This window comes from Hoplias malabaricus, chromosome 8 (genome assembly GCF_029633855.1).
Source record: "Hoplias malabaricus isolate fHopMal1 chromosome 8, fHopMal1.hap1, whole genome shotgun sequence".
Classification (NCBI taxonomy): Eukaryota; Metazoa; Chordata; class Actinopteri; order Characiformes; family Erythrinidae; genus Hoplias; species Hoplias malabaricus.
This window is the reverse complement of record NC_089807.1, coordinates 33166777-33310955: the sequence shown is the minus strand read 5'-3', so window position 1 is coordinate 33310955 and position 144179 is coordinate 33166777. Positions and strand designations below refer to the sequence as shown.

The window sequence follows — 144179 nt, the reverse complement described above, 5'->3', positions numbered from 1 at the left end:
ACTGGTGCCAGTCTATCACAGGGCATCTCTACAGTTTGCACATCTAAGCTGCCATAAATATCTGTGTAGTCTATGATTAAAATTGGAAAACTTTCTTAGTCTTTCTCCACTCGGTTTGGTTTGCACCTAATGAGAGAACGAGAGACAGACAGGAAGAGAGAGTGTGAGAGAGAGACAGCAGTACAAGAGCACATTTGCCACTTGTGTCTATTCTTAGAGAAAGCAAATAGGAAAAGAATGGGGAATAGAGCCATAGAGCAAGGCTACAGAATTCTAGTTGAGTTACAAAGAAATGGAAATCACAGGGAAGGGAGAAAAAAGAGCAGAGAATGAGAGGAAGACCTATTACAAACACTATTTTATATACCCTTGTCTGAAGAACATGAATGTCGGAAAAAAATGAATTCCTTAAATATCATACTACTTTAGAGAATTTTTAGATACTTGTACCAAGTCGTGTGTTAAGTTGATGATTTATTGAGAAAGAAAGTCAGCCTGAGCAAAATGAAAAGCTAAAAAGTTACATTCCAGACGGTGATACAAATAGCCAGACCTTATGATCTTTACTGGCTTCTGCACTAGTGCAGGGTTGTGACCAGGGTTCATTTCCTCTGAGCAGGTGATGAGCAGGTCGCTGCTTTTCATTCTACATAGCCTTTTGTCATATTATTTGAGCTGCAGAGGCTTGTGGGATATGTCATGCATCAACATTATCACAGGTGCTTTGGAGAGCACTCACACAAAGTGCAGTAATCCTACTTACAGAGGAAAAGCCTTTTGAATCAGCTTGGCCCTTTGAGACTCCAGCCAGTAATTCACTGCTTTCATTGGCATTTTCTGTGGCTGGCTCTCTAGCTTTCTGTGCACAGATGTCTGGAGCACATGCCATATAAATTTTTTTAATGCTACAGACATCTGCAATTTCCTTTGGGATCAATAAAATGCTATGCATGGGAAATTACGTATGTTTTGGAGCATTGGCAAAAGATATTCTAAGCTTACGGGAGTGAAAGGTGAAGAGAAAAGTAGAGATAAATAAGTCTCCGACACTCCAGGCCTCAGACCCTGCAGCCCTGTGGTTCTCATACCTTCCAGTCTTATACAATATTCACAACAATCTGACCACACTGGCTCACAATGAAATGTGTAGTCCATGGAGAACCAGGGCCCTCATTGTTCATTTACTGACCAATATACTACACAGTTCAAAGTGAATTTAAGAAGATACTGCACAGAGAGCTGTATTAAGGCATTGTGGGCTACTTAGGACCTCAACAACACCACCATCAAAGCATTATTTAAGAGATATTTAAGACCTTAAATACCTTTAACAGTAGCTAAGTGTAAAGTAATACAACTAGCCAAGTTATCCTTCAGTTATAGCAGTATATATAATCTACTGGATCTAATAAAATTTTAAATCTGATATGCATTAGATAGGAAAACAGCCATTAATACTCACCATAATACTAATCAACACAGAATGCTGTTGGCTCTTTATTCCTCCTGGAATGAAATACTCACACTTCACTTCACCTTTTAAAATGAAACTGAAGAAAATCTTAAACTGTTACATTCATTAAATTTATTAATTTTATTCCTCCTCCATTTATAATTCATTAGCTAATCTAGCAAATAATCATTACAAATTAATTTATTTAGACATAGATGAAATACTTTAAGATGTAATTTCGTAAATGCCTAGTTTAAATCTAAAAAATAATTTACTGCTTATGCTGTCCTAAAAAAAATGTGTTACCTGAATAGCTCTTATAAGATTTGAGTCCATGTGACTATACTGTATAAAATGTAGGATATTTTTTTTGTATTAATATTTCCATATAGAACCATACACGGCACACAAAATGCATTTAAAAAATATGAAGCAGACAACCTGAGGGATGTCTGTTACACATAATTCAGTCAGAGTGACACAAGACATTTCTTAAGAACCCCCTTTTTTGATCGTAGAACATATATTTTTAATGGAAGCTGGAAAGATGATAAGATTTATATGGAAACTGGACCAGCAACAATGTCTTTAGGGACAAATTTCAATCAGGCCAAGCTGGCCCAATAATGAACATATTGGGACATGTCTGTCTGTACTGACTCAGATTTAAAGAATGAATGAATAAATAGATAAGCATATAGCTTTGCTATGTGAAATGGTTTTTCTCTTCTAATTGTGTATATTGTACTTTTCAGCATTAAACCAGTGTTGCACTTTTGTTATGAGTCATATACAGTAGCACCAAAAAGAACCCTTATTATGATACATCTCCTCTAGTGTAAGAATAAAACAAAACTGAAATTTCCACAGAGCTTAAGTATTATAGTTGTGATTAAGGTCATTTAATTCTCTATGCTAAAAGACATTTTCAGTCATTTCAGTATCTTCAATGTCATGCTTAACATCTTAACATTTTTTTATTTTTATTCACAAATTGTTTGTGTCCTTTTCCTTAGACATGTAAAATTGTCCAGGCCCAGTATGATAAAATTGTTTAATACATAAGTTTGTTTTTGCAGTTCTACATTGTTAAAACCTCAGCTACTAAACATTTTCTAAGTGATGAGTATAATTTGGCTGTTTTTGTTATTGGTGTGAGAGAAAGATTCACATGATTTCTTAAATAAGACCATAAACCAAATTATATTTTACATGTATTGGGTTAACATGAACATAATAATAATAATAATAATAATAATAATAATAATAATAATAATAAACACTGAGCAAATGTTTACCACAAAAGGAGAGAATTGTATTTATTTTTCATAATTTAGTTGTTAAAATATTTAACATATATACCAAACCAATTAAAAAAAAGAACTAAGGAGTAAAGCCTCAGGATATGCCAGACAACAAAAAACTAAACAATTTATTTTCCCTATTTTAATTTAGAAAAAAAAACAAATCTTCGCCTGATCTCTCTGTCTATAAGTAGCAAAAAACTGAAATTACACTTAGTCTCCCGGCCTTACACAATTACACAATGATATAGCAACCTCACTCCATATAAGGATCGAGTACAAAATAACACTCTCTAAGGGATGATTTAAATAACCACCAATGTTTATTACTCTAGCACATATTAACACAAGGATGAAGGATGGCTCGGTAAAAAAAAAAAATTAAAAAAAAAACACAACACAAGCTGGGATGCTGCTACCGCATTATGCCTATGGGAGGAAGATTCTTTATTTATTTATTTATTTTCTATTATTACACTTATTCGGTGCTTTTCTAGAAACCCAAGGATGCTTTACAGTCAACACTGGACAGAACACCATTCCATTGTACATTCAGTCCACACACGCGCACACACACTGGCTTTTATATGTTGAGTCAGTGGGAGGCCGTCAATCACAGGACATCCCCAGCCAAAAGACTGAGATGGACTCAGGATACATTCAACAAGAAAACACCTGCTGAAACATCCAACAAGAAGGAAAAAAGAACAAGAAAACAATAAAATGAAGATACATATATTCATGTGTCATATATCCCTACTTCAAAATGGAGTTACCTTGCTTTAAGGTGATCACAAACTCTCTGTACCCTTAAAATGGAGAGTAATCTTCATCCAAACTACATTCTTCATTTACCATCATTTCTAAGGGTAATTCTAAAAACTTTAAACACAGGCCTAAGGGAATTTAGTATAACATCAATGAGAAAGATGAGCCTTAGGCACTTAGAAGAAAAGCTGGGTAAAGGAGAGGACAGAAACATTCTGAAATGTGTAGAAGGCCAGAAAGCTCGGGGTGCATTCAGATTGGAGACTGGGGCCAGACTCCAGGGAGATGAGCCACAAGAACACAACATGCTGTAACACAGCCATAGGCAAGGAGCTGAGAATGAGAAGAGAATGAGGGGGAGAGGAAAGCAAAGAGAAGGGAAAGAACAGAGGGGAAAAAAGAGCAGTGGTAAAACAGGAAACTCTATGTAATGCAGGGCAAACCAATGAGGAATGGTTGGATGGATGGATTTACCTTCTACAAGCTTATTGAAAAGTAGTTAGGCCCCATTTGCTGCAGTAATAGTCTCTACTCTTCTATGTAGATAGTAAAATGTTGGATCATTGCTGTGAGGATTTGTTTGCATTCAGCCACAAGAACATTAGTGAGAACAGTTAATGGTATCAGCTGATTAGTTAACTCCAACCAGGGGCGCACTGGGACAAAAACCCAGCCCTGGCATTTTAGACCAGACTGCCCAACCACATTCAATAATGCACACCTTTTCTTCCCTTTCGGTCTCTTGAATGTGTATACCAACTGTGCAACTCTTTTAAACCATGTTGAGTGGTGGCTTTACGAATACGCCTAGAATTATTGGATTCTCTTGTAAAGAGGCATACAACTGAACAAGTATAACATAGGCAACAGACAAAAATTAATTTAAATATAAATTCATATAATTTTAAAAAGTGTGATTTTCATTCATTTTTGTACATTGTCCCAAACCCCCTACATAAAAACTCCCTAACACATTTTTCCAGGGCCAAAAAGTAGTTTAGCCTTGGCCTAGCCTACTACTCACCCTACAAACACTAATAATATAATAGTGAAATTAGAATGCTGCCCACTGACTTTCTGGTATTGTTGGTGAATGGTGGTTTTAAAAAAGTGTTCTCACATTTAAGACTATTTAGCTCAGAATGTAAGACAAAAAAGTACTAACCTAGGCTTATTTTCTCATTTAGTCAGTGTACACATTGTCTTATAAATAATAATGTACATTGTGTAAAATTGTGCTAAATGTGTGCTAATTTAAGCCTGCCTTCCTCTCTCTACATGATCAGTTCTTGAACTGCAGTATTAAGCTTAATTTAGAATGTTATTTAGATTTTATCGTTACACAATCAGTTAGCCATGCATGTAGCCATGTAACTACCTATCTAATTAGCATTTACAGTACTTTCTATTACTAATGAAGTAGTTTCTAAAGTAGTTGCAGTGCCATTTACAGTCATGGCTAGCACTATTTTACACTATATGCATTATTTTTAGCACATCAGATATGTTGCTGACTCAGTAAAACTAGGTAAATACAAGGCCAAATGCAATAGATAAAATCTGTACAATGTTGCCAATTAAATGATTATAAAATAAATTACTGGCTGTGGTGTACTGGTGTATTTCCGTTCGGAGGACGTTTTTAGATTTCCCGCTAACCATAACCTCCCACTTGCCGGTATCCGCCTACTTACTGGTCTCTGGCTTCTATGTCCCTCCCTCTTGGCGGTCAAGCCATCCAATCAGAAAAGACCTTTGATATTTGTCATTTCTGATTGGCTGAAACAGGCACTTCCCCACTGCTAAAACTTTTAAGCACACTTGCTCCCGCACTGACGGTTCTCCTGTTTCTCCTCCCTTAGTGACATGCATGAAACCCTGCCTCTATCTCCGCCAATGGCACACGGCCTCAAGCCTCCCATTTTCTCCTCTTCAGCTGAACAGCCTCAGAGTTCCAGTAACATGTTCCAAAACAACAGCGCCTCCTTCACTCATTCAGCTAACGAGAGGAACCCCGCTGCCAATGTACGGAGCCCCTGTACAACAATGCGATGGCATCACAACCTTCTCTATCCTAACTCAATGCCCCCTACTGGAGCGTTCCTCATCTTCCTATTACTCTTCCTGGTTGTGTCCAAGCTGGAAGGCATTAGCCTCAATGTCTTATTGTCCTTGCTGTCTCGCAGGTTGGTGCTTTAGATGGCTGCTTTGGAAATTCATATTTTCACCTAAGCTGCATTAGAAAATGGTGTGTAATCTCCAATATTTCTGCACATTGCCAGGGTACTAGTTCACCTAAAGTGCTCACAAAGATGGCTGCATTTGAAAATATTGGAAAAGAAAGCAGGCAGCACGTTTAAGCATTCTTTCTGAATCAGCACTTTCTTCCTTCAGAACACTGCCTTGATTGACAGCATTGCACCCATTTAAACGTAGCCCCTCTCTGCTCTTCTCATTTTCCTGTCACCTATCTTGCCTTCCCCCTCTCTTTCTGTCTCTGTGTATCATCCCACCCCTCCTTTTCTCCTCCTCTATCTGTCTCTACTCAACATTCCAACCCCCCTTCCTTTATCATCCCACCCTCTCCCCCTGTGACAGTTGCTGCTCCATGCCTCAAACTTTCCAGCTCACACCCCTTGCAGGCCTGCCTCTTGCACAGCACTTTGGGCACTCAACACGGTCTCCTTGCTGCACAACTTCCTTCTTTCTCTCATCCTCTCCTCTCATCAGCCATGCTACTACCAACTTCTAACTTTCCAGTTTGTGCCACTGAGGACCTTCGTTAATATCTCGCCTCTAGTGACCACACCACACTGTGCCTCCTATGGTACAATTCCCTCCAGCTGCTGTGGGCCTTCAACCTGACCTCTCTCTTTTTCAGCCACACTGCTCCTAGCCCCTAATTTACAGCTCATGCTCTTTCCTAAGGCGAGGCCTTGGACCAGGCCCCTGCCGAGGCACACAACACCACCTCAAATTCAATTCACTTTCTCACATGCTGCCTCCCCTCTGGCACCTGCTTTTTACCATCTAGGCATCTCTGCCATTAACAATCTACCTTGCCACCATGCTTAAGCTACTCAGCACCTTTTGAATTGTCGAATTACCAAGCACGCCAACCTCCATCACGCTAGAATTTGTTATAATAATCAATAAAGGACATTCAATTTACTCAACCTAATGATATTCCTCTCCCGTCTCATACAGCGCTTAGTTATGCACCAGTTTATTAAAGGCAGTTCATTTTTGGACTCACTAACCCCTTTCATTCACCTCCTCACGAACCACCCTAAACACCTGCCCCAAAAACCTGAGTTTGAACTGAGTTCACCCATTTCAGCCTTTAAGGGCATGGACTGTCCTAGCAAACATGAAAATATATGCAAATCAGTGGTTCTTCACTTCCTGCCTATATTCAGAGGCGGAGTCAACAAAGAAATACTTACAACTTGTTACTAATTTTGTAGACTAAGAAGGCTTTTGGAAACACTCCCAATATCACCCGAATAGATTCAGGTGTGCTTCATTATTATTTGAAAGAATCTTATGGTGTCACAGCAATGTCCAAAGTAGAGGGCACAAAAACACCAGGTTGAAAATATAAGTTTTAACATTTTGTGTGAGTAAACATCCCTCTCACAAGTGCAAATGTGAGACTCATAAGCAAAGAGAAAGGACTTTGTATTACGCCTGCTCTCACTGTACAGAGACACTGTGACACTGCCTTTGAACCATTCTGAAAATAATTTTGGTCATTGAGTAGTTTCCTATTTTCAGTTTTCCCCATTTCAAAACAATACTCAAATGACCAAGGTACACGTCCTCTACATTTGTTTTTCTGTAGAAGGCTTCTCCATATAGGCAGGCCATATACAATGTATTAAGTGGTGAGTCACAGAAACAGGAGACATCAACCAATAGCATTCTCTAAGAAAAACGGTACTGACCACATCCCCAAACTTTCAAAATTCCTCACTTTTCAAAACGTGAATGCGGAAAATCCTCTTGAGTGCAGAATGAGCCCAAGGGAAAAGAGCTCAGAGCGCAAGGGGAAACTTCAAAAAGCAAGAGGGTAAAAACTATATGACATTGGGGGGCAATTCCTCTATCTTCATTCATAAGAGGGCTACTTACACATGGGAAATCATACAATTTGCAGGTTTATATTTTCCACCTGATGTTTTTGTGCCCTTTACTTTTGATATTGATGTGAGGCCTGAGGGAAAACCTGCAGCCAAACCGGCCTTAAAGGTGATGCTCACAATTGTAATTAAAAAAAACTTTTTTAAGATTCAAAAAATGTTCCCTCAACGTTTTCTAGTTCTCAGGTCTCTTTGAATGCTTGAAATCAGTCTAATGTGTTTACAAAGTCTCTCTCTCTCTCTCTCTCTCTCTCTCTCTCTCTCTCTCTCTCTCTCTCTCTCTCTCTCTCTCTCTCTCTACTCTTCCAAGTGAAAAGGCATTTGGAGCCTTTTAGACAACAGAGAGAACTCCAAACATTGAAAAGCACAAAACAAGGTTAGTATAATTCTCTATTCCTGCTCCATGGTTGTGTAATATTTATTTTTGCTTTTTGAATTAATTAAGGTAGAAAAATCACCAAATTCGGAAGATTGCTAACTGCAAAATTACTACAAGGCTAATCAACTTAAGTTACAAATAATTTTTGTGATAACTGAAACAGTGAGCAAAACTTACAGACAAGTTAATCTTCAGTCACTTCCAAGCAAGGTTTTTTTTCCCTCAGACATACCATTCCACCATGAAAGATGCAGAGCTTTTGAATGTAAACAAATCAGAGAGAACTGCAGGTCCCCACACTGTATTCATTTCCTTTAAGGCTCATTTGTGCTCAATATAAAATAAATATATGAAAAATGATGGAGCCTTCTGTACTCTTTATTTTCTTCATATATGTTCACAGATTCTGAAAGCTTGCAGATGCAGATGAAATAGAGCATCACCACTGGAAGCCATAAGTGGCAGTCAAACAAATATTTCAAGCCTCACTTACAGCTGCATTGTTGAGCTCCTAAGCTTGATGTTGTGGAGAGCACCAGTTGAAGCAAGTTATTGAATGCCTCAGCAGACACCTGAAAGCACTGGTAATTATGCTTGTTGCCAATTTCTCTGGGTGAGGCAGACTCATATCTGCTGTGATCCAGGGCTTTGCTATTAAAGCACTGCTGTGGCTCACCCGGTGGCTCCGTGATGGACCTTTCAGTGCCGTGACACGTGACTTCAATGAGAAGCAGGGAGGCCATGGTCACTTCTAATCAACATATATTTATATATTGTTTGGCCAGAAAAAGAACTAGCAGATTGGATAATAAAAAAAAGTAGGCTGCACTTTTTATTTTCATATTGTTACTATAAGTGTGTCCAGAGCTGAAAAAGGAATCTTAAGGCCTATTCACACTGGATGCAAGTTTGTCTCAACACTCTGAAGTCACAGGAAGAATAAATACATATTTTTAAAAATTACAAAAAACATTCATCGTTTACAAATTTATTGCTGAAATGTAGTTCTTAATTATTAATGTATTTGATGCATCAGTGAGGCCTACACTAGCTGCTTAGAATACATATGGAATTGATAGATAAATTGCTAGACTGACAAGAAGAAGTGTGTAAAAGAGAGATCTGTTTTCATGCAGAAGCAGAGAAGGCCTTGACAAAGACAAAATTGGCCATCTGTGGCCTTATATAAAGTGTTTTCCTCAAGTGGGACTAGGAATGTGGAAAAAAGTCTGTAATCTGCTACTCCCAGTCCTGTGGGAGCCAGACAGCAAGAGCATGTGAACCATGAAACAATGGGAATTTTACTATGTCTTTATTCTGCCTCCCTTCTCTTTTGTTCTCTCCATCTTTTCTCCACATTACTGCTCTCTCTCAAGTCACTGGGCAATTTGTTGGATAATTGGCATGACCAAACACATTCATTTGTATTGCCAAGGCTTCTGTGGTGAAATGAAAAGTCAATGGAAAGGCTAAAGTGTTTATCCATATGTTGTATGTAGGAACAGATCACACCTGAAGAACCCTGCATCTTCTAACAGATATTGCCTATAGACATTAATCTCCCTTCTTTTCCAATCCACAAATAATGAAAAGCAAAATCAGTGATAGTTAATGAACTTGCCACACATGTCACACTCGATTCAGTCTCTCCATCCATTTACATTAGAGCTTGGTTTGGAGGTGTTAGAGTGGTAATAGAATTCTCAAAGACCAAGAACATCTTTTTGGATTCATGAAGAATGCCTTGAGGAACACTGGAAACTTTATAAACCACTTTTTTGTTTAAATAAATTAGTTTATCATACATTTAACTGATATGTTTTGATGGATATTCTGCTCATTTGTTTTGTTTCGATACAAAAAAGAATACGTGTATCCTTATATGTCTATGTTTCTTTCACTTTTTTCTGGTTTTATTTTATTTTCAATATATGTTATTTGAATTTTATTCTGTATAAATGGCAGGGTTGCTTTATATACACTGCTCAAAAAAATAAAGGGAACACTTAAGTCAATCACACTTCTGTGAAATCAACCTGTCCAGTTAGGAAGCAACACTTATTTTGAATCTATTTCACCTGCTGTTTTGCAAATGGAACAGACATGTAGAAATGGGAGGTAATTAGCAAGACAACCCCTATAAAGGAGTGTTTCTGCAGGTGGTGACCACAGACCATTTCTCTGTTCTCATCTTTTCTGGCTGATGTTTTGGTCACTTTTGCATTTTGTCAGTGCTCTCACTCCTAGAGGTAGCATGAGGCGGTGTCTACAACCCACAGAAGTTGCTCAGGTAGTGCAGCTAGTCCAGGATGGCACATCAATGCAAGCTGTGGCAAGAAGGTTTGCTGTGTCTGTCAGCACAGTGTCCAGAGCATGGAGGAGATAATAGGAGACAGGCTAGTACACCAGGAGACATGGAGGGGGCCGTAAAAGGGCAACAACCCAGCAGCAGGAGTGCTACTTCCTCCTTTGTGCAAAGAGGAAAAGGAGGAGCAGTGCCAGAGCCCTGCAAAATGACCTCCAAAAGGCCACTAATATCCATGTTTATGCACAAACTGTCAAAAACAGACTCCATGAGGGTGGTATGAGGGCCTGACATCCACAAGTGGGGCTTGTGCTTACTGCCCAACACTGTGCAGGGTGATTGGCATTTGCCAGAGAACACCAAGACTGGCAGATTTGCCATTGGCACCTTGTGCTCTTTGCAGATGAGAGTGGGTTCACACTGAGCACATGTAACAGATGTGGCAGAGTCTGGATATGTCATGGAGAATGCCTGCAACATCCTCAAGCATGACAGGTTTGGCAGTGGGTCAGTAATGGCGTGGGGAGGCATTTCTTTGGAGGGACGCATAGCCCTCCATGTGCTAGCCAGAGGTACCCTAACTGCCATTAGGTACCGGGATGAGATCCTCAGACCCATTGTGAGACCCTATGCTGGTGCATTGGGCCCTGGGTTCCTTCTGATGCATGACATTGTTAGGCCTCATGTGGCTGAAGTGTGTCAGCAGTTCCTGCATGATGAATGCATTGATGCTATGGACTAGCCTGCCCCTTCCCCAGACCTGAATTCAATCAAGCACATCTGGGACACCATGTCTTGTTCCATCCACCAACGCCACATTGCACCACAGACTGTCCAGGAGTTGACTGATGCTTTAATCCAGGTCTGTGAGGAGATCCCCAGGAGAACATCCCCCACCTCATCAGGAGCATGCTCAGGCGTTGTAGGGAGGTCATACAGACACGTGGATGCCACACACACTACTGAGCCTCATTTTAACTCATCTTGAGGAATTTCCACTGAAGTTGGATGATTTTCCACTTTTATTTTGAGTATGATTCCAAATACAGTCCTCCATGGGATAATAATTTTGATTTACATTGATCATTTTTATGTTTTTTGTTCTCAACACATTCCACTATGTAATGAATAAAGATTTTCAACTGGAATATTTAATTAATTGAGATCTAGGATGTGTTATTTTAGTTTTCCCTTTATTTAGTATATTTAATTCAGAAATATTAACAGTCCCCACATCAGGTCAAAAAGGGATTTCTTCAAGAAATTAAATGTGCAGCTTTGACTTGTTTAATACTCTTTTGGACAATGCACAACTTCATAAGTGTTATTTTGTAGTTGATGCTCTCAATAAAGTGCTAAAATGTAAAATATTGTAAAAATAACTCTTCTTGGTATACCCACAATTTTGCTAAGTACTATATATGGCATCTGGAGCCTTATACTGTGACATCTGTTTAGCTCTGGACTGATATGTGTGTGTGCGTGTGTGCGTCGCTCTCAGAGAGAGAGAGAGAGAGAGAGAAAACCCAGTCAAATTAAATTTTACAAATAACTTAGCTTCTGACCTGATTCAATGATAAAAGACATTTAAAAAATGTATACGAATTGATTGCATCCTAAAACATGTTCTGTTTAACTTGATTTTCAGGCTTTGGGAATTTGTCAACATAACCATTAAAAAGATAGCCTTCAGGATCATCAAAGGAAATGTAGACAAACTGCGCAACTACGCAGGTGAGAATTTGCTTTGATAACATGACCGTCATGTGAACTTTTATTTGACGCCTTGTTGGATCTTGTCAAGAAGGTGTGTTATTTTTCCTCTCCAATTAGTGTGGGAAGATGAAGCGTGGGTCTGGCTGCCTGACATGCAGCTCTGGATAATTATGTTGGCTTGCAACACTCCTCCTACAGCTTTCAAGTCAGAACTACCACACTTGGCACAACGCTACAGGCCATGGTCTCTAATATATGCAACATTCTCCATTTCTTCTCTTTCCAACTTCCATCCACATATCTCTCAACACTTCCAAGACCTCAAGCCAAAATATATATTTCTATATATGGTACACTAATATACATTCTTGGTGTTCATGTTTATATTAAGTATTATCCTTTTTTCTAGTCTTGCTCTTAATTTAACTGCTTTTTACTGTTTCATTTGACTCTGTATATCACTATGAATTGCCCTTGTGTATGAAAGTTGCTCTATAAATAAACTGGTCTTGCCTTGCCTTGCCTTATACATATGTTTTACACTCCAACAGCAGCCCAATACCTTAAAGGCCTCATGCCCAATGCCAAGCCTCAGCTTAACTACACAGTATTGAGTTGTGGAGCAGTGAAACTGAATTCTCATGATTGACGAAGCTACAGCAAGGGACAAAAAACTGTGTTAAGGGAACACTATCTGGTATTTTTGCTCCTGGGCTCCCCTATAGGTGCAGCGTGTAATTAATAAAGCACTGTCTTGAAATCAAGGGGGAGGTACTCTCCACAAAAAGTTATATAGTGTAGTTTCTGCAGTGCTGAGCTCCGATTAGTTATGACAGGGGCTCTGTTCTCCTTATTAGAGGTAACTCAGTGTTAGAAATACTATGTAACATTCTTATAATTTCCTTCATTTGAGATATAAACCCTTGATGTGCAGGTGTCTACAAACATTTGGATGGTTTTGGAAGGATGAATTTATGTAAATAGCTCTTATATTGTTTTATTATTGTTGTAAATTATTGTAATTTACAACAAATTATTTGTAATTATAAATTGTTGAAATTATATTCATATTTTCAAAAAGTAGCATTTTTATCAGCTCACTTTTTGTTGGTAGAGTTAACAGTATTTAAATATTTTTTTACATACCACATTAAAGTTTATTTTCTTAAAAACATCAGTTATCTTTAAAATATGCCCTGTAAGAAAATATTATCTTCATACCTTAATATTTATCACATGTAGAGAGAATAGGTTCAAGCAGAATGGCAGAAATGTAATTAGAGCAACTGTCCTTGAGAGGTACAGTAAATATTGAACATCTACAATAGTACAATAACAATGATGTAACTGCTGTGTATTATATGTATGTATCGCACTGAGTGAAGAGGTCCGGGAACAACATGGGAGCAAAGGAGCTTCAGGAGACAACTCTAGAAAGGAGAAAACACTCCAGAGAGATGACTGTTGGAATGAACCCAATTAAAGTGTGACTCTGCTTCTTGTGTGAATGGGCCTCTTGACAGGCTCTTAAAATAAACAGACCATTAGTGAGAATAATCCTTCCTTAAAGGTTGTAGGCATACTGGGGGGCAGGGCATATTCTATAGTAGCCTACAACTAGTGTTGCAACTGTTGAACTAAAGCGGCATGCAGACAACACAGCAACCAGAAGCAAAACATTATAAATAGCTCTATATTTGTTGAAAGAATCCCAAACGTACGATTATGAAACCTTCACTGATAACACAACTGCCTTTAAAGACATTCCTTTAAAAAGACATATTAAATAAAAAATATTCATCATTCATTATCTGTAACTGCTTATCCAGTTCAGGGTCGTGGTGTGTTCAGAGCCTACCTGGAATCACTGGGCGCAAGGTGGGAATACGCCCTGGAGGGGGCGCCAGTCTTTCACAGGGCAAATAAAAATATCTATAAAAATGTATTACATTTACACATTAATTTGTCCAGCAACCTACAAACTTGTAGCTGATGAAAATTATGTGAAAAAAATGTATGTTTTAAACTAAGTTTTAAAGGAGTAAAATGAAGGAAAGATGTGAAGAGGCTGAGGCAGTGTGTTCCATAGTTGGGAGCCATGAAATTATAGGGTGTGCTCCCAGCTGTGATCTTGTTCGAATGTTCGAACAAGAGAATTGTTGTGCTGAAGTTCAGCCAAATATGGGGGTTCTAAACAATGTAAGGATTTGTATGATAAAAGGATTAGTTTAAACAGAATGTGTTGTGAGATTGGTAGCCACTGCAAAATGTGAGTGGATTTTTTGGCATGAAATAAAACCCTGGCAGCTGAATGTCATATTGCAACATGTCACAGATATTCTCAGGGAACTGTGTTAAAAAGGACGTCTATGATTGTGGGGAAATGCTGTTCTGTCTGGTTTGTTTATGTTTAGAAGCTCCACATTTTTTAAGGTAGATCGATATGTTTGAGAAAAAAAATACTTTTGTTTGTATTTTAAGTGTATTTTATGTAGTTTAAGAAAAAATATTTATTTTGGGCTCCTTTGAAAATGTCCATTATTCTGCATTTTGTTTGTAATTTATCTTCACATAATTCAGATGCTGCCATACAAGGTAAAAATTGTACCAAAAAAGCATGCTCCAAAATAGTGCAGTGTTCTTAGGTAAAGTATTTTTAGAAACATGGGCCAGAAGCGATCAACGTAGCAAGAGATTTCAGTATCATGTTTCTTTAGTCACAAATAAAACTCTGATAACACTTCAGAAAAAAGACATCAGCAGACTGGGTCAGTGGGCCCATTAAGGTGTGGGGTTACCAGTAAGTCAACCTTAACTGGAAAGCATCAGAATGTCTAGACAAATGTCTACATAATACATCTTGATGCAGCAGGATGTTTTTTTTAATAAAGTAAAGCACTTTTATTAATAACTAAATCACAGATCAATGATTTACTTATAGTGACAGGCCATGAAGAGGTGTAAGCACAGGTGAAGTAAAAGTGTAGAGGAAAAGACAACAAAAGATCAGATAAAAAGTAGAATAAAATGATAAGTATTCGGCACTTAAAAAGGCTAGTTTGTGAATCAAATGGCACTCAGCATTATAAACTTTCTATAAAGCCTGTATTTTTAAGCCTTTAGGAGTGCAATTATAACTAATTTGGTAATAATGCTTTGTAAGTTTTTTTGTTAAAAAAATCAGATAATACATACTGTATTAACAATGTAAAACATTTTAAATGTTTATAATGTCATCAGTAAGTAAATATATTCCTCCTTTTAAAAAAAAATAACAATGTAAACCATCATTCACTTTACATGAAGCAGTGATGGAATTTTAAACATTTTAATATTGATTTATAATTGTTAGTATGTATTATTAAAGTGTTTTATAATCATACACAGGATACTATCCATTATAATGAATAGTAACACTTGTGTATATGTAAAACAATATTTAATTATAGTTCTTTGTCACGACTAGGTAGACTAACGGAGGCAGACACAAACGCAAAAACAACACAGATTTAATAGACATAAGAAAACCAAACAAAACTGAGACAAACAAGGGACTGTGCAAACAAGACTGATCTAAGGTTAACAGACACAGGACTAAAGACTAATCTAGGACTAATCAAACAGAATATATACAAAGACGTGGGAACAAAACATCAAGCACAGACTGACAAGACGTAAACAGAATACTGAAACTACTAAAGACATTGAACACATTGAATAAACAGACAGACTCAAGAGCAGATTAGTACAAACAAACCAATCCAGACAGGAACAAATAGAACAGAGTGGTACAGACAGACTAGAGACCAGATATATACAGAGTGGTGCTAACAGATCAGAGAGATACAAACAGACCAGAGAGATACAGAGCGGTACAAACAGACCAGACAAGACAGACTCAGAAAGGTAATGTCCACTGAAGACAGCGCAGAATCAAGGTGCTTAAATACAAGAACACAGACGAGAAGAAACGAGAAGGCAGGGCAACAAAGAACACACCTGTGGAGACACTGACAAGTGGGCGGAGCTAAGGTGAAGGCAAGGGACAAAACAAAAACAGAGCCATGTGCTCCTCAAGCATATGGCTTACCAGGAAACAAATCAAAGCTGGAAGACTAGATTCAGGGTAAGAGTTTGAAGAGTGTTATGAGGCATTTTTAGAGTTTAAAAGTATGCTTTTAATGCATTGCTGCCAAGTTATAAACAGTTATACTGTTATAAACACTGGCATAGAAGGTGTTTCCACTCCATCACTACTTTCCAAGAATTTCCTTCTCCACTATCAATATCCTGTGATCATATAATTTTCACCCCATTACTGTTGCTATTACATTGACTTCTACTTTTTCTCAGTCCTTTAGCAATGTCTGATCTTCTAGTTTAAAGAAAGTATTAACATGGTTGTTATAATGTATGATAATATATAAATATTAATTTAAAATATAAAACAGACATGCTACAATAATCAGCTAGTCCAGCTGAAATTCTGGCTTTATTTAACATGGATGCAAAGTTTATTCTTCCATCTTTTAATATATTAAGGTAGATTACATTAAATATAAGTCCTAGCATCTGAAACAGCATTTATGTGTGTTCAAAGGTAGGTTAGCCTAGCATAGCTTAGTTTCCCGATACAATTTCACACACAGGATGTGCAAAACAATACTTAACACAGTGAAACTGACCACTCTGTGCTTTACTTAATGCTTCAAGTTCATATAACTGCTGTTTAGTTTTTCTTCTGTTGTTGTTTTCAGAAAGTTGAGGCAGAGTGTTTTGAGCCAGGCTTCTCTCCCATCAGGCTAAGCTTGTTAAAAAGAAAGTGTACTTTCCTAAAATAAAGTTTCTCAAATGCAACCAAGAATACAGAGCCGAAGGTGCGGCAAACAAAGAAACTGTTTGGCTGCACTGAAGGGTTTTGCCTGTGGGCAAAAGCTCATCCTAGCATACTTAATATTGCATTTATTATATGTTCCAAAAGCCCATGTGATCAAGTGCCCCTTATGGTCTACTTATCTTCAGATTTTCAATGAGCCAAGTGATTCACTACAGACTTTTTAGGGAGTGAATGATATTTTGGTTGCACCCAACTGTCATAATGTTTGATGTGCCTCAACTGACCTAATTAACTAGTCAATCAAAGCACTGGGGAGTATGCGGTGTGGTAGACTGTGATGTGAGGAGAGTTATGATGCTTCTCCAGTGTGCTTTGAGTCAAGTTATGCATATCAAAATGTATTCAGAATGGCTAGCGATGAACACACACAGCAAGTGTGAACAGATCACCAGTCTCAGTCTATACCCAGCTGGATGCTAACTGTTTCCAGCTACCTGACTCAAGAAATAAAGAGAGAAATATATGGGTTTCAAAGATACGTTTAAGACAGTTGGTTCTTTTATGACCAAGCATGAAAAGTTATGATTTTCTGTTCCAAGAACCTTTTTTTTTTTTAGCATTTTCTGCTTACATGCCAGACATGTCCATTTGATGGCTTTAGCTTGGTTCCAAAGTTGAATTTCTTGAACCTCTATGGCCTGATTTTTTTCACAACCTGTATACATCCTGTGAAAAATCTCACCTGTATATTATAGCATTTTGTTTTTATTTATATTTGTACACCATCTTAACATCTGGAAATGTGGCTTGTAGATTATTATATTATTAATAATATTAATATTAATATATTTTTATATTATATTTGTACCCTTCTGTTTAACATGGATTTTGCTACTTTCACTGTTTTGACAGTAAATGTATTGAATTTATACATAATTGTATAATTAATATGGGCGGCACAGTGGTGCAGCAGGTAGTGTCGCAGTCACACAGCTCCAGGGACCTGGAGGTTGTGTGTTCGATTCCCGCTCCGGGTGACTGTCTGTGAGGAGTTGGTGTGTTCTCCCCATGTCTGCGTGGGTTTCCTCCGGGTGCTCCGGTTTCCTCCCACAGTCCAAAAACACATGTTGGTAGGTGGATTGGCGACTCCAAAGTGTCCGTAGGTATGTGTGTGTGTGTGTCTGTGTTGCCCTGTGAAGGACTGGCGCCCCCTCCAGGGTATGATTTATTGTCATAATGCTTTCTGAATGTTAAACATCAGAATTGAAGGATTAAATCCTTTAAAGGTGGCATTCATGATTATAAAAACCCACAAAAAAACACATATAAATTTCAAAAGACTTTAGAAAGAATTCTAAATATTTGCTATAGCTCTCCAGTCTGTTTGTGTACAATTTAACCCTCCTATTATCTTTGGGGTCAATTAGACCCCATTCAATATTTAACCTATTTAAATATATGATTGACATCTTTTTTTTTGCTTTGTGTTTGATGACTTTTTAGTGGGGACAACTGGGTAAACATAAAATTAACATGATGCAATGTTTGTAATGTCCTGTACACATGTTGTACACATTGGTGTTGTTTGGGTTCAATTTGACCCCAGACCCATTTAGTTGTATAAAATATATAAGAAATGTCAAAATGTTACACACATTTGATTTAGTTGTTTGGGATGATACTGAAGTCACTTTGACATGCAATTTTATAATCTTCAAAAAACTTCAGGGCCCTAATTTAACATAACCATAACTGATTGTGCACATGACATGGGGAAGAGGAAAACACATTATTCTCAAGAGAACTTTGATATTTCCCATGCTGTGGGGGGTGGGAAAATATGGTTCCTGTGAAGATATTGATAGTTCACACAACATAGGGTTGGAGCAAACATAGTTATTATGGTCTGTCTTCCCACTTGAACAACAGGGTAGACATAGTGCTGCTAATGTAATCAAATGTAAGGCCCCATGTCTCTAAACACGTTGCATGTGTTTTCCCATGTCATACATTTTGATGACAGAGAAACAAGGCAGGGCCGGACGAGAGTGTGACAAAAACGCAGCAATACGGGACTGAAGGGGGTTCAGTGATTACCCTTTCTTTACAATCCAGGCCACCATGTGACTGTGGATGAATGTCTGGTTGCATTTCATGGGCACTGTCCTATAAGACAATACATGCAGACCAAACCGGCTGAAAACGGTATCAAAATATGGGCAACATTTGATGCACAGTCTAGCTAGGCCTGGAATATACAAGTGCACTCTGGTAAATCCCCCAGAATTTACCTGAACAAAATCATGTAAAAAATGTTTGTGATAAAGAACAGAAAGGTAACTTAAATGTCTGCCTTTTCTGACATAAATGAATGCATGAATGAATTAAGCCATTAAAACACCAAGAAGATCTGCATTTTTCAATTTTAGGTCAATCAACGAGATTTTATGGAGATGTCTATTTCTCCATAGTGGCGTAACAGGTATTCTGGATGTATAAGGGAGGTGGTGGTGGGGGTTGGGGGTTGGTTTTATTTTTTAAAGCTCTTTAAGTAGATTACGAACAAAGTAGGTGTCAGAAACTCGGGTAATAATTTTAATTATAATCTTTTTTTGGATGTTTAAATTTCTGGGGTCAAATTGACCCCAAGCATAAAAAATGTTAGTAAATTTGAAGGTAACAGGAGGGTTAATGAGATTATGAAGCCCCAGTGTCAGTAAATGAGTAAAAAAAAAAAATAATAATAATCTCAGTGTGGCATGCTAGACTTTCTCTTTCTGTCTGATGATAGCAGAAGCGGTATCTGGAGGATGCAAGACAATGAATAGACCCCCAAAGGTTGAAAAGCATGAACGAATATGAGGATATTACTCTATTCCTACTCCATCGGTGGGTAGTTTTTACTTGTTTTGTTATTTCGGATCACTTAAAATGGAAATGTCTCCAAATTCAGGAGGCAGCTAACTGCATTAATGAAAGTGCCACAAAACTAAACAACTTGAGTTTCTGTCATAAATCAAACAGTGAATAAAAACTTACAAATTAAATTTCAGCCACTTACAAACAACACTCCTTTTTTTTCCCTCAAACATATCTTTCCACCTTAAAATACATGGAGCTTCTAAACATAAACAGAGACATCTGTGTTTCCCCATAATCATAGACTTTCCCTTTAAGCAGACTCAGGAGATGCTTGTAACCAATAAGAGCAATAGTTCAGAGTTTAATACAGTAATCCTTCATTTTACCACACCAGCTCATTTATCAGTTAATGGGACAAAGTACAGATAGCATATACAAGAGGGAAAGCTGATGGGGTGTGTCAGTTTATCACATTCATCAAAGCCAGGGCGCTCATCTCACCTTCTCATCTCACTGACCATTATATTTCACACTAATCATGAATTGCTGCATGCTGGCACAAACATGCCTGCCAGTGCAGGGGGCTTAAAAAGTTGCCTATGATGATAGATGGATATTCGGGGGGGTAACTGCAGTGTACATCAAAAAGTAATGCTGGGCTTGCAAAAAATTCTGCCGAAGTACGCAAAGTTTTTTGAGAAACAGGACAATTCTGATGGAAGTTCTTCTTCAACTGGGCAGCACAGCTTCAGAATCTGTAAGAAGTTAACCAACTGAGAGAGAACTGAAAAATGTTTAAAGTATCAGATTTGCTCTTCAAAACCATCATCCAGTCTTCTTTAAGATTGTATTTTGTTTCTTAGAGTACATATAATATGCAGAGATGCAAGTCTGCAGTGATGCGAAGTTTTAGTGTCCCTGTTATAAAATTTGCATATACCTTCATTAATCCTTGAGAAAACTATTATTTCACTACTAATTAGGATCCCTTTGATGCTTTGGTCCAGTGTGTTGAATATTAAAGGAGGACAATTAAAAAGAGAAAGCCGTCTCAGTATGCAAAGGAATTCGTAAGTTTTAAAGCTGCAGTTTCAACAATGTTTTTGTTTGTTGGATAATATATAAGTACTAGAGAATTCTCTTTGTGTACGTAGTGACCTCATTATTGGTCAGAACAGTAGAGGACAGTATTGGGGTGTTTGTGGATGTTTATATATCATACAGTTGCCTCCTATTACAGCAAACCTTCAGGGTTCTGTCTCCATCTCATATTTACCGTGGAAAAAACACCACACTATAGCATAACATTTATATATGTGATTAATTAATGGGGTGGTACAGCAGGTAGTGTCGCAGTCACACAGCTCCACAGACCTGGAGGCTGTGGGTTCAGTCCCGCTCCAGGTGACTGTCTTGAGGAGTTTGGTGTGTTCTTCCTGTGTCCGCGTGGGTTTCCTCCCACAGTCCAAAAACACACGTTGGAAGGTGGATTGGAAACTTTGCTTTACTGATTAGAAGAGTATTATTTCACAAGGGTATCACTTGAGTCAGTGTAATTGTGTTACTTCTGGATCATATTTACCTGTATCCTGAAGGATTTTGATGATGGTCCATCACTTAACACAGCCCAGTGCTGGGGCGTCTACATGGTATTTTGCAATGGACACTGAAGTATTTTGTTTTTGACTGTTTTGCTGCTCTTATTCATTATTTTCTTTGCAGCTGTTACTATGTGACTATGTGTGTGTGTGTGTGTGTGTGTGTGTAATATATATATGTATATATATATAAATAATTATATATAAATATTTAGAATGTTGTCAGGAACGAGGGGCGGATTGAGGGAGGCGGACGCATTCGCTAAAACACGGGAGTTTATTATATAACAGAAAATAACCAAAACAGACTTTAAACAAAAGGAAAACAGGCTAAACTAGACTCTAAGAAATAAGCGGGTAAACGGGGACAGACGGAAAACAAAGCGAAACGCTGACAGAGGAAACTTACGGAGATAGACAGATAACATGATCGACAGGACGGACGACAACGGAGAAAAGAGATACGACACGGTGAAAAGAGAAGTGAAATGAACGACAAACATGACGTGAAACAAGAGGGCTTAAATACAGACACAAACGAGACACACCTGGACAGATAACAAGGAGGACGGGTTAACACATGACACGGACGAGGAGGCGGAACAAAGGCGGAGACTTGAACATAAACAAAACAGAGCCATGTGCAAATAAAGCACATGGCCGGGACAACAGACTGACAGGACGAAGGCGTGACAGATGCCCCCCCCAAGAACGCGCAACTCCCGGGCGCGTACTCCTAAACCCCCCAGGAGCTGGCGCAGGAGAGGGCACGAAAAACATGACAGGACAACAAACCAACAGGTGACAGGACTCAGGACAGGACGGGAACCGACACAGGAGCTGGGGACACGACAGGACCGAATATACGAGACGGGACATGGGACATGACAGGAGACTGACAAAGGGGAGCCACAAGAGACGAGAACGGACTGGACAGGACAGGAGTGGACACATGGGAATTGACGGGAGACTGGACTGGAGACAAGACAGGGGACTGAACGTGGGACGGATACGGAGACTGGACACGTTTGGGGACAGAAGACTGGACATGGACAGGTGACAGGACAGGGGACTGGAATGGAGACGGGACTGATGACAGGACTGAGTGCTGAGACTGAACGGGAGCAGAGACTGGTGACAAGACACTGGACAGGATAGGAACATTAGACTGGACAGAAGACAGGACAGGTGACATGACACTAGACTGAACCGGAGACGGGACTGGAGACTGGACAGGGGATTGAAAGGGAAACTGGACCGGAGACAAGACAGGTGACTGGACATTGGACGGATACGGGAACTGGACGTGAGACAAGACAGAGGGTTGAAACAGAGACTGGACAGGGCTGACAGGGGACTGGACATGAGACAAGACAGAGGGTTGAAACGGGGACTGGACAGGACTAACAGGGGACTGGACATTAGACAAGACAGGAGACTGGACTGGACTTGGTAGGGGAACAGGGACCAAGACGTTTACAGGGACAGACATGAATACAGTAACAGGTACAGGGACAGAGACAAAGGCTGACACGGGTACTGGGACAAGGACAGAAACGGGAATCATGACAGGGACAGACAAGGGAACCAAAATAACAGGGGAGTGCCCAGGACTGGCTAATGTCTGTGGGACAGTCTGAGGAACCAGCCTGGGCACAGTTCTGGGGATCGGCCCTGAAGTCCTTCGGGCCGACCTACGGACATGGACAGGGGAGGCCGTAGCCACAGTCACGGGTACAGGAGAGGCCGTAGCCACAGTCACGGGTACAGGAGAGGCCGTAGCCACAGTCACGGGTACAGGAGAGGCCGTAGCCACAGTCACGGGGACAGGAGAGGCCGTAGCCACAGTCACGGGGACAGGAGAGGCCGTAGCCACAGTCACGGGGACAGGAGCGGCGGGCGCCGCCGCAGTCACGGACACAGGAGCGGCGGGCGCCGCCGCAGTCACGGACACAGGAGCGGCGGGCGCCGCCGCAGTCACGGACACAGGAGCGGCGGGCGCCGCCGCAGTCACGGACACAGGAGCGGCGGGCGCCGCCGCAGTCACGGACACAGGAGCGGCGGGCGCCGCCGCAGTCACGGACACAGGAGCGGCGGGCGCCGCCGCAGTCACGGACACAGGAGCGGCGGGCGCCGCCGCAGTCACGGACACAGGAGCGGCGGGCGCCGCCGCAGTCACGGACACAGGAGCGGCGGGCGCCGCCGCAGTCACGGACACAGGAGCGGCGGGCGCCGCCGCAGTCACGGACACAGGAGCGGCGGGCGCCGCCGTAATCTCGGACACTGGAGCGGCGGGTGCCGCCATCACGGACACTGGAGCGGCGGGTGCCGCCATCACGGACACTGGAGCGGCGGGTGCCGCCATCACGGACACTGGAGCGGCGGGTGCCGCCATCACGGACACTGGAGCGGCGGGTGCCGCCTTCACGGACACTGGAGCGGCGGGTGCCGCCATCACGGACACTGGAGCGGCGGGTGCCGCCATCACGGGGACTGGAGCGGCGGGTGCCGCCATCACGGGGACTGGAGCGGCGGGTGCCGCCATCACGGGGACTGGAGCGGCGGGTGCCGCCGTCAACGGGACAGGAGAACCTGCGACTTCCTCCTCGGAGGCAGGAGAACCTGCAGCGACGTCGTCCTCGGAGGCAGGGGAACCTGCAGGGACGTCGTCCTCGGAGGCAGGGGAACCTGCAGCGACGTCGTCCTCGGAGGCAGGGGAACCTGCAGCGACGTCGTCCTCGGAGGCAGGGGAACCTGCGACGACGTCGTCCTCGGAGGCAGGGGAACCTGCAGCGACGTCGTCCTCGGAGGCAGGAGAGGCGCGCGCCGCGCTCACGAAGACAGGCGCGGCAGGAGACCCCGCGTTCACGAAGACAGGCGCGGCTGGAGGCGCCGCGCTCACGAAGATAGGCGCGGCTGGAGGTGCCGCGCTCTCGAGGACTGGAGCTGTGGAACGGTTAGGAGGTCTGGTGGGCGCACACTTGTGGGGCTTTCTGAAGGCGCCCCTGTTAGCCTCATCTCCTTTGTCTTGAGGGACGAGGCCAACAGTACCAGCCCTTAACCCCCCCCCAAAAATTTCCCCGGACCTGAGGGGGTAGTCCTCGGGAGCAGGGGTTCCTGCAGAGACGTCCTCGGGAGCTGGTTGTGAGAATCGTCTTTTTAGAAGTCCACAAAATGAGTCAACAGTAAGGGTTGAGGCTTTTTCTTTTAGTAGTTCCTCTGCCCACTTCAACGCTTCTCCTCTAAGGAGGGATTTAAGGAACATGACCTGGATCAGGTCGGGAGGAGCAGGACAGGTTAAAAACTGAAAATAAAGTTTGCACTGCAAAATAAATCCATCACACTTGGGACCGCCTTCGAATTCGGCAGGAACTCCCATAACAGACTGTAAAACAGCGGGTTGATCACCCACCGTTCTGGCCAGTAATTTCTCCCCTTGTTTAAGGATTTCGTCCAATATTTCGGCTGTGTTAGCTGCGTCCTGGGGGTCGTACATTCTGTCAGGAACGAGGGGCGGATTGAGGGAGGCGGACGCATTCGCTAAAACACGGGAGTTTATTATATAACAGAAAATAACCAAAACAGACTTTAAACAAAAGGAAAACAGGCTAAACTAGACTCTAAGAAATAAGCGGGTAAACGGGGACAGACGGAAAACAAAGCGAAACGCTGACAGAGGAAACTTACGGAGATAGACAGATAACATGATCGACAGGACGGACGACAACGGAGAAAAGAGATACGACACGGTGAAAAGAGAAGTGAAATGAACGACAAACATGACGTGAAACAAGAGGGCTTAAATACAGACACAAACGAGACACACCTGGACAGATAACAAGGAGGACGGGTTAACACATGACACGGACGAGGAGGCGGAACAAAGGCGGAGACTTGAACATAAACAAAACAGAGCCATGTGCAAATAAAGCACATGGCCGGGACAACAGACTGACAGGACGAAGGCGTGACAAATGTAAAATAACTTGCATTTTCCTAGGCCCTGTTCTCTACATTACTTATGTAAAATGGTTGTGCTTTTTAACTCACCTCAGTGGCTTTTTTCTGTTCTCGTTATCTAACCTCCGATTTGGACTGTGACTGTGCTTTGAGGAAATGCCCTAAAAATAAAGAGGCTCACTCTTACATTCTACTGCCCCTAGCACCAATCCGTTACACTGTTTATGCACTGTTTATGTGTGTGTGTGTGTGTGTGTGTGTGTTTGTGTGTGTGCGTGCGTGCGTTTGTGTGTGTGTGTGTGTTTGAGTGTGATGTGTCAGTGTTTTGTATACATATACATTTATGGCATGGTATTGAATAAATGATCATTTGCTGGAGCTGATCAATAATTAATTTGATCTCACACATTTAACATTTCAGGAAAGAGGCAGAATGTTGTAGAGGGAATATTTGCATCAGAGAGAGAGAGAGAAAGAGAGACAGGGAGGAGAAAAGAGAGAGAGAGAGAGAGAGAGAGAGAGAGAGAGATGGTGGTGGGGGGGATCAAAAGATTATGCTTCTCTAATGACTTTTGATCATTATTTAATGGTAGGTGATTTGTGAATATGATTAGGATAAAACACTGCTTACCATTCCCTCCAGATCAATCAGCCTCTGCTTCATAGAAAGCAAAAAAAGCAAAAGAGTTCAGAAGCAATTTGGGGAAATATGTAGTTTTGCAATGCAGATTATCGATTTGGTAAAAACAGGTCAAAATCAAAATGTGTTAAATTAATATTTATTCAACAATTATTAAATAATATCAAAAACTATCAAAAACAGAACAATGCACACAGTTTGACGCTCACAAACTCAGTTTGGCTCCGTTTGTGTCACATTATATAAGATCCATTTTACATTGCAGTTATCTCCAAAAGTAGTGATCATAATACCAGGTTTAATCGTACTTGAGATAAGAGCAATCAGTCATTTTGTACAACGGACACTCACATTATGAAACATCCACTACACGGACACCTAGAGGTCTGGATTTATTAGACGTTCTGTAAAAAGCCTATTTTAAACCCACACTATGGAGAATAATCTGGTAGATGCAAGGACTACAAAATAATTGGATTCTCTATTTTGTGTTGGTCGCATCTCATATTTAAGTGAAAAAAAAAGAAATTTTTGGGAAATGAAAAAAATAATTTCCTAAATGGTTTATGTTTTATGTTGCAAAAATATTGTGCATTCAATAGTGAGGTTTCTATCCAAGTCTATTGTATCACTGCAACTTCTGAAAAGTTAATAATAGTTTCCCTTGCCTCTCACACTTTCAGGTTTATTAACCTCCAAATCATGTTGCTTCTAATCTAGTTTGGTGCCTGGCTATTCCTCTACATTGACATAGATGCTAATGTGATTAGTGCAGCTTTGTTCCTCACAATAGTGTGTAAGAGAGATAGGGATTAATGTTAGACAGACAGGGTATGATGGAGTTTATTAACTCTTATGATAAAGAGGATGAGAGTTTCATTTATCTACTTCCCTCATCTTGAAGTGAAAATGAGAAAAGTCCAACAAAGCTAAAGCCATTTAAAAGAACAAAGCTTTATACCACATCATGTAGTAGGAAATGGCTACTTTTCCTTGGTTGTTGTATCACACTATTTCAGCGCTGGATTACAACAGAACTGGGTATGATACGGGAAAAAACACTTTATTCCTCATCTCATTTGATTTCAGGGCAAGTTTCCAGCAGTTCTCGCTATATTTGTCCTGCCAGTGAAAATACAAGAACCTCTGAAAAGAGCCTGAAATAAGCTGATACACATTTCTAGCAACAAACAACATACTGTTCACATATCTGTTGGGACCAGGTCTTCTGAGCAGCCCTGGGTGTCTAGTTATTGAGGGGCACAGGGGACTTTCGTAAAATAAAGGGATTAACACTTAAAGGAACACTATGTATTATTTTTACTATAAAATTACAGCTTCAAAATCATTGTGATCTGTCAATGCGGCTGCAGAAATTGCACTGTGCAACTATTGGGGGAGGGTAGGAAATCACATGAAAACTCTGAAACCATGAGAAGCGAGGATCACGGGTGCAGTGCACCCTGCGTGAGTCCCGATAGGCACAGGCCCATAAAATCCATGACAGATGCCACACAACCCCCACATCAAAGGTCACCTGTCCTGGTGATCTACACAGTCCACAAAGCATTCTTGTGTTGACCAAGGATGCTTGTTCACACCTGGGTCAGGCTTCAATTGTTGTAATGATGGCTCCCTCATCAGGAAACGCACATGTTGGAGAACACCTCAACCCAAAACTTTCACTTGGGCACTGTGAAAACTCTTCACTGCTAAAAGCACATAAAACAAAGTGCCACAAGGACACGGTAGCCCAAGAAGCAAAACATCCTTCAGCAAAGCCTGTTCACACCTGGCCTGGCTTCAACTGGTGAAATAGGCTGCTTTCCATTAGGAAAGGCACATGTTGGAGAACACCACAACCCAAAACATTCCCAGTCACTTGAGCACTGTAAAAAATTTCTTTAGTGCTTACAGCATATAACACCACGTCACCAGGACACAGTAGCACAAGTAGCAGAACATCCGTCAGCAACCTCATGCACTGCATCAAGGTCAATTCTAACATTTCTCCCCTTCAGTGCTACCAAACATTGGCTTAACAAAAACTCCACTACTAGCATCTAACCCCACATTGGGATGAGCAGTTAGCAGACCATTGTTTTCTACATCATTAGCTATAGCTACGATCCATTCTGTCACGTTCCATCCATTCTTTACTTGGCTTTTTTACCTGGTGGATCCAATTTCAAACCGGAATGCTCCCTAGGCTCTCGTCACATTACACGGAGCTCCAGCTTGGCCATTGTCTCTTTCTGCAGGTCTGAGTGTCACCTGGGCATCCACCCTGCACCCACTCTGGCTGCTGTGTGCTTGGCTGGCTATTTACCATTAGGCACCAGGCATGCATCGAGCTTAATGCTCCTTCCTCCAGGAGCCTCATTCCCTCTTCCTCTGTGCTATTTGGTCACACATAATGCACACCTTCCTTCTTAGTAGAAATGTGCCATTCTGGGGCAGGATCCCACTTTTGACAACACTGTAGTGAGGATGTAGGCAAGAAACACAGCCATTATTGCTCAGTGGTGCTTTTAATGATGCTCTCTAAATGGCACAGGGGTCCATAAAAAAAAACAACAAAACAAAACAGGGGCTTGGTGTCGAGTGAAAGCTGGTGGAGCCTTGTTCACCATCACACATGTATATCTGATGGTGAATAAACCCACAGACACTTCTTGCCAAACACCAATCATTCACACACACACACACACACACACACACACACACACACACACACACCATACACACACACACACACACACACACACACACACACACACACACACACACACACAATCATCCCCCACAACACATAAACAGTGCAAACAAGGAACCCTCCATGAGTCAGGCCCCCAAAAGTCCATGGTCGACGCCACATTAAAACTTAACAACTTAACCTAATAAACGTCTCAGAAACAGAAGTAACCTAATTATTTCCTCACCCCAGACATTATCTGCTCATAACTATTAATTAAAACACAGCATGCTTGAAATTTTAGAGCTAAAAATATTTAATGAGTCAAGCAGAACCAACAAGCAATATTTGCACTTGCACTGAGATCTCATTACAGTTAATAAGATACAGACATCTAGGGAAATTTCAGATTACGAAGTATGATTGTCATATATAGTTCCAAGGGGAACTACAGACAACCTCTATGACAAGCAGTAAACTTTGCTTCATGTTTACCTTGAACTGACATTTTAGAAAATATGCCTATGAACAAGGGAACTATATTTTAAATTAAACAAATTAGATTTTACCTTAATAATATAGTAAAATCTAAACCACTATTCAAAGTTTGAATTGGCATTGTGCCAAACAGATTGTGATTTGAGGATTTAATATTCATTACAGAGCTCCTGTATTATTCTCTACAAAGCTTTGGCCACTTCTTTTTATATCCCTGAACAAGGTCTGTACAACCTCAAATTTCTAACTCAATGCATATTTAAATTAAGACTTAGATTTTTAAAATAAGTAATATTCATTCATTGTCTGTATTCGCTTATCCAGTTCAGGATCACACTGGGTCCAGAGCCTATCCAGACTCACTGGGTACAAGGCGGCAACACACACACACACACACACTCACACTTATGGATACATTTGAGTCACCAATCCACCTACCAATATTTTTGGACCATGGGAGGAAACCAGAGCACCCTGGAAAACCCCCCACGTGAACATGGGGAGAACACACCAAACCCCAAAATAAATAAATAAATAAATAAATAAATAAATAAATAAATAAATAAATGTGTGTGTGTGTGTGTGTGTGTGTGTGTGTTGGAACAACAATGCTTTATTGATTAAAAGAGCATTATGTCTCAAGAGTATCACTGGAGTCCATTGCTAAAATTCTGTGTTAGTTCTGGATCATATTTATGTGTTTCCTGAAGGATTTTGATGATGGTGCATCACTTAACTGCTTCACAGCCCAGTGCTGGGGGCCTACGTGGTATTTGGCAATGGACACTCAATTATATTGCAGACTGTTTTGCTGTCATTTCAGTTGTTTTGAATTTCCAGTGTGCCAAACAAACTGTGATTTGGGGAGTTAATATTCCAGAGCATAATACAGAGATCCTGTACTATGAAGAGTGAAAAAGAAAATTTGACCTCTTTATGTCCTCTGTGATTTAATTACAAATTTATAACCCTATAATGATGGAAATTTTATAAAAATAGTTTGTTGCAATTATTTTGATTTACCACTTAATCATGAATCTAGGTTGGAATCCCTTTTTTTGAGATTAGACCTATATATTCATACATTTTTTTTTAAATACTCTGGCTTTTGCCAGTTGTTTTCCATGATATTTAAACCCCTTACGCAGAAAAGGGTCTGTACAACCTCAAACTTCTAACCTAATGTTAAGCCCTATTTTATGACCTAGAGCACTACATAGGGAATAAGGAGCCATTTGAGATACAGCCCTTGCTCGGCCAGTAACCGTTGCTAGGGCACGTCACTCTGGGCAACAGGCACGCGAAATACAGTAGCTGGTTAGTTTGAAAACATTAAACTCAACCGTTAACCGCTGTGGTTTATATAGCAGCTAACTGTAATTTAGATTTCTTGTAGAGTATAAAAATAGTTTTTCTGGCGTTTCCAAAAACTGTTTAGTTCTATAGAAATAGTATTTGGGCTACAAAAATAGGTCTTTCATACGACTGAAGTAAACCGTCCAGGTATCCCACAGAGAAATGGATCTTCAAATTCACCAATATTTGATACAGGCACAGGATAAAAACGGTAAACGAAGCTAATGGGTTATTCAATACTCCTATATTTAAGTTGTGCTACACTGTTATGACACACGAATCTGTGTCGTAACACAAATGTGTGTTTTACAGATCCTGTAGCTTTGAACAAAGCATATGCCATGATTAAAGGTGTCTCAGGAAACGTGGTGTCGAATTCCAAGTCGTTTCTCCCCGAGATCTATGTGTTGTGTGCTGAGCAAGCTCTACGGGTAAGACGTTGAACACCTTGTTAAATTGACTTACAGTGATTTCCCAAAATCTGGACCTATTTTAGTCGCTCAGATTAAATTCAAACACTGTAAAGGACACCCTTTGTTCATACATCAATAGCACACCATGCAACTTGTATAATCTCCATAGAAAAATGTGAAATGAGGAAATGTAAAGAGGAGTAAGAAGCCTTCCAGCAGTGGAGCTGAATTGATGGCCAGCATATAGAAACTTTTGCAAGTCATCCAAGTCAGTCCTTTTGTAGGAGAGGAAATGAGCAGAAGGCACAGAGGAAATAAGCACTGGCAGGGGAAACGGGACAGCTGACACACTTCCATATCATCAGGTCTGAGCCTAACACCATGTTAGCTTGAAATAAAACCACTAATTCTCATATAGCCAATCAGCAGTATTTACACACTGCCACTTTTTAAAGGCCCGGTGAGATAATTTATGAAGAAATAACATGACTGCATTAAACGAGAACACAAATACATTAAACACTATATTACTGCAATGGGAATAAACTCTCCATTAATGCTGGATGAACAGGTGGCCATACAGTGCATCTGTACCTATTTAATTGAATGGTTTTCAGTAAGGTAGCTTCCAATGTCATTGAGTGATTAAGATTATAGGCTGCTATCACCACCGCTGGCTCAAAATGAATTTGATGACTTTGTTTAAATCTTAACATTTTGAATAGAATAAAATATTTGTCTTATTCATATCCTGAATTTTCAAAAATAACCTCAAAAACAAATCTCAATATAACATACAGTTTATGGTGTTCTGTAAACTCTTTCATTTTGCTGGGTTACTTCGGGGGACTCACTAGAATCTGGACATGTTGCATTGCCAGGACATATAGTACTGCTGTTATTAACAAGCAGCTTTATACGCAGTCAAAGCCATATTTGTTATTCATTCTGCGACAAAAATAGCTTAGACATTTCAAATTAAAAAAATGCATATCTGTTTCAGAGAGTCCCTTAACAAACCAGGGCTTCTGGAACTCTTTTGTAAAGCTATTTGGCTTTAGCAACTCTTTGATTGCTTGTTTGACATGGCCTGGGCAAATTAGCCACATGGGTGGTTACTGTCAAATCAAAGGGTTCCAGTGAAAAAAGGCCAAAACAAAAGAATCAAATACCCTTGTCACTGATAAATGTATTGCATAACTATGATTTTATGGTTTGACAATATTTTCCATGAACTGCATTCACTTTCCTTCCCTTACCTGATGTAGCAGTAAATAAGCATGTATTAAATACCCATTTCAATGAATGCTCTTTGAGTGTTTGTTGAATATTGAATTAAATTTACAGGTATTTTGAATTATGATGAATTGTGCAAACGAAGGGCAGCATGGTGGTGCAGCAGGTAGTGTCGCAGTCACACAGCTACAGGGACCTGGAGGTTGTGGGTTCAAGTCCCGCTCCAGGTGACTGTCTGTGAGGAATTTGGTGTCTTCTCCCTGTGTCCGCGTTGGCTTCCTCTGGGTGGTCTGGTTTCCTCCCATGGTCCAAAAACACATGTTGGTCGGTGGATTGGCGACTCAAAAGTGTGTGTGTGTGTGTTGCCATGTGAAGGACTGACACTCCAGTGTGTAATTCCTGCCTTGCCCCCAATGATTCTGGGTAGGCTCCTGAACTGGATAAGTGGTTACAGATAATGAATGTGCAAATGAAAATAGATTTATATTGCATTACACTCAGTAATAGAACATAGATATAGAACACCTTGAGATGTATGTTTACAGCTGAAATGAAGTGTACACTGCATGATTTGGAAGCATGCATTATTTCTGTTGTATTTATCATGCTGGCATTTACAAATAAGTATTTAAAATATAAATATAATTACAAATAATATACTCATCTGTAATTGCTGAATGTCACTAACATGCCTTTTGTAGCTGTGTGACTGTCTTTTTATGGATAGGAAAGGCATTTAATATAAGAAATTTGAGGCTCTGAAGATAAACTTGCTTTGATTGCACACTGTTGAGACATTGAATTTAGTTCTCCAAGGATCTGCAAAATGCACACAACATAGCCTGCTATGGAGAAGGATTGAAAGAGCATGAATGGGGCTTTGCATCCTCATCGCAATAATGCAGTGCTCTGTAGCCAAGGCAGAGTGACAGCATGATCAGACAGTGCTTCAGATAGATAACACTAGCAAAGATAATTGGTCGCTGCCCTGTAGATTGCCCTCTTTGACATGCTGCAGTTTTACTATACTAATTGCTTACCTATGGCCTTGTCCAGCACTGCTGTGAATTTGATATGGTAATTAAAATATATATATAATTACCAACAATTATAGGGTCAATAAAAATAACTAGGACTAATGGGATTAATAAAGTGATCTATCTATCTATCTATCTGTCTATCTATTTTTGCCTCTGGTGTTAGACCTTCTTAGCTCCAGAGAAATTTTCAGGATTGGTCTCTGCTTTTTTTCTCATTTCTGCTTTGCCCATTTTGTAATAAAATCCAAACGGTTCATGTCTGTCTCTAGCCTTTGCTTATGTCTAGTAAGCAACTGAAACTGGGCTTTTTACATTCATTCATTCATTATCTGTAACCGCTTATCCAGTTCAGGGTCGCAGTGGGTCCAGAGCCTACCTGGAATCATTGGGCGCAAGGCAGGAATACACCCTGGAGTGTCAGTCCTTCACATGGCAATACACACACACACACACATTCACACCTACAGACACTTTTGAGTTGCCAATCCACCTACCAATGTGTGTTTTTGGACTGTGGGAGGAAACTGGAGCACCCGGTAGAAACCCACGCGGACACGGGGAGACCACACCAACTCCTCACAGACAGTCACCCAGAGCGGGAATCAAACCCACAACCTCCAGGTCCCTGGAGCAGTGTGACTGTGACACTACGTGCTGCGCCACCGTGCCGCTCTGCGTTTTACATGGATTTTTTAAATAAAAAAATAAAATAATAATAACAATTATAATAAAAAAAACTGTGTCCAGCCAGTTTCTTTACAGACGTATTCAAATACAGTGTATGGGTAATTTCATTAGTGCATAAAAAACTTATGATGTGAAATGCCATATAATTTACACATGAAAATTGTACTTTTTAGTTATGAATAAATTCCCTAATTAAGTAGTACATTTTTTAGGTCATTTGACATACCACAGCTTGTTGCTTCATGTACCACCAGTGGTACGCGCACCACAGTTTAAAAATCACTGGACTGGAAGATTACTACCACAAACTGTGCTGCAACAAATGAACTACTGTCTCTGAATTCACATTTATAAAGTTGTCAGTGAGTGTGATCAATGCACCCGGAGGAAACCCGCACATGCGGAGAGCACACCCAAGTCCTCACAGACAGTCACAGTGACTGTGTGACTACCTGCTGTGCCACCGTGCCGCCCATTTTTTATATATATATAATTTTTAATTTAAAGGTCGCGGTGGGTCCGGAGCTTACCCGAAATCACTGGGCGCAAGGTAAGAACACCCCCTAGAGGGTGCGCCAGTCCTTCACAGGGCAACACACACACTCACACCTACGGACACTTTTTGAGTCGCCAATCCACCTACCAACATGTGTTTTTGGACTGTGGGAGGAAACTGGAGCACCCGGAGGAAACCCACACAGACACAGGGAGAACACACCAAACCAAACTCCTCACAGACAGTCACCCAGAGCGGGAATCAAACCCACAACCTCCAGGTCCTTGAAGCTGTGTGACTACGACACTACCTGCTGCGCCACCGTGCAGCCCTTGACAATAATATTGTTAATTCCAATTATTTCTGGTACAGTATATAGACCACAAAGGAAAGAGCAGGCCTAGTCATTGCAAAACATGTTGAAATGGGACTAACACAGCAACAAAGGACCCTACAAATGACATCTATATGGTAAGAACAGCTAATGGACAATGAGTGCAGAAATTAGGCATTAAAAGCATTAAAAAAAATTTTAATGCTTGGACTTATTATGATATGCTTAAGAGAGATTTAGGTGATGGCACTGTGGTATAAACAGAGTTCAGAAAGTGGCAAAAATATTCATTGTTTGGACGGTGTATTTTAGTGTTTTTTTGTGTTTTTTTTCAGCTGGACTGTAAGAAGATCACTGAGGATTGCCTAAGGATGTATCATGAAAGCAACCCCCCACCTAATCAGTTTCTCTGCCGTGCATACTTTTGCCAGGCTCAGCTGAACTCACCCTCCACTGTCACCAGTGTTGTGAGTAACCCTGTTGCCTAGATTCATTACATAGCTTTTCATCATATTTGAGTAAGGTTATATAAGATGCATGAGTCACAGTGGGTGATGGAGACACATGCAACTTGTTCTTCTTAGTGCATGTGATTAGGCACTGTAAGTTGACATTGTTTCTACAGATGCAGCACAACGCTTTTTTTACTGTTTCCTTGTCTTTGTATGTTCTATTTCCAGGAGGATATGGATAAGGCTGTTATGTATTATCTGAAAGCTATAGAGATTTCCAAAGACAGCTCGAGGTAAGCTTTGTGGTTAGCATGGAAGTGGAGCAGTACTTTCCCATCTCCTGTCTTGAGCAAAGACTGACAGGTTTTGACAAGGCAGACAAAGTTGAATAAGTTATTGAAGCTTTTCTAGTTCACATGTAATGTGTCACTAAAACTGCTATCCTGTCATTTAGTGCTTACAACCCTCAGCTGAATTGGATTAGATATATCTGGGAGAAAGCTGGGTGAAGATGAAAACAACTTTGTTCAATCCCTTACACTGAGAAAACACTACACCTAATGCAACTATGTACAGTCTGGTCCAGACCTATTTGGACACAGACATAAGCCCATTTCACACATGCACAGTAACCCAGAAATATTCCTGACATTACCTGGAGGAACTGTATGTGTGAATGTGTATGTATAACATTTGTCCCAGACATTATCCAGACATATCCCACTAGTGCCCTAGTACAAACTAGTACAACAGTAGGTAATGTTCAAGAGAATCATGCTGTCTCATTCCTTAAACATGCGGAACATTTCCAGCTGCGAGAGCACATCTCACATAGAAAATCTCCTGCTGTGTGCTACATGTGTGAAATAACAACTCCAGAAACTCTCCAGACCTGATTCTCCAGAGTTTTTCCAGAGTGCATATATGAAATATTTTTTTTAAACATAGTTTACAATCTCAAAAATAATTGGATAATTGACTGATAAACAGTTTCATGGCTAGCTGTGTCATGTTCCCTCATTAATTCAAGATTGCCAGCAACCCAAGACAATTTTACAAATGACAGCTCAATTGACTGTACTTTTCATTTAATGAAAACATACCTGAAGATAGAAAGACCACAATAAATGTGGCTGCAATTAATGTGGTGTCTTTAAATGTCTAGCGTCTTTTGACACATTAAAAAAAGACTAATTGGAAATGGCTGTAATTTATGAAAGGATAATTCATTTTTTAATTTTATCATGATAGACAATAGCTTTTTTTCCTACCTTTGATTTTGTATGATATTCCAGGTTATATTTTTTTCACTTTGTTATGGAGAACACAGTTTTCAGTTTTCCAGAAAACAAACTGAGACATGGACTTGTTTGACCATATCCTATTTTACATTATTTCAGGCCATCTAAAATTAGCTTGTGCCCAGAGAACACAGCGGGTTTTCTCCATATATCTTATGAATGGGTTTTACATTATAAGCTGGACTGTGTTTCTTTCATCATAAGATGTGACCATGGTTTCTGAAGCACTTCCATATCACTGTCACACTCATTTAACAGTGGTGTCTGGCATTGCCTTACACCAGTCGTACTCTGTATATATATATATATATATATATAATGGGAACCATTATTTGTATTAAATATTACAAATTATATATATATATATGCTCTTATGTGACACTTCAGCAGATAATTGATTGATAGCAAATAACTTTATTTGCTCTAGTTTGAAAGCTCAGAGACAGTGCCAAAGACAAACACTTGGATATGGAACATTCTAATATGCTGCAGTCTTCCCTGGTGGATAAATTATCTCTCAAATAGAGTCTTCAACCCCTTTTTTGGTGTGAAGATTCCTCTTTACATCCACATCACACATGGGGCTCATTTCAAGGCCATTTGAGAGGACCTAGATCCAAGGTCAGCACAAATGGCAAAAATTAAGATGTACAGAAAAATCAGACAGTGATTCTCTCAGCAGCAACAGCACTGAATAATTGAACTGGTTTCAGTTTCCCAAAAGCACTTCTGTGTTAAGATAATCTTAACTGTTAGAAAGTGTTCAAAGTGATGGCTGATCTGCAATCATTGGGGAAAACAGATCTTGAATATTTTATTCCCATTCCTGTCTTGCCATCTCTCTCTATCTCTGTCCCTCTCTTTCACTCTTCCTCACTATATTTCTTGCATCCTCTCTTTTCCCTGCTCTCGTTATCTTTTACTGCTTATCTACCTTTCTCTCTGTCTTTCTTTCCTCTTTAACAGATACCATTTCCTGGTCTACAATGCATCGCTCCTGTACTTTCAGACGGTGCGTGTGTTCTTGCGGCCTGGCCGGCGTCAGCACTTGGTATCCTCGCTCACACAGGTTCTCAGTGCTCTGGAAGCGGTGCATGATTCTGACTATGCTTGGCGGATTGAACTGAGTCTGTGGGTGCTTACAGATCTACACGTATATCTGAACAAATTACGCATTAAGATATAATAAGACTTAGAGCTATAGCCTGTCTATTACAATTTAAGGGTACATAAGATTCATATAAAATAAAAACTAAGTTTTCTCATGAACATATATCAAAGTTGCCATTCCAAATTGTTTTCACATCGATGTTATGTTCAGACACCTTGTTGAGTGCCTAGTGGATGCTGGGAAACAGAAGGAGGCAGCTGCTTTTGCCAAGGCCACCTCTGAATTTATAGAAGTCCATAAACCTGAGATGTATCCCCACATTTTCTCCATACAGGTAAATCCTTCACATGTTCTCCTTTCTTGCCAGTAACACTCTTTATTAAATTTTACCTGAACAGCTGAGCTCTCTTTCAGTCTTTGCAACCTATTTTCTACCAGACAGCAGAAATATTCCTAGTTGTTATTTTACTCACAATATTTTAGTAAAATTGTTATCTCTTGCATTCTGACAATTCACAGGTAAGATATAACTTCATAGATGGCTCCAAATCTCTAAAGAAAGCAAGCCCGAAACTACTTGTCATCTACAAGTTGCAGAAACTGAAACAGTAAGTATTTTATTTAACTAAATTGTCCTCTAGATTTTCAAGAATGGAGAAGGTTTTAGAAAATCTGTCTCCTGTTGTTCCTAGCAATGCTCAAATGAGTGAAGGGAAGAATCAGTCTGCTGGACTGAGGGAAATTTTCCTCCTGCTGAACCATTCATCTCAAGCCCAGTTACCTGCCTCGAACAGCTCTAGTCCTGAACTTGATGACACCTCTCCCATTCCTTTGGCTGACAGGTTTACTCTATGACTTTATAGTAGTGTAGATGTGTTGGCAATTTGGTCCCCACATGGGGATTGCAAAAAAATGTTGTTGATAGGCTGTTGTCTTTTTAGCATACAGTCCATTTTATAACTTAGGGAGTAAGGCATTTAGCTAGTTGCTTTCAGGATCATTTACACAGTACAGTAAGTAGTTTTGGCAGTTTTATTAAATCATTTACATACAATATTTGAAGAAAAATCACATCTTTTCAAAATGTGATTGTAGAGAAACAAAATGGCTCAGATTTTTTATAGTAGTAGTCATAGGAACCAGAGGTCACAATGTCATAAATGTAGCAATTTTAATTACTTTCCAAGGCAAACGGAGAACATACACATCTGAGTTTTATGAGGAATGTTGCTATGGTAAAATAGTGGTAACTCTGATAAGCTTTTTAAAAATAAGCTTTAAAATACCTTGCATGTATCACTTTACTACGAGTCGCTTTCATTAAGAAAGTCTTCATGCAGCCTATTCATAACAATTTCATGTAATAACTTCCTGTTATTCCTCAGCTATTTAGTTCCTATCAGAATTTGCACCAAACCTGCACCAATCTGAATGGCAGATTCACTCTTAGTAATCTGACATTAATTAAGCAAAAATTCATGGAAAATTGCCATTTAGTTATCAGAACCTATCACTGGCTCTCAGTATGTGGCTACATGTTTATTACAATATTATAATTTATTAATATTTTTTACATGTACATATGTACAGAAAGTTTCAGAGGAGGAGAAATATTGGTTTTATTGAGGAAAAGATTGTAAAATATAATGAGGTACAAACATTTTTGAAGGTAAACTTCAAATAACGTAGGGGTCAGTGTATATGAATTTAAAAATCCTGTGTAGTTCCGCTTGTATACACTGGCAGTCTGGGATAGTTATTTTGAAAGCCAGAGAGGAACCTGCTATTTTGAAAGATTTTTTCAGCAATACAGCTAGGGAGTCCATATATAACTATTTGGATACAGCATTATGTCAGAAAGCATTTGTTTTGGTTAGACTGGAAATGTAACAAACTGCCAGTATTGACAAAATGTGAAAGGGGCCTGTTATACTCTGTGAAATCATATCTATGAAAATACAATCTTCCGACAACGTTTTGAAACATCTGAATATTAAAAAGCTCATAATGACATAATTAACTATGATGAAATATTATGAAGCCCCATGAGCACAATTAGCCACAATTAGCCAACGGTTGCTTTGTTTACAGTATCATTACCAGAGAAGCAGTCATGCTTTAGCAATTATCTTCTTAGTAATAACAAATAAGCATTGTTTTCTGCTCTGTGACAGAACTGAGTTCCTATTGGAGCTGACCTTCCTCTCTGTACAGCTGAAAGATTACAGGACAGCAGAGGATTGCCTTAAGGAATTACAAACGACTGATAATACTGTGAGTGAACTGACTGCTCCTTACTAACTATCACATTCTATCGGATATGCCAGGAAGCTGTCCATGGCTTGCTTTAGTGAGATTAGAATTTTTGACATGAGCTTTTTTTTCCATGCAGACTGTTGCACAACGCATTATGATGGAGTGTGTTGATTGTGAGCTGGCCCTTGAGAAACAGAACAGCCACAATGAGGAATACAGCAAAAGCAGTGTGGAGGTGCTTATTTGTGTTTGACTGATTTGTGCAGTGAGACTTGGGTAGTGCAATTATATCAGTTGAGCTCCAGATGGTGTTAATCCATGGTGTGAATTTAAAGCTGCAAAGGGAGACCAACATCTGTGATTGTCTTTAAAAAAATGCCTGTACCCTACAGACTAATTCTAATATGATATTTGCCCAAAATAAAGAGTGTCATTTTAGTTAGGCATGTTTAGTTGTACTCAGGTATGTAAGCACATATTAAGTGTGATTGTGTTTGATTTTCTAGGGTCAGTTAGGTGTAGTTGGCCGGTTGGATGCATTGCTCAGGAGGGCGATAAAAGAAGGTGATGGTCAGGCAACACAATGTGTGTGTGCTACTCAGTGGAACAGCTGTCTGTCACTTCTACAGCCCAACCTCCGAAAGAGCATTAAAAGACCACTGCTCAATCTCGCACAGGCACTGGAGGACACAGACAGGTGTGCTAGTGTGAATATGTGATTTGTAACTCTAATGAACCTATTATTTTTTTTAATTGATAGTATTTGATCAGAGTAGAACCCAGCTGGTTACCTGTCATAATCTATTTAAAATCAGCAAATGTTGAGCACTAGCACTGTATGAGCCCTAGCACTGTATGAAAATTCGAGAGACATGCTTTTAGTCAAAAGATATTTGGGACTTAAGAGGTAACTAATTTTTTTTTTTCGTGTGTGTGTGTGAACAGCATGCTATTGGACATGCGCTGTCAGGTCCATGCAGAGTTGGCTGCTATAGAGGAGGAAGAGGAAAGGCTAGAATCTGCGTGTAAACATCTCCATAAAGCCCTGTCCCTGGATGTGGAAGGCAAATACCACCAGCGTCTGTCTTCCTCCTTGCACCTGCTTCAGCTCAACACCAACCTCTACAGCACCCCTGCGTCTCCAGAGGAACAGGCTGTCGTGCTTATTCAGCAGGTCTGACCTCTCAAACTTTAACTAGTGGCAGTTTCACTGTACTAATATGGTATCATACACTGCTATGATTATAGTGCCTTTGTGTGGGAGACTTTCTGTAATATTTTTTGTAAGATCTCATTCAGTGTCTGTGTTCTACAGGCAAAACATGGGGATTGTGGTCAGCCAGTGAAGAAGTGGCGCCCCATGCTGGTTAGTGCTGGAATTGCCCTGGCACCTGACACCTTCCAAATGGTCTTGGATGCAGACAGTGCTGTAAAAGGTGTTGTTATATCAGTATATGTGTGTCATTTCTCCTTTGTAACTGGAACCTTTATGTTTATTTGTACACCTTGAGGAATATAATGGTGCTGAGTGTGGCTGGATGCGGAAAGGTGAAAAAGGTTTAGGCCTATCTGTTTTTCTGTTCACTTCGCCTTTGGCACCTAATATTTATTCATTTCCTTTGAGAGACAGATAGATAGTGTTGTTTGATCTCTCTTATCTTCTGCCCGCTCATTCTTCAAGAACCCCACATCTCTCTGAAATTTATTAACCCTAGCAAGTGCATTTCTCATTGTATGTCTGACAGTGATGTGATGCAATTTATGTTGGCATGTGAGAGGACCAGAGCCTCAGACTTGCAGCCCCAACTCACTTATTATTCAAAACTCACAAAGACGGGCAAAACACTGTGTGAATGAAGAACAACAGTGCCTGTGACCCTAGGGGCCTGTGTTTCTGTGTGTGTGTGTGTGTGTGTGTGTGAGCGAGAGAGAGAGAGAGAGAGAGAGAGAGAGGGAGAGAGAGAGAGAGAGAGAGAGAAAGAGAGAGAGAGAGAGAGAGAGAGAGAGAGAGAGAGAGAGAGAGAGAATGTGTGAAGGAAAATAAATAAATTAGGAGTGATAATGTTTCAGCGGTTGTGTTGTTATGTGTTGTGGTTTAGACACTTAGAGGGAGTCTTTTATTCTTATCATGTTTTAAACCAGATGACCCTGAGATCACTGCCATGTTTTGTTGTGCAATGTGCATGAAACTGAACATGAGATAATGTGTCAAGCATCATATTATGATCTTTATTTTGATCCCACCTGCTTTTTTTGGTTTGCTTTTCATGCTATGAATTATTTAAGCATTGTCAGGGATGGATGTCACAGTTGTGTAATCGGCATTTAGCACAAATTTTGGCATTTAGTGGGAGCTAATAATAACCTGTTTTTTTTCTCTCAAACCCCAGTATGTCATTTTGTTAGCCTGTATGTAGGCATGATATTATTATATATAGAATATTAACAGTTGGTGAGTAAAGCTTTTGGACTGATCAGTTCTGTTTATGTTGATAAGGACATATTCACACACCCACAATGCTGTCAGGTCTGTTCCAAATCCTGTTGATCATAGGGATAGTGTTCTTCCAGAATATTCAGTTTTCTGTTTGCTCATGATATCCCTGATTCTATCCACCCATACTCTTTGTGGCTATTCTTTACTTTTACATTTGTCTCTTTCCGTTAGGTAGATCTTCTTGTAAGTTCTATGTAGACAAATCATTTAAAGTATGTTCAGATTAACTTGATCCGTCCCAAGATTTGTGTATTGACACAGAATGATTCTCTGTTGCTTTTAGGACACCGCACAGTATACATGAAATGATTCACTGAGTGAAAGCTTCTGAGATATTAAATATCGATCTTGGCATTATGCTGACACTAAGCCAAGGACCTTATTGTTGTAACAATGTGTGTTTGCTTTTTATTGCCAGACAACAGGCTCCAGGGCCATTTAGAACAGCTTGCTGCCAAGGCCCAACATCACATAACCTGCGTGCAAAAGGTGGAAGGGCATCGGGCCAAACTTGAGAAAAGCTCAGATGATAAAGGGAGGTAAGGATATATTGGTGCTCATCTTTGACAGTATGAAATATAGATGAATTTGGGTTTTTCGCTTTATATCTCACAGGATACAAAGTTTTACAGGAATTGTCAAGCACGTATGAAGCAGCATTGTGTAATGTATTGGAATCCGCTAGGACCTCATTAAGATTGCCTGAACTATTGCAGTTCTGCTCAGAGACAGAGGGGGAACATAGCATTAAGGATAGTCATCCTCTAAGAAACATAGATTATTTATTATAACTCAAACTAACTAGCTAAAAAATCCTGATGTTCACTCTCTATCTCCACTGCTGAAATCTAGTTATGTTGCGTTTCTTCTACATTTTTCAAATTTTTCTTCTTCTAGAAAACTTCTTGGTTTATTGACCTTTTTGTTTTATTCATTATAATGATGTGTTTGCCAGGATGAGATTATGGGCATCTTTGGTAAAGGTGGCACGGAAGCAGGAGATTTGGGATGTGTGCAGGGCAGCCTGCCGTTTTTGTCTGCTCTACTTTGACGATAGATGGATAACTAAAAGTAAGTGACAAAGAGGGGAACACTGACATTTGTAAACTGCGATATAGAAGACAACTAAAATTTAACACAGTATTTAATTTAGTTTGGCTGCATTTTATGGTTGAATATTTTGTTTACTCTCAGCTATCAGTTCATTTGAATAAGTGCTTGTGCTTCTGGCCCCAGGTGAGCGGATGAGCGAGGTAAAGCCAGTGGAGGGTGACCATGGAATGTCAGCAGAAGGACAGAAACAGGGTGGGGAAAGAGATCTACTGCGTTTGCTAGCTGAAGTTCACTTCATTAACGCTGAGGTAGGACTAGAATGCTTCTAATTGTGGCCATTTTTTGTGGCCAGTGTTAGCACTCAGATTTTAAAGCATCAGTTTGTCTAAAATTTATGGGAGTAACATTAGGAGATATATATAAAAAATATTGTGAAATTAAAAACAGTCCATGAGAGTAGACTTGAAAATTTAGCAGGGGGTGCCCCCACAGCCCCTCTCCAACATTTGGACTAATATGTCAAAACAGCTGCACATACCCAGAGAGACAAATGGATTAAAATATCTATGTTTCTATGCCACAAACAATAGACCAAATAATTGATAATGAAATCCCTTGCCTACTTTATAACCTTATAAGTGATTTTTTTTTGTATACTGTAGATTAATTGGTGCAATCCTTGTTTGAAATATCATCATCCTCATCTTTTCCGTTTAATCCAATTCATGGTCAGGGTGTCTTGTGTGAAATATGTCAGGTATAAAAGGTCTTCACTAAAGAACACAAGCTGACACGAGTTTGTGATGACATTATTAAGACGACCCTGGACCTCCGGGCTCTGTCCAGAAAGAAAGTCTTCAGAGACATTAACTTCCCTTTGAACCAGATAGAGATGTGAGAGTGAGAGAATTGAGAGGAAAAAGAAAAGCGATGACCTTGACTAAACCAGAAACGGCTGTCTCTGCCACTCCTCTTTGATAGGAGCCCATCTCTTTGTTCTCTACGAATATGTTTCCTTTGTTTTTAGAGAGGTCGGCTTTTTCAAAAGGCATCCCTCTAATTTGATGAGGGTACCAGGAGGGGGAAGTGTAGGGATTGTACTCCCGGCTCCCTAATCGACCTGTCTCGCTTTGATCCTCTGTCGCAGCATGTTAGAGCCTTTTGCTGGAGGCTCTTAGCAGTTCCGTCTATTTGGTCCACAGTGACTGTAGCTCTTCATCACCAATATGAATGAAACACCAGAAGAGAAGATCCAGATGCTATTCAGCAGGATAGTTTTTGCGGTGACTATTATAAGGCTAAATTACTTCAACACGACTCTTCCCTATCTGTAGGTTTATAAAATATATTGTTGTTTAATGATGGTGAGAAGAAGTAGTTAACAGTCCTTGTCCTGGCAATCTGCCATTATACAACATCGTAACCAAAGTCTGATGCCAAAAAAATACCTTTGGTGAACCAGCTACACTATTACTTTTAATCAGCTTAGCACTAAAGCACAGGATTGCAGTGTTTTCTTTCTGTCTTTTAGGCAACTATACATAAACTTCGGTCTGAGGGGGTTGAGCTTAACGGATCTCCTATTCTACCAGTTGAAAAAGGGGTACTCCCACCTGAAGATGATCCCCACTGGACTCTATACAGGTAAACGCATGGGATTTCACCAATAAGTGTCTCCAAGCCTCCAAGGCTCCCCCTAGTGTAATACATTTTACAACACTTCACTGTACTCAATCTACGTGGTTTTCCCCGTCCTTCTTCCAAAATTTACATAGTGAGGTTTCTGCAGTGCTGAGCCCTGAGAAGCAAAGACAGAGATTCTGTTTTCCCTATTAGAGGTCAACGAAGCATCACAGCAATTTAGAAGTTGTAAATTGAAAGGTAAAATATTGCATAGAGTTCCTTTAAGAAAGAAATGAAAATTAAAAAGCTTTGTAATGTGATTTGGGAGCACCTGAGGAACACATGAATTTTGCCTTGTGCCTCAAAGAGTGTCTACTACTAAAAGCTGTATTAGAGAAGACAACAGACAACTACCCATTCTAATGGACAAGAAATTGCACTCGACACTTTTAAACTAAGCCTATATTTATATTCTGTGTTAATGCTCTGAACAATCTGCAATTTTTGCACTCTGAACAATCTGCTATTTTTGCACATGTATAGATTTTTTATATTTTAACTGCTGCCTGAATGTTAATGCAGGCTCTGGACCCCCGCGACCCTAAATTGGATAAGCGGTTACAGATAATGGATGGATGGATGAATGTTAATGCTTTTAACACTGTTCTGAACATTGTTTTCTCAGCGACAATAAAAGCTATTCTATTCTAGAGAAATAGCCCATAATATACTAGGCTGTTTGTACACCCTGACCTAAAGCAGACTGGACTATAATATGCAGGCATGCATGGACATATACTAGTGACAAATTCAAGCCTCCTCAGGGTTCATTTCAGCTAATCCAAGCACTTATAAAAAGGAAAGTTTTAAATTTAAGGTGCAGTCTAGAGCTCACTCTACACTTTTGTCACATAGCCACATCTTGTTGAAGTTAAAGTGCTCAGCCTGTTACACTTAGCTCTTCACGCTCAAGTCAACCTGTAAAGAGAGGATAATCAGTGGGAACTCAGCTCTATCCCACTCCACAGCGTGCATTTAATGACTTTCTCAAATTATAAGCCACAGGAAACAATAGTCCCTGAAAGTGCTTGGCTCACGGTTTGGTAAACAAAGCTTACCAAACCATTCTTAAAGAAAACTACTAATTGCATAGTCAACAGCATCAATTGCCCATTAATGTTGCGTTCTGCTGTGTGCTTATGTTCAACAACACATCCTGTCTCTCTTCAGCTTCACACTGACAACGATCATTGTCTTCTTCTCCTACCTATATCAGGGTTCTCCAATTCTCCCATTCATGTTTTCTTCCTCATTCTCTTCTTTCTTGTTTGACCCTTTGTGTTTCTTTCTCTGTGTTTATAGTGATTGGATCAGAGAGTTGTCAGCATATGCTACAGCTAATTTCCTACGAGGGGCAGAACTGGGGGCAGAAATTCAGGAAGCATGGCTGGTGGCAAATGCTGCTGTGTACCTGTGGAACTATAACAGCTATTTACTGGCTAAACAGGGGCACCACATTCTCCGGGCCACATTCAGCCGACTAGTGGAACTACTACGTCAAACAGGTCATGCTGGGTGAGGCACTGCCTTCAGTCCCTGCCACTTTTTTATGTATTGTTTTATGTATGTCTCTTGCACTGTGTATGTCTCCCTAGGGAGGTAGTGCTTCTGGTCTTGTTGTGTGATGCTGTGGCTCAAGGTACCATCCAGCTTTGGTATGTGGCATCTGGAGAAGTCAAACTAGAGCCAGACAGTGGAAAGGGTGGAATGCAACAGCAGGCTGACAAGGCAAAAAAGGGTGGAGGGAAGGTAGCAGAGAAATCAAGCTCAACCCAAGGCCTTCTTCTAGAAGCAGCTGCTGTGCAGGACATCAAGAAAGCTTTAGAGGTGATTACACGTGTCAGTGAGTCTGCTCTTTCTCTACTTACACTGAAAAAAATGACACTTTATTTCTTTTTTTTTACGTCAGAGGTTTGCATGAAGCTAAACCATCTGCATCCAGATATAAATAATGAATATGAGAATCAGTACATTACTCTAATTATATCTTTGCATGTAGTGAGTTAAACCCTTTGACAAAAAAAGTAAATATATAGTGTCGTTTTTTCACTGTATTTATTCAATATATTATCTTTGTGCTAGTGTAACAGCTCTAGTACTTACCTACATCCAGATATAAAATTGGAGAGTGAGTACATGTTATTCAAATTATATCATTATACATTAAATTAAATTTAAACAGTCATTTAGTCATTCAGTGCAGGCTGACATTTGTAACATTTACAATGTGTCATCATAATCCTACGGATAGGATTTCTCAATTCTTATTTGAATACAAGGGTAGGGAGAAATATTAGGGCTAAAAACAGAGACTTTTCAGAGGCACACTGTAAAATGAGTGTTATGAGACATTTTCCAGAATGCCTTGTGAGTCACCACCAAGATGGCTGAGCAAGCGAACACAGAAACACACAAATATATTTTCTCTTTTAAAAACGATGATAGCTATTATATTATCACGATTTAACATGAGCACAATGTATTATAACTCTTCATAGCAAGCATAATACAGCAGTAGTAGTATGCTTGTGTCTAGGTAGTTAACTAGTATATGTTTCATATCACAAGAGTGGGGCATAATATAAATATATTATGTTGTAATTTTAGGCAAGGCAAGTTTATTTATAGAGCACCTTTCATACAAAAGCAATTCAAGGTGCTTTACAGAAAAAAAAAACTGTTAAATTAAAAGCCAGAATAAGTCCAATAAAACAATTACATAAAAAGAGTAAAATGATTAAATGATTAAAAATTATTAAAACAGTTTTAATATATTTTCATTTAATGTTTTGCTCTGTTTAACATCATCTTTGGCTCCAGCACTGGGAATGGAGAGACAAGGAGGCGGGATATTTCTGAAGTGCCTGCCATCTACCTAAGCCATAGCACAAAATCAGACTGACTGGTTTTACTCATGTTTTCAGACGTAGGCAGATTAAAAAAACTCGTAGTTCACAGTTTGTGGGTTGATAGGAAGTAAGTGTGTCAATGAAGTTTAACGTGACACCCCAACAACAGGTAAATATTAACAACTGTGAGCTTATGATGGCCTTTGGAGAAATGACACTACAAAGTTATTGGTGTGTAACTGGTACTTACCTGAGTGCAAAACTCTGTTTGCTCAGAGAACCTGGGTCCTTTAAACCAAACATTCGTATTTGCCTGAATTCTGGTTCTCCAGGGCTGATATCAGCATAAAGGAACTCCTCAGAACATGGACCTGCTCAGGTGTGTTTAGAACAAGAATGTATATTGGTTATTATATATACAAAACATTTTATAATAATACAGTGTATTATTACTGAATTCAACCTAGCAGATGCTCCACATAACCCATACAAAACTTCACATTAATTAGAGTTATATTAATTAGATTCTCATCAGGATGTTAATTAGCTGGACCTAATTAGATCTTAATTAACTGAGTTTGTGAAGGGCTGGAGGCAGAATTCCAGGTGGAGTGATGCCTACCTCAGCTCCCAGAAGATGCATAATGAGGAAGATGCAATTTCCCAATGAAATTACAGACACCCCTGCAACTTCTCCGTGAAATTACGTATGCAAACAACCCATGCAATTTCACAGTTTATGGCATCAGCAGCTACATTACTGCATTCCCCATTTCTGCTTTAATTAAACATAATTGTGTAACATCCCTTGTAGAATTGGAAAATCCGCCATTTTCACTTGAGATAAACCAAAGTGACGTCAGTGTTATACTTTGTTTAAACATAATTTGAAAGGGTGCTGGATTCACAGAGTTTGAATTCACAAGTGAATTTAGCAAATAAGCCAGAGCTGAGCTTTGACACTGGGAACCATACATACAGTCTCTCTGTGGGTCTGTCGTCCAAGAATGGATGGAGAGAAGGGCAAATGAATGCTCTGAAAAGACAGATGAATAAGACTAAGGAATAAAGGATGGAAGGATGTATTTCTGAATTAAGGGATGAATGAAGTTTAATATCTTTTTAAACTGTAGATTTGTGACTATGCTCTGTGGCTGTCTAATGGGAATAAAGAGATGGTGCCCATCATGGTCAGGAAGCAGCTCATCAGCACATGGGTGAATACAAAGCAGCTTCTTCAACAACAGATTGGACAGAAACTCGACACTGATGATGAGGTGTGTGTGTGTGTGTGTGTGTGTGTGTGTGTGTGTGTGTGTGTGTGTGAGAGAGAGTGAGTTTGAAGAACAAATGTTTTGTTCGGTTTCTCCTTGATTGCTTGATGTGTTTTGTTTTCTGTTAAACATAAAGATAGAAAATGCACTGATTGTAGTAAGAAAGTGTATTGTGTGGCTCCCCCTAGGGTCAAAATGAGGCAGTAACAGCAATGTCCCGTGTGCTGGTTGGAGTGGAGATGCTTCTGTGTAATAAAGATCCCAGACTAATGGAGTTTGTTGTACCCAGCCTTGGAACGGTAACAGCTACTGTCATTTATCATAGAGGATCTACTTGTAGTTTTGTTATGTACTATATCTTACTAACCCTGCTATATCGATATCCTACTAACTTTGCTATAGTAGATAACTTTATGTTTTTAAAATATATTAAATGTTTTACACTTTTTATACATTTTTTATACACACAAACACACACACACGTATTCACCCTCCTCACCAAATCTCTCTGTTTTTGGCAGCTGGTGCAAATGGCAGCAGACTGTACTTGGTCTGATCCCGTTGCTGAGCTGTATGTCTGGTCTCAACTTGCTTACTTTGCCTACCAGAGACAAGATCATGACTTGGTTTTGACCAGCACACAGAATGCACTGAAACTGGAACGGACTTCTATACATAAGGCAAAGGCCACAGCATGCAGCCTGTAAGTGCTTTTACCTGAAGACAGGACGGAATATGCAGAAGGTTTAACTCAGAAGGGTTAAATAGAAAGTATTTAAGTAATATTCTTGAAATAAAATAAATATTACAAACCAATTTAGAAAAGCTGCCATACGGTGTCCAAGGAATAATACCACAGTAAATATGACACATGGCATTGTTCTGGATATTTTTCAGTGTTTGTGTGTATTATAAAATATTTATGTTATAGTATGTCTGTTATGGTAACCCCAATATTGTAATACCGCTCTACTGACTAGCCAAACGCAGGGAATGGCAAGTAACTGTCACATCCACAAAGTATAGAGGTTTTCCCTTTTTTGAAATGAATGTTAATTGTGATTATAAAAAAAATCATAAAAAAGGTTAAGAGTGTAATTTTTCTCAACTGTTGGCAGCTGAGTTGCAACTTTGTTGCAAAACCCAATGCAACTTCACCCATTTGGGAGCATTTCAGATTTCAATCGAATGAAAAAGGAAAAAACAGCCAATTTAGACAAGGCGATATGCAAATCTGTGCCTGAAATGTGGAAATACACTAAATTTGAGATCAGCTACCATCTAGCTACCTATCATCCAGCAAACAGTTCCTGCTGACAGTTAGTATAGCTCTATAATTAGGGTAAATTATTATTTAAGGCTGTAAAAGCGCATATTGCTGTGTGGAGCCCTGTTAAATCACTGCATGGAAAATTATTTTACTGCAACAGACATATGTTGCAGCAATAACTAGTTTATAAAGATCCAGATACCAGATCAGGGAGAAGAAGTCTGAGTCAATGACTTAGTTGACCATCTTTTTAATGATTTTGATTAAACATTGGTTCATTTATAGTAGGGGCATGGTGGCAGTCACAAAGTTCCAGTTGTAGGTTCAAGTCCTGCTCCAGGTGACTGTCTGTGAGGAGTTTGATGTGTTTTCCCCGTGCCCGCACAGGTTCCCTCCAGGTGCTTCAGTTTCCTCGCACAGTTCAAAAACACATACTGGTAGGTGGATTGGTGACTCAAAAGTGTCCATAGGTGTATATGTGTGTTGCCCTGTGAAGGACTCCAGGGTGTTTTCCTGTCTTGCACTCAATGATTCCGGGTTGGCTCCGGACCCACCACGACCCTGAACTGGATAAGCTGTTATAGATAATGAATGATTGAATAATTTATAGCAATATAACTGACCGTTTACTCATATTGTTTATGTATGTAGGTACAGTGTAAGAACAGTGAAGGAGATGTTGAGTACATCTGCATGTCTGAGAGGACTAAGTATGTTCCATAAATCCACTGGCCATCATGTTAACTATAGAGCAACCCTTGACATGCTGTTGACTAGCATCCGGTACGTCTGCTAAATCAATTTCACTTTTTGGCATTCTGTCAGATCTCTCCATGTTATGTTTAGAAATATAATTTCATTGTAAATAGTCTTCATATTTTGTTATAGTGTTAACTTATAGTTGTTATAGAGTTTTGTATATAGTATATAGTGTTTTATTATAGTGTTAAGTGTATGTGCATAACGACATAAACTGACCAAACATACATAACTGTCTTACATATTATTACACATATGCATTTGTGGTTAGTCTTCATTGCCATGTGTCTATGCCTCACTTGTTGTTTTCATTCTGTTCATTAACCAAAAATAATTTCCTCCACTCTGCTGGGTTGTATCTGAAGCTATGCTGAACAAGCAGGTAGCTGGACTCTTTGTGGCACTGCAGCCCGACACTACTGGAATACCTGCCTGCCCCTTCTAGCCACACCTAAGCAGAGACAGCAGCTTCGAGAGCCACTGGAACTCATTGTGAAGGCCATGACCAACACCTACCCTCAACCAGGCGTTGTAAGGGCACTGTCATCATCATCAGTTATAACTCAGTCTCTAATTACATTGCAGGTTGCAATATTGCAGGCATAATAATTTGTAACTGATCAACGAATGGTGAATGACAGAGTTCTTTACAGCCATATTAAATTTTGACCAATTTTTTATTACTATGTTATAACAAGCTTAAGATGCTTAATTCTTTCTTTTATGTATATAAGTATTTAGAAATTGTTATTATTTTAATAGCACCACTAGTATCCTAAATTATAATTAATAGAACATAACTAAATATATGAAACTGCAGATGTTGTTGCAGTGATGTATTATATTGCTCTGATTAAAAATAAAAAAGACAGTATTAACACATTTTAACTCTGTGAACAGGCAAAACGTAGGATTTTTGTGAATCATCAGAAAGAAGTGCCAGCAGAACCAATGACCTTAGTGCTGGACACAAATGGTAAGTAGAAATGAAGAGTAATTGTGATTTCATGTATGTAATCATGTTGAAAAAGACAATATTTTTTTGTGTTTTTTTTGGTTTCTCAAGGAAATCAACACCTAGAAAAGTATACCTAGTAAAAAAGGTTTATTAGCTATAATATTATGATCACTTCTGGTTTCTACACTCACTGTTCAATCTCTCAGTTCCTCTTACCATACAAGAGCACGTAGTGCTTCTGCAATTACAGTCTATAGTCCATGTATTGCTCTGCATACTTTAATTGAACATATGAATATGAACATAGAAATGAAGCCCAAATTTTCTGTCATGTAAAATGAAATACCAGAATCTTTGTGGTATATATGCAGAGACCAGGGATTGAGGCAGACATGCCTCCTCATGTAGATAGACCCTCCCTCCTCTCAAACATCTCAGAATCTCAGACTGCAATCTCAGCAGGGCAGAGTGTGCTTTTACAGCTAATGAACAGAAAGGTTTTTGAGAAGGGGACGGGTCCTAAGACAGTCTCATGCGAGCCAAGGCTGTCAGTTACTTCATTAGTAAATGTAAACCTTTCTTTTTATGAAATAGCAGAATAAACTATTAAAACTATATTTCTGGGAGAGAATTAAAATATGGCAATATTAACACAAGGAAAACTAAGCTATTTTGAAAAGAGCAATATATATGCTTTGCTATAGAAAACATGGTGGAAGGCAGTGCTACACATCATCCTGCCATCAGCCAGCAGGAGCCCTAGACCTGTGCTTGTTTCACTTTTTCAGGGGCATTGTGTTGTCCAGGGGCGGCACGGTGGTGTAGCAGGTAGTGTCGCAGTCACACAGCTCCAGGGGCCTGGAGGTTGTGGGTTTGATTCCCACTCCGGGTGACTGTCTGTGAGGAGTTGGTGTGTTCTCCCCGTGTCCGCGTGGGTTTCCTCCGGGTGCTCCGGTTTCCTCCCACAGTCCAAAAAAAAACACACGTTGCAGGTGGATTGGCGACTCCAAAGTGTCCGTAGGTGTGAGTGAATGTGTGTGTGTCTGTGTTGCCCTGTGAAGGACTGGCGTCCCCTCCAGGGTGTATTCCCGCCTTGCGCCCAATGATTCCAGGTAGGCTCTGGACCCCCCGCGACCCTAAATTGGATAAGCGGTTACAGATAATGGATGGATGGATGGATGGATTGTGTTGTCCATCTTTTATGCAACTTGCACTTGTGGATGCAGTGATTTATCATATAGTTGGCGGCACGGTGGCTTGGTGGTTAGCACGTTCGCCTCCCAGCGCTGGGATCTTGGGTTCAAGTCCCATCTGGGTGGCGTTTCCATGTTCTCCCCGTGTCTGCGTGGGTTTCCTCCGGGGGCTCCGGTTTCCTCCCACAGTCCAAAAACATGGAGGGTAGGTGAATTGGCTTCTGTAATAACTGTCCTGGTGAATGTGTGTGTGCCCAGATATGGATTGGCGCTCTGTCCTGGGTGAAATCCTAGTGCCCGATGTCTAGAAAGGCACTATATAAGTGTAACGATAATAATATTTTCACATTTTGCTGGGATTAATCACACTCAAATAAAAGTGACATTCACCATTTAAATAAAAAAAAAAAAACACTTTTTAAACTTCTGAGGATGTTCTCTCACTATTTGCTAGCTCTCCAGTCTGATTAAAGAAAATACAAACAGTTTTGGTCCGGTATGCTAGGTATTCTCTCACTGCTCATGAAAAAAGGCATCTGCAGGTTATAGACAATGAAGAGCCCTCCAAAATTTGAAAAGCATGAACATAAAATGAAGATATTTGCATATTACCGCTCCTTAGGTGGCTAAAATTGACTTATTTTTGCTGTTTCTGACTACTTAAGGTGGGATGTCTCCTAATTGGGGAGATGGCTAACTGCATTAGTAGAAGTGCTACAAAACTCCTGTTACAAATGAGTTTCTGTGGTTATTCTAACAGTGAATAAAAATTACAGACAAGTTAAACTTTTTCCCTTAAACTTACCATTCCACCTTAAAAGACACAGAGCTTCTGAACGTAAACAAACCAGAGAGAACTGCATTTCCCCACAATTATAGACATCCCCTTTAATTGCATTTTATTTTTTTCTTAAGACATTTAATAATGGGTATTTAAATGTAAAATAAACTAATTGATATAAGATCAACATAATTGACTTATATTTATATTAGGAGTTTCATATGACTAAAGAATGTAATCTCTTTAATCAACATTATTCTGTGATTAATCAAAATTGATCAAAAGTATGTGGTGTGAGATAGTATGCATCCGGTATGCTTGAAATACTGACTAGAGAAAACCTTTTTTTAAATATATAACAATATCTTATTGAGTTTTGATGACCTCTGAAGTAGAATCTCTTAAGTTGTGAGAAACAGTGAAAAGAAGAGACAGAGGGGTGGGGGCGATAAATAAAGAACAAGGCGAGGAGGGATGAGTAGGAGAGTCAGAGTTAGTTATGAGATTCATCTTAAATTCTTGTTTTTGCTTAATACATGACCAGAGTTTGCTATGTAACATGGTGCACAAAAATAGTAAATCAATTTGTTGTTTTGTCATTTAAATATAGAGCTTAATTTGTGTGTATATATTGATCAATTAAAAATAGTATTTGCTGTACAACAGTGTGCAAAGGACAAAAAAACACAAGTAAAATATTTGACTGCATTGGCCGGGAATCGAACCCGGGCCTCCCGCGTGGCAGGCGAGAATTCTACCACTGAACCACCAATGCTGACATAAGGGGGAAGCCAGAATATATGACTAAATAGGGCTTGCCTCTGAATGTTGCGAAGGCAAAGGTGGGGGAAGAGCTGAAGGTCTTAGAGGGAAACCGGGAGGATTGTTTCCCTACACACAACCCTCTCTTTCCAAGTCTCTGCCCTCCCCCACCTGCCTTTGTCTACCACTCTCACTCTCCTGTCTGTTCACACGCGCTTGTAAACTCTCTGTCTGAGGCTGTAGCGTGTTAATGCTTATATTATTATGTAATATAGATGAGAAGAACCTCAAGTCCTTTACTATGTTAAATTGAGACCCATTATTCTTGAAATGTATCAGTATTTGCCTGCAATCTATCAAGTAATGGTTAACTCTCCCCATCTACACTTTATCTTTAAAAGACTCAGCACCCCTAAAATGCTCTTTTTAAAACCAGTCATGTCAGTGACCTGTTTTATTATTTTTTTTGTGATATTACCAAACTTTATCACTCCAGTTGTCCCTGTCCAAATTCTTTTAATATGTTGTTGGCATTAAATGCTGAGTTGCAAGATTTGAAACACTTTGCTGTACTGTTTTGGAATATATTGGACTATTTTGTACAATTTGTTGTACTATATATATTAAGGCTGTTAATCAATTAAAAGTTTTTGCTGTGTAGCATAGTGTGCAAAGGACAAAAAAAAACAAAAGTAAAATATTTGACTGCATTGGCCGGGAATCGAACCCGGGCCTCCCGCGTGGCAGGCGAGAATTCTACCACTGAACCACCAATGCTGACATATACGAAAGGATGGAGCATGTAATTTTAAACAGGATGTAGTACTCCATGTTGCCACATTAGCAAAAGGCAAGGGAGGAGCCTAAGGGCTTAGTAAGCAGCAGGGAGCAGTGGAAGTCACGAAGCGGACGTCAAGGAAACATTTCTTCCCTTCGTACAAACCAGTCTTTTCAAGATTCTGCCCTCCCCCACCTGCTTTGGTCTACCGCTCTCACTCTCCTGTCTATTCACACTCACTTTTCACCTCTGTCCTGTTCTGCCTGAGGCTGTAAAGAGTTAATGCGGGTGGACAGGCATGACACCGTTTGGGGGCAGAGGCTGCTGTCAAGTATGCATTGAAAGTAAATAGGGCAAATGGAATAAGGCCATTTTTAAGTCATGACAATAAGTATGGTTTTTAAAACAGATGTGTTTTTGTGTTAAAGCCATTGTATTACTATTCTCACAGAAAATATAAACTCAAATCAAATTTGTGCTCATTCAGAAATGCGGCATGTTTTAATGTGAACTGTTATGTTCGAGTCGGCTATAGCTTATTTGTTGAAGAAGTTTAACTTGCCTATAAATTTTTATTTACTGTTTAAATTTCCATAGAATCTCAATTGCAAATCATGCTGTTTGTAGCAGTTTCTGTATGCATTTAATTTCATGCAGTTTATGGTCTCCCACATTTGAAAAATAAAAACTCCCAAGTCCCTAAATGCACAGGTGAGCTGCTTAGACAAGTTGAAAGATTGTCTGTTGAAACCCTAGACATACATAAAAAAAACATTACACCTTTGTAGGAGTAGGTAGCAGGCAACACAATTCCTCTCCCAACATAACCTTCTTGACTCAAACCAATCCGGCTTCAAGAGCGGCCACTCGACGGAAACTGCACTTCTGTCAGTAATGGAAGCTCTTAAAGATGCCAAAGCAACAGGTCAGTCCTCAGTTCTCATTCTGCTCGACCTATCAGCAGCATTTGATACGGTCAACCACCACATCTTACTAAACAAACTCACTGACATGGGCTTCAAGAACAATGCACTCTCCTGGTTTGAGTCTTATCTCACAGGACGATCCTTCAGTGTGTCATGGCTTGGACAAACATCAGCGCGAAACCACCTCACCACAGGTGTGCCCCAAGGATCAGTGCTGGGACCCCTCCTCTTTGCCTTGTACACCACCTCTCTAGGCCCAATCATACATTCGCACGGCTTCTCAAAACACTTTTCAAACACTTATTTCCCATTTTATCCATTTAAACCACACGACCAATTGTACATCAGATCAGTTGAACATCTACCTACAAGAGAAACGCTAATATTTGCTGTGTTCTACCAAGATTGATCTCTCCATTCAACCTTAAATAGGTGAATATGCGGGGCTTTTCAAATACAATTATTATTTCTTAATTTGTTTAAAACACACACACCACAGAGAAACACACATGACTCTGCATCAATGTCTTTCAAAAACAAACACATTTTTACGAAATGATTTGCTGTTACCTGTTCCGAAGAAAATTAGCCACCCCTGGCTCTGATCGGTAGTGTTGCTGCTTATAAACTGCCTCCAATTTTACTCCGTCTCGGGTCATAGAGATTTTTAGAAGGGTAGTGGGTCTTTTTGGGTCTGGTAAAACATAACATTAACTCTGTTCACTTAGTCATTTCATGACAGCAAGACACTGTTTATAGACCTGGCCACACGGTGGACTGTAAAATGATTGGACAGAGGGCGGGATGACAGGCAGGACCTTAGAGGGCGGGATCATATGAGCTCCGCTCCGGACTGGGCACTTCTCAAAGAGATTATACTGCTTTAGTAATGCTGTAAAAGGCAGCAGTGTTTTAGCTTTGACAGTTTCTTTAATCTGTGATCACACACCCTGGACATTTTATGACTAAGTAAATATCCTATAGATTACTCCTTTAAAAATGCACATGATCCAATGCAAGTTTACATTATTGTGTTTTAAAAGACTAAACATAATGCTAAAAGATCTGCATGTATCAGCTGCTCTGAGCACCCCAACAGAGCCTCAGGGCCCCAGTATGTCATTACAGCAGACACCCTCGTTAATGGCATGAAAACAAGAATCTAATTGTTCTATGTGAGCCTAACATCACTGCCTCTAAGCTGAATGGAAAGTTTCTTACTTTATCATATGTTTTGGAAATAATGACATGGGTAAACAGGAGTCTGAAGTATCTGAAGTATTGAAAAAATAAAAGAAATTTAATTAACTCTTTAACACACTTACAATGTTCAAAGTACAGTCATTTATCAGTGGTCCTCTTACAGCATGGCGAACGAATGTTCTCAGGGTTACTTTACTTAAATTAATTTTTGAGAACTCAGAGCTGTACAGCACAATAGAAATTGAATGCGAAAAAAAGAGCCTGGCAGATTGTCAGTTATTATTTACGTCAGGTAATTTTTTTGCCATTCATTTACCATGTCATATCAGTCTGGTTGTTTTGTATTACTTTAGCTGTGAAGTGTTTACAAATTTAGCTATGACTCAAGAAAGCTCATCTTCCTTTTTTGTGTAAATGCTCCTTTAAACAAGACAGATTCAGCTACACATCAGGGAATCAAACTGGACTTTTCAGTCCCAAAATCACTTCTCTACACTTAAAAAAATGTTTTTTATTTGTTGCCCACAATTGCAAATTTAAGTTAAGGTTAGTTAAATTCATTTTGCTTTGTCACCTCAACTAATTTTCTTTTAGTAGGTAATCATAATGTAATATTTTAAGTTGGCCAAATGTGATATATCAAGTTGTATTTGCCAATGAAAATGCTCTGAATTTAGTTACTAAAACATTTTTAGTCAAACTGTCAAACTCAAAAGTGTTTGTCTAAACTACTTAAATAAAGACACAGATATATTTAAACGTTCATTAACAGTACAAAGAAAGTCTGCAGTTGTACAGCACATGTTCAAATGTTTGAAATGCTTTAGTGTATACAATGAGTGAATAAAGTAGTCCAAATAGTAGCATAAATGCTGTGGGAAATCAACAAGCCCTTCCAGAGAAAGAGTCTCCTATATCACAACAGTAAACTTTCAGAAGGGTCTTCCTCAGCTATGGTATCTGTTATTTCCAGGATGGCCATCTTGATCCCTGTTCTGTAAAATAACTCTCTTTCCTGGACAAGAAATAATACAAGCATCAACATCCTTTCTCCAGAACATTGCTATTATATACACTACAGATACAGACAACAGATTATGGCCTGACATGCGAGACCATCCTAAATATATAGTGAAAAATAAGTATTCAAGTTTCTCATAACGAGAAAGGAAATGCTGGTGTACATTTCAGCTGTTTTAAGCTATTCAATAATTGAATGTTTCATGCATTATTTCTTTAAACAAACAAGCAAAAATCTTAACTTTATTACATACCCGCAAATGTTACATTAATCCACTCTGGCTCTTGAGCTCAACCACAATTAAAATGTTACTTTGCATGCTTTGTGCAAATATTTCCCAAAAAGAAGTCTGCAAAACCATTAAAAATGTATATTAAATTATTATTTTGCTTCAAAATTTTAAGTTTGTGACTATAAACATGAAGGTCATGGAAATGCAGGAAATATTTAGAAAGCTACCTAGCATCACAAGATTTTGCTTAAAATTAGTTAATAAAATCAGATTTGCAGAAGCTTAAATATATTATTTCCTATCTTCTAAGTAATGTAGTTCCTTCAAGGTCACGGTGGTTTGCGGCTTCGATTAATTAAAAATATTGTCCGGTGACCTGGAAGAAGCTTCTGCACACGCCCAGTTGCAGACTGACACAACATTTCAGTTCAACACATTTTCTTTTCTTTGATGCGTTTTTGAAATGTATTTGTCCACGCCATCAGGTGTTTCCAAAGTTTCTTGCTACTCTTCAGCAATATAAATTTCTTTTACACAATTGTGCCACCAGCGTCTAGTTCAAATGACCATTTTAAATCAGTAAAAGCAATGGATATCGGGGACTGTGCTATAATTGTTTCACTCATAGCTGCAAGGCAACAGTTACTGTGCTGAAACTGAAAACATGACTGATGAACATGAACATGAGTTCCAGTGACCTGTGGGTACTGCTGCACAGTTATTGGTTTCAGGATCAGCATAGCCATGTGTGCATGTGTGTGGTCATTGCAGGCATCCGATGTCAAATAAAACAAAATACATTAAATACAGCGTGCTACAGTTTATTGCTGATTGATACAGAAGGTAAAATATGTTTTAACATGAATTACAAAGATATAGCCTCCTGTAATTTCCCAGAAGAGTAGCCACAACACTTACCTTCTGTTTTGTTTGGTGCATTGAAACCAATTGCATAGCATTAAATTTCAAGAAAGAACAGTTTGCATTTATTTATTTACTTATTATTTCAATATATATTATAATGAGTCATTCTTCCCAAAGAGAGCTATTCAGTTCATCTGGTGAAAATAATTTAGCTCGATTTAAATAAGCAATAATATTGATGAATATTGATCGATATTCATATAAATTGCAGTATTGTGCAGCACTAATTTTACAGTTGCATATTCAGGCCACTATTATTTAACTTTTTTGTGCTTCAACTACCCCAATAAATATAAAATAAACAAGCCTTTACCTTAAGCCTTAAGCCTTTACACAGGCTTTATCTTGTTAAGCAAAGGTATTACACTTTTCTAACTCAGTTAACTAGTTAGCATCCCTCCTTGGGACAGACTATGCTAAATCCAGAAAAAAAAAATCTGCTTTGATCTAGCTTTTATGCATGGTTATACCTCTAAAATAAGAGGACAGTGGATTGTGGCATTTCCTGCATTCGTGTTTACCAGGAAGATAATCGAAAGTTTATGCTAAAGTCAATATTTTCCATCTTTATTAATTAATGCGTATTGATCTTAGATTGTACTGTAATGCCAGTTTCTAGAATGCGCTAAAAATTAATTCCCTTCTTCTTGTGGCCCTACTCCATATATGTCTTTATCTCTATTTTCTTCCTTTCTGTAGGTGGGGCTGAAGAGGACCTGGCAGTTAGAGCAGCCATGTACAACGTGCTTTTCCATATTTATGCTGATGGGGGTAACTTGAAAAATGGCCTGAAGATTCTGGACCAGGGCATCAGAGAGATGCCTCGCAGCCCACATAGAGTGTGAGTTAATGTGGCCAGGCCAAATAGAATTCATAGGAGCATTTGAAATACTCACATTAAAATTAAATTTGATTTAAAAATTAGATAAGAAAAAATAAATAAATCTGCATATTTAAATTGAAGGGTAAACAGGTTAATTGTTTGAAAGTTTTAAATGTTGTCTTTGTGCTATTTTCACATATAGAGTTTAAATGATTTGAACATCATTGCATTCTGTTTTTTATTTGCATTTTGCACAGCATCCAAACCTTTCCAGGAATGGGGTTTGTTCATTTTAACAGTTTAATTATGCAGGAATTTAAGAAATGTGTAACATATATCCCAATGCTCTGCTTGTGTCTGAATCATATTCCTGTTCATGTTTATTTTCCTATTTGCATGATTATTATATATTTGTGTGGGTGTATACAGACTTCTCTATAAGCAGCGTGTGCTGGTGAAGGCCCAACTTGGGGAGAGTATTGTGCTGGATATGCAGAGGTTTACAGAAGAGGGAGAAAGGGCCTGTGCTCAGATGTGGCATCGTGTGGCTCTCTGTGCCAAAGATTTACAGCAGCAGCGGGCCTGCTATCAGAATGCAATTGATACTCTACAGGTGCATAGAAAATATACACATATGTGGCATACTGGCAGTGATTTGGTGATGTCTCTCTTAGAACAAAATATTCTATTTCCAAAATCTTAACTTGAAATAATTAAACAATCAAAGCTGATGTAATGAGATTTTATTCACAGACATTTTGGAGCATATATATAGGCTTCCACTGGCATTTTAAGTTTTTTTTATACGATGTAATGTGTTCCACCCGACAAATTTCATGTTTATTGGACAATATCCAACTTTCATCTTGTTTTTTTATTGCCCATGATTTTTGGTGCCAATAAAGTTCTTTTTCAATTGTAGTTGGAGCTTAGCTGTGCTTTTGCAAACGTTTTCACATTTATTTTCCAAGATGTGCTTTTATATAACGACATCTGCTGGACGTCCCTGTGTACTGCATACCCATAGCTCAAACAGCTTTACTAAGACAGAATAATATATTATCTTAGCTTTGAGCAGTATAGTGTGTTGTTATTACCCCAGGTTCATGTTGCACTGTCTCTTTCCAGAGTGCTGACAGTCAGAGGCAAAAGGTGGATTTTCTGCTGGAATTCGGAGAGTGGCTGTACTGTAATAATTTTCCTGTAGTGGATGCAGAGCTGCAGATTAAGTCAGCCATAGACATCCTCCTCTCTGCTTCCAATGACAAGATCCAGAGCCTCGGTAAACAGTTTCTATTTTAATTATAACACACAAAAAATAAATAAATAAGATGATACTAGTACTAATAGTATGTATGCATAACAATTTATGGTGTGTACATTTTCACAGAATTTATAGTTAGGGACTATATACAGTAAAGCAATACAAAGCTAACTGAAATGGCTACAGCAACAGCATTCCTCAAGTAAAATGTAATGCCGTAATCCTCTTTACGGAGCATACCTACCTGATAATCGACAAATTGGTTTGTGTAGTCTCAATTTCTAATCTAATCTGTTCAGTGCTAATATTTAATGACATATGTCTTCCTGCTAGGAACCCCTGGGCAGGCAGAAGTGGGGATTCCAGTAAGCTGTCTATCTGAGCTGAAGGAGGTGTGGCGTCTGGATGGTCTTGTGAGAGCACATGCCTTTTTGGCTTTCATGGAGTCCAGAGTGTCTCCCAAACACCAACAGTACTTGCTCCTGGCTTATTCCTCTGTTCTACAGATATGGCAGGTTAATACTCCTGGAGGAAATACTTTTTCAAATCAATGTGTACATGATGCTTAATACAGTCAGTAAGAAATTAAGGTGTGACGCAATGATATTTTTACCTTGGATTCCAGCAACACATTGGATTTGAAATGTTCAGTATATCAGTGTAAATTTTAGGGAATTTTGCGCCTATTTTGAGGGAGAGAATAGAATTTCATTCAGGTTCCCTGATTTTTTCATATAGATATTCAGGTTTTCTTAGCTATGTGTACATATTACTGTGCAGGAATCTCTATGGTTGAATACAAATGTGCTTTTACGCTAAAGTATAGCTTCTCTCATCAAGGCCAGTTATGTCCTTGCAGTCCTTGGGGCTCAGTCATGAAATGCGAGCAGAAAGAATGTTCGTAGTCTCAAAGTGTTCGTAGGTACGAATGAAATTTACACCTGCTCCTGAAAATGTGTAATGTCTGAAAGAGGCTGAAAGTATCATCTGACATGGCTGAACTTTAAGTACAAGTTCATAAAAATGCACAAACTAAATAAATAAACAGCCCTGAGAAGGACTGGTGCCCCCTCCAGGGTGTATTCCTGCCTTGCGCCCAATGATTCCAGGCTCTGGACCCACCGCGACCCTGAACTGGATAAGCGGTTACAGATAATGAATGAATAATTAAGGGCGTCATGGTGGCGTTGTGGGTAGTGTCGCAGTCACACAGCTCCAGGGACCTGGAGGTTGTGGGTTTGATTCCCGCTCCGGGTGACTGTCTGTGAGGAGTTGGTGTGTTCTCCCCGTGTCCGTGTGGATTTCCTCCGGGTGCTCCGGCTTCCTCCCACAGTCCAAAAACACATGTTGGTAAGTGGATTGGCGACTCAAAAGTGTTCGTGTGTGTGTGTTGCCCTGTAAAGCACTGGCACACCCTCCAGGGTGTGTTCCTGCTTTGCACCCATTAATTCCAGGTAGGCTCTGGACCCACCGTGACCCTGAACTGGATAAAAGCTTACAGATAATGAATGAATGAATTCTTCTTCCTAATACAGCCTGTTATTCAGAGCAACTTCCAGTAGCTAAAGGGCAATTGCTTGCTGAATATTTTGTTACTCATGTAGTCAGACAGTTACTTAATGTGGATCACTGAAATATAAAAGAGTTTAGGCTCTGTAACCTGTGTAATCGGTTGATGTTGCGCTGCTGCTGGATTTAACAGACAGCTCAGCACAGAGAACTTTAACGTGTTTAGAGATGATACAGGTTTATGGTTTATTAACGAGTGATGTCTCTCTGGTCAGTTCACTAACAAGATCCAACATTGCAACATTTTAGAACCTCGTACTGTTCCTGAACCGGTGTGTTACATCTGCACTGTCGTGCATATCTGATGTTTTATAACATGCCTCATAAAAACAAACACTCCTGCAAATCAGGAACAAATCCACAGACATTTATTACTATTATCATTATTTAGAATAATCTTCTAAAGGAGAGTGGTGCTTGTATTATAAATTATATATAATCAAATATAAAATAGGATATTATTTTCTAAAAGAATGTTTTGGGAGCAACAAAAAAAGTGAGCAAAGAAAAAATGTTTTTCAGATGATTTTCATGATCATATGAATTTGTGAAATAAACAGCACACTTTATTTAGCAAAATGAAAACCTCAAATATAACTGCACTGTCACAAGGAGAGAAATTTAAGGTTAAACCAATACATTGGCACAATGAATATCACTAATAATGTTATTTGTTTTTATTTTTATTTGAGCACATAATCTCTTACTGCTCAGATGATAGCTTCTTAAATCTCTTTTTCTCAAACTTAAAAGTTTTAAACAGCACTATGTAACTCAGCTTAATCCGTCAAATGCCTCACTATACTTTCCCGTAAGTGAGCAAAAATACACAGAATGAAACCAAAATGTACAGATATAAAAGTAAATAAAATAGATTTTCGCTCAGAGCATTTGTTTTCTTTTGCTTTAAATAAAAAGCAAAACTAAAATCTACTAAAAATGTCCGGGCGGAATTTCACAAAGGTCCGGGATTTTGTTTTTCTAGAGCTTACATAGAATTTCGAGAAGCGTTTCGTTCACAAAGTAGTCCCGCCCTCCCCTACTCCGATTGGTTCGCTTGAGTGAGAAGGAGGCGTGGTGAAGTAGTCTAAAATCTTCGAATTGCAAGGTCTGACTGTAGAGCTTCCGTTATTACCTGTCACCTTAGTTTATGGGTATATTTAATATCACAGTTATATATGAAAACTGCGCAGAACCTGTAGAAGAAATGTTTAAATTTTATTTAGATTTAATTTTATATTGCACAAATTCTGTCTAGGCTAAGCTTACTCTCGCTAGAACCAGAATCACTGAAATGCACCCTGTGTTGAAACGGGTTGGCCATTTGGCAGTGTGTGCCCTCTCCATTAAGACTGAAATTATAAATACCCATTTTTAAAATTTCTTGGAGTGAGATCAGTTAAGTAAATTCACATCAGCATCCATCATTCAGCTTAAAACCTCCTCCAGCACTGCTATTTTGAGTTTGTCCCAGGTGACGCCAACTTATACTGGAGCCTGCTTCAGTTCTGGATTATTTCCGCTTACTCCCTTTAATCTTATTTGAAGCCAGATGCATGCTTACTATGCTCTGGTTATTTTGTGACTTTTACCACTTTTTTAATGCATATTCTCCACTTGGACCATGACATGTGGCCATTTGTGCATCATGACATTACAAGAGAGCAGGCAAAGGCCTAGAGCTTATTCTAGGTGTGGCATTTGATTATGGAAACTGATGCTGTTCTCTTAAGTCATAATTAAAAACATACTGCATAATTAAAAGTATTGAGGGAAAACAACTTGAAGCCTGAATTTTATCTGTATTTTAATCACTACTTCATTTAAATGGGACATATATTTGAATAATCTGTTTACACATTATTTGGGTATCTGGAGTGCCTACCAATCAATTATATTTTCTAATATAAATTCCAGAGACTATAAAGTTGTACCATTCCCTCAACAGATTCCCAATTACAGCACTGTATCTGCATTTAAGTGAGAGTGCAAAGATGAGCAAAACAAACACAGTGAGCAAATAAAAATAAAAATACAGATCAAAAGAGAGGCAGAATAGAGGATTAAGTGAAAATTAGAGCTTCTGCTTGCTCACTTCTCACTGCTGTACACTTGGGTTCAGGGGAACAGTGACTTGTACTCATTTAAAGGAATGTGCAGGGTGAGAGATGGGGAGAATGGTGTGTTTGAGTTTGATACTGGTATTTTGAACAAAGCATGTCGTAGATGTTCTATTAAGACCCCAGGGAATGGCACTACCTTGTGGAAAAGGAAAAGGCTTATGTCCCCTTTGATATCCAGGTGTACAGAACCCCCTCCCCCAAAAAACTGAAAAACATTTTGTAGTTTTGTTGCTTACAGACTGTGCTGAATTTGTAATTTTTACTAGTGCACTTTAGCCATTTATGACATAAAATGTGTTGATTTCCACTTGAGTGAAGTTATGTCAGCATATGCATTTATTTTTAGGTTTCCATGGAAACAGCACAGGAAATTATCAAAGAGGAGCTGCAGAATCCTGTTGTACCAGGTCCACCTCTGTCAGCAGCCAGCAGCAAAAAAGATAAGGAAAAAGAAAAGGATAAAGGCAAAAAGTCAAAAGAGGTGGTTAATCTATTTCTGGAATGTAGACACATTTTAAACCTGATGTTAGTCCCTATAAAACAAAAATAGATATACAAATGAGCTTACACAAAGACAGAATAAAATAATACAACAGAAATACAAATAAAATTTCTATATTTTATATCTGCTACACATCCATATTCATTTTTAAAAATGCATACCCCAATCTTGCCCAGCCTCCTGCTGTTGAGAAGAAGCTCAGAGGCCCAGTTTTAGATGCCTCCACACCTTCCAGCCCAGAAGAGTGGGCTCAGTTTGAGTGTCCGGAAGAGGTCCGCCAGGTTTTTAAGCATGACAGTGGCCCCTTTTCCATCAACAGGCACAGCATTAACATGCAGGTCAGTGGCTACAACCAGTAGGTGACAGTGTATCCATACTGTCAGTCATTAATTCGTCCCAGTATCATACTCTGTGCATTGACATATATAATCAAAGACCCAGCAGAGCTGAAAATTCTAGCATTGATCTGTACTGAGATATCTGAGCTTACTTGTGGATCAAGCGGGTATACTGAGTTTTATGGCCAGTCAGTGTTAAAGTGGAGGCTGTGTTACTCTTCTGAGAGTTGGAGCCAGGTACATGCTAAATCAGTCTGCTGAACTGAATTTGACGTAGATGTATTGAGCCACAGGAAAAAGACCATGATCTTCAGACTCATGAAGGAATTAGAACTATCACATGATTTTGGAAGAATATGATCCAGTGCCTGTTAACAACAATGAAAAGATGGAACATAAAGTAAAAACATTAATTAATGTATTTTTTAAAATAAGTTTATATGTCTGTTGATTGTTCCATCCTTGTCTTTTCCTAATTTTAGTCAGAAGTAAGTTGCAGGTAGAAATTGGTGCAACGTAGTTATTCACAAGCCTTAGAATGTGGCTGTAACTACAAACATTCTGCTGCATGTTTTTATCTTGGGTTTAAAACAAAGAAAGGAGAACCTATGAGAACATTTACTGTATTTTAGCAAGAGAGAGCAGAGTACAGTATGTAGTACATTATGCTAAAAAGTGTAAATGATAAAAGCAAGTATAATTCTATATGCATTTAGAAAGGATTTTACAGAGAAGCATTTATTTAATTGAAATTGTTTACCTTTTTGTTGTTTCATATATTAATGACTACACATATTTTCCCCTTTTTCTGCTCCTGATTGAATGTGCCCAGAAAAAAAGACATGTTTCTGTATTTGTGGGTTTTCAGAGTCGAATTCTTTTCTATCTGGATCTCTTGGTGAAGGAGCTGGTATCTGTATCTCTGATCCCCCTAAGTCTGCCTCCTCTGCATCTGGCTGAGGTCATTGCTAATGACATCTCCCTCAGCAAGAGTCATTCTGACCTTTACCGCCTCAGGTACTGAGTGCTGTGTTTGCCAGGTGTACAGTCAGCAGGCATGGTTTGAACCAATACAAATTGGGTCGCTGTGTTGTCCCTTGAATATTTCCACCAAAATATGAGTGATTCTATTACACATTCTGCATGAATAAAGCTAGAACCAAAACTAATATATTGAAAAGGAATCAACCAGAAAAAATGTGGTAAAACTAAAATATAAAACCACCAAAATACTGATGGTTGTTAATTTTTGCCTATTTATTCTACATATAGTCTGTATATCTTTTTCCTGAAGTAGATTAAGCTCATTAAATACCTCTTTCAGGTGTGATTTAACAAACTTTAAGAGAGTATTTGCAATTTTTGGGAATTAGGGGGGAATTTAGTGTTTTTTTTTTCCAAATGTATCTCTCTCACAAAATATTAGGCATTCTTCTTCTTCCATGATGGACTAATAAGTAAAATCATGTCTGACTACAATATTTAAAATGGCAAAAATTATATGTGCAAAGGAGACTATATGTGCTCTTAGATTTGCCAGGTCATTCTATAATATGAAAGATATTAATATTATTAAAATTATTATCAATAATAGTGAAAGGAAGTTCAACTATGAATTAGTGGAGTATGAAAGTGTCTTGTTCTATGCCCATGGAAGTTTGCTGGGGCTATTTTGCTATTGTATCATATTTTAGAAGCATATGAAAAGGCCAAAATATTTTATGGGGTTTTCATGGGGTAGCTTAATATGTACACCACAGGAGTGAACATCCTGCTTTTAGTTTACTCTGGATTTTTTCAGGTATGTAAAATGATCCACATTATAATACATTTTATACCACTATACAAAGACTTTTCAGGAGACAACCTATTTCTCCATGTTTTTCAGGATAGTGAAAACATCTTGTGATCTGGGGCTTGAGTCTTCAACCCCATACAGAGAAGCATTACTGAGCTTGGCTCGTATTCCTGAAGATGAACAGATGGAGTAAGCAATCTATATATATATATTTTTTTTTTTTGGACCTTTTTAGTATCATTGTGAAAGTGGTTAGTGAAATATCAGTAATAATTCTGCTGTTTTGACCACTAAAAGTGACGTTCATGATTTCAATTCATGTAATTCTGAGGACGTTTCCTTATCATTTCCATGCAGTTTGTGTCTGGTATTCTAGGCTTTCTCTACCTGCCCCTAGCAGTAAAACAGCATTTTAGGGGAGGTTATTACACAAAGAGACTTCCAAACATTAAAAAGCATGAACTGAGATGAGGATATTGCTCTATTGCTGCTGTATAAATGGGTAATTTTGATCTATTTTTGCTGTATATGGAACTGACTCTGAATTCGGCAGAATGCTAAATGCGTGAAAATAAACACAGACAGTATTTGCTAAAAAACAACACCGGCTTGTGTATCAAAAATGAGTTGTTGTGGTAATTTAAACAGTTAAACTTCAGCCATGTACATGTCATTTTTTTCCGCCAAACATACCACATTCAAAAACGATAAGCTTCAGAATATAAACAAACCAGAGTTTTCCCATAATTGTAGATGTTCCTTTTAAGTGTATTTTAAAATAAAACTCAAAACCTATAAGGAGAATTGTGTTCGTTTTTATGAATCTAAACCTTATTATTCAGCTGCTGAGCTGAAATACTGAATTAAAATTGTATTATTTACCTTGATTTTCTAGATTAATGCAGATTCCTTAATAAGCCTTCATGTACACCATACAGTACATTTCAATGTATTATGTCTTTATATTATCCTAGGTGTCGAAAGGCTGTTACTCTTCTGAAAGAAAGGAATGAATATCAATCACAGGGCAAAAGCAACAAGACACATGAGGTTGGTTTGTTACAAAGCACATTACATGAAGCGCATGGGTTTAACAGGAATGATCAACTCTTTCTTGCTGTCTGCTACACACCATGACTTTTCTTAGTAAATCAAAGTAGTGCCGAAACAAACACATCTCCACTTGCAGCTGGTGCCTCTTCATGGTTGGAAACCTGCAGCTGTAGACAGAGTGTCCAGCAGGAGGTTCGGCAAGTGGACTGTGCAAGAGCTGTGGATGGACAAAGCTGCTTTGTGTCTCAGCATGGGCCTGTACCAGGCTGCCAGGAGCCTGCTGTCTGAGGCTCACCTGGTGGCCAAGGTGAGAGAGGACACTCACAATTGTTCACACATCAGTGTGAACTGAGTTCTAGCATCAGTGAAGTAAGTGGTATACACACGTGCCCTGAATTTTATCCAGGAACATTTTATCCAGAAACCTTTTTGACATATGCACATTGGAAAATGTCTGGAGAATGAGGTCCAGACATTGTTTGGAAATGCCCTTTCACAGGTAGGGCAGGATAGGAGAAAAATAAGTAAATATTTACATGTATGCCTCTGGTCCAATTACATGTTCTGATGATTTATTACATTATTATTCTTTTTTTATCATCTATATATTTATTTTCATTATTATCAATAACACAGAAATACAGTATAGAAAAGTAAATAAAAAAAGATTAGTATAGAAAAGATTAATTATGTGCACCACCCACAACTCCCACCCCCACCCCACCATGGCACCCCTATTCCATGGCCTGCTTATCGAAAACAAAATAACATAAAGGACAGTACGTGGAAATAAACATAGTGTCCTACATCAAAGCCTTGCTTAAAATTTCACAGCAGCATTCTCCCAAGTCAATAATGTCCTTTCCTTGGCACCATGAATGCGAACGGTTGAAAATTCAGGATTGGTAACGTCAATAAAAAAAAATCTGTTGTCTCCATCTCAGAGAGTGTGGAGGTTGCCAGCGCAAGGCTAGTAGTTTTTTAGCCGCAGTAGTTCCAGCCATATTCTGATGATTTTTAAGTGAAAATATGTTTGCATATTTTAGGAAAAAAAACAGCTGTAAACACCCCCCTAGGCACAATGTGATCGAATCATAATCAGATCACTCAAACCACACGGAAGTAGCCAGAGATGGATCTCGTCCACATTTAACACAAATGTAATCAGAGTTTTATGTGTTTTCTATATAGTTTGAATGTGTTTTCTATATCCAGAGTTACGCAAGCAGAAACACACGGGTCTAGAGTCGGAACAGTGAAGGTGTGTTGTTTTCAGAAGAACATTGGCCATATGTTTTCACAGATTAACTTTAATAAGTGTGGTTGTACACAAAGGAATGACAGGTGTTCATAAAACCTGACACAATTTTTTACCACAGGTCTTGACTTATCTATCGTGTCCAAAATTTCCTCTGGACAGTCGTGGCTAGGGGTGGGCAATATGGCCCTTAAATAATTTCACAATATTTTAGGGTATTTTTACGATAACGATATCTTTGGCGATAAGATGAAACAATGAAAAATACTTTTTCAAAATATAATTTCAAGAACTCACTATTGCAACAAAAAATGTTATATTGTTATTCACTATATTAAATATATGTAATACATATCAAAAGTAATAAATGTTTTTATTTATTAAAAAGTTTTATTTTATTACAAATGTAATTTCAATCATTCAGAGCCACTTTCCACTGTACTTCATTGTGCCTTAATTACTAATGTAAAGAACATATGCCATATTAAGGCTAATTGCATGACGTTGTTAGGTAAACATTAGGATATCACAATATAGACTTTTAATTCATTTCAAAAATTATGATGATATTATTGCGAACGATACAATATGGCACAGCCCTAGTCATGGCACAGACGATTCACTGACTTTTGTAAACGTTTACACTGGTAGTAGCAATGTGTGAATGGGAAAGTAAAATCAGATCTCATCTTTTCAGGCTGGGGATGCCTTTTAATGACAAGTGTATACAGAATCCATCTAATAATATCCATATAATATCCATACATTAAACAAATGTTAATGCCAGGGTAAACAAGCCTTTAGAGAGAATGAACTTTTAATGGACAATTAGTCATAAATCAACAAATGACTTCAAATCATCATTTAAACAGTTAAAACCCATCCATCCATCCATCCATTATCTGTAACCGCTTATCCAATTTTAGGGTCGCGGGTATGTATTCCTGCCTTGCGCCCGATGATTCCAGGTAGGCTCTGGACCCCCCGCGACGCAGTTAAAACCCATGTTTATTTAACAATTATCATATAAGCTGTTTAAATTTGCCTGTTGGAGACTGTAGTCTTTGGCGGTGTGGAGGATAGTGAATAAAACATAAAATTTATTTTTCTGTGTGAATTATTATTATTATTTAAATCTTGAATGTTAAACAGGGTAAACAGAAATTGGGCCCTAAAATGTGCAAAAAAAAGTCGTATTTAATTTTTTTTCCTTGTAGAAGATTTATCTTCCACTGTATGTCATGTTTATTTCCAGGAATTTGGAGACCAGACCTCAATTGCTAAGAGTTATCATCTGCAGGCTGTTCTAGCCAGTAAAGAACAGCAGCAAGATCAGGCCCTCGCTTTATATGAACAGGCTTATGCGATAGGTGGAGATGAGGATTTCTTGTACCAACTTACTCAGGACCTCCTGAACTCCACTGCAGAGCATGCAGGAGAGGACATGTTTACACAGGTTCACACCATACATTTATGCACCTAATATGGCCTTCTGTTTTAATCTGTGACGATGAAGCAGCTTTTCATAATTGAGCAAAAACTGCAAAAGCACAATAGGACAGAATGTGACTCATGAATTACAGCAGTATCAAGCATTAATTCTAATAATTGTACTAATCCTTAAATAATGTAAGTGCTAATCATTTATAATAACTTTCATTAGTTGAAGATTATTTAAGACAAAGTATTAAACTGACAAAAGAACAATGAATTTTTTTTTCTGTGACCAAATTAATAGTATTTATTGTTTAATATTAACACATATTAAATATAATTCCTGTAACGCAGTCAGTTGGGACAGAGGCAAAATAAGAGTGACATTTTAGAGAATAATCAGATTCACCTACTTGAAACATTGGAAGATACGTTTTTTTAAAGGTGAGGGTACTATGACAGGGTTAAAAAACTATCAAAATACTGTCCATTTGCCAGCATAGATGGATTGTGTCTGACTACTTCATGCCAAACATCATAAAAAATTGTCACACATTTCCAAATGAACATTGTTTAACACAGTATTACAAAGAATTGTAAAAGAGGTCTTTCTGACCATTTACAGTCTGCTGCTGCAGCTTATAGCTTTATGACTCAAGGAGAAGCAGTCCTCTGGGTCAAAGATCATTTCAGATGGTTCCAAAGACAGTGGATTTGTATCCCATGGTCAGATGAATCCACATTTCAGTTTGTTTGACAGGATAAGCAGACGTGGAGTTATCTGTGCCAAAGATGAAAGAGACCATGCAGAATATATTTTTATATTATATATGGCGCCAAGGTCAAGGTCTACTTTTGCAAATGCTACAACAATATTGTAGATGCAGAGTGTCATCAAGAGAAGACTCGGGCAAGGTTGACCACTGAATGTTTATCAGCTGAAGTATACTCATAGTATACTAATATACTCGGTTCCAAAACTGTTATAGAGTGAAAAAGTGAAAGTGATGTAACAGTGTATAATGTACCTCTGTTCCAATGTTTCTGAGTGCCGCAGGCATCAAATTCATATTTTTTATTTGCAAAAAAAAAAATTAAGTCTTTAATTTGTAATTTTTGTAAGTTTCAAGATCCTAATCAATCAATATATCAATCACTGTCATGTTCTTATTGCATTTTACAAAATGTCCCAGCTTTGGCAGAAATGGGATTGGTATATTTATAAAATTAGTGCTATAGTGCCATCTATTGGACAAAAAGTCCGTTGCACTACTTTAAAATATAACATACTACTGTTGATACTGACTATAGATGTTGCACAAAAAAGGTCCAAAATTCTAATTCTGATTATATGCAAAATACTAATAATTGTTTATTTTTAATAAAATTAATTAAGGTAACATTTATGTGGCACTAACAATAAAGGCTGTCTTCTTAAAATCGATTTAATGGGAAAAGCTAAAAGTATATAAGTTGATCAATATGTCTAAAACCTGAATCTTTAGAGTAAAACTGTTACAGTTTATTTTATCTTTGGAGGTCAGGATGACATTAATGGCTTGGGTTCACTTCTGAAAGCAGAAATATTTAATTTTATTTAAAATCTTTTTATGCCGAAATTCCTTTATTTGTGTGTTTAAAAATACACGTTTGAATTCTCTCAAATGTTCCAAGACTGAATGTTCTGAGAGTGTAGAAGATAAAATAACGTAGTAACAGTTATTTTTCTTTAGGTATGCCAGATAGTAAACCAAGTCATTGGACTCCTTAGGTCAGCTCTGGACCAGAGACCAAATAGGGCTCCTCTCCTCCATTTCTACATTGCATCACTGCAGACCAAGTAAGGAGAATGTGCGGTTTTCTATTTGTTTGTTGTGTCTTAGTTGCATGTATACCATGTGCAGTTTCAGAAGTGAAAAATTGCAGTATACTGAGTGAAGTCTTTTTTTTCCCTCCTCTTCTCTTCTCCAGAAAGGCAGTTTTGTCTCGCTCTGCACTGAGACCTGCTTGTCCTGACAAGGCCAAAATGGTAGAGACACTAAAATCAGTGTGTGACACTCTGAAGCACAGTACTGACGTTCTGCTCCATCATGGCTACAGAAGTCCTGCAGCTGAGACAACTCTGGAGCAAGCCAACACTCTAAGGTACAACACATTATTTTTAAGAGCCTTTTAGGCTGGATTGACCTTATCCTTGTGATAATTTGAAGAACTATATTTTGTTAGCTTATCTTGACTGTTTTTTTTTCTTTTCCCACAAAGAATGTCGGCTGTGCTTACTTCCGTCAAAGAAGAGAAGCAAAGGCATCTACTTGATGCTTTCTCGCTTATGCAGCAGGCTGTGGCCCTGCAGGAGGAAGAGCTTGCCTGTTGCTGCAGGCTTCTACAAACTCCTGAGGTACTCGATAGTATTATAACAAATTATTGTTGTCCAGAACAAAACAAAACAATACTCGTACATATCTTAAAATTTGTTTCTTTAAAAAAAAAATTATAAAAAACATTCTCATTCTAATCTAATGGAGGTTAATATACATTTATCCCATGCAGTCCATTTGTCATGAAAATGTATCACTATGTAAATGGTGACACAAAGTTTAAGCAAGTAAAAAAAAAAGAAAAAAAATGAAATGGGGATTTTTTTAAAAATATATATATATTACAGAATTATGACATTTTTTAAATGTTAAAATAGTTCTAAATTATGAGGTTAAAAGCTTGATGTTGCACTCTAGTCATGTTAATAATGTGCATTTGGAATGTTTTGATGTTTTGGGAACCCCTGGTTAAGGTCAATTGACCTGATTGACCACCTTCCCTTTATATTAAGGTTAAGTCAGTTTACATTTTTTTAGATTTATAATCATGAATTAAAGCTTGCTGGTATTACATAGCAGACCTGAATATAGACTCGACATGACCCAGTAAAACCAGCAGGCTCTGATAGACTCAGCATGTCATTGAAGATTCTGTAATAGAACTTCCCAGCTTTAACTTCTGGCTGTTGCTAGTTTAACAGCTATCCTGTTTGCTGGCCAGATAAATATGAAGGCTTCCATTTTGCAGGGAACATACTTATTTTCATCATGTTCTTACAGTGTCTGGGACAAGCTGGTGTAAGATTGGTGAAATGTGATTTGGCTCCTCACCAAATTTGTTCATTTGGCCCAGCATAAGCTGAACCCTACCACGCCTAAATTGTCATCTTTTAGGCAAGCTCACAGCAGCATTGAACCAAATGCAGTAAACAGCCCTACTAATTCATTTTGCCTCATGTTGCACTGGAGAGTTTTATTTTCCCAAGCATATTATTTCATTATAGAGGACACAGAGTGTTCATGTTTATAAAATTGCGAAATAAACACTCAAGCTCTTTGGGAATTCTTAACTGCAAAAGCAATTATACAGTTGCTCTGTTCACGTATTTGAAATATTTTTTTTTTCTCTCTGTGTTTGCGTGTGTGTGAGTGTGTTGTTTCTCTTGAAAAAGAGTTTTTGCAAAATCCACTGCATTAATTCTGCTTTACCTCAAACCACACAGTAGCACACGAAGCACACTGTATAGGGCATAGAAATACTGGATAATTGTCAGAAGGACAATCTTTAGTCCAGAAGGAAAAGTGCAGGTGGGTGTGTTTTGAAACATGTTTGGCCTTTTAAGGTTAAAACAAAACAACTTGATTCTGGACAAAAGCATGAAAAAATATCTTGTCTGATTTCTTTGAATTTCTGAAAGCCAAGGCTCAAAAGGAAAGGAATCTTAAAAAAAGGCACATACAAAAAAAAAATATGGCCTGTCTTTATAGTTTTTGATTTTTTCCTAGATGCTAGAAAATGAATGACTTGTTTCTAAATGCTGACTTGACTAGAAATTAAACACACCAAGAGTGGTTTCTGACTTATTCTAAGTAAAAGTGCAGAATCAAGTTACAAATATTGAAGAAAATACCAAAATCTAAGTTATGTATCAGTGCTACTTTTTACAACTGTGTCTTGGATAAGTTATATATCTCTACGTACAGCAGATGGTGCTGGTCTCCAAGCAAAATCAATAAAGGTGGTCCACCATACAGATTCCAGGCTTTTTCATTGATTCTCTATCTATAACCGCTTATCCAGTTCAGGGTCGCGGTGGGTCCAGAGCCTACCTGGAATCATTGGGCGCAAGGTAGGAATACACCCTGGAGGGGGCACCTGTCCTTCACAGGGCAACACACACTCACATATGACATATGACACAACTATGGACACTTTTGAGTCGCCAATCCACCTACCAACATGTGTTTTTGTGAGGAAACCGGCGCACCCGGAGGAAACCCACGCGGACATGGGGAGAACACACCAACTCCTCACAGACAGTCACCCGGAGCGGGAATCGAACCCACAACCTCCAGGCCCCTGGAGCTGTGTGACTGCGACACTACCTGCTGCACCACCATGCCGCCTCCGGGCTTTTTAAAGAGTGTAATATCTGTAAGGATGTGTACAAAGGTCAGAAAACTACAAATAAAATCTTCACTGTACCACAGAGTGAAGTCTGTCTTTGATCACTGTGTATACCTGCCATTCAACCAGCTCCTGAGAATTGTAAAACATAAATTGGGAAAAAGTGTTAAAAGATTAAAACTGGAAAAATGCTTTTCAGTGGACCACAGGGGTGCTGTTCACATTTTTTTTTAATTTAATTTTTTTTGCTCATGGCCCAGATGTGAGTTGCCCAAAAGATTTATTTTATTTGGTCTTTGGCTCTCTTTCTTTCGTCTTCTATCTGACTTGCTCTGTTGAATAATTCATAACTTGCAGGTATTGTTGTAACCCACTTTTCCAGGAGGGATTTCTTAGTTTTTCCCTCTCTCTCACCCAGTATGTATCCACACTAACATCTAAGTCACATGGTTATTGTTCCACACAAATATATACTCCCACTTGGTATTGCTCTTTGTTAAATGTGCAATATCATACATTTTACACATTAATATAGCAGCAAACAAATAATTTCAATGTAAATATATACTGGAATAAAGGCATCCTGAACAGAGAATGAACACATTCTTTGTGTTGTGTTTTTCTCAGTCTCTTGTTTTCATAGTTGGGAAGGTCATGTGTGCACGTAAGTCCTAAAAATCACCTAAAATCAGGACCAGATGTTGAACCACAATATTTGTTTTATAAATCATTATTATTATAAAACATTGTATACATTTGATCTGTTAATGCTGTATTTTAGTGAGGGCACTACAAATGTTTTTTTTGTGAAATATTTCTTTATTTACCACCTTCACATTTGCATTTTTTATTAAACTATAAAGTGTTGAACTCCTTATCTGATTCCACCTTAAAAGGCCAAATATGTTTCAAAACACACTTGCACTTTTCGTGTTCCCTTCTGATTCTTATGTGGTACTAATTAATGTGGTGTGCATTGTGTGTTGTTGAATTTTGGGATGAAGCAGAAGTAATGTCGCGGAAATCACATTTGTTTAATAATAATATAATATTAATATAATATATAATAATATGACATAAAAAGCAAGATAAGACTGGAGAGAGGTGTTATATGTTATTTCCCTCACATTTACAATCCTGAAGATTAATACACTGAAAAAGGTTTCATGAGAAATAGTGTTTACTGTCCAATGTTGATGCAGATTTCTGTTAAGGGACAATGGTATGGTATGGTAATGGTAATGAATTTACAGTAACATTAAAGGCTTTAACATGTTTTCTACTCTTTTTAGTGAGAAGGCAGTAAGTAAATCTGGTCACATCCATCTCTGTCTTTTATGTTGCCTCAACTTCCTGTAATTGGTCCGAAAGCCTTAATCAAACAAATGGGAGTTTTCACAATGCACATGAATCAAACCTTGGTTCAGTTTGATTCGGACAAAGACTACCTCTTTAGGTTATGAATATGAAGTGTTTGTTTGGTCTGAGATTGTGATTCACCTTTAAATGACATGTGGTGTAAGGTCTGACCCCACATACTGACCTCAGCTATCCCCTGTTCTGTTGCTTTTATCTAAAATTAACTATTTCAGTATTTAGCATTCTGAGCACTCTCTGTGTTTTTCCAATAATATTACATATTTCTACATGTTTGTCTCTCTATTCAGTGTGGGTGGTCTAGGCTACCTGCAATGCGTATGTGTGTCGACATTAGGTTGACTTTGGTTGACTTGGCTCTGCTGATGTTGGAGATGCAGTGTGAGGAAGAGAAGTTTCAAGTGAGAGTCCATAGCAAGAAGAGCTATATTGAGAGAGCTGTGGAGGACTACATCCAGAGCAATAAAGACTTGAGTGATCTAGAGCAGGTCAGAGCACATCCTTACCTCAGGCTCTAAGCAATGGTGTATTTATTTATATATTTTTTCTATTTATTTATTTACTCCCATTCTTTTAGTAGGTATTATAAGACTAAGAACACTTTAACAAAGCTTGTTGGCTTTAATGACACCAGAGCTTTATCCAGCACAAGATACTATAGTGAATATGTAAACAAATGTACTTTCAGTATGCAGCATGATATATTTCTGATTTTACCCATTCTTCTCTATTAATCCTTTAGGAGTGGTTGACCGTTGTTCAGTCTCTGGGTCAAACGGCTTTGACCCAGTTGTCTGTGATCAATTCTCTCTCGCTGGACTGCATAGAGACAAAAGCACGTTCCCTTGGTATGCTGGGAAAGTGTCTGAGGCTGATAGTGTTGCAGAGAGACCCACTGTACCCCATTCCCTTGTGGGACAGACCCATAACGGTACATACAGTGTCCACAGTAGCAGCAGCATTATTGACAAATACAAATCCACTTCCAGGATAAGGGAATTGTGTAAAGAGTGCAAGAATGTGAATTTAAAAATAAGAATTAAATGTATATAAACAAAACAAAAACAAGAAGAAATTTAACTGACATTTTTAATTTGACTTTTATTTAACTTACAAAAATACAAAGAAGGTATCCGATCAGCTTGTGTTTTTTAAATATAAAAAAATATTTAGTTTGATGCCTGCAACATAAAGTTGGGATAAGGTCCAATTTAGAGTGAAATTTTTAAGGGTATTCAGGTTTTTCCACAATAAACAGGACAAAACAAATTTATAAAGTAGAATACATTAAAGGCTCAGCCTTTTCAACCAAAGATGGCTCATGTCTAACCACATTTTTGCCAGCTTCATGAGAGAATTGTTAAAAAGTTAAAATAGGACATATTTCAATGGAAGATTACAAAGACTTTAGATATTTCACCATCATATGCTGTGGTTAGACAACTCCATGTTTCAGCTTTCTCATTTGAGAAAAGCATATAGCAAGTTCTCTATGGAGCGGCATGGTAGCGCTAGAGGGTGTGGGTGTGAGCCCAGCTCCGTGTGACTGTCTGTGAAGGGTTTGTTGTGTTCTCCCCATGTCCATGTGGGTTTCCTCCAGATGCTCCAGTTTCCTCCCACGGTCCAAAAGCACATGTTGGTAGGTGGATTGGCGACCCAAAATTGTCCATTGGTGTGAGCAAATGTGTGAGTATGTGAGGGTGAGGTCCAGGGTGTGTTCCTGCCTTGCACCTAATGATTCTAGGTAGGCTCCAGATGCACCGCAACCCTGAAATGGATAAGCAGTTACAGGTCATAAATAAATGAAAGAATGAAGTTCTCTATGTCAAAGATGAAAGTGACACACCATTACCTCTTGTATAAAGCAGAATTTCCGTTTACACTGCAAAAATAAGTATCCACAGTTCCCAAATTACTTTTTTTTTGTATTTAAAAAGAGAATGTGATGTAAGCATATCTTTATCCCATCTTTTTGTTGTTTTTTTAAGTGTGTTGCAGGTATTGCACTCTAAATATATATATATATATATATATATATATATATATATATATATATATTTACTATGTATGTTTTCTAATTACAATCATACACAAGATTTATTCATTATCTGTAACTGCTTATCCAATTCAGGGTCGCGGTGGGTCCAGAGCCTACCTGGAATCATTGGGCCCAAGGCAGGGAACACACCCTGGAGGGTGCGCCAGTCCTTCACAGGGCAACATACACACATTCACTCACACACTCACACCTACGGACACTCTGGAGTCACCAATCCACCTACCAACGTGTGTTTTTGGACCATGGGAGGAATCCGGAGCACCCGGCGGAAACCCACGCGGACATGGGGTGAACACACCAACTCCTCACAGACAGTCACCCGGACCGGGAATCGAACCCATCATACACAAGATAAGATGTAAAATATCCTATGCCAATCCATTAGAGCTTCACATAGGGCAAAAACACTGGAAGGTGTTCATTGTACTTTTTTCAGTAAAATACAAGTTCAATAGAATGCATACATCATAGTCTTGAATTTCTTGGTAGCGATGTAATGATGCAGTGAGAATTGTCTGTTTTTTTTTTTTTTTTTTGTCTGACAGCTGGAAATGTAATGGGTAAATGATAAGGGCATGTAATTCCTTGAATAGTGGTTATTTTGATATAATTAAGTTATTTTTTATTTGTATTGGCTGTGTTAACTATTTAAGTGCCTTTAAATAAAAACATAAGTGCTCGCTGGTAATTACTATGGGATGGTTTTCCAGATAGGGATTAGACTAGTCCTGGACTACACAGCATTTTGAATTGTGATTTTTCCACTGAAAGGAGGATATTGTCCAGGACTAAGCTTAATCCCTGTCAAGACCAATGTGTGTCAGTGTGCAAGCAAGTTTAACACAGGGCACCCAGCTACTGGCTAATTCTAAAATTAATTTGAAAATCATGTTCATAAATAATCTTGAATAATTTTATGGCCACTAATAAATAATGTAAATCTGTAATTAAGTAAACACAAACCTAAGAGTGTGTAATTGGTTGGAGACACTTAATAAAGCCCTGTGCTTCATCAGGTGGAGAGCAGAAAAGAGGAAAATGCAACTGAGGATGAGAATGAAGAAGATTCAAGTCAGGGAGGAGTGGAGGGAAGCACAATGCAGAGTAGAGAGAAGACTACCAGAAGTGGTGCACCACAGGTAGTGTTTGATCCCCAACATACTTGTTCACACTAACACACACACACACACACTCAGACTGGTTAGGAAGGAATAATCCAAATGACTAGCAAATAGATCAGGGGTAACTTTTGTCTGCTGTTTGGCTACATAATTGTACTTACTACTGTATACTACTGTACTGTAGGTATATTTCATTCTGTGATACATCTCCACTGTTGGGTCACCAGCTTGTAATTCCAAAAGTGGAATCATTTTTAATGTACAGTGCTATTTTGGAAATTCTGTTTTGCCCTATTATCCAAAACAATAGTGGACAGCTACATGTACTCATCAGGTAATTCAACCTAATGGTTACTTGTGTTTGCTTATCTACAGACCAGTAGAAGGGCAGTGGAGCAAAAGTTGTCACATGCCACGGAGACTCTGATCCAGGCTCTGAGTTTGGCTCTACAGCACAATTTCCCCCAGGTGCTCTCTCAGGTCTGTGTGGACTTGGTAGAGTGCTACAGCCAGTATGACCCAGCTGCATCTGGCCAATACCTCGCTCTGCTACAGGTGATTGTGTGCTGCTGTTAAGGCATGAAAAGAGTCATATATGTCTCCTATATGTCTATATGTCATATATGTCTTCTTCTTCTTCTGGCTGTTCCCATCTGGGGTTGCCACAGCGGATCAACCACAATCTGGACCATATAGATATCTCCTAGTGTAATGTTAATTAATGGCAAAAAACTTCAAATTTTGCATCCTGTGGATGGCTTAAAATAATGCTTTAAATAACGCCACAGTTGGCTGGACATTTAATGTCCTTTTCTTACTGGCATTCCAGGTCTTTATAATATATATACACATACACATACACATACACACACACACACATACAGGTGCTGAGAAATTATGAAAAAGTTAATTTATTTCAGTAATTCCATTCAAAAAGTGAAACTTGTATATTATACTCATTCATTACACACAGACTGATATATTTCAAGTGTTTAGTATGAACATGAAAAGTATGAGCATGTACAGCGCTCAATACTTACTTGGGGCTCCTTTTGCCTGAATTTCTGCAGCAATGCGGCATGGCATGGAATTGATCAGTCTGTGGCACTGCCCAGGGTGCTCTGATAGTGGCCTTCAGCTCTTCTGCATTGTTGGGTCTAGCATATTGCATGTTCCTCTTCACAATAACCCATAGATTTTCTATGGGGTTAAGGTCAGTCGAGTTTGCTGGCCAATTAAGAACAGGGATACCATGGTCCTTAAACCAGGTATTGGTAGCTTTGGCACTGTGTGCAGGTGCCAATTCCTATTGGAAAATGAATTCTGCATCTCCATAAAGTTGGTCAGCAGCAGGATGTGTGAAGTGCTCTAAAACTTCTTGGTAGATGGCTGCGTTAACCTTGGACCTCAGAAAACACAGCGGACCAACACCAGCAGATGACATGGCACTCCAAACCATCACTGACTGTGCAAACTTTACACTGGATCTCAAGCAACGTGGATTATTTGCCTCTCCTCCTTTGCCTTTTCACAGGAAATGCAAAATTTACTCTCATCAGAGAACATAAATTTGGACCACTCAGCAATAGTCCTTTTTGTCTTTAACCCAGGCGAAGCGCTTCTGTCGCTGTCTCTTGTTCAAGAGTGGCTTGACATAAGGAATGCGACAGCTGAAATCATATCTTGCATATGTCTGTGCGTGGTGGTTCTTGAAGCTGCAGTCCAGTCTTTTTGAATCTCCCCCAAATTTTTGAATGGGTTTTGTTTCACAATCCTCTTCAGCGTGTGGTTATCCCTATTGCTTGTTCAATTTTTTCTACCACATCTTTTCTTTCCCTTCACCTCTCTATTAATGTGCTTGGACACAGAGCTCTGTGAACAGCCAGCCTCTTTAGCAATGACCTTTAGTGTCTTGCCCTGCTTGTGTAAGGTGTCAATGGTCGTCATTTGGACAACTGTCTGTAGTTTTGGACAACAAAGTCCGTAGTCTTCCTCATGATTGTGTAGCCTACAGAACTCGACTGAGATACCATTTAAAGGCATTTGCATTTGTTTTGAGTTAATTAGTTGATTAGAGTGTGGCACCAGGTGTCTTCAATACTGAACCTTTTCACAATATCCTAATTTTCTGAGATACTGCATTTGGAGTTTTCATTAGTTGTCAGGTATAATCATCAAAATAAAATAAATGAACACTTAAAATATATCAGGCTGTGTTTAATGAATCAGTATAATACACAAGTTTCACTTTTTGAATGGAATTACTGAAATAATTATATAATATATATAGATGTGTAAGTGGCTACATGAGTGTGTGTAATGGACTGGTGTCCTCTCCAGGTTGTGTGACTTTTGTAGTATTTTTTTGTGGGCTTTGGACCCAGTGCAACTCTGAACAGGATGAAGCAGTTACAGAAAAGGAATGAATGAATGAAAGAAGTTAATAAAGGCTGGTGACATGGAGTCCGAATGGGCCATGTTCCATGCCTCCATTGTTGAGGTGGCTAAATGGAGCTATGGCCGGAAAGAGTCCTATCAAGTCTGGCTGGCTTTTGGGACTCTGGAGGCAGCTGATGGGTACAAAAGGGCCAAGCGAATTGCATCTTCAGCTATTGCAGAGGCAAAAACTCGGGTGTAGGAGGAGTTCAGTGAGGACATAGAAAAAGACTTTTGGTTGGTCCTGAGAAGATTCTGGCAAACCGTCAGGCGGCTCAGGAGGGGAAAGCAGTTTTCCATAGTTTCCAGCAGTTATTCAACACTGTATATGTCGGGGGTAGTGAGTTGTTGACCTTGTCTGGGGACGTCATTAGGTGGTGGAAGGAATACTTTGTAGGATCTTATCAATTCTACCAGCACGTCTTCTACAGAGGACGAAGAGTTTGGGTACTCTTGGAAGGGCTTGTCTATTACCCAGGCTGAGGTAGCTGAGGTAGTCAAAAAACTCCTTGGTGGCAAGGGTCCGGGGGTGGATGACATTCACCCCGCATTCCGCGAGGTTCTGGATGTTGTGGGGCTGCCCTGTCTGACACGTTTCTGAAACATTGTGTGGACATCTGGGTGTTCTGTGGGGGTGCTCCAGGAGTATAAGGTTCTGGGCTCTTTGCTATGAGTTATAGAGTCCCAATAGTCCCTATGGACTTTTATGATTTTTATTCTTGCTTTTAATTTAACACTTATGAAAGGTGTTCTATAAATAAACTTGCCTTATCTTGCCTTGTTTGCATTGTCAGTAATAAGTCAGATTTGTTCCCAGTTGGGGTTGGACTCTGTTGTCACCAATTCTTTTCATAATTTTTATGGGCAGAATTTCTCGGCATAGCAAAGTGGTGGAAGGTGTCTGGTTTGGTGGTCTCAGGATTCCATGTCTGTATTTTGCAGATTATGTGGTCTTGTTGACTTCATCAGGCCAGGATCTCCAGTTTTTGCTGGACCATTTTGCAAGCGAGTGTGAAGCGGCAGGGATGAGAATTAGCGCCTCCAAATCTGAGACCATGGTACTCAGTCAGAAAAGGGTGGTGTGTTCTCTCCAATTTGGAAGTAAGCTCCTGCCTCAAGTGGAGGAGTTCAAGTATCTCTGGATCTTGTTCATGAGTGAGGGAAAGATGGAGCAGGAGGTTGATAGGCGGATCGGTGTGGCGTCTACACTAACGTGGTCTGTTGTGGTGAAGAGGGAGCTGAGCCGAAAAGCAAAGCTCTCGATTTACCATTCAATCGACATCCCAACCCTCACCTATGGCCATGAGCTTTGGGTAATGACCAAAAGAATAAGATTGCAGGTACAAGCGGCTGAGATGAGTTTTCTTCGCAGGATGTCTGGACTCTACCTTAGAGATAAGGTGAAGAGTTCAGACATCTGGGGAGAGATTCAGATTGGAGCCACTGCTCCTCCATGTCAAGATGAGCCAGTTACGGTGGTTTGGGCATCTGGTCTGAAAGCCTTCTGGATGCCTTCCTGGCAAGGTGTGTCAGGCATGTCCAACGGGGAGGACACCGCTGGGAAGACTTGGAGCGCTTCGGTATCCCTCCGGAAGAGCTAGAAGGGGTGACTTGGGAGAGCGACCTTTCCCTTTTTTTGGGAGAGTTTCTTTACTCTGACTGCTTCCCCCGCGACCTGCACCTGCATAAGCGGTAGACAATGGATATATATATATATATATATATATATATATATATATATATATATATATATAAATATAGGGACACTACATTTTTGGGAGTACCTATTACTGGAGTGCTGACTTATAAAGTATAATGTTTTTGGGGCAAGGCGTGTATGTTGTATCCATGTATGTTTGTTTTAAAACATTGTGCAGAGAGCCAACCATCCTCTATATCTACTTATCTCAGAGCTCTCTGTGCTGTGGTGAGATGACCAGTGTGTTACGGGCAGCATGTTCAGATATGGGTCATTCTCAGTTGGCTGCCCTGCTGGCCCTGCAAAAGACCCTGCAGTCCACTCCACACCATAAAGGCAGCAGTCTCCTCTCAGCCATCGACCACACACTTCATACACTTTCCAAGGTACAGCTCTCTGAACTTTTAAGGAAATTACCCTTTGGAGAGGATGAAACATTTTAACAGCCAACGGTGCATAATTAAATATGTTGTTTATCCTCTATGTCCCACTAGGGGGTTACCTTTTTATTATCTTGGTTTAAGTGATTTTTTTTATAGTTTGGATACAATAAGACTGTGGACACTGATATGCCCAAAGGATTGGATTAAGAAATTTTAGTCTAATAATGGGCAGCTGGTCCCAGATCCACACAAAAGAAAAACATTTTTTCCAAAGCCTTGATCTTGTTCCGTGCCTCAGCACTGCATTGTTATGCACTTTGCTTCACTGAACACAGAAAGGTCAGCTGAATCTTGCATTTTTACATTACTATTTCGTCCCCCTTTCCCTATAGAACAGGTCTTTTATCAACAACACGTCTGATAATTCATCCATCTGGATGAGTTCCTTAAAGTAACAGGGTTCGTGCTTGGTTGACTGTTTTTTTTGTTTTTTTTTTGTCTAGGCCTACCAGTACTTGACTATAAACCCTAACCACCTACGCTTATTGGGAGAGATGCCACTAAATCTTAAAATTCTGCTGCTGCAGCATTCTCAAGACAAGTAAGTTCATGTTCTGTGTTATCAGGAAATACACCACTTTTTTATATAAACAGCCTCAATTTTGATAAGGTAACTGAAGGTGTACTTTGTGAATTTAAGTAGACTTTGACAAGTGGAATGTTTACTCCAGACCTAGTTTTCCCTTTCAGAGTCTGCTGAGGCTCCAAATACTGGAATTACAGTTTCTGTGCTCAAGTTTCAACTATGTTGGGGTTGACAATGACATAGGCAGAAATAAATTTTTGGCTTTGAGTAAAAATATTTATTAAGATAAGTGTAGTCGTCATCCTTCATAACTGTGCAAATGTGTGGAAAATAAAAACAATCTAAGACTAAAGGCATGAAATATGTTAAGGGGCCTAGAAGAGAAGATTTTCCCTTATGCTTCATTTACACTGCTCCGGTGGGTTGACACACTGCAATGTATACCACTTGTTTTCAATGCAAAATGTTGGTTCCAGTAGACGTGGTCGCGCAGTGCATCATGGGTCCAGCGCGTCAAGATTGGGGGATGTGGTCCGGCGAAAAGTTGACATGAGATAAACTTTATGCAAATGAATCCAGCCAACAAAATGTGTCTATCCGATCAGAAGATAGCTGGTGTTTGCCTGATCGGTGCAAACACCCACACGTGATTTAATTGAACGACGCAGGGAACACATGCGGCCAGTTGGAGAGGTCAGATGCATTCACCTCCGTCAAGGCACCAGAGCAGTGTAAATACAGCGTTACTGACTGATTGACTCACTGACTCCTAATGTTGAAATACGTATGCACGAGTAGGAACGTTATTTCACCTTCTGCTGTTAGTTCAGCTATATTCTGCAAGGTGGCGCTACTACAGTCTGTTGTTAGTTCAGCCATATTTCATATAGTGCTTTTGTATGGAATCAGATTGGTGCCAAAAAGAATAGCACAAAAATTAATCTCAAAGTTCCAGTTCATGAATTTGTAACAGTTTGACACATTTCCACCAACATAAACTGGTTTGCTAACCAGAAAAATTTGTTCCCAGTTGGAACCAAAGAAGAGCAGGTTCTCTAGCAGGAACCGTGGCTTCATCCGTGGGCATGTCGAGGTTCGGTAAATCAAGACAGAGCTCAGAGCCTCAAACACAGAGTTATTACCCAGTGGAGCTGGACGGGGTCATTTACAATGTTTCATTTAAATAAATAATAGGAAAAACGACAGGAACATGCTCCGTTTGTGTGTGTTTCTGGGGTTGTGTTTAGCTCTGCATTTGTTACATTACTCAATCAATCAATCAAATTTTATTTATATAGCGCTTTTCACAACAAAAAGTCGTCACAAAGCAGCTTTACAGAGATCCGGGTCCAAGCCTCCTATGAGCAAGCCAGGGGCAACAGTGGCAAGGAAAAACTCCCTCAGCACACGAGGAAGAAACCTTGGAAGGAACCAAGACTCATACGGGGAACCCATCCTCCTCGGGTCGACACCGGAGACACAATAGAGAACAGAAGTAAAAGTGAAGGGGTTATAGTAATATAAATGTAGTATATTAGTGATGATGGAGAAGCAGAAATGAAAATGGTGAGGATGATGATATTAGTGATGTATGAGTCTTAGCAAGGCCAGGATCTTGTACAGGACACGGGCTGGATCAGGGCAAAACCTGGAGAGCAGCAGGACATCTCAAAGCATGAGAGAGAGACAGGAGAAAGAAAGCCAGACAAAGGGAACAAATAAAAATACAAAAGGTTAGTAGGGTCATGGTAAAGAACGGGGAAATTTGTCCTGCGAAAAAAGCTTCCACTGGTCAGGCAAGAGAACCCAGCGACAGACAGCGTTGTTGGCAGTTACTACAAAGCTAACTAAGAATGCTGTAGCTATGGTGATATGACAGGGTTAATACAGAACAGTGATAATATGAAAACCAGCCCGAACACCAATATAGAAGGAGTAACCTGAAGGTGAGTGATTAACCAAAAGCTTGTTTGAAAAGGTAGGTTTTTAATCTAGATTTAAAGATTGAGAGTGTGTCTGAGCCCCGAACAGTAACCGGAAGGCTATTCCAGAGTTGAGGAGCTTTGTGAGAAAAGGCTCTTCCTCCTGCTGTGTTTTTCTTAATGCGAGGAACAAAGAGTAGATGGGCATCCTGTGAACGAAGTGTACGTGACGGGCGATAAGGTATGAGAAGTTCAGTAAGATACTGCGGGCCTAAACTGTTTAGAGATTTATAAGCTAAGAGGAGTATTTTATAGTCAATGCGAAATTTTACAGGTAGCCAGTGTAGGGACGAGAGAACTGGGGTGATATGTTCAAATTTTCTAGCTCTAGTGAGCACCCTGGCTGCTGCATTTTGAACTAACTGAAGCTTGTGTAACGCTTTGCACGAGCTCCCTGCCAGGAGCGCATTGCAGTAGTCTAGACGTGAAGTTATAAAAGCATGCACTAGTTTCTCTGCATCTTTTAATGATAAAATATGCCGAATTTTGGCAATATTGCGTAGGTGGAAGAAGGCGGTTTTGACTGTATTGGATATGTGGGTGTCAAATGTGAGAGTCGAATCAAAGGCTACACCTAAGTTTTTAATGATGGCATTGTGTTTTACTGTTGAATTATCAAGATTAATAGCAGCATTTCTGAGTGAATGTATCTGAGTATCTGTACCTAGTAACAAGACCTCAGTTTTATCAGAATTTAACATGAGAAAGTTTTGCATCATCCAGTCTTTAATTTCAGTTAGACATTCTGTTATTTTACGTAGACAAGCAACATCATTGGGTTTGGCTGATATATACAGTTGTGTGTCATCAGCATAACAGTGGAATTGAATCCCATGCTTACGGATTAGTCTACCCAGTGGCAGCATGTAGAGTGTGAACAATACAGGGCCAAGCACTGATCCTTGTGGGACACCATATTTAACTAAAGTATGATTAGAGGATTTATTATTCAGATAAACAAATTGGTAACGATCGGATAAATAAGATCTGAACCAAGAGAGGGCAGATCCTTTTATTCCTACCAGATTTTCCAGCCTATCAAGAAGCATCACATGATCTATGGTATCAAATGCTGCACTAAGGTCAAGCAGCACCAGAATAGAGATATAGCCCTTATCATGTGAAAGGAGTAAGTCATTAGTTACTCTTGTTAAAGCCGTTTCTGTGCTGTGATTTGGTCTAAATCCAGATTGAAAAATGTCATGAATGTCATTGTTTTGTAGGTAAGAGCACAACTGCTGTGACACGACTTTTTCTAGAATCTTAGCAATAAAAGGGAGGTTTGATATTGGCCTGTAGTTTGCGAGTACAAGAGGGTCAAGATTGGGTTTTTTAATAATTGGTTTGATTACCGCTAGTTTCAGAGGTTTTGGTACATATCCAATGTTGAGGGATGAGTTTATTATTGTGAGCAATGGTCTAATGACTTTAGGTAAAATTTGTTTAAATAATTGTGTTGGTACAGGATCCAGTAAGCATGTAGTTGATTTAGATGAGCTAATTAAACTAAGCAAGTCATTTTCATCGACAGAATTCAAGTAGTCTAAGTGCACCTCAGAGCTGGCAGGGGGTTCATCTACGAGAGCCGATGTGACTTTGGACTGATTTTGGATTTTGAGGCGAATGCAAGCAATTTTATCATTAAAAAACCTCATAAAGTCATTGCTACAGAAATCAGAGGGAACAATGGGGTTGATTTCCTTTTTGTTTCCAATTAGATTTGATACAGTGCTAAAAAGGAATCTAGGGTTGTCTTTGTTGTTTTCTATAAGGGAAGAGATGTACTGTGATTTGGCTTTAGATAAGGCATGTTTGTAGTCGGTGAGGCTGTGCTGCCATGCAATTCGGAAACATTCTAGTTTTGTGTGTCTCCATTTATGTTCATGGTTACGAGCCTTTTCTCTCTAAATTGTTTGGTCTTGACTGGTGCAACACTATCTAGGTTTGTACACAATAAGTGGTGTAGGTTGTTTGTAATGAGCTCAAGGTCATTTGGGTGAGTTGGAAAAGAAATGGTGGTAAGGTCTGGAAGGTTGTTGATAAAATCACTAACTGTTGAGGATGTTATAGTGCGCTTTCTAATATAGCGTGGTTGTGGACAAATATCAAAGTTTAACGCAATTTCATATGTTATTAGATGGTGATCAGAGATGGTCTCATGTAGCGAGAGATTGGATAGATTCTTTATCTCAATGCCCCGTGTTAACACTAGGTCCAATGTGTGTTTGCATTGATGAGTGGGCCCAGTAACATTCTGAGTGAACCCTAGCGCATCCAAAATTGATTCAAATGCAATTTTAAGTGGATCATGGTCCTTCTCAAAGTGAATATTGAAATCACCAACAATTAAGGCCTTTTCTGATACGATAACTACACTTGAGAGGAAATCAGCAAATTCACAAAGAAATTCTGTATAAGGGCCAGGAGGACGATAGATTGTGATGAGCATAAACGAGTGCTGCCTTTTTGATGCAGTGACTTTAAGAGTAAGTACTTCAAAGGATTTAGTATCATATCTAGATTTTTGTGTTGTGTCAATGGTAGGGTCATAAATTGTGGCTACACCACCACCACGACCAGATGTGGGCAACTGTAATAGCTGAAGCCAGGGGGAGTGGACTCATTTAGGGCAATGTATTCATTGGCTTTAGCCCATGTTTCGCAGAGACATAATGCATAGAGTTTGTTATCAGTAATAATATCACAGACAGTGAGTGCTTTGGATGTTAGAGATCGTATATTTAAAAGCCCTAATTTAATGCTGGAAGTGCTGAAATATTGCGTTCGCTGCAGTGCCTTGGTGTTAATTCTAATTAGGTTGTTAAAACTGATTTTTGGGCGTTTGTGATAACAAGCTTTGTTATTACTCCACATTACTCCGCTGTTCACAAGCTCAGAAGGACGGCTCAGAACTCAGCAACATTTACACACGTATTATATCCAACAGAGAGAGAGGACGACTGCTGAATTTGTCTTATTTTATGTGAGTGTGTGTCTTTCCCTGAAATATTGTAAAGGGAAGTGGTGGGGAGACATTTTGTGGAGTTAGTGTGTTTATAAAACTCCATATAGCTGCGCACAGCCACATCTAACTTCACGTGTTTTGCTCTAACCTGTTACATTGAATAAATAAGTAATTATAATTCTTAAAATCAACAAAATGTTCTTGGTCTTCCTTGTTCTTGGGTGGTAGATCATCTAGTATGCCTGTGTTATATATTATGAACAAAATTTGTGCTCTTTTTTTAATACCTGCATTTATTAGTCCTGCCCCCCATATTTTCTGTACAACACACACACAAATAATAAAAACCACATGTAAACAAAGACATTGATATGAAACACCAATGCTTCTCCAGATCTTCCAATGACAGGGGTATGTATTTTGGGCTTTCCTGTTTTTGAAATGCCAGAAACACCTCTGTGACAATGGCTATATGGCAAATGGCAGTCCAGCTAAACTAGTATGCTAAACTTGTTGTCATAAATTGATCATTGTAGTTGACATATAATAATAATAATAATAATAATAATAATAATAATAATAATATTTTTGGAAGTTTTGGTCACACAGGATCCAGTGAAAGAATATTTAGCTGCATTTTTAAGACTACTTTGTATTTTAAAGCAGTCAAGGTGTTATAGACAATAAAAAAAATATTGTGCTGTTGACAGCATTCTTCACATCATTGAGTCTTCACCCATGGTTCTTGAGATCTACATACCCGTTTAGTAATTAACAGATACTAATGAGTGTGTATTTACCATGTCTTTAGCCCTCAGATATCATGTCTTCATTTTGCAGTTCAGTGTTGTATGGGGCATTGTATGAGAAGACAAATGAGAAAACCACTGAGAATCAGAAAGGAAAGAGTGTGCAGACCGCAGGTAAAACAGTCTTCCCTTGTGTGCTTCCACTCTTAGCTTTTTTTTTTAACTGTTCATGTCCTGTTCATGCATATGCACATATGTGTATGAAATAGTTTAGGGTTTTATCAGGGAACCTAGACACTTGAATATTTTAGAATAAAAAGACTTCAGTTCTAGCTTTTGTAAAGAAAAGTCAAAGGTTCTGTTGGTGATGCTGAATGGATGCCTGGTGCCTACAAGCAGACGAGCGTCCTGTTTCATCTACAACTATATGAACTGAGAGAGGCTCATTGGGACCTATTACTGCTTTGAGCTGCTTGTGTTGGTGTGTATCTTGTGATGTGTTTGTGTGCTGCTTCAGGTGGGTTAGCCTGCTCTAAAGTGGCCAAGGCTCGGGTCCAGCCTAATGTTCTACTCCAGCTCCGAGACCAAGTCCAAGCCTTCAGACGTCTCACTGCACAAACCCTTCTTAAAGAGTCCTTCTGTCACAAAAGTACAAGGCAGGATGAGCCTAGCACACAACTGGTACGTGGGCACCCTTATACAGCGTAATCTAATATTCTGAGACTGTCAGTGAATGTATTTATTTAATTATTTGCTGGTTTAATTGAAGAAATTTATCATTACGAAATTTTGAGTAAAAAAGTAGGATCAACAAAACATCTAAGGGAATTTCAAAAGATCTTAATATTCGGTATGTCCCCTTTTTGTTTTAAAGACAGCGTTTGTACAAAAGCCTCTTTGCTAGTATGGGCCATGCCCATAAAGGCTGAAATGGGGAGGTGAATATGTTTTTGGGTTGAAGTTTAGGGTGCCTCCCCACCCCAATTGGTTAGATGAATACAAGAAATATGGAGTCAGGTTGGAGGTGGGAGCAAGTTTTTCCGACTCGGAAACCACGTGAGTTTTCAGGGTGTATACAGGGCTGACGGGAGGAGTGTCCTACTACCAAATTTATGTTATTATATAACTTCCATAATATTCAGTTAAATTCTATGTGAGAGATTTCTTAACATGAATTTTTGTTCCAACAAAATAAATTTGTCTGAAACTTACCATGAGCAATTTCTTTGAACCACTACCTAGATATAGTGTACAATATTTGTTCTTACTTGCGTTTATCATAACATATGCTTTAATAATTCTAAATTCTTTTTTTTTGTTGTTGTTGTTTTTGTTTTTAGGTTTAAAGGACAAAAAGTAGATTTTGAATGTATTATCAGATGACACTATTATATATTTAATTTTAATATACATCAATTAGTTAAGACTACCCATAGGAACAATTTCCTTCAGCTTTATTCTCTCTCTTTCTCTCTCTCTAATCCCCTCGTTTGTACAGGACAACCCCACAGACAGAGTTTTAGGGATTCATTTGAAGGCTATTGTCAAGGAAATGGATGATTATCTGGATCCAGTTCTCTCTCAGTTTGACCTTTCCTGCTTCAGGTACACACAAACCCACACAATCATACATACACACAGTAAATAAGAAATATATCTGTCATCAGAATTTACCCAGTGTTAGAATTTGAAGCTCTAGATGATTAGTGTACGGTTTGTTTGGATTTTAAACTTTTTTCCTCATGCAGCAGTTGAATGTAGGGTTTTTGCATTGATCCATTGCCCTCGGTAAATATCAGCTACTTGACAATAAGCAGATGGTCCTGTATGCAAGTCTGTGTATTTGTGTCTGTGTGTGCATGATGTTTGACCTGAGCAAATCCTCACGTTCCCCAAGGCTGCCACTTCTCACTCCTCTCATAGACCCATTTTTGCTTTCATTTCCTCTTGTCTGTGGAATACTCCCCCCTTTGTAACTCTGATTCTCCCTCTCTCTTATCACTCTCTCTCAGCCAGCGCCCTCCATCGATATACATCGGTGAGGCAACACGGTCCAAAAACAAGGACGAGAGAGATGCTGCAAATGAAGCTCTGTCAGGTAGTCACCACACTGGCATTAAAAGCCCTAATACACATAGGCTGATGAAAGACACTATGCCAACACAGGACACATCAGGCTCTGCAGAGACAAGCATTAAAACTGCAGTGTGTTTTAAACATGTATCTATTTATTTGATAAATAGTCAACGAATAAATAGTAGTCCTCTTTGTGATATCCTTCCATGTAGTCCTGCATGTTTAGCATAGATTTCCACTAATTACTGTTCTGATTCATACACTATTTGCAGTTGTCCACATGTTTGACTTTTCAAGTCACTTTCACCTCAGTTTGTACAACAGCAGTAGAAACATTTTCATCAGCTTTTCTGGTTTTAGCAGAGCTTAAGGGCTCTGGGAAAGGTTCGTATTTTATATTTTGCGTGTTGATAAAACAAGACAACTTGTGTCAGTAAGACTTAAAATATTCTTCTATGAGTAGCCCTCTTTTGGGTTTGTTTAGGAACAAACGTGTGTTGACTGAGGTTACAGTTTTTATATATGTTTTTAACTCAACCAAGCATAGGAAACCAACATAATTTTTCAAATGCCTCTCTCCTTTGCATTAATGAGTTTGCATGGATGCTTGTATGTATTTATGAATGTGTGCATGCAAGTACTAACAGGAAGCTGTATGTCATAATTGTTTTATATGTATGTGTGTTCAATTGGATCACCAGCGGAGCAGGGGGATCCATTTGTGGTGGTGCTAGCTGACAAGATGTTGTTGGAGATGCCTTTAGAAGCTTTGGCAGTTCTGCAAGGGGATAGAATCAGCTCAGTGTCCCGGGATTTCTCACTGCAGGTCTTCTACACCCGACTCCAGAGAGAACACCCTGGTATAACAGTAGCACCGACATTACAGAGACATATTTTCATAAGGCTCCATAAAACCCCATTAACCCTGGTCTCCTAGAAACATGAGATTTCTCTCCTGGGCACACTGAGTACATGCCTTTCTGATGTTCTAAACCAGACCAGTAGTTACTAGTAACTTGATTCATGGATTTATTTAATCACAACATTCCAGACACTCTAAAATCGTTCTGACGTTTCAGGACTCGGCATTATTTGTGCATCTCAAAATGGGCCCTTAAATACATTAAACAATTGGCAATATCTCAGCCATATACTTTGTGGGCTTCACAGGATTGTTTCTATGGTACTCATGAACTAATATGTTTAATAACCATAAATTGAAAAGAATGGTGAAATATTGAAAATAAAATATTTATTTTATTTTAAATATCAATTTAATATTGAGTCACAGTACTCAACTATCCTGCAGTGATCTTAGTGGAAGATCTAGGAGGAAGACACTGTCAGGAATCACGGAGGGCGGTCTGTCGAAAACGGACGCACACGCTAAAACACACAGCGAATTTTATTTAAACAAAACAGAACCATACAAAACAGACTACAAAAGAAAGGAAACACAATAACTGAAAAACAAATCACGACAGAGGAAACGAAACAGGGAACAGCAGAGACAGACTAGACTTGGAAACAAAACAAAATGACGAAACGGAAAACAATGACGTAGAATCAGCGGAGACAGACAGACAGACTTGATAACATGACAGAGTTAACAACAGTGACCGAAACAGTACAAATGACCGACAAACGGAAGTGACACAAGGGAGCTTAAATACATGAACAGACGAGACACACCTGAAACAGATAACGAGGACGGCAGACAAGGAGGCGGAACAAAGGCGGGACAAGGGCAACAATAAACAGAGCCATGTGCTAAGAGAGCACATGGCAGGGAAAACAGACATGACAGGACGAGGGCGCGACAGACACATTATAAACAGGGTAAAAATACCCAAAAAGCACCAGAATATGAGCAATTCAATTACTTGAAAATAGGCAAACTTTTTCACAGCTAATGATCTGTTACAACGCCTTTACCTGGAATATATCTTTAGAAAAAGATATCTATCCAAAGATATTTTAATCCTCCCTTAAATATTATTTTAATCTGCCCAAAAAGCACTCTAACTTGGACGACACTGTCATATTTGTACTCAAACTCTGCTAAAATCTCCTAAAAAAATTCCACTTACTTTAAAGTTAGTTGCAGTTGAGGCCAGAAGTTTACAAACGCATAGACTAAACACAAATTTCACTCCATAACTGACTAACTCCATAAACTGAATGTCTACATACTTTACATGTTTTAGATAAATTACAGTATGTACTTAAATTGCACAAGAAATAATTTCAAGACAATGTCTAAATGATTAATTTCAGGTTTTATTTCTGATTTTCAATAGTGAATGGATCAGAAGTTTCTGCTTTTCGTCCATTTCTGCCCTATAGCATGAGAGTAGCACCCCTGTACTTCACAATAGTTCTTTGGATTAAAAGTCTTTTGTCATTCATTCTTTGTGCCACAGGTGAAAATTTTAGAGTCAACTTTAATTAAGGAATGTTTACATTTATTACATGGACTAATCTCCACAACCTAAATTGGATTTTTTCCCCATTAATGTTAATTCTTTAATGCTGGTCTTGAAGTATGGGCATTTTTTTCCTGCACAGCAGCCTTTCAGGCTATGGCAATGTAGCACTCTCTTAATGCTGGATGTAGACAGTTTGGTGCACTCCAGGTGTCCCCAGGTGCTTCAACATATGTATATTTTTGTTAATCTTTTTAGTTTCAGTGGAGATTTTCATATCAAAATATACTCAGCCCTGGGACATTTGGAGGTCTAAATATGTTTTTTTTATATTTCTATTTATTTTCCCCTATATACCATGAGAGAATAAAGGCATTTGCTGTAATAGCAGAACTCTCTTGCATTCAATAGCAGGGGGGTGTTGCCTTTACATACATTCTGAAGCCACCCTGAATTCCTGCTCAAAAATATATATTCTCCCCATTTCAGCTATCACAGGCGTGGTATATACTTGCAAAATATTGCATTAGGCCTACCTGTATCTTCTAGAATACCATCTTTCTGTTTCTGAAATGGATGAATGTTATTGAGAAGGTTCTGGTGAAGTCTGCCACAGTAATTATGGGCCTTCTAAGTTGTCCTCTTTGGCAAGTGACAAACCAATGCAACCTTGGTTATTTGGGTGGATCAAGAACAACATCTAGGTGTTTTAACCATTTGTGGCATCTGTGTTCATGAACTGTGTTCATGTTCATTAAACTGTTTAAAGATATTCAGTATGACCCACTGAAAATCTCACGTAGTGAATTAAAGCCAAAATAAATTTGTCCTCAGTAGTTTTAAAATAAACTCTGATGTGAACAATATCGGTGCCCTAATTGAGCTGCCAAAATAAATGTATGATGACAGAAAAATATGTTGAAAGATCAGTTTGAATTTCTTTAGCTTAGGTTTGTGTAATATTCTGGCCTTAACTGTATAGTGCCACTGGTGAAATTCACTAAATGAAGTAATTTAGCAGAACATGTAAAATAACATATTATATTATGGCTGCGGTTGTGCAAAGTCAAGAGGTATTTTAGGAAACTCTAAACACATCCTGAGGTATTTCCATCTGAAGAAGTTAATCTCTTTCAGTTGCTCCCACCATAACCTACACTTCATTCACAAAGCCCCCTAATGAAATGGCATGCTAACGGGAGTCTTCTAATAGGAACTGCACACTCAGGATTTACATCCTCTTAATCTCTATTAAAATTCAAATGTGCAGCTGCTTATATGGGACAGGAACTGGTTTAAAAATTTTGTATGTATAATTAATTTATCCCTTTTCCAACTCATGTGCTCCTGGTGCTTGTAAATTGTCAAATTAAAAACTAAATGTCCTCTCCCATATTTACTCACAAAGTGTAAACTCTGACTCATCAAAGTCTGAGATTTTTTTAAAACAATATTGGTTGGGGAAATAGCAAAAATGTCTCATTTGTTAAACATTAAACAAAATTGTTTTCTGGGAATAGAAAATAACATCTAGTAAGAAAGCGTACAGGAGGGAGCAGATTTAATTGTTTTAAAGAGATTATTAGCATTATTAATGCACCTTATTAATGCAGCATGATTAATGCATTATCTGAAATGTACTAGGGTGCCAGGTGTACCTCTGATTTCTCCACTCCCTTTTTTCCTCTACTCACCTAAAGCAATATAACTTAATCTCCCATATAATGAGAGAGAGAGAGAAAGAGATATTTAACTGGGCCATTACGTATGTCTGGAATCCAGGTTGTGTTGTAATACATGAATCCAGAAAATGTGCGAGCTCAGTGTGATTGGGAGACTGCTCTATATGAGAGGGTAAGACACCGTTCAGGTCATAATAATCCCTGCTTTTTCTTTTTACTCATATCAAGGAGTTTTGTAGAACATAGATTCTTGTACTACAGGTGATTAAAATAGAGTTTGGACATATAATTATTTATAAGTATTAATGTAATTATTAATGTATTTACATATCTTTTATCAGGAAAACTAGCTTACCAGTGCTCAGGGCTGGTGTGTGCCAGTAAAACACCAAGCACAAAAGTATAAGTATTGTTTCACTATATTCCGTTGATTACAATGTAAGTTGACAGTTAAGTTCAGAAAAACTTGCTTACTATTTGTGGACTGATTTTTTTCACGCGTATTCTGTGGAGATCCACCTTTGATTGTCTCGCTTTGATCATTTTACCTAGTCCCTTGTTGCTTCTCAGGGCGAGAATGAAGACAAGGTGCTGGCAATAAGATCAGTGAAGATCGCAGACCATTTCTGGAAACTCACTTGTCCTGTAATAGTTTTAGTGCAGTCCACATGAGTTAGAGTAGCCATGCATTATATTCTCTTTTTTTAATTTAATTTAATTGAAGTTATGTAATAACATAATTTTAGGAGTAGGACAACGCTCAAACTCCTTCTCTCAGCCCTATATATACCCCGCAAATTCACGTCATTTCCGCGTCAGACAAACTTGGTATCTTTGCATCAACTTTCTACCTTTCCCCTCCTCAGCACATTTGGATTTTGTCTCTTTCAGTGTTTGCTCCCATGTGACAAACTGCCTTCTCTCCATCTCGCCGTTCCTGCAGTGCAGACCCTTTTTGGGCTTCTTATTTGGCCTCATCTGTCATCCCGCTAGATCACATTTCCATTCTCAATTCCCTATATGCCATTGGAAAGACACTACCATGGCACACCTGCCAACGAGGGACATCTCGCTTTATTAATGCTGCCCCTCTGTAGTACTTGACTTCAAGGCTGCCACTAATTCCACCTATTGTTGCCAGCCTCAGACCCATCACCATTACCCAACCACTATCAATTGAACACTGAAGGAGAAATTGGACTTAGCAACACTCTGTCCAATGCATCCAGTCTGATGCACTATCACGGTGGCCCCAGATTAATGTCACTATTATTGTTACACTGTAGCTTAATGACATTTAGCTGGTGATACTTTAAAATTCTATTAGTAGTTGATCAATTTGATTTCCCCTGGCGTGATGATCTTGGCCATCTTAAGGCCAACTCTGACTCTATCGCATTGCGAAATCATTACCCCTTTACCGCTGCAGCATTTAAATACTCAAATTACCAATCACACTAGAATTTCTGTCATCATCACAATCAATAAAGAACATTCAATTTACTCAACCTAATACTATTCCTCTACTGTCTCACATGGCGAATGTGAGCACCGATATTACATGCACCAGTTTATTAAAGGTAGTTCATTCATAGACTCACTAACCCCTTTCATTTACCTACACACAATCCAGGACACCAGTCAAACCCTCGACCAGAGTACCTGAACCTGTCCTGTTCCTTCTTCCTGTTTTATAAATCCATGCAATGATCTCCATTACAAAAACCTGTCTGTTTTTAATGCAGTACCATCTTACTGCCCAAAGGTCTCAGCCATTCAGTATTGATTTTGGGCCTTGTCTTTTTCATATAGAAATTTGTTTTGGTTCTCTCAATTGTTTAATGATATTAAGAACTGTATATAAAGAAACCTACAAGTTATTTACTATTTTATGCTGAGAATTATTATTCTTGAAACCGATATGCATCTTTACTTTTGAAAGACTTGACCTGTCACTGACCTGTTGTCAATTCAATTAACCAATTCAATTTGTAGCATTACAGAAGGTTACCAATCTTTTGTCCATAATTTTTGGAAAATTGTTGCAGGCATAAAATTCAAAATGGGCGTGTTTGTGTATATATTTTAATGTATGTATATATTTATATGTTACAAATACATATAAATATATGTATGTATATATTTCAATGTTTGAAATATTGTCAGTCTATCATTATGAGTTAAATATAGGGTTTAAATGATTTTACATCATTGCATTCTGTACACATTTTGCATAGCATAACAGCTTTTCTGGAAATGGGTTTTGCACACTTTTAAATCCATTATATATATATTTTGTTTGTTTTTTGTTTTTGTTTTTTTGTTGTTGTTTTTTTCAATGCAACAGTTGTAAACTAATATTTACATAAACACAATGTCAGGAAGATAGTGCCGAGAGCTGCTCACCAAAGGGGCTATTATTTTATTTGATACATAAAATAATATTGATATTGATATTAATATTATTTTATTTGATAATGTGCCTGAAAATTGCTGGATAAATAATGGGCAGAATTTATGAAATTTAAGTAATATGTTTATAGCAATGAAATGTATTCTTCTGTTGACATACTAAATTTCCCTTCAGGTTTTACTTCAAAGTGTTTCAGAAAGTTTTCTTTCTTTCCCCTATTTCCCCCTTCTTTCGCAGTGCACACAACATGAATTTTGACTCATTGATGTGTGAAAATTCTCTGCTGTATTTTAAATTTTTCAGATGAATGCCATAACCACATTAGCCACACATAGCAGCAGAACATTAACAGCAAACCTTTACTTGGTCACTGATGCTAAATGTCATTTGCTGTTTAAGGGCTAGAGCTAGAGTCAGAGTTCTTTTTTGTTGTTAGTTTCAGAGAGGGCTAATGCTATGTCATTTAAACTCCCCAGTGAGATGGTCATTTCCTGTTCTAACACTACTTCCTGTTGATGACAGTTGAAAGTGACAATAAAAAGGAGACCAAAGGTGGAAAGCCAGCCAAGGGGAAAGGAGATCAAAGCAAAGCCATCAAAGTGGTAAGCCAAATAAATGAATCTGGCAGTAGCTGATAGAGCAGTGGAATATTACTTTTACCTGTCCTCACAGCAGTCAATTATCTAACTGACCCTTCCTCTGCTTTTAACTCAGCATTTCTCAATCAATTACATAATGTGTTTTCTCTAATGATACTGTGTGCATGGGTGCCTAGTCATTTTTCATTCCTGTCATCTTGCATATACCTCTACATTTTACCTCAGTCCCTAGTAAGCACCTTCCTGCTAGCTGACCTTTTCATTGTTCTAAAAATAACACTTCTGATTTCTTCCAAATGTTGAACAGTATAACCAATTCTGTTATAGGGTATCTACAGTTATTTTAATTTTTGTATGAACTTCTATATATGTATGGGAGGAAATGATAATGTATCTCATTTCTCTTATGCAGGCACCAGTGAATCGTGTCTTGCCTCCACACTGTCTTCCAGTGGACACACACAACTTCAAATGTATCCTCACTCTTCGCGATGGCATTTTCTTTAAAATGATGTTACTTTAGACATGTCATGTCATTCAGCTGAACTCAAAAGAGCATATTTGGTACTTGTTTTACTCATGCTGATTATCCAGAACTTCTTTCTTTCATTTTGCAGTATCATGACTTATTTGTGGCATATGATATCAGTTTGATCACCAGGATGAATTCAGCTATCTACAACTTACAAATTCTTTAACACAGATATTATTCAGATATTATAGATCCATACAATCATGGTGGGGATTGTGGTAAGCAAAGTCAAAGGCGTTTACTTACTGAGGCTCTAAAGAACAATACTACACTAGAAAGATTTTTTTTTGTATTATATATTATTATAGTTGAAATCATATGTTTACACACACCTTAGCTACATTCAATTAGACGTATTTTCACAATTGCACACATTAACTCCAGAGACAATGACTTATTTCAGCTTCTGTTTCTTTTATCATATTCCCAGGAGCACAAAAGTTTGCATACACAGGGTTAGCATTTATTAGCTTAAACTGCTTAACTTGGGTCAAATATTTTGGGTAGCCTTTAACTTCTCACAATAAGTGCATAAATTTTCTTTGGAGCTTTCTGAAAGCCACTTTTTTAACCTTGACTTTATCATCCTTAAGCCATTTTGCCACTGTTTGGGGTCACTGTCCATATTGTAAGATCCATTTGCACCCAAGTTTTAACTTCCTTGAGAGGTTGCTTTGATTTCTCCACATTTTATCCTTGCTCATAATGCCATTTATTTGATGGCGTGCACCAGTCCCTTCTGGAGCAAAGCATTCCACACAACGATGCTACCACCCCCATGCTTCACTGTGGGATGGTGCTTTTGAGCTCAAATGATCATTATGGCTAAACCTTTTTTTTGTTTTATCAGACCCGAATACATTTCTCCAAAAGGTATGGTCTTTGTCTCTGTGTTCAGCTGCAAACTTTAACCTTTAAGCCTTTTTATCATGATTTTGGACCAATGGCTCCTTCCTTGCTGAGCAGCCTTTCAGGTCATTTCAATTAAGGACACATTTTTGCTGTTAATGTAGATACTTCTATACATCTGTCCTCCAAAATCAACACAATGATGTTTCCTGTTGTAAGACTGATTTGTATTTTTTGCACCAAGTGACAATCATCTCTAAGAGACAGAAAACCACTCCTTTAATAGTAAGATGGCTGTCTTGTGCCAAATTTGCAAATTATCATTCGGACAAATGAATGTTGTACTCTCAAGCATTTGGAAGTTGCTCCCAATTATGTCCATATTTATATTTCTAAGTTGATTTTGAATTTCCCATGATGTCTAGCAAGATATAACTAAGCCTTGAAAATAGGCCTTGAAGGAACATTAGGTACGATTTGATATTTTCCCCTGGGCTCCTACAGTCCTTGCAAAGTGTAATTCAGATTTACAGCACTGTCCTAAAAACAAGAGGTATGGTTTCCTATCCTCAGAAGAAAAGTTAAATAGTGCACTTTCTTCCTTGCCGTGCAGTGACAAAGGCTCTGTTCTACTTATTACCAAACATTGAAGAATCTATTATTTTAAGGTAAAACGTGTTACTGTAAAGCCACAGACAGACCTCTAGTTAACACACATGATTATTCTTTCTAAAACCCTGATAATTTTCTGGAATTTTCCAAGCTAAAGCACAGTAAACTTCATGTATCAAGAACATGTAAACTTCTGACCCACAGGTATTTTGAAGTAGTGAATTATAAGTGCAGTGATTAGCTTGTTAACATTTGTTGGAAAATTGTCATGTAAAAAGTAGATATCAAATCCTTATAACTTTCTAAAACAATAGTTTGTTGATATGGAATCTGTGGAGGGGATAATATGATTTATAATGACTTCAACTTAAGTGTATGTAAACTTGTAACTGCTGTCATTTACCCAGAGGTGGTCCAGTTTGTCTGCTCTGACTGATTTTTTGATTAGTAAGAACTTTCAGGAAATATAAAATTTATGAGGTGCCCCACACTACTTTGAATATGTGAGAAGAAAATGTTTTGTATATTAATGATTTAAATTATATTAGTCATCACAATGATTCTGTCCTGTATCTCATGGCAGATGCAGAGGTTTGCCTGAAATTGTTGGACTGTGGAAATTTGAATATTGAAAATATTGTACAGGAATCAGATTACATTTCCAGTAATGAAGTGATGTAACACAAAGTAGTTTAAGTTCCTCTAGTCACTGGTAATATAGTGGCTGACTTCTTGTTACTCATATGCCTGTATAGGTACAACATTTATTGTGAATACTGCATTTAAAACATTTTAACTAATTTGGGATTCATTCAGCTACAGCTCTGTATTCTTTGTTATTTTATATAGAATTTTTCATTTTAATATTCAGGTTCAGCCAGGTGTGAGGCAGGAGTTTCTCTTTGCCAGATTTCCCCACTTTTCAGGTTTTAGGGTGTCTGTTATAGCACAAGTAGTAAGTGTTAATCTATGTGGCATATCTCTTTCTGTTCATTGTTATTACAAGAAAACAGAGTAATGAACTAAAACAACTTGAGATCTTGCAGAATATTGGGTCGTACGCGTACACAATCATGATAGGCCACTATAGTGTACATAAGGGGACAGATTTGTGCTCCCATTATTGAGGGATTCCCATTAAAGCTTGAACTTTTGTGCCAACCCACATTTCAGCTCACTAGCTGCATTTTCCAAGTCTTGAGGGATTCCTTGTTTTTGCAGACCTTGATGGAACACAACTCTTTGAAGAACTGAAATGAAGTGACCCATTCCACAAAATTATATCCAATTTCTTTGCCACTGAGAATATATGAAGCACTTATTTTTTGTAGGAAACCTTATTCTATCTCAGTCTGTTCTGACTGTCTGATGAAACAGCACTGGCTGTTAAGATCAATTCCACAAAAAGCTTAAATGACAAATATAAAGTTGCCTTGGATGATTTAGTTGAATTCATGTTTATGCTTACTGACCTCTTCTTGCCCTTGCTGTGATTGAACATGTCATAGGACAGTGGTAGTCCTGCACTTACCTGGATTTATAGTATCATGTTTACAGCACTTTTATGTGAGATGCCTGCAGTGGTGCAGTGCTTTTACTGCAGAAAGCTGCCTGAGCCAGGGGACCTCTGATTAATGCTCTGTTTGCTAAAACTCAGCCGAGTGGGGCCTGGCCATTACTCCCAACATTTTTACCATTACCTCCTAGCATGCTCTTGGGCCTAAACTCTGCTTTCCATATTTCTGCATATTAAGGGAGTAGTTCACTTTTATAACATTCCCCAAATATTTTTATGAAAGCATTTTATGCTTACATGACTTTAACAAATATTGACTTCATGCAGCATGCACAGCTGTTTCAGAACTTGAAGTCTTGAAATTTAGTACCATATCACTATAAGGACAATCATATCAGGTTAATGCCATTGTAGTTCATCCAATGTTATAGTAAAATTTGCTTCTTATATAATTAAGCTTTTACTGATTTAAACTGGGTGTGTTAAAATAGGGCATGGCAGTGTTTATATATACTACCCTGTATCATGCATTTGGTCTTGTTTTATGTATGGGCATGGTGGAATAAGTCCAATTTAATTTCTATTTTTTCCATCCTTCAGAAGAATGCAATCCAGCAGAGAGAATGAAGAAGACTCTAGAGATATACTCACAGCAGTTCACACCTTTCTGGGAAGGGGTAATTGGCAGTGAGCATGCCTGCAGGTGAGGTCACAGATATGGAAAACCCACTAGCATGCACGCCTTCTTACCATGACATATCACCCATTTCATGACATGCTTTAATGTGTTAAACTATATTTTTGACCTTTCACAGCCCTGCCCAACTGGAATATCTACTAGCAAACTGTAGTTCTTTCATCTTTTATGGCACTGAGCACTTTCTTGCCGACATTTCGCCTGCCAGGCTTGCCACCCTCAACCTGTCCGGTACATCTCTATATACAAGATCCCTCTCATTTTTTAAATCTTCATTTACAAACTTTATTTTTTGTATTGGGGTTTTATTAACCTAAAGTTTATTTTCAGAAATCAATTTGCTGACCAGCTTAAGTGTGTGTTTTAATAGTGTGTAAATCAAAGCTGTAGTGTGATTTACTGTATGGAATGAAAAATATATTTTTGAGGTGTGTCAAGAGATCGGGCATAGTGGCTAAGCCCAGTTTTCTAATGGCTCACATGGAAAGCATGAGAAGGCATAGTTGGACCTTCTTAAAAAGGGAATACACTTTAAAAAAAAGAATGCATCACAATAGCAAATAGGAAAATGTGGATGATATAGCCTTTCCAGACCTTTGTTAGTATGAAATGGAATTAATTTAAGGTTATTAACTACACTGAACAAAAATATAAACGCAAAATGTTTTTGGTTCCCATTTTTCCTAAGCTGACCTCAAAGGTCTAAGACTTTCTATGTACACAAAAGGCCTTTTTCTCTCAAATAGTATGTTGGAATGTGTATCATAAAACACTGCTATCATATTTCTGTGTAAAATTAACCCTGTGTAAATACAGGGTGCTGATTGTTTAATATTCATTCATATTTTTATGAGAGGAATTTATAACAACACACAGCTTAATCACAGTTATTAATTACAGTTATTGTCCTGGCATTTACTATATAACTTGTCTTTCTTCAGAATGCCAGATGGCTATTCTTTTTGACCAGGTTCAGAAAAGCATGCTTCATCAGTCTAAAAAGGATGTCCAAAATAGGTGAGAATACACATATTGCGCTATCTATGCAATAGTTTAAAACTTAAAAGCTCTCGTCAATAATCTATACATATGTGTTCAGTTTGAATTTGGTGTGATTTTTATAATAGAACTAACCAGCAGGCTTCATCTCTCCTGTCTCTTTGTTCTTTTTCCCCATGCCTGTGTAGCAAGGCTCACTCAGCTCTGGAGGGACCTTTACAGTGTGTGTATCTACTCACTCTCTGTGGAGTCCATTGTGTAATACTCAACCAGTGGTCCAACAGTACCTGTACAAATGTTAAAAATATGGAATCCATCATGGAGTGTAGGTCTTTCACATGCTGTGCCAAGTCTCTGTTTTAAAACTTTTTTTTTACGCCATTGCTAACTTTAACTGACTAAGTGGGTCAAACACATGTGGTCAAACACAGAGGTGGCAGTTCATAGCACAAACAGAGAGGACACAAACAGCTGACACATTTTTTCTAACCCAGTCTTTGTGTGCTTATTAGTTAGCTATGTGAACTGAATGTGGGTATTGTCTGACTGTAAGCTTTTCAGATAACAATAAATGTTTGGCCCACCTCCAGTTCTCTTATAGCCCAAATTTGGTCTTGAATTACAACGCTTTGGGTGAGTCTGGCTTTCTCACTTTAGCTACATATCCACCTTATATGTGTCAGGTGTGCTGTTGACCAAATATTTGCCCTTTCAATATTTGTCCCATGTCTGGCACACAGCATGTGTCAAGCCTTGTTCATGACATCTGGCCCTCACATTTGCCACACAACTGACAAGAGAGACAGATTTAGGCAAATTGTATGTGGGTTTGGTTTAAAAATATAGGGCATCATTTTAATATTTTAGTTATTTTAGTTTTACTATTTGCGGCACTGTAAAAACTGTTCATGGCATAGATGAATGAGTAACACAATTATTATTAATGACTAGAAATCATATTTTTTTCATTATAGGAAAATTTCAACAGATAATTTTTACCATGTTACTCCCTTCATTTTAATTTTAATTTGACATACCTACACACACTTAAAAGCGCTGACTGTTGTTCATACCCAGCTCTGCCTCTGCAAACAGAAAACAAATAGTGGCTTGGAGTGATAAACTACACAAAACCGAGCTTCTAATAGAGCACCGAAGGTTCAAACATCAAATTGTTCTCCAGAATTATATACAGCACCTTTAACTATATAGAATATATGTTTAAGTATGTTAACTACTTAAACTACTTAAAAGATGCATACATTTGTAGTATTTTATTGAGGATTTATTTGTCTATATATCACTGTAGATCTCCTAAAAACAGGATTGACATCTGGCCAGACTGTGCATACTATGCGAAGGTGTGCACAGATACCTGAAAGGGCTGGGAACGCTTTGAGCCAGAGAGGTTAGTGTGTTGAGGGAATTTGCCCCTTTATTATTTATTTATTTATTTATTTTTGCTTTTGTTTGTGCTTGTGTGTTTTTATTCAGTTTAGGGCTATGTCTCATTAGTTGACATGTAATACTAGGGTTTGGGTTTATTTATGACAGCTTATATATCTTTTCTTTCTCCTAGAGGCTGTAGATGCAGTACAAAGCTGGGGCTCACCCTCTCGTTTCAACTTCACCATCTATGGACTACCTAATTTAGTTGTTTCCTGAACCTCTGGGGATGTTCTGGACTCAACTTAGGGGACATAGACCACTGCAAAGAATAATAAAAATAGTGTAATAATGCTTCTGCCCCTGGCTGAAAATACAAACACAAACCAACAGCTAATAGTACCCAATAAGAGCTGCTGTTATTTTCCCATAGCTGATACTGTATTCAGCTTTTTTCTCTATCTTAATATGATCTACTTTGTTTATTGCCCTCAATAAAAAATAATCTTTTGGTAGACTTCAGCCACAGTGCTTCGGAGCATTTTGGAAATGATGAGAAATTTCTTTTAGGTCAAGTCAGTCCTGCCTGAAAGGTTTCTAGGTGAGTGGTGGAACTTGTGGTGCATTTAGCAAGTAATTTAAGAATAATTTAAAGCCATGGTCATATTTCAGTGCTGAACTCCATTTAGTTTGAGCTCCGTTCTGTTAGAACAATAGAATTACAAATATGTTTGTTTAAGCTTATAGAAGAATATATAGCATTAGACTTAGCATACACCCATATTTGTCTGTTTAATCTCTGCATGTGGTTTACCAGTTCTCTACCTCTTTGTAGCTGGTATGTCTATGGAGAGAGATAAGTCTCAAATTACTTGGCAAATGTGTAAATCATATTCTAACAAGTAGACACAAACCACATATGTGTTTCACTATTCACACATAAATATATCTGTCTTTAATTTTCATAGATATATCCTCATTTTTATGTGAAAAATGATGCATTTGTTTAAGAGTTTAATGCATATTTTTGTAAAGTCTTGGTCTCAAATTTAAAATTTGATTTACACACTTGTCAAGTATTTTGATACTAATCTCTCTCCATTATATGCTGTGCCAATCAGAAGATCATTGTATCAGACAACATTAATATCCATTAAAATGATTTTTTCCACACCAGCTAGATTCCATTTAAAGAAAAAAAAGAAGAAAAGAAATGAAGCACAATTATTCATTAAATTTAAGAAACATTGAACATTAGATTATAAATGACTTTTATATAAAAAAAAAGTAAAATTGCTTGCAGAATGACTAAACTGGCTTGAGATATTACTTATGTGTATATACACCATCGTTTGCACTGGCTCTGCTATTGGTCCAAAGCGAAAGACTGCCTGTCATGCCAAAATAGCAGACTTGTGATTGGTCCGTCATCATCATCATCATCATCTGCTTTGCCATGTAATCCATTTCAGGGTCACAGTGTGGAATGCTAACCATAAATTGCATTGTCTGTAGTTGATTTCACTTGAATTGTCAAAGTTCTGTTGTTGGTGTCACTGAAATTCTTTAAAAAAAAAGGATATACAATTGTTCTCTCCTAATATTCTCAGAAATGTAAATGCCTTTCCTGCAGCTAGAATACAGAAAAGTTATTGTGATAGTGAGCAAGACATTGATAGTGTAGATGCATTTTATGTGCTTCTGTAAGAAATAAATAGAATTGAGAAAATGTTATTCATAACTGAAAGGTAGATTAGAGAGTACATTAGAAAGTCTGATATTTTAATTATGCATCCTTTTCTTTATATTGTTTTTTTTTTTTTTGTAAAATTAATCTTTTAAAAAATGATTGGTCTTAAAGCATATGTGTATTAATTGTTAAATACACATTACTGTGATTATTTAGAAATAAAATGAAGCAAATATGTTGAATCCAGTTTTTTATGTATAGTGGATCTGCTTTATTTGATAACATATCTAATAAAAGTTTATTTTGCATTTTAAACCTTTGATAATATGTAAAATTATATATTTGTCATTTGAAAAAACTGAAGTGACCAGACATGCTGTTGGTGAAGTGCCATGTCATGTGTGAATGCGTGTTAGACAGATGAATGCTGGTGACTGTTATTACAGGCCTTTCTCTGCTTGTGCTTGACTCTTATCTTTTATCTGTGTGTCTCTTATGTGTAACACCATATGATTGCAAGGAGGTAGGCAAAAGAGTCAGGACTCTTATCACTGAAGAATGCAAAGATCAAGAGGCATCTTTTACAAAAGAAGAAAAAATAACTGAAATCTGAGAGTGCAAACCTGATTTTAGAGTCATGAATACATCCAATACACACATAGCACTTCATCAGGTAAAGAATGCTGTGTTCTGAACAATTCTGTTTATCTGCAGTGCACAAGTGTTTGGTTGATCAAAGCCTGACATGCATTTTAATTTTGAAAGACAGCAAACGGTTATAGGCCTTAGAAAAGACATGAAACAAACTGCTCCACAGCAATCAATGATTCATTCAATTAACAGAGGCTGGTTAGACTTGATTATTAATGCTTATTTAGAGGGATGTTTTTATCAGAATATGCAGTGCAATAAGAATATTACCTATAATCCTCTAATCCTCTATTTCACAGTAAATTCGACTCAACTTTTTAATCGAAAAGGCTCTTAATTGGGACACATTTCTATCCACCAAATCCTTTGGCTTGGTGGGGCGAACAATGTTTTCTCTTTAAGAGGGCATCGACCCCTGGCTTTTTAAGACGGTGTGGAATTCATTAATATCTAAAAGAAGAGCTTTAGGCTAAGCTGTGCCAGGTTGAAGTATGGAAGTGTTTGATATGTTTTTAAAAGGACTCCCAGAAAGAGCAGGAATGAAGAGAGCAGGAGTCAAAAAAAGATCCAACACATCAGAGAAAGTAAACAGCAGAATGGTGTTTTCAAGTTCACACAACCAGAAAAGGTAGAGCATTTCTTCTATTTTTTAATGCAATTAAAAAACTGATTTGTAGTTGATAAATGTACATTGATGAACTTATGTTGATGCTTACACAGGCAATTAGTATATTATATACTGAAGTTAATGAACACAAAGTGCTAAAACTTTAAGTCCCTGCATATTTAACCATTGAGTGGAATGTATCATTTCCCATGCTGATGTACATTTTCCTAATCAAAGTGATATCAAAGTCTATTCTAACATTGTCCAGCTTTCACATTGAGAATAATATTTGCTCTACATATTCCATACCCTACAAAAATCCCTCTCTTGTGCAGAAAAACTTCCACAGGCACCCCATAACCCCCCACCAACTATTCCATCACTGCTGTCTTCTGCTATGTCAACACTTCTTGGTGCCACCCTTGACTTTGCTCTCACATTTCATTCCCATGTTAGTTCCATCATAAAAACCGAATTCTTTCACCTTTGCAACATTGCTAAAATGTTTCCCAGTCCTCTGCTGAATGTCTCATCCAATGCATTCATCTCCAGCTGTTTTGACTATTGTCAGCTCCTCACTACATAAACACCAGATGGTCCAGAACGCTGCTGCTCATCTCCTCACTCACACTTGGTTGACCACCACATCACCCCAGTTCTCCAAAACCTCCACTGGCTTCCAGTAAAATATCGTATTCAGTTCAAAATACTTCTTCTCACCTACAAAGCTCTCAGAAATCGTGTCTTACTTATCTAACCTTCTTCAAACCTACACACCTAAGCGCACTCTCAGATCTTCTTCAGCTGGTTTATTCACCATTCCCCCTTCCTACCTGCATAGTCTTGGAGACAGAGCCTTCTCCAGACTTGCCCCATGCCTTTGGAACTCCCTAAATCTAAATCTCTATCGCTATTCAAATCCAGTCTTAAAACACACCTGTTTGCTGCTGCAGTTAACCTCTCTGTTTCTTGAAGTCTCATGTTCTTGTTCTTTTTTTTTTTTTTTTTTGTAGTTGTGTTATTTGTTCCTTTTTTGTTTTGTTTGATTGTCAGATGTGATTGTCTTTATATATTTATCTCATTGTAAACAGCGACTTTAGGTTATTGAACAGCACTTTAAAAAATGCCATATATTATTATTATTATTATTATTATTATTATTAACACAATCCAGCTTTCATGCACACAGCAAAACCATCTACTCCTCAATGTCCTCACCTCCCCTGAATCTGAAGCTTATTATTTTGTGTGTGTATGCATAAATTCAACTATAACATTTTACAGAATTGTGTTTCCAATGTACGAGAATTTGGAGGAAAACTGTTTTTTTCCCCTCATAGCCCAGACCCATAATTATTTTTTTAAATAACTGTACAGTACGAAATTGTTTAAACTAATAATATGTAATTCACAGTGTCAGAAACTATCTGGCCTGTGACATAGAATGTTATTCCCTCATGTTAATTTATATCACATGACAGACTTACATATGGTGTTCTGACATGTACGGAATCTTGTAATTTTCTGGTCACTGCTGGAAATGTTTGTGAGGAGCTCCAGAGAACAGATATGTCATTGCCTGAGAACAAACTACAAATTAAAGTGTTCGTTCATAAACTAGTGATCAGAAAAAATAGATTTTACTTTTGGCTTACCACATATACAATATAGATGAGATATTCATGCATCTGAAGGGTAGATGATTAAATGATAATCTAATGTGAAAAAAAAATAGCAACAGTCGATGAGATACAATGTTCATCACAATCCCACATGTATCTCATCATTAAAGCTGACATGTGTGATAGAAAATGTATGGAATTTAAAGATTTTGTTCACATAGAGTGGTATGAAAATATTTGGGCACCCCTGATAATTATCATGATTTTCCTTTATAAATCATTAGTTGTTCAGATCAGCAATTTCAGTTAAATATATCATATAGTAGACAAACACTGATATTTGAGAAGTGAAATTAAGTTTATAGGATTTTCAGAAAGTGTGCAATAATTAATTAAACAAAATTAGGCAGGTGCATACATTTTGGCACCTCTGTTGTTTTATTGATTTGAAAACCTTTAGCACTAATTACTGGAACACAAAATTTTTTTTGGAAGCTCATTGACTCTTGACCTACAGGTGAATCCAATTACGAGAAAGGGTTAAGATGGCCAATTGCAAGTTTTCTCCTCTTTGCATCTTCTCTGAAGAGTGGCAACATTGGAACCTCAAAACAACTCTCAAATGACCTGAAAACAAAGATTGTTCAACATCATGGTTTAGGGGAAGGATGCAAAAAGTTTTCTCATAGATTTCAGCTGTCACTTTCCACTGTAAGGAACATAGTGAGGAAATGGAAGACCACAGGCACAGTTCTAGTTAAGGCCCGAAGTGGCAGGCCAAGAAAAATCTCAGATAAGCAGAGGCGAAGGATGGTGAGAACAGTCATAGTCAACCCACAGACCAGCTCCAAAGACCTACAACTTCATCTTGCTGCAGATGGTGTCACTGTGCATCATTCAACTATTCAGTGCACTTTGCACAAGGAGAGGGTGTATGGGAGAGTAATGCAGAAGAAGCCTTTTCTGCACACGCACACACCACAAACAGTCGCTTGAGGTATGCTAAAACACATTTGGACAAGCCAGCTTCATTTTGGAATAAGGTGCTGTGGACTGATGAAAATAAAATTGAGTTATTTGGACATAACGTGGTGGAAAAAGAACACAGCATTCCAAGACGAACACTTGCTACCCATAGTAAAATTTGGTGGCGGTTCCATCATGCTGTGGGGATGTGTGGCCAGTGCAGGTACTGAGAATCTTGTTAAAGTTGAGGGCTGCATGGATTCCAGTCAATATTTGCAGATTCTTGAGAACAATGTTCAAGAATCAGTGACAAAATTGAAGTTGCACCAGGGCTGGATACTTCAATAAGACAACGACCCTAAACACTGCTCAAAATCTACTAAGGCATTCATGCAGAGGAACAAGTACAACGTTCTGGAATGCCATCTCAGTCCCCAGGCCTGAATATTATTGAAAATCTGTGGCGTGATTTAAAGCGGGCTGTCCATGCCCGGGACCAACAAACCTGACTGAACTGGAGATGTTTTGTAAAGAAGAATGGTCCAAAATACCTTCAACCAGAATCCAGACTCTCATTGGAAGCTATAGGAAGCGTTTAGAGACTGTTATTTCTGCAAAAGGGGGATATACTAAATTTTAATGTAATTTTTCTGTTGGGGTGCCCAAATTTATTTGCCTGGCTAGTTTTGTTTAAATAATAATTGCACACTTTCTGTAAATTCTATAAATGTCATTTCACTTCTCAAATATCACTGTGTTCATCTGCTGTATATTTAACTGAAATTGCTGATCCAAACAACCAATGATTTATAAAGGAAACTCCTAAAAATTATCAGGGGTGGTGCCCAAACTTTTTCATACCTCTGTTTATGTTTATATGTGCTTTGCTACTAACTGCTTCCAGAAACTGCTAGTGAGTAGTGAGAAAGTGTAAATGGGTATTGTTCTAATTCCCAGTCTTGCTTTCTTTCTACCTTTAATTAAGTGTTCACTTTCTATTTATATATATATATGAGTCTTCACAAGCACCCAAATGCAATAGAATGCATAGAATTAGCATGGATGGAGGTGATGTGTCCCCACCAATATCCAACGATTATTGAATTGTCCTCGCCAATAACTTGATCCCCTCCAAAAAAAAAAAAAAACACCTGTCAAAGTCTCATTAAACTAGAGGTGCAGAAAGGGTTAAATCATGTTCTGTACTCGAGTCCTACCTCCCAGTAACACATATGACCAGTGTGATTGGCTGTGTCTTTCCCTGCTCTCACATGAGATTATGTTTGGTTGTTAGCAGCGCCAAAACAGGAAGGAAAATTTTCCAGTCATATGAGAGACTTACTGTGCAAGACTTGGGTGCAAAATTGAGTGAAGATGGCAGCAAAAAAGAAGAAGGTTGACATAAGTAGGTATTTTTCAAATAAAATTTTAAGTCACTTAAGGTCAAGGTCGCTAATGGAATGAGTCCATCATAATAACATTAATGGCAATTCTAGGCTTTGGCGCACAGCAGGCTAAAATCATCTGTAGCTATGAACAACATGGTTAGGAAACTTCTTTGTCAGTCATTAGTTTACCATTAATTTAACATTATATAATTCATGAATTAAATTATAAATTTTTATTCTGAATAATTTAAAAGCACACAGGATAGCATATGTGATATATATTTGGGGGTAGATTCATAGGTCCCCACCAATGTCAAGAGCAAATCTATGCCCTGGCCCCAGTGTGTCCTTGACAGTACCCCCACTTCACAGTTAACATCACGGCAGGAAACGTTCACCCATCAAACATTGCAACCTTTTTATGACCTTGCAGGTTGCAGTCATAGCAGACTTTTGTAGCAGCAGGCCTGAAGAAGATGGAAAGCAGTATCACAGTGTAATCTATGCCAAATAAATCATTACACACCATCAGATCACTTCCACAGCTTTATTCCACAACCTATTCTGAGTTAATTCACAAATTAAAGCGTAAATCAATGCCATGGCTCCACGTGGGAGGAAAACATGAATTAAGGGCCATCTGTTAAATGAGTCTGTACAATGAAGTGTTATGTTAGGCTACACATTCTCACCCAAGAATAAAATGACTGCTGTTACTCTAAACTATGAGCAAATTTAATCTGCTTCAAAGACATGTTAATCATGGCTTTAATTATATAGAGAACATAGGCTGAATTTGTGGGGCTTTATCAAAAAGCATATAGTTGCATACTTGAGAGACTGAATGTATGTTTCATAAAATTAATTAATGCATATTGATGATGCAAATATACTGAGTATTTCTTAACTTTTTTTATATGCTCTTTTTTTCTTGTAATTTTGGGCTCTAATCTCCCTAATCTTGTTGTTGCTGATCCCTGGGTAAACACATATTGATTTCTGGCTTTGTCTGTGATGAAGAGGTTGTTTGCTCAAATCTTCTAAACTCTTCAGATCTCTTGGGCTGACCCTCAGAAATGTTCTGTGTTGCTTTAGAAGAGCTGGTGCTCTAGACCCTGCAGCAGGCTTTCCATCAGCTGACTGAAGACACTTTACTGGCAGATGTTACACCTCTGCACCAACAATCCCACTATTATGCCTACAAGTGGTAGGATTTTGTGTAAAACCCTTGTTCTTTGAAGTGGTAAAGACAAGTGTTGATCAAGTTTGGACAGCTTTGAGAAGTTTCACTTGGCCAGGTCAGGGAGGCTCTAGCACTGAGAGATGGTCATTATAATGTATTTTAGATTTCTACAGCAAATCCTGCACTGTGTTTTCCACTACAATTCAATTAGTGGGTCAAGCAGAGATAAACTGATCATAAACCAGCATAATCAGAGGTCCAGGAAACACTGATTTACCAGCTTCTGTTCGCCCATTTCCCTGTGAAGGACTGGCGCCCCCTCCAGGGTGTATTCCCGCCTTGCACCCAATGATTCCAGGTAGGTTCTGGACCCACCGCGACCCTGAATAGGATAAGCGGTTAAAGATAATGAATGAATGAATGAATGTTCGCCCATTTGCATAGTGATATGACAACTGTAGTTTCATTGTAAGAAAATCATGTGAACTGTTTTGGGCAATTTTCCACATATTGTGAATGTATAGTACCAGTCAAAAGTTTGGATTTCAATTGTTTTTCTTTTTAATTGTATTATTTTCTACATTGTAAATGAATATGGAAGAACACATATGGAATAATGTAGTAAACAAAAAAGTGTTAAACAAACCATTCATTCATTATCTGTAACCGCTTATCCAATTCAGGGTCACGGTGGGTCCAGAGCCTACCTGGAATCATTAGACGCAAGGCAGGAATACACCCTGGAGGGGGTGCCAGTCCTTCACAGAGCAATACAGACACACACATTCACATACGGACACTTTTGAGTCGCCAATCCACCTACCAACGTGTGTTTTTGGACTGTGGGAGGAAACCGGAGCACCCAGAGGAAACCCACGCGGACACGGGGAGAACACACCAACTCCTCACAGACAGTCACCTGGAGTGGGAATCGAACCCACAACCTCCAGGCCCCTGGAGCTGTGTGACTGCGACACTACCTGCTGCACCACCGTGCCGCCCACTTAAACATGAATGGTTTTCAGTGATGGTTTTAATTTGTAGAACCATATTTCCAAATTGGTGGTCAAAATGACTTATTGCTCATATAGATAAGTCAAATACATCAACAACTACATTTGCAACAACTTTCCAAATCAATAGCATTTTTCTACAGTGTTCCCTTAAGCTAACACTGTTAGCTTGACACAACTATCCTGCAATTGTATGCATATGAACCTTGTTATTTGTAATTCATTTTACAGAATGATATTGTCAATACTTACAGAATAATATATAGATACCTTCAGTATTCTGATTTTCTTGTATGTTTGCATTAGCAACCCAGTGATTTGTTAGCTAATAACTGTAAATTAGAAATAAGCTCATAACAGTTTTACCACAAGCTCTCTATACAGAACATAAAAGTACAGAAATAACCCAAAAGTGGTGAGGGGGGCTCTAAAAGCTATTGGGCCCTAAACAACTGCTTATAAAGAATGTTTATGTGCAGTGAGTTTACAGACTAGCTACGTAAACAGCCAAATACTGGTTTAATCTTACTTAGGGGGTTAATTTTCATTAGGCATTGTTGCTTCCATGTAGTCTTATAACCTCACAGGACAGCTCAGAAATACCAACAGAATATATATATATATATATATATATATATACACACACACACACACACACACATTTGACAGTCTGCTTGCTTAGCAACAGCATGCAGTATAATTTGAACTCTAGTCCTCAAATTGTTATTAAGTGAACTTGGAGTGTTGTTCCACTGCCACTTTCACCCATTGAGAATGTTTGGAGATAAAATATGAATGTTGCAGTTGGTGGAAATTAGTTGTTGTATGTTCACACACTGTGGTAGAGACACGTTAGTATTCTAGTGAAGCCAGGGGGATTTTGAATATGTAACCAGTACAAAAAGGCTACAAGAGCTCCCAACACACTCCTGTTCACAAATTTTAATTGAAAATTTCTAGGTAATAAATAATTTGTGTGTTTCATCTCAGCCTGAGCTCTGAAGTAGAATTGAATCTGAAGAGCCACCCCTTGACTTTTTATTGATTCTTGTTGGAAGTTTGCACTTCTGAAGTAAACAGACTTGGGTAGAAAAGCAAATGATGTGACTTGATATATTCTGATCTCAAGAAAACGAGGAGATATTAAAGAATTAAATGTAGTCTGAGGGAAAAGAGAAAAGCTGTTCAGTGTTTAAATATTTATTGCCTGTAAGCTTTTTCCAGTCCGAGACAAAAGTGTGACATGTATATATTTGTAGTATTTTATGTCTCCAACTCAAACAGTAATGCAAAACCCTGGTACGTTTGTGTGATAGTAATGTAATTTGTGCAAAGCTGTTAAACTTTTCTTTAAAAATCTTTAAAAACTCAAAGATTTTATTATCACAATTTTTTCTGAGTATATGAGAGATATACTGTGTTGGCTCTCTGCTCTATTGTGGCTTTGGAAAATATGATATTTTGGTTATGGTTCTCTCTCTCTCTCTCTCTCTCTCTCTCTCTCTACCCCTATTCTCACTCACCACTCTCTTCTCTAAATCCTTTTTGTCCATTCAGACAAACATAAATGAATTGGCTTTGCCATCATTAATTAGATTGCTCTTAATGGTCTATCACAGTCCATTTGCTCTGAGCCTCTGCTGCTCCCATAGCTGCCGGGCTGGCGGCGCTTTCTCAGGTCTTTATTGATTACAGATAAACACAGCCCTTTTGCTTTGCATGCACACTATTCACCAAGTTCACCCACCCATTACAATATATTTATTTTGTTGCTGTTGATAACAGCAAGTGAAAATAATTGTATTGTCTCAAGCTGGTCATTTTTTCTTTCTCCAGCTCAGGCACCATGACATGGGACATAACACTGCTCATGTTGTTCAGTCTGCATACTAAAAAGCCTACAATTCAGTGGATGGATATTTTCAATTCACTTACCTTTAATGGTCAACTTGTTCCAAATCTGAACATAGGTCTGAAACGCATCATTTAAACATGCAGTAAAGTGTTTTTCAATTGTAGTTACATTGTTCTGCACTTCTTCATGTTGCATATTATGAATGAATAGATAAGTTGGTGGGCTGGAGAACAGAGGAAATATAAAATCTGGGCAGCCTGGACAGCAGGTTTACTGATTTGATTGCACTGTATTATAGTACATTCACTACACTCAGTGATACTGTTATTACTGTTTATTAACAAGAAAAAAGGAGTTGCAAATTTATTTACACTTGATACGTTTGGAAGCACTCGTCATGTTAATTATTTTTAATACTAAAAATGTAAATAAAAATGAATTTAAATTCATATAGCTACATATAAATCTTATATGTAATATACTGTAATGAACTATTCACAGTACTTTTTCAAGTTAGCTTCCTCAAGATTTGATAACCACGTCTAGAATAGAAGGATTTAATATTCACTTATTGTAACGTATTGCAACTTTTTTTCTTGATGCTATGATTTTTTTCTCAGTTATTTTAGAATTATCATCTTCAATTTAATTCATTATTACAGACAAATATATAAACTTTCTTATTTTTTACTAAATGAGCTCTGTCGAGATACAAGGACTAGCTTATTATATTTATGTTTTAGTTTTATGTTTTTTTAATTTTTTGTGTCGTTCCTAGTAAAAACATTTTATCCAACGGTTTACATCTTAGTTTGTGAGGAAGATTATAGTTTGTAAATTGTGATCATAGTTCTGCAGTCATACAGACGTCAGATCTTTGGTTGAGGTCTTTAATGTAATAGAATTAAATAAATAAGAGAAAACAGTCCTCTAAATCCATAGGGAGCAGAGCAAGTAGCATTCAGCATGTAGCACAGCTCTGATTAAGGCATGAGATAGAGAAGATGGGCAATGTGTGTTGGTTGGCAAAGTGTTTTGCTGTGTAGCATACAGTTCCACAGACTTTACTATTCCAAATAAGACTTCTACAAATCCTATAGTAATATTTTGTGCAGAATGGAGTGTGAACCAGTGTGCTGTAGTGCATTCAATTATAGACCAAGAGAAAGCTGATGTGCTGATAGGTTTTTTGGTTCCTCTGTACATGCTCGCCGAGGCTTTGTGAAGTAGGAGAGAGAATAGGAATGTTTTCTATCCAAGAAGCAAATGATAATCCCTTGTGTTTTTTAACAAGTGCCTTACATAGGTACACACAAAGAGTAAAGTCATTTACATTTAGTTTTCATCACCCTGAGTTCAAACTGTTTTTTATTACTGCTACTTCTAAAGAATTGTTTAAGGAATTTACTGAAGGTATGCATTGCATAAAACTGAGTTTGCCATTAATATGCTGTCATTGTGTGTCTAGGTAAATAAAAGGTTCAGCACCCTCAATTCAACCAAATCTTACCTCTGGAAAAAATATGAAACCATCAGATGAAGATTTCCTTTAGCTGTGCAGCCAACTGGAGAAAGTGAGAAAGAAGCAGCAGAAAAAAATCTATATTAAATATTACGTTGATATAGTCATCATCATTATTTTTTCCTCTTATCCATTTCAGGGTCGCTGTGGTAACAGGGAAAGCAAAAAAGCCCAGACGTCTCTGTCCCCAACAACTTCCACCAGCTCTTCCTGTGGGATCCCCAGGTGTTCCCAGGCCAGCTGGGAGATATGATCCCTCCAGCGTGTCCTGGGTCTGCCCTGGTGTCAGGAGCGAGGGGCGGATTGAGGGAGGCGGACGCACTCGCTAAAACACAGCTTTTTAATAAAGGAAAACAACAAAACAGAGACCTTAACAAAACGAAAACAAACAGGGAGCTTACCAGGCTAAACTAAACAAGGGGAGCTAAACAGGGCAAACGGGACTGACAGACTAAAGACAAAACGAAGGAACGAGAGAGGAAAAGAAACTACGACACGAAACAACGACTAGGGAAACAGACACGGAGAAACTGTGGAGACGGACAGACTCGAAAACACGACCGACTAGACATGAGAAAAGAGAAATGAGAAATGTACGACCAACAGGACGTGACACAAGAGGGCTTAAATACAGACACAAACGAGACACACCTGGACAGATAACAAGGAGGACGGGTTAACACATGACACGGACGAGGAGGCGGAACAAAGGCGGAGACTTGAACATAAACAAAACAGAGCCATGTGCAAATAAAGCACATGGCCGGGACAACAGACTGACAGGACGAAGGCGTGACAGATGCCCCCCCCAAGAACGCGCAACTCCCGGGCGCGTACTCCTAAACCCCCCAGGAGCTGGCGCAGGAGAGGGCACGAAAAACATGACAGGACAACAAACCAACAGGTGACAGGACTCAGGACAGGACGGGAACCGACACAGGAGCTGGGGACACGACAGGACCGAATATACGAGACGGGACATGGGACATGACAGGAGACTGACAAAGGGGAGCCACAAGAGACGAGAACGGACTGGACAGGACAGGAGTGGACACATGGGAATTGACGGGAGACTGGATTGGAGACAAGACAGGGGACTGAACGTGGGACGGATACGGAGACTGGACACGTTTGGGGACAGAAGACTGGACACGTTTGGGGACAGAAGACTGGACATGGACAGGTGACAGGACAGGGGACTGGAATGGAGACGGGACTGATGACAGGACTGAGTGCTGAGACTGAACGGGAGCAGAGACTGGTGACAAGACACTGGACAGGATAGGAACATTAGACTGGACAGAAGACAGGACAGGTGACATGACACTAGACTGATACGGAGACTGGACATGACCAACTGGGGACTGGACATGAGACAGGACAGAGGGTTGGAACGGGGACTGAACAGGAGACGGGACTTGAGACTGAACAGAGGGTTGAAAGGGAGGCTGGACAGGACTAACAGGGGACTGGACATGTGACGAGACTGAGGGTTGAAACGAGGACTGAACAGGACTAACAGGGGACTTGACAGGAGACGGGACTTGAGACAGGACCGATGGTTGAAACGGTGACTGGAGAGGAGACGAGACTTGAGACTGGACAGGGGGTTGAAACAAGGACTGGACAGGAGACGGGACATAGGGTTGAAATGGGGCCTGGACAGGACTAACAGGAAACTGGACTGGACTAGGTAGGGGAACAGGTACAAGAACATTTACAGGGACTGACACCAACACAGTGACCGGGACCGGGACAGACACAAAGGCAGACACGGGTACAGGGACAAGGACAGAGACGGGAACCAGGACAGGGACAGACAAGGGAACCAAAATAACAGGGGGGTGCCCAGGACTGGCTAATGTCTGTGGGGTAGTCTGAGGAACCAGCCTGGGCACAGTTCTGGGGATCGGCCCTGAAGTCCTTCGGGCCGACCTACGGACATGGACAGGGGAGGCCGTAGCCACAGTCACGGGGACAGGGGAGGCCGTAGCCACAGTCACGGGGACAGGAGAGGCCGTAGCCACAGTCACGGGTACAGGAGAGGCCGTAGCCACAGTCACGGGGACAGGAGAGGCCGTAGCCACAGTCACGGGTACAGGAGAGGCCGTAGCCACAGTCACGGGGACAGGAGAGGCCGTAGCCACAGTCACGGGGACAGGAGCGGCGGGCGCCGCCGCAGTCACGGACACAGGAGCGGCGGGCGCCGCCGCAGTCACGGACACAGGAGCGGCGGGCGCCGCCGCAGTCACGGACACAGGAGCGGCGGGCGCCGCCGCAGTCTCGGACACAGGAGCGGCGGGCGCCGCCGCAGTCTCGGACACAGGAGCGGCGGGCGCCGCCGCAGTCTCGGACACAGGAGCGGCGGGCGCCGCCGCAGTCTCGGACACAGGAGCGGCGGGCGCCGCCGCAGTCTCGGACACAGGAGCGGCGGGCGCCGCCGCAGTCTCGGACACAGGAGCGGCGGGCGCCGCCGCAGTCTCGGACACAGGAGCGGCGGGCGCCGCCGCAGTCTCGGACACAGGAGCGGCGGGCGCCGCCGTAGTCTCGGACACAGGAGCGGCGGGCGCCGCCGTAGTCTCGGACACAGGAGCGGCGGGCGCCGCCGCCGTCTCGGACACAGGAGCGGCGGGCGCCGCCGCCGTCTCGGACACAGGAGCGGCGGGTGCCGCCATCACGGACACTGGAGCGGCGGGTGCCGCCATCACGGACACTGGAGCGGCGGGTGCCGCCATCACGGGGACTGGAGCGGCGGGTGCCGCCATCACGGAGACTGGTGCGGCGGGTGCCGCCATCACGGAGACTGGAGCGGCGGGTGCCGCCATCACGGAGACTGGAGCGGCGGGTGCCGCCATCACCGGGACAGGAAGCCCTGCGACGTCGTCCACGGAGGCAGGGGAACCTGCGACGTCGTCCACGGAGGCAGGGGGGCCTGCGACGACGTCCAAGGAGGCAGGGGGGCCTGCGACGACGTCCAAGGAGGCAGGGGGGCCTGCGACGACGTCCAAGGAGGCAGGGGGGCCTGCGACGACGTCCAAGGAGGCAGGGGGGCCTGCGACGACGTCCACGGAGACTGGAGAGGCGCGCATCGCGCTCACGAAGATAGGAGAGGCGCGCGCCGCGCTCTCGAGGACAGGCGCGGCAGGAGGTGCCGCGTTAACGAAGACAGGCGCGGCCGTTGGCGACGCGCTCCCGGAGACAGGCGCGGCCGTTGGCGACGCGCTCTCGGAGACAGGCGCGGCAGGAGGCGCCGCGTTCACGAAGACAGGAGCAGAGACTTCCACCGAGGCAGGGGCTCGTGCTGCTCGCCGAGCACGAGTTCGAGCTTTAGCGGGTTTAGGGGCACTGATGGGCGCACTCTCGAGGGACTTCCTTGACCGTAGTTCCCCCGGAAATGTGCCCATGTTATCCTCATCACCCATGTCCAGTGTTTCGAGGCTAACAGCCCCAACCCTCAACCCCCCCCCCAAAATTTCCCCGGACCTGAGGGGGTAATCCTCGGGAGCTGAACGGGAGAATCTTTCGGTAACAAGTTCAAAAAATGTCTCTACATCTATGTCTAGATATCTCTCCCTGATTACGGCTTCAGCCCACCGTAACGCCTCTCCTCTAAGGAGAGATTTTATGAACATAACTTGGACTAACGCTGGAGGAGGAGGACAAGTTAAGTACTCGAAATAGTTTCGACATTGGAATATAAAACCTTTCCAATTTGGACCTCCTTCATATTCCGCCGGAACTCCCATAAAAGACTGTAGAACGAGAGGTTGATCACCAACCCTTACAGCCAGTATATCCTCTGCCGTTCTTATGTTCTTTTCCGGGAGAGTGTTCGTGTTAGCTGCGTCCTTAGGGTCGTACATTCTGTCAGGAGCGAGGGGCGGATTGAGGGAGGCGGACGCACTCGCTAAAACACAGCTTTTTAATAAAGGAAAACAACAAAACAGAGACCTTAACAAAACGAAAACAAACAGGGAGCTAACCAGGCTAAACTAAACAAGGGGAGCTAAACAGGGCAAACGGGACTGACAGACTAAAGACAAAACGAAGGAACGAGAGAGGAAAAGAAACTACGACACGAAACAACGACTAGGGAAACAGACACGGAGAAACTGTGGAGACGGACAGACTCGAAAACACGACCGACTAGACATGAGAAAAGAGAAATGAGAAATGTACGACCAACAGGACGTGACACAAGAGGGCTTAAATACAGACACAAACGAGACACACCTGGACAGATAACAAGGAGGACGGGTTAACACATGACACGGACGAGGAGGCGGAACAAAGGCGGAGACTTGAACATAAACAAAACAGAGCCATGTGCAAATAAAGCACATGGCCGGGACAACAGACTGACAGGACGAAGGCGTGACACCTGGGGCCTCCTTCCAGGTGGTCGTGTCTCATATACCTCCAGTGGGAGGTGTCCAGGAGGCATCCTCATCAGATGTCCGAACTACCTCAAATGACTCCTCTCCACACAAAAGAGCAGCAACTCTACTCCAAGCTCCTCCATAATCACTGAGATCCTCACCTGATCACAGAGAGTATGCCCAGTAACCCGTCGGAGAAAGCTCATTTAGGCTGCTTGTATCTCGTTCTTTCGGTCATTAGTCAGAGCTCTAGTTCGACTATCGGACGGATTCTCCTTTCCAGCACCTTGGCATAGACTTTACCAGAGAGACTGAGAATCTTGCCGACCGGAAGGACCCGATGCCAGTGACACCAGCGTAAACAAAGACTGGGTAAGTGCGGTGGCTTACATGCTAAGTTAAGGCTAAACCCACACCGGCCAGCATTACCTAATGTTTTTCTCGCGAATGTTCGCTCGCTGCTGGGGAAGCTGGATGAGTTAAAAATCTGGACCCTCACACAGAGCTGGCTCAGGGACTGTAATTTAATGTTCTTCACGGAAACGTGGCTACTGGACGATGTGGCAGACAGCGTGTTCAGAGCTGACCGGTCAAGCGTGACTACGGGCAAGATCAGTGGTGGAGGAAACTGTATCCACATAAACAAACGTGGTGCACGGACTCTGTTGTTGTGGAAACCCACTGTTCTGCAGACCTGGAGTTCCTGATCATTAAATGTAGACCCTTCTATCTGCCCCGTGAGTTCAGCTGTATTGTTGCTGCCATAGTCTATGTGCCTCCTGATGCTAACGCTAACTCGGCTATGGAGTGCCTCTGTGCTTCTATTACCAAACTGCAAAATACACACCCGTTTTTTACCGAGTTTTTATTGTATCAGGAGATTTCATCCACTCTGATTTAATATCTGGACTACCAAAATTTTTTCAGAATGTGCACCACAAGGGGACAAAAAACTTTGGACAAAGTTTATACAAACGTGGCAGATGCATACAAAACAACACCCCTCCCCCATCTCTGACTTTCTGATCATCTTTCTTTGTTTCTGCTTCCCAAATACACTCCAGTCATGCAGAGGATTAAGCCTTCAACCAGGATTGTAAAGATCTGGATGGATGGGGCTGACTCCTTCCTTCAGCAACAGTTCCAGCACACTGACTGGAGTGAGTATGCTGCCCGAGCCACCACAGGCTCACACATCCATTTGGACACCTACACTAAGTCTGTCCTTAAACACATCAACAACTGTGTGGACAGAGTGACATCACAAAAGACAATAATAACATTCCATAATCAGAAGCCCTGGATGAACAGAAAGGTTCGCACTCTACTGAAAGCCAGAGATGCTGCCTTCAGATCAGGAGACCGGGAAGCATACAGCTTGGCCAGAGCTAACCTGAGGAGAGGAATAACGATAGCCAAGCACTGCTACAAACACTGGATTGAGGAGCACTTTACCTCCTCTGACCCTCAGCATGTGTGGCAGGGAATACACACCCTGACTGACTATAAACCAGCTAGCACTGTTCCACCTACCAAGAGTGCTTCACTCCCTGATGAGCTGAACAACTTCTATGCTCGATTTAACCAGGGCAACAGAATATCTTCAATAAATGATCTTCCACCAGATGACAACCCACTTGTACTTTCCACTTCGGACGTCAGTCGCATGCTGAGCAAAATGAATGCACAAAAGGCAACTGGCCCTGATGGTGTCCCTGGCCGTGTGCTAAGAGATTGTGCTGTGGAACTCGCAGGTGTCTTCACTCACATCTTTAATGTTTCGCTTGCCCAGGCAGCTGTACCATCCATCTTTAAATCTGCCACCATTGTGCGAGTGCCTAAGCACTCTATTGCTTCAGACTTAAATGACTTTCGACCTGTTGCACTCACCCCAATAATTTCCAAGTGCTTTGAAAGACGAGTTCTTTCTCAGCTGAAGTCCTGCCTGCCTGCTATGCTAGACCCACACCAGTTTGCTTATCGTAGCAATAGATCTACTGAGGATGCCATCTCAACAGCGCTACACACTGCATTAACCAACCTGGACTGTCAGAACTCATATGTGAGAATGCTGTTCATCAATTTTAGTTCTGCATTCAACACAGTGATTCCATCTATGCTGATATCGAAACTCAACCATTTTGGCATCAGCACATCACTCTGCCACTGAACTTTAGACTTTCTGTCTAACAGACCCCAATCGGTTAAATTAGGCAACCTTCATTCATCAACCATCACCTTGAACATAGCCTTGGCGTTCCACAAGGCTATGTTCTGAGCCCGATTCTGTACTCTCTCTTCACCCATGACTGTGTACCTGCCTATAGTACCTGCCCATAGTCAAATTCGCAGATGACACCATGGTGATAGGCTTGATTACAGACAATAATGAAACGGCCTACCAGGATGAAGCACAGCATTTGTCTTTATGGTGCCACAACAATAACCTGGCACTAAACACACTCAAGACAAAGGCCTTCATTATGGACTTCAGATGGACGAGGAACCAGGCTCACACCCCCATTTACATCAACGGAACTGCAGTGGATCAGGTGTCCAGTTTCAAGTTCCTTGGTCTCCACATTTCCAGTGATCTCACCTGGTCCTTGAACTCCTCCGTCCTCATCAAAAAGCCGCTGCAGCTCCTCTATTTTCTTCAAAGTCTGAAAAAAGCTCACTTTTCTCCCAGGACACTAGTGAACTTTTACCGCTGTACCATCGAGAGCATACTTACCAACTGCATCTCTGTATGGTACGGCAGTTGCTGGGTTGCGGACCGCAAAGCTCTCCAGCAGATGGTAAAAACAGCACAGCAGATCATAGGCACTAAATTACCTACCATCGAGGACATCTACCACAAACGCTTCCTGGGCAGGGCAAGAAATATCGTCAAGGAAGTCACCCACCCAAATCATGGACTTTTCAGCCTTTTACCATCTGGCAGACATTACAGGAGCCTCCGTTCCTGCACTAGCAGACTTTCCTGAGGCTGTTATCCTGATGAACACTATTCAGACACTTTAAATGAACATTGTACAATCATTTCACTGCACCTTCTATAAAGTTGTATTTCATTCATCCTTTAGTACATAATGCATCATCTACACAATATTGCTTTTTTTTACATGTTTTATATTTCAATATGTATATATGGTTACAACTTCCATAATCACAATGTTATATCACAGCTGCACTTTATGTAAATAATGTTATATATTGCACTTCTGGTTAGATGCTAACTACATTTCATTGGCCCTGAACTTGTACTCTGCACAATGACAATAAAGTTGAATCTAATCTAATCTAATCTAATCTAATCTAAGTGTGATGCCACTTTCTCCAGTCCCCTTTTTTTAAAAACAGGAACAACCACCTGTTTGCCAGTCCAAAGACAATGTTCCTGAGATCCATGCAATATTGTAGAGGCGTGTCATCCAAGACAGTCCCACAGTATCGAGTGCCTTAAGTAACTCTGGGTGAATCTCATCCACTCCTGGGGCTTTGCCACTGCAAAGCTTTTTCAGCACCTCAGTTACTTAAGCCAAGGTAATGGAATCTGACACCCCAGACACCTCTGTCCCTACCTCCTGCACAGGAGGCAAGGTGCTCCTTCCAACACCCAACAATACGCTCAGTCGAGTTCAGAGATTCTCTGGTGTGTGTGTGTGTGTTTGTATACTGCATTTATTTGTGTTTATATACACGTGGCATATCAGTTGATTGCAAAAATTTTCTAAACACATTTTTCCACTAAAAATTTAATTAATCTTCTACTTGAATGCTTTGGTTCAGCATGCAGTTTTCCAAGCGGCCTTAGAGGTTAGGGGTCGCATATCAAGTTAAACGTAGTTAAATGTACGTTATAGCTGGTGTGGTCTTTTAGAAGCATAGGTACGTTTAAGCCATGATATCAGGTTGTTTCCAGAACCTCTTTGAGGCTGCCCGGAAGTCATTCTCCATGGCCTCTCCAAATTCCTCCCATATTCTAGATTGTATTTCAGCAACTGCCGCAGCTGCAGCCTTTTTCGACTGCCGGTACCCATCCGCAGAATCAGAAGTTCCCAGAGCCAACCAAGCCCTAAAAGCCTCCTCCTTCTGCTTGGCAGCTTCCCTCACCCCCGAAATCCACCAAAGGGTTCTTGGGTTGCTGCCATAACAGGCACCGACAAGCTTTTGACCACAGCTATATGTAGCTTCTTCCACAATGGAAGTCTAGAACAGGGTTCATTCAAACTCCACTCCCCCTACCTTCTCCGGAATATGTTCTCCGGAATAAAGTTCTCTCGGAGGTGAGAGTTGAAATCCATCCCCACAGAGTCCTCTGCCAGCTTTGCCCAACACACCCTCACCATATGTTTGTGTTACCATGTCTGTCCGGCAGCTTTCTCCGCCATCGGATCCAACTCACCACCAGATGTGATCAGTTGACAGCTCAGCCCCTCTCTTTACCCGAGTGTCCAAAACATATGGCCTCAGATCAGAAGACACAACCACAAAGTCGATCATTGTCCTTTGGCCCAGAGTGCTCTGTAACCAAGTACACTTAAGAGCAACCTTATGTTTGAACATGGTGTTCATTATGGACAAACCATGACTAGCAGAGAAGTCCAATAACATCACACCACTTGGGTTCAGATCAGGCCGCCGTCCCTCCCAATCTCTCCCCTCCGGGTTTCCCAGTCATTGCCAACGTGAGCACTGAAGTCCCCCAGACAAAAACAATAGAGTCAGTGCATGGAATCCTCCATAGAACTCCACTCACTATCTCCAAGAAGGCCAAATATTCTGAGCTGTTGTTCACTGTATATGCACACACACAACAGTCAAAGTTTTCCTTTCTGCAAGCTGCAGCCACATTGAGGTGACCCTCTCATTTACCGGAACACACTCCAGCTGTACAGCCGCCAACTGGGGACTTGAGGATAGGTCCTGGTAACCCTCTCCCAAGCTGGGTACACTTTAATCCTTTCAAGATTTTCATAGATGTGCTTCTTGGATGATGTTTGTCTGGATCTTCACTTTAGGCCTTGGGAGACCATACTGGGAGCTACCAGTCATGAGACTACTCAAGCCCTTCCACCACTACAAGGCCCCAATCCAGGAAAGATATAGGAATATTTTAATTTATAATTCAACTGTCTGATTAATTATTTTCAAAATAGTTTTTATATCTCTGGAAGTTATTTACAGGCCATCGTATTAAAGTGTTATATTTTGCTTTATGAATTGCACTTTTGTTTTAGTTGTATTACTTTCTTAGACAGTTACCATTCTTTAATACTCTTCAGTGCAGAATCTCCTGACATTTTAATTTTGCCCAAGACCAAATTCAAGCTGTGTTCACAAAGGCGACCTGAGATGTGGTGAATTCATAACCTACCCATTTGATGAAGCAGGTTATTTCAAATCCTCAGGCACTGCAGGAGACCCATCTGCTGAAAGACTGCAGCAGCAGGCCAGCGAGGGAGCTCTCATCAGGTACTAAACAACTGCCTCCTTCTCCCCTGTGACTTGCTCTTTATTTCCAGCCAGGTTTTTCCTCAGCTAATTGACATAACCTGTTTGTACAGGTAGTAGTTTCCCAGCCAGCTCTACAGAGAAAGCCACTCGGAGCAAAGAGTGAAGCAGATAAAGGGCTGTTCTGTGTATCATTTAGGGAAATTCCCTTTAGTGGAGGATTTTCTGCTCTTGCTCTGTGACAGGGCTCTAAAAGCAATACATAGGTTTATATGCTTTACTCTTGTATTTTTTTCAGGCCCCTATCCTCCTAAACCTGCAAAAAACAGAGTGCAAGGTGGCTAGATTTTCTTTTTAATATATGAATTTTAAGGAAAATCTGCTCATAAGGAATTAGTAGTCACAATTACCTTTAACTTGTATTCCATATATATTCTGTCAATCATTGTTTTGAAGAAAGGGTGTAGAACTGATCTAGATACTTCACTGGATTGAGACTTGGTGACTCTGAAGGCCATGACATAGGATTTCCATCTACAACCCCAACATTAAAAACAAGCACACCATTGTTTTTCTTGTGAAATTCCCAGTTTGATGTGTCACATAACCGTCTTCCCATAGAAAAAACAAAAGTTGGATCCAAAATGGCCGAATTCAAAATGACCACCATGGTCACAACTCATCTTGAAAAGTTTTCCCCCTCCCATATACTAATGTGCCACAAACAAGAAGTTAATATCACCAACCATTTCTATCTTATTAAGGTGTATGCATATAAATGGCCCACCCTGTACAATGAATTGATTTGCAAATCTCACACTTATTTTATTAACAAAATTTTAACAGTTCATGATAAATATTGGTCCATTTAGAATTTGAGGGCAGCAACATATCTCAAATAAGTTGGGACAAGGCCACGTCTAACAATGTGTAGCATCCTCTCTTCTTTTAACAACAATCTGTAGACTGCTGGAGTTTTGGAAGGGAATGTTTTCCCATTATGGTCTGATGTAATATTTTAGCTGCTCAAAAGTCCTTGGTTTTCTGTGCCAGATTTTTCGTTTCACAATGCACAAGATATTTTATATTGGTGAAAGGTGTGGACTGCAGGAGGCCAGTTCAACACCCAGGCTCTTCTTGTTTTGGTTTGTCTTGCTGAAATATGGAAGGCCTTCCTTGAAATATGCCTGGATGGGAGCAAAGGTTATTCAAAAACCTGGAAATACTGTTCACTTATAATTCATTATGATTAGTGCTGGGCGATATGAGCACAAATGAATATTACAATTAATGTAACATTTTACCATGATTACGACTGTCATTAACGGGTGGACTGATGGAGGCGGACACAAATGCTATAACAGATTTATTCCAGATAAGAAATAGGAGGATAAGAAAAATGCAGTTTTTCACAGATTGTGCACATCTGCCCATCTTTGCTTTTGAGAGACTCTAGCTGCGACTCAATTCAGGGGCTTCATCCTTCAGGACGCATTTGTAAGTCGATTATGTCAAAGCAGCATGACTGGGCTGTCCCATTTCAGAGGCTCCTTCATATGTGGCCGGCAAATGCGTCCTTCTTTTCTCAAGAAACAAAGGATGCCACAGGACTATCTTTCACCAACAGAGATTTCCGTTGGTTCATTGTCTGCCAGGGGGATTTCAGAATATTGCAACATCAGCGGAGGACTGTGCTACACAAGAGTGTAGATTTGCTCTTGACATTGGTGGGGACCGAATCACACTGGCCATATTTGTTAAGGGGAGGTAGGACTCGAGTAGAGAACATGATTTAACCCTTTCTGCACCTCTAGGGTAATGAGACGTTGACAGATCGGGGTGTTTTTTATTTGTTTGTTTGTAGTGAATTTAAATTATTTGTGGGGACAATTCAATAATCGCTGTATATTTGTGGTAACATGTCACTTCTGCCCATGCTAATTCTATGCCCTTGACTTCAAATCATTAATTATACAAATATTAAGAAGTAAAATGTGCTCACATGTTTCCTTTGTTAAGGAGCAAGGAGCAGTTTATTAAACTGTGTGAAAAATGTAGTGTTTATCTATGAATTAACCCTTTTATCTCTCATTTATCTCCCGCAGTGTTAAACAACACTGGTCTGAGGTAAAGACACAGTGACTGAAGCTGTAGCAGAACACAAAGCGATTATTTCTGTAAAATGTTGTTTATAGGAGAGTGCTGTTGATCTCTGTTCATATCAGAAAGCTATTGGTTATGGCCTTTCCCCTTTCCATGATCACTGATCGCCATTTAATTTAAAGATCACCATTATGTGTATAGTGCGTTACAACTATTGTGTTGAGAGTACGTCGGAGAAAAGAGAAAGACAAGGAGCAGAGGGAGAAGTCACACAGCTCCAGGGACCTGGAGGTTCTGGGTTCCATTCCCACTCCGGGTGACTGTCTGTGAGGAGTTGGTGTGTTCTCCCCGTGTCCGCGTGGGTTTCCTCCGGGTGCTCTGGTTTCCTCCCACAGTCCAAAAACACACGTTGCAGGTGGATTGGCGATTCGAAAGTGTCCGTAGGTGTGAGTGAATGTGTTGACCTGTGCAGGACTGGCGTCCCCTCCAGGGTGTATTCCTGCCTTGCGCCCGATGATTCCAGGAAGGCTCTGGACCACCCGCGACCCTAAATTGGATAAGCGGTTACAGATAATGGATGGATGGATGGAAGACTACTACTACCAAAATCTACTGTCAACATTAGGTTTTTGTGAAAAAAAAAAAGAATGAATCTGTGTAATTATTACCACTATAAAAAGAATAACCAAAAAACAAGCATATAGAGCCACAAATGTGTTATAACTGCAAATGCAGTGAAAGAAAATTAAATCAAAAGGACTGTATCTGTTTCAAATTATGACATATTTATTTATCTTTTCAGTAAAATCCAGTATACACTCATCTCTAGCCATAATAAATTGGGAAAAATAATGAAGTGAAAGTTTCTGGCTCAGCCTTTAAGGCACAGGAGCCTGTCAGGAGTGAATAGGAACTGCGTTTAGTGACGATAACAGCAGTCAAACAGGAAATCCACTGTAGAGTAGACTGTCGAAGGACAGATCTCTGTAGATCGCGTCCTTCGAAGGATGCAGCCCATGAATTGAGATGCATCTTTTGCCTCTCAAATGCTCTTTTATTACTCATTCATGTGACTTAGCTGCAAATTGCTCCTCCAGTTTATTAGTCTCACTTTTCCATCATTTTGTTGCCCCTGTCTCAAATGTTTTGGGATTCGATGCTGACATCAAATTCTAAATGATTTAATATTTTTCATGAAGTTGTAAAATGTCCGATTTGTGAATAAAATATGGATCTATGAGATTTGAAAATGATTGCACTCTATTTTCATTTACATTTAATTACATCCCTACTCTTTTGGAATTGGGAGTATATTTCATATTTCAAACAATTCTGAAGACACTTTTGCCTTGTTGATTGGGTCACTGTTGTCCTGTTATGACAAAGCTGACCGTTCTAAAATAGGGAATCAGTGACCCTTCTTGTGGTCCCTTATAAGCAGAGCATAACAGAACACGTCTCCCTAATTGAGTCAATCATACAGGCCTTTCCTCTTTTTTGAATGTACACCACATATGTACTCCATTTGTGGAGTATAGATTAATCATTGGACTAATAATCAGACTACTTTTGTCCACATGTCTGTAGATAGGTTGAACTCTTAAATGTGCAAACATCTTGGTAATAAGAGGTCAGTGCACTTTAGCCCTTCTCAAATATTTAGCTAGATGTCAACAAATATGCCCAAGACAGAAATTCTCAGTCACATGAGAGACAATATTTCTAACTATCACATTAATGCACAGAGTCATTTAAATATGTACTTTCAATCTTTCAAATTCCAAACCCATTTTAATTAGGAAATTATGTTGCCTTTCCCATAGTTCTAAAATAAGACGTGCCTTTGGTCACTGTTCCTATTCAGTCACTTGCAAATTCAGGAGTCTTCGTGACTAAAGCTTCTCCTGTCAATTTCCCCCATAATAAACCTCTTTCAAAGTCACTTTGAATGATTTTTTCCTCTCTATGGTGTTCCAAAATTCCAAAAACAAGGTCAACTGGGCTTTATCAGCATGTTGTACAGGCCACAGAGCAGGATAGTATAGTAATATCTTAACTATAACTTGCAGCACATCTCTATGACAACCTCTCAGCTTATGTTTCAACCCTCATTTATGGAGGTTTTATGCTTATTTCCTATCTTTTTACAATTCTCTTTTGAATCTTAGAAGAAAGGACATTGTAATTGTGATGTGTTTGATTTATTGCTTGTCATTTACTCTCATATCTAGTCTTTGATTAATAGTCATACTAATATTATTACTAATATATGTACTAAAATTATTGTCACTAACAGTGGCTGGCTCATTTTCTTTAACAAAAGGAGTAAATAAGTGTAACGATAGAATTCCTACCTGATTTTGTGTGTGAGAGAGAGGGAAGAGAATAGGGCATATAGGCTTGGTGAATTAGAGAACCAACGCACTTTCTACAGGAGAAAAATAAAGCCAGATAGCCAGACCTGTATTACTGCCTTAAATCTAAGAGACAAGGTGCTGCATCATCGTGGTCATGCTGTGGTTAGTGTATTGATATTGATTTGTTCTGTCATTTTTAAAATAAGAGAAACGGAACCCTTGGTTAAAGTAATTTTAATACTAGAAAAACAAATGTTTGGGTTTTTTTCCAAAAACGTTTTTGGCACACCTGCAGCTACACTGTGTAACCCAACCTTGCCAAAATGACAAAAACATATTATTTTTTTCCATATGTAATGCTGTATGGGGTGATAAAACATACAGAGCAGTCTGACACCAACCCTCCAGATGCCAAAACCACATTTTGATAGGTAAATTGGCTATGCATCTGTGTCTAAAAGTGTGTGTGTGTGAGTGAATGTGTGAGTGTATGATACCTTGTTATGGACAGGCGCCCTGTCCAGGACCTGCATCGACACACTGCAAACTGAATGTAATAAAGCAGTTACAGAAAATGAATTAAAGAATGATTAAATAATATTAATCAGATTTTTGGATGTTGTTTACAATGAGGGCAGCACGGTGGGCGCAGCAGGTAGTGTCGAAGTCACACAGCTCCAGGGACTTGGAGGTTGTGGTTTCAAGTCCCACTCCAGGTGACTGTGTGTTAAGAGTTTGGTGTGTTCTCCCCGTGTCCGCGTGGGTTTCCTCCAGGTGCTCTGGTTTCCTCCCACTGTCCAAAAACACACATTGGTAGGTGGATTGGTGACTCAAAATTGTCGGTATGTGGGAGTGAGTGAGTGAATATGAGAGTGTGCGTCGCCCTGTGAAGGACTGGCGCCACCGCCAGGGTGTGTTCCTGCTTTGCGCCCAGTGATTCCGTGTAGGACGCACCACGGTCCTGAACTGTAAAGTGGTAACAGAAAATGGATGAAAGAATGAATGTTTATGATGAATTATCATCTCTTACTTGTTGGGTTTTTCATTGAGTTTCATTTTCAAGCAGATAAATATCACAGACTACCAGGATTGTCTAATGCTGATCCAACTTTTTCTGTTCCCTTGCTTTCTCTCTCTCAAATAGTCTGTTAGAATATGGTATTAGTGGTGCAAGAACCTGTTTTGGTCTGGTATAGCTGCAGATTTCTTCCTAACTGGTTTCCCTGCGTCTTGTTATGAAACAGAATGCTCTTGCTGGACTTCTCCTGGGCACATGGCCATTGACTACTTGCCTGCCAACAACACAGAAGAAGAGATGGGTAGAGAATGAGAGGAATCAACTGTTCCTTTGTTGTAAGTCAACAGGTCGCTCTCAAACGTGTGTATGTGTGTGTGTGTGTAAGAGAGAGAGAGAGAGAGAGAGAGAGAGAGAGAGAGGTTAAAGGAAAAAAAATGAAGGCAGAAGGAGGGGGGAGAAAAGAAAATCACATCTACTAGAGGATATAAACTTATTAAAGAAATAATTAAACTTAAACTTAAAAGAAATTAGGTTTAAATTTAGTGTTGAACAAAGGCATTTTGAAGGTTTTAACACAGCAAATATACCTCCATTCATTGAAAACATGAACAAACATGAGGATATTGCTATATTCCTTCTCCATAAGTAGGTAACATTGACTAATTTTTGTTGTAGCTGGAACTGACTCTAAATTCAGGAGAATGTTGACTGCATGAAAGTAAACAAGGATAGAAAGTGCTACACAACTCATGTAACAAATTAGTTTCTGTGGTAATTCTGTGAAGGACTGGCACCCTCGCCAAGGTGTGTTCCTGCCTTGCGCCCAGTGATTCCATGTAGGCTCCAGCCCCACTGTGTCCATGAACTGGATAAGTGGTTACAGACAATGAATGAATGAATGTAATACAAGCAAAAGTTCTCACCTTGTATGCCTGTTATATTTAAGTTTTCAGACTTTGTCTGAAAAGCAAATAAACAGGTGACCACTGACTTTGGATGCATGTGATGTATATGCGTAAACCACAGATATTATTTTTAATTTCCACAGAGATAATAATTTACCTTTTGACTGACTCTGCCCTTTTTGTCTCCTTGTAAAGTCAAACTCAACTTTTGTGTATATTACCACCTGCTGAAAGTAATGAGAACCTGTAGGCTCTCTGTGAGTTGTGTCACTGTCAGAGGCTTGTCAGACTCGCTTCTAAACCTCACAGTACATCAGTTCTGATAATTCCAGCTTTCAAACATTTTTAAAGACAATGGCACTATGAATGTCCATGTCCATATAAAATATTCCTGTCCATTAAATGAATGTGTTTTGTACCCTAATCATGGCTCTAATTAGGGCTATTTTACCAATTGTGTGCATGTTTTTGTGACACTTTTGAATTCTCATTTCAGTTTCTAAATTACAGTATTCTGTCACACATAGTCTGTTGGCAATCACATGTCTATTTGTGATATTTTCATCCCATTACTTTGGAAGCACATTTTCCTGCATTGTGTGAGTCTTAAAAGGACCTTTAAGCATTTGCAATCACTTCTGTGAATACACAATCACACTGTTCTTCACAAGCAGAAACAAGATGAAATGCACTTTCTATGAAAGCATGGCATGGACACAGGAACATATACAGACAGTCACGAGGAGTAAAATGTACAGGTTTGGTGGGGAGAGTATTGAGGAGTTTGAGCTGACTGCAGTTGGAGGTTCATATCACACTGGAATCAGTAATATACGGAGAGAGATTAGTCTTAAAATACTTTAAAAATGCGTAAATTTTAATCCACAAATTAAGCACGTCACAAATATGTTTCACAATTCACAAATGATCACAATCTGTGTCTCACTGTCTGCAGTTTGTACAAATACAGTTACATTCATAAACTATTTTCATTGCACTGTACATTTTGGATTTTGAGACTCTCCTTTTGCATTTCATCTGATGCAAATACAAATGTGTGTACACAGATGTGGCCAGCAGGCGAACAAAGCATCGCTGGGTGGCACTGTTGTTTTAGGACATGTGGTGCCAACATAAATGGAAACGCATTAGCGCAACATTTAATTTGGAAGTTTGAACAAAAAGGAGCTGAAATCAGGAGTGGGGGATCACTGCGAAACGCTTTTGAACAATGTTTAATGAAGAGTCCAGTGGAACTTCCCTAATCTCAATGCAGTCTAGTTTTGTCAAATAAAATACTTTAAAATCATCCCGTATTTGGATACTAATAGCTGTATTCCGTATTTTTGAGATTGGATTGTTAAAATGGGTGAATTGCTTCAGACAGGGAGCGACAGATACCCCACAGCTCAGAAACAAAATATGCACTTCTCATTGTTCATCACTTTTATTTAGCCAATCTGCAGCCAGAGTTAGCTGTCCATCGTTTAATGCGGCAGCCAATGGAGTCACAGTCCCGCCTACAGGGGGTTGTTTATGGAGAGAGATTAGTCTCAAAATACTTTACAAATGCGTAAATGTTAATCCACTAATTAAACACAAGTCACAAATATGTTTCACTATTCACAAATGAATACATCCCAATGTGTGTCTTACAGTCTGCAATTTGTACAAATACATTTACATTCATGTATTGTCTTTTAAAGACCTGGAAACAGTTATTCATGCTTTTACCTCCTCCCGCATCGACTAATGTAATTCTCTTTACCTGGGGGTATCTCATTCGAACCTGTTACGATTGCAACTGGTCCAAAATGCAGCTGCAAGGCTTCTGACTAAGAAAAAGGGAGAGAATACCCCTATGTTGGCATTGTTGCACTGGCTACCAGTGAAATACAGAGTTGAATGTAAAGTGTTACTGTTTGTCTTTAAAGTTCTCCATTGCCTGGCTCCGAAATATATTTTGGATCATCTTTGTCTTCAGTCTACCCCACGTGCCCTACATTCTTCTATCCAATTGCTTTTAGACACCCCTTGTTCTCAGTTGAGGTTCAAAGGAGATCGGACATTTGTTGTAGCTGCTCCAAGACTTTGGAACAGTCTCCCACTCTTCACAAAGCAATCCCCTACAATAGTGACTTTTAACTCCAATTTGAAAACCTATTTATTTTCTCTGGCATTTGGGTCCTTTTAAATTATTTTAGCCATTTGTTCTGCCTCGGTTTATGTTGTCTTGCCATCAGTATTTTCTCCAGAACCTTTTATTATTAGATTCGTTTACTTGTTTTATTTCTTTTATATGTATATTTTATAAATTTTATCTGGTTTTGTTTGTTAGTTAATTTTTATTGTGAAGCACTGGCTGACATTCACTGTCTTTTAAATGTGCTATATAAATAAATAGGACTTGTTTTTGGGAGGAAACCCATGCGGACACAGGGAGAACACATCAAACTCCTCACAGACAGTCTCCTGGAGCAGGGCTTGAACCCACAACCTCCAGGTCCCTGAAGCTGTGTGACTACGACACTACCTGCTGCGCCACTGTGCCTCCGTTCATATTTTATTTTCTTAATATTAGTGACATGCACATATTTTTAGACAAATGCCAACATCTTAACATTACTCTGCTATTCTGTATTTTAAAATAAAGTAATTAACAATGTGTTGCCATTTCTATAATATTTCATGGAGGATTGATCAAATTGGATAGTATGTTGAATTCCTTACTATAACATCAATTTAGTTAATTTACATAATTGAACTTTCCAAGAAAAATTATTTTAAAATATTGGAACATTGGAACTAGACAGTTTATTTAACAATTGCCTTTTGAAAGATCACTGGCTCTACACTGGCCTTTTTATTTGATATTTAATAATGCCTGTCACTGAAACTGTGTGCATGAACAAGGTGATCATCACTAAACCCACTTGATGCGTGCCAAAAAGGACTGAATTCTGTACTGCTTCTGAAACATATCTTGTTGCTTCACAGCCAGACACGCATAGCTGGTGTGAAAGGCTACACTGATTTAATACAGAAGCATATTGAGTGCAGCACTGCGTTGACCGTTTCTGTTAAATAGGTTTGTTTGCAAGTGTCATAGCATTTAGTTTATGTACAATTGCACAACACATGATGGATTAAAACTTGCTCATAAGCTCTTCAGAGATGTTAAAACTACTCACAGGCCACTAATGGTTTTGAGTTTAAGAGTGCATTTCTGGGGCTTGGTGGTGAATTTACCTAGCACTGTGGAGCTCCTACAGCAACCAGAAACATGGTGCTTTTCCACTGCATGGCATTGGCTCGGCTTGGATTTTAGATTTTCCACTATGCAAATCTGGTATGTGGATCTAAATGTCCTTGTTTGCTAGTAGTTCCAATTAAGTTGAGTAAAACATTGTAGAGCGCTGATTGGCCTGAGAGACATGTGAATCATCATGAAATGTGGCCTCCAGCACAAATTCTGTAAAATCTTGAAGCTGCATTTGTTTTAATCCAACTCACATTTTCGTAAAGTTTAAAAAAAAAAGTTGCTTTTGTGTGCCCTATTGGCCGCTTGTTCTAGATTCTGGGAGATTTTATCTGACTTGCGTGCATCAGGGAGTCACTATGTATATCATTTAATATGCAGGAGACTCACGGAACTTCAGGGAGACTTGGGATGTCTGCTTAATATACATCATCTGTGACAAGCCCCTAAATTGAGCTGAAATGTTCATTTTTACTTGCAAAGCAGATATGAAAAGTATATACAATTAAATTTTAGCATTATACCACATTTGTTTTTTTATAGAGCATAATTTACACCTTATTTTATACTAAAAACTGTGAAAGTACACGAATGAGAGAGATGACAGCAAAAGAGAATATCCCTGTATGCTGTTCAGTCTTAGACGAGTTCTGATGAGCAACCCATTATCAGTCTGGCAGGAGAGACAGACAGAGTGAAGAAGCTATTCTTCAGCAGTGTAAAAAGCCAGGGAATTGCTTTTGTGAAAAGATCCTGTCAAATACAACGTGTCAAATGTTTTACACACACAAACGATGATGACAATTTAGTCACGTTTCTAATTTGATTACAACTATCTTCTAACTACAAAGAAAAATTACCTGAACACATTGTTTCATTACGCCTGATCAGCCTCTATCTCCACACAGCTATATTTTGTTTTATGAAGACCACTTCCAACATATGCTGACCAAACCAGCCTGTACTACTACCAAATAACTGGAGCTAGCATTGACATCTATCCAAATCAAATGAAATCATGTAGCTCATCAGAGGGATTGTGAAGATTCTGTCAGTCGATTACTGGGTAGAAGGCATGCACTATGCCAAAACTGCTGATGTGATTCCCATAAAACATTCAAAAGCCTTTCAAAGATCCAATTTCAAAACAATGAGACATCAGACCCTGACCAGGATCAGCTCTGCAAAGTCCGGTTAGTGCTTGGTCACATGAGGAGAAAGTGTCTGGAAATTGTAAGTGAAAATCAGTTCTCAAAAGTTGCTGGTTCCCAGCCAGGACATCAAGGCTGCCTCTGCAGCCATTCCTGCCAAGTCAACACCATCACTGGGGATTAAAAATCTTTGTGCAAGCAGGTGTGTTTGGCCAAGTGCATGATTTTCTAGTTTGCATTGGCTAGAACAAATTTGACCATTCAACACAAGAATCAAATTGCCAAAGAGCATGATTATGACTCTGCTCTGCTGAAAAGGGGAAGGGGGAAAATTAGAAATAAGGCAAAAGTGACAGTTCTGAAATGGGACAACATAAATATTCCCATAGCTTGAACATGTCCTGCTGCAAATCCTGAGAAAGAGGTCAGACATTTCTCTAAGGAGGAAGGTTTTTTTTTAACTGAAATTTATAAGCAGGTTTCAGATTTGGCAACCACAGATAACTGGCTACACTCCCACAGGCAGTGAAAATGGGCCGCTATTCATTTATTAATTTATTGTCTTTAACCAAATATCAAGTTCAGGGTTGCAGTACAATGGGCCACTACTGGATAGATTTTACATGGACACAAAAATGGCTCATTTTAATAAATTTTGGACCGGTAAAACTTGATATCAAAAATGTAATTTGTACTAGTGAAATTATTCATTCATTCATTCATTATCTGTAACTGCTTATCCAATTCAGGGTCGCGGTGGGTCCAGAGCCTACCTGGAATGATTGGGCACAAAGCGGGAATACACCCTGAAGGGGGCGCCAGTCCTTCACAGGGCAACACAGACACACACACATACGGACACTTTTGAGTCGCCAATCCACCTGCTACGTGTGTTTTTGGACTGTGGGAGGAAACCGGAGCACCCGGAGGAAGCCCACGCGGACACAGGGAGAACACACCAACTCCTCACAGACAGTCACCCGGAGCGGGAATCGAAACCACAACCTCCAGGTCCCTGGAGCTGTGTGACTGCAACACTACCTGCTGCGCCACGGTACCGCCCCACTAGTGAAATTATAATTATTAATATTAAAAATTTATTCTCACGAGTTTGGTATGAAATTTAAAATGTACTATTAAAAATTTAAAGTAGAAGATTTAAATTTTCAATACCAATAATGAAGTTTTTACTAGTATAAATGTAATTCTTACTAATAAAGACTAAACTAATTCTTAAATTACAAATATATTTAAAATGTTAATTTTTAATACCAAAATAATTTATCCACTTCAGCTAACATATCGGCACAGTGTAAACATCTGAAATATTACAAGCCATCCACCGCATTAGCATATTTTAGTATATTTGACTGAAGACATCTGTTTATATAGATAATAGATAATAGAATGCACTGAAAAGGGCTGTTTTAAAAATAATAAATGTTGTAACTGACACTATCAGCCACTTGTGTAATCATTGATTCATTCATTTATTGTCTGAAACCACTTATCCAATTCAGGGTTGCGGTGGGTCCGAAGCCTACACGGAATCACTGGTTGCCAGTGATTCAACGTGGGAACACACCCTGGAGGGGGTGTCAGTCCTTCACAGGATGACACACTCACACATTCACTCAAACACTCACACTTATGGACACTTTTGAGTCGCCAATACACCTACCAATGTGTGTTTTTGGACCGTGGGAGGAAACCAGAGCACCTGGAGGAAACCCATTAAGACGCAGGGAGTACTCACACACCAAACTCCTCAAAGTTAGTCAACCGGAGCAGGACTCAAACCCACAACCTCCAGGTCCCTGGAGCTGTGTGACTGCGACACTCTGTGTAATCATAATATTTTTAATATTATAATAACATAATAGAGGAATTAAACTTTTAAAACCATATTTTTGCATGCATATGGGTATCAATCTCATAATCAGTTCCAGAGCTGAATGCAGACCTATAGATTTCTGTGCATGTTGAATCAGTGTAAGAATTGGGTTGCTGACACATGCACTGGCTCAGCTTTGGCTTTGGATGCATACTATTAATTCTGGCTGTCACTCAGCAGAGTTGAAAGTTACACCATAAAGACACATCTATTGTAAAAGAGTGGATGAAAGAGAGCAAACCACAGACTAAGCACTGCATTAGTAGCAGTGGAGCTTTGAGAGATGTGGCTGGAGCATGTGGTTGACCTGTGGATGCAGAGGCAGTGTGCAGAGGACTGGAGTCTGAGATGGAGAACTCTATGTGCCAATCTGCAGGGTGTCAGTCAAGGTGATTCAAGGTGATGGTATGGGTGTGCAGTGGTGACGGATCAGTTCTGACACATTGAGGACACAGAGCTGCCTAGCAGGCAGGTAATTGTACCAGAGGAAAGTCCCATAGGACTCAATCTCCATTTCTCTCTCTTTTTCTCTCCCTTGCTCGCTCTTTAGGCCAGGAAACAGGAGTAACTTTTTCCCTACTCTCCTTTCCCCTTGTGGTAAAGTGTTGCAGTGTCTCTGTGGTGGAAATCTCCTCTATAAGTACACAACAACCGCAGAGAGTAGGACCTGCAAAGGTGAGTGAAGACATGAAGCTGAAGCAGAGGGAGTACATTATAAACTGACCAGGCTAGCAAGAGAAAGAAAGGGGTGTAGGAGAGGGGGAAAGTCAAAGACCAGACTTAGCTCACTGGGATCTGGGAAGGTGCAGTATACTTAAAGCCTGCTTATATGATGAGAAGTGACAACAGTTTTACAAACCTAATTCCAAGAAAAGGTAAATGTCATTTGTCAATGTTATTTTTCATCTAAATTTGACACTTGCAGCAGATTTCAAAAAGAAATACAGTATTCGACTAGCCAAGTAGTGAAATGCCCCCAAAAAAGGTTCCAGAAAGTCCAGTATATTATGTGAAAGAATGAGGCATTTTTCCATGTTACCAAAAAATACAATTCTGAAGATTTAGTGGCTGCAGAAGTATTTCACCTGTCACAGTGCATAATATCATCAGAATGTAAAGGAACTCAGCTCCAAACCTTCCATTCAGGCTAAAGAATGGTAGATATCAATTCTAAACTAGAAACATTTTTGAGTAAATATCACAAGGTTAAAAGAGCAATCTGTAATACTGACACCAAGCGTTTAAAATTGGAACTGTAATACAGTTTCAAAACAGTGAAGAGATCTGTCTGCCTCACCTATGGAAGCAAATCTGTCTCATCAGACTTTGAAATATTACCACCTTTGAATTTGTAGCACTGATTTTTTTGCACTGAAACTATGCATCTGGATTTAGTTGCTTTTGA

At 39.4% G+C, this 144179-nt stretch overlaps 1 protein-coding gene and 2 non-coding genes across 7 annotated transcripts; 1 reads left to right on the top strand and 2 right to left on the bottom strand.

Moving 5' to 3' along the window:
• Nucleotides 1-30547: 30547 nt before the first annotated feature.
• Nucleotides 30548-109617, top strand: LOC136705644 (cilia- and flagella-associated protein 46). Of its 5 annotated transcripts, none has more exons than XM_066679318.1 (59): nt 30548-30724; nt 30826-30944; nt 35055-35186; nt 35400-35464; nt 37439-37603; nt 37794-37917; nt 38175-38191; nt 38276-38425; nt 39758-39857; nt 39976-40074; nt 40346-40536; nt 40785-41013; nt 41155-41275; nt 42755-42875; nt 43292-43407; nt 43573-43697; nt 44921-45033; nt 46375-46587; nt 46668-46899; nt 49055-49198; nt 49384-49494; nt 49717-49898; nt 51117-51248; nt 51590-51755; nt 52125-52200; nt 60702-60843; nt 61255-61438; nt 61954-62107; nt 62423-62604; nt 66128-66262; nt 66460-66621; nt 67490-67638; nt 68510-68608; nt 69394-69469; nt 69609-69779; nt 71986-72186; nt 73898-74004; nt 74136-74309; nt 74427-74562; nt 78278-78475; nt 78730-78918; nt 81063-81185; nt 81543-81722; nt 85515-85688; nt 86189-86286; nt 92059-92141; nt 92485-92648; nt 93466-93572; nt 93980-94065; nt 94745-94903; nt 101087-101166; nt 101576-101636; nt 101878-101913; nt 105273-105375; nt 105488-105600; nt 106311-106386; nt 106557-106693; nt 107678-107776; nt 107948-109617. In XM_066679318.1, the coding sequence occupies exons 1-59, from the start codon at nt 30676-30678 to the stop codon at nt 108031-108033; spliced, it is 7716 nt and encodes a 2571-aa protein (XP_066535415.1). In that variant the 5' UTR covers nt 30548-30675; the 3' UTR covers nt 108034-109617. The 5 variants fall into 5 exon arrangements, with proteins under 5 accessions (XP_066535415.1, XP_066535416.1, XP_066535414.1 ...); XM_066679319.1 differs by having other exon boundaries at nt 38103-38191; nt 106557-106591; XM_066679317.1 differs by having other exon boundaries at nt 38103-38191.
• Nucleotides 54861-54931, bottom strand: trnag-gcc (transfer RNA glycine (anticodon GCC)). Its single transcript has one exon. It is a non-coding gene; the product is annotated as a tRNA-Gly (tRNA).
• trnag-gcc (transfer RNA glycine (anticodon GCC)) lies at nt 55625-55695 on the bottom strand. The gene has a single exon. It is a non-coding gene; the product is annotated as a tRNA-Gly (tRNA).
• Nucleotides 109618-144179: the final 34562 nt, after the last annotated feature.

Coding starts and splice junctions, on each gene's coding strand:
- LOC136705644 (XM_066679317.1), top strand. CDS start 30,676: ATGGATCTTCAAATTCACCAATATTTGATACAGGCACAGGATAAAAAC. Junction 40,537..40,784: donor GCACTGGAGGACACAGACAG/GTGTGCTAGTGT, acceptor GTGTGTGAACAG/CATGCTATTGGACATGCGCT. Junction 69,470..69,608: donor AAAGCAACAAGACACATGAG/GTTGGTTTGTTA, acceptor CTCCACTTGCAG/CTGGTGCCTCTTCATGGTTG.